The 144,179-nt window shown below is 36.9% G+C and overlaps 1 protein-coding gene across 1 annotated transcript; it reads right to left on the bottom strand.

Moving 5' to 3' along the window:
- Positions 1-36,835: 36,835 nt before the first annotated feature.
- On the bottom strand, positions 36,836-37,696 carry LOC130841558 (gastrula zinc finger protein XlCGF7.1-like). The gene has a single exon (XM_057717677.1). The coding sequence runs from the start codon at positions 37,694-37,696 to the stop codon at positions 36,836-36,838; it is 861 nt and encodes a 286-aa protein (XP_057573660.1).
- Positions 37,697-144,179: the final 106,483 nt, after the last annotated feature.

Genomic DNA, 144,179 nt, shown 5'->3' with positions numbered 1-144,179 from the left:
TGTAAATCTATCACTTTCTACAAAGCATTCCAATATGCATTATCTCACTTGATCTTTACAACAACATTACAAGCAATAAAGTCTACAGGAATTTAATTTTGTTTGGTGGTTTCAGTTCCAGGAAGTCTTCAGAAAGAAGGTGGACTTTGCGTTGACCTCTGTGGGAGGAGGCTGCATGAGCGCTTTTCCGTGGAAGATTGCATTTCTCTACCTCTAAGGGGTGTGTCCTTGGGCACAGCGCTGTTGACCTGGATGCGGGTGCACAGACCTGGCCTCTCTCTTCCTGCCCTTTCACCCTTCCGCGTTACGGATGTCCCATGGCCTTACCTCTTACTACTGTAACCCCTGCCCCTGGGCCTCTTTCTATATGGGAATACGGCAGAGGGTCGTGTGTGTGTGTGGGGGGGGGAGGGGGGGTAATGCCTAGACTGGAGGTCCAGAGACAAATCCTAACCCGAATTTAACCACAGCTGTATGATGTTTGACTAACTTCATCTGTTGAAAAACAAGGAAAGTGGTTGACGAGATGAACTCTTAGGTGGCTTCTTTCACTATAGGGCTATTTACAGAGGTGTGGACAGGGTCAGGGAGTCCACGGGGGCTGTTGAGGCACCCAGGGACCTGCAGCAACAGAAGCCTTTACCACACCTGAAGGGGAAAGGCGTGCTGACAGGTGCCTTGCAGCAGGAGCCTTGCAGCAGGCTCCCTGGGCAGGAGCTGCAGCTGTGGAGGAGTACGGGCACCGCCATAACTGCCCAAGCCCGGAAGAGGTGAGAGAGACAAACTCCGGGACCTCGCTCCCTTCCTGCCCTCCAAGCTCCCGCCGCCGCCTCCCACTGGCCAAACCCAGCAGGAGCCAGAGTGCAGAGGAGCCCAGGGCGTGCACGCTGCAGGACGCAGCCTCCTGGGGCACGGAGAAGAGCAGAGGATGGCTTTCAGTAGATCTAAGGGCAGACGGCACATACCCCCCAGAGACCCCAAACCATGACTTGGCTGTTCTTTCTGCAGAGGGACAGGTTCTAGCTGCCATTTATATGTTTGATTGCTTATTCATTTAAACAGCTGTTATTTCTGTCTCTACTTGCACAATACTCTCTGGTAAATCCACTGACAGAGGAGTATCCATTTCACAAATCCACCAGTTTCTCTACAATAACTGGAAAACATTGGTTTTTATTTGGTGACTGGTTGAAATTTACAAACACTGGTTTAGAAACTAGTACCATATTTTCTTGCAGAGAATAAAATTTTGTCAGTGACATAGATTTGGTAGTCCTCTTAAAGTAGGTGATATTAGAATAATTACAACTTGGGTAACACATGTTTCATGTTGATGAACTTATAATGGGGATACATTGAAGCATTTGGAACTTTACAACTAGCATTATTTTATGCAAATGAAAGCATGAAGAGTAGAAATCCCAGATTTTATTCTTTATAAGCACCAAAATATTTTTATACACTGGTGTGTGTATGTGTGTCTGTCTCCTAATGGCTCTTATTTTTCCTTCCAAATAATAGACAAAACATCATCAAACACTTATGAAGCAAAATACCATGTTATACAATCTCATAGATTTTATTTGTTTGTATTGGGCCGAATGGAGCTGCTTGAACAGTGCACTGGAGGATTTTCTGTCTCTGAATTATGCCACTATTCACTCTGATTTTCTACTTTGTTACTACCCCAATAATCTATTGCCATGCCCGATTTTCTAAAATTCTAAGCAAAGTGCAGAAGGGTACAATGAGTCTGAAATGCGACATCGGATCTAACTTTAGGGCTGATATTAAATAAACCTGAGAGAAAGTATTGTAAGGAAAGACTCTTAGCTTCAAACTCCAGGTTTTAGGATCTGTGCCCTTTAATTTCATTCCATCAATTTCTGAAATACACTGTAACACTATACATTTTAATCAAGCATCAAGATGCATTGTGTCTTTAGCTTGTGCCTTAAAATTTTAACAAATAATATGAGGTGGCTCCTGAGGGATCTGCATGGTGTAATAGTACGAGTGGTTCTATCTGTAGTGGGAGATGAGGACACAATTGACATTTAGGTTTTCACGTGATTTCCCCAAAGAATGTCATGTTGTGAAGAGCAGCACAGCTGCCAAACTGAAAGGGGGAGGGGGTATCAGTACAAGTGCACAGTCCATAGATGTGAATTAGGGGAAGTGAAGAAAAACAAAGGACAGTCGAGGCAGACACAATCTCCTGTGAGGAGTGAGAAAGAGAACAGGAGACCTGAGGCTGATACATCCAACCCCATTCTCCACCGTGTCTGCCTTGAGATGCTCTGATTTCAGACCTTGTGCAAGCAGCACGTGAGGGAGTCCGGGGTGTTCATATCCATGAATAAGGAGTCAGTGAGAACAGGGGAGGGAAACGGGTGGACGGTCCCCACACAAGTCCCAAGTGCTCACGATGCAGTGAGCTGCTGAGATCTGATGTCATCGCAGTCCGGCGCCGCTTATGAGGTATCATCTGGCTGACCTTAGGGCGCATGTCCCTGTTCCCATATACCTTCAAACGGAAACTGCCCCCACCCCCACCACTCATCACCACTCCCCTCCACCTCTGTGAAGTCCCATATTATCTCCTCCCTTAGGGAAGAGCTCCTGAAGGTCCCTATTCACAGGGAAAGGTGTTGGCCCACAGCGGGTCACAGGTTAGCAACCATTCAAACCTAGAGCTTAAATGATTTCATTCATCGTGAGACACGAACTCACGCGGCTTGGAGGGAAGAGGACAGAAGACAGGGATGCCGCAGCCGGATGGGGAGGCAGGATATTTCACCTCAGCCTCGGAGCAGCGGGAGAACAAGGCACTTGACTCTCAAGGGAGGGTGGGATGTAGACATAAAGGGCCGAGAGGAGCTTTGACAGGATGCGTTCCCAAAACTCCAGTGGGCCCAGCTCTTACGGCAGTGTCACCCCCAGGGAGACAGTCCAGCAGTGGAGTCTCTCTGGAGCAGAGCCAGGGCGAGGCACACGTGCCAGTTCAACCTCATCTCTGAGTCAGTCGCCCGTCGGGAGTCCTTAGCCCTGTGCTCCTTAATGTGCCTTGATTCTGCTTCACTCCTTCACTCGTGTTATTCCGTGATGAGACTCTTCCCTCTCCTTTCAGGAGATATTTGGGGATAAACAAACAGGAGGTCTGTGAGGGTCCCCCAAGCTCACGTGCTTCAGTGTCATCATCTGTGGCTTGTGTAAAACGACCACGGGGGCTTGAGCAATCCACCCCTGAACTGGCCTGTGCTTGTCTAGGATTCGACTGTGAGGCAAAGTCAGGAGGCAAAGCAGGAGAGAGAACTCTCCTTACCTGGGGCGTGTGTGTGTGTGTGTGTGTGTGTGTGTGTGTGTGTGTGAATGGAAAAGGAGGATCTTTGAACTTCATGTATATTAACTAGACAGCCTCTTTTCAAGTTAAGATTTGCCATAGAACCATCTGTGGGGTCCTTTTTTAGGTAGTGCAAACAAAGGATTGTAATGTTAATGCCATATTAAAAAATTGTAACCTATTAAAATTAACAGATAAGAATGAGGTAATTATTTCACTGAAGTTGCTTAGTGTTGGCATTTTGCTCTACACATCCCTGTCACTGTCTTATGAAATGCAGAGCTGTAGAATCGGTTGAGTTGGTATCGGTAATCTTTTTATTCACAACTTTGATTTCTAAATGTTAACCTTCACCTGATTTTAAATGCAATTTCTTTTTCTGCTTATTTATATATGTAATTCTTGAGGTAACATTATAAATCAAAAGCTACAAATTTCTAATTTAGTGTCTGGATTTACAGGTCCCTGACTCTTATTAACTTCTTGATTTATAAACAATGGACCAAAAGTTCCAGCTGATTGATGCAAAAACTTGTGCGGGATTTACTCACTCTAACTAAGAGCCCTGCTGTAAATCATTGTCCCATTTACAAATGTTCCCATTACTTAGTGCTTTGGCTGTCTGATTTGAAACACCTTCCCTTTTTGCTATTTAATTCTGATTTATCTTTTTAATATATGGCATGTTCTGATAATTTGTTACTACCTAGTGCTGATTTATAAGGGCACTGTAATAAATTTTATAACATAAATTTTAAAGGCTTTGAATTAGGTACACCAGATTTTTGAAAGCTTTATGGCTGAAAAAACAATTCTCAGAAGCAAGAAGTAAATTTTACATTGTATAAAACAAAACACAGAGTGTTGGCCATAGGAATCTTTGTCTTTTCTTTCTATACTGTCTCCCCACCCCCTGCATGAAGACCTTCCTTTTTAAACAAGTGCCTACAGTTCTTGGTTGGACCTAAGAAGACTTCCAAGGGCAGAGAAGTATTAGTGTTTGACCTGAACAGACTGATGTGATTATTGTGTAGTAAGCCTATTGTTGAATTTGGGGGGGGCCTTCATGGTTTTATCTTGGTTCTCTCTTTCATCTGTGCTTTTCATCTGCTGGGGGTACAGTGAGGCACATTTGGACTTAAATCTCTAATTGAGGAGATCAGGTTTCTTGCTGGGCAGCCTGTTAACTACATATCTGTTCAGCTTATTTATTGTTTCCCCGGCTAAGGGCTGAGGGACTCATGTTTATCAGTTTTTTTCTCCTTGCCTACTGGTGACTGAACTACTGCCCACTGTCAGGGAGACTTGGTCCTATAGGGGATTAGGGCAAGACCTGAGGGCACTGAGTGAAAATTAGCATTATTCACAGTAAAGGAAATGGATAATTTTCCTCTTGATTCTCTCAAATCTAGCTGATCTGTGTGGTTGACGTAGTTCCTTAGGTTCATGTGGTTTACCTTCATACTCTTGTTAGGTGGGTGGGAAATGATATATATTCTTGCATGGTATCTTTACTACAAAGGTTTTATCTTACCAAATGTCCAAGAACCGAAAGCTATCTAAAGTGGGCAACTAAAGGCATAGATCTTTATTTGGATGAACTACCAAACAGGAGACAGAAATTGTTACCCTGTAGTCTCTACATAGCCCTGCAATTTATAGGATTCTGGGAGACTTTTGGCAAGGAAAAATGGTGGGTGGACAATTTATAGTGTAGTAGCTGGGTTTGACCATAAAGCATTTCTTTTCATAAAGCAGTTTTTAACAACACAATTTTTAGAATGAAATAGTCCATATATTTTTCTTAAAGACCTCCTTTGGAGCTATCTCTGAACCTGGCATTTGGGCTGGAATTGGACATGTTGAGGAATAAAGACAATGTTCTAGAATTTCAACGTATGGTTTGTGTCCTCAAGGGCAAGTCAAGGAAACTAGGCAAGATTCAAATCCAAAATAGTTAATAAACAACACAAGATTTTTACTAGGAGCTCTGGGATTTCAGCTAGGTGTGGACAAAGAACAAAGAATATTGGGGCCATAAAGTCATCAATCACTGCAGCTGCCCCCTTTGGTGCACCTGAGGGGAATTCAGGATGGAGAAAAACAGGATACTGGACCTAGATAGTTAAGATGCATATCAAAGAAATGATTTCAATAAGCCCAGACTCTTGTACCTTCCCATACATAGAGAAGCACTGAAAGCTATTAACTTGAGATGTCTGTTTTTGTGATTAGCAGTAATCTTTTTATGTTCAGCTATGGGTTTTTTTGTTTGTTTTGGGGGTTTTTTTGTTTGTTTTTTTAGGAAAAACTCCTATATATCCTGGTTCCTCCCTAACGTCTTTGGAACAGTCCCTCAGAGCTATCTGAGAGGTGGTACCCTGGGCTATAGTCCTCAGTAAGTCTACCAAATAAAACATAATTCTCGCTCTTTAGCACACTGGCTCCCTGAAGGAGCTCCTGTTTACCGGAGGAAGGGGCAATTCACAGAAAGGCTGGGCATGTCCTCAGCAACTGGGTGGGACACCTTTTGGACTTAGGGGCCCAACCTCCTCCCCACAACCTTCCCCTTCCCTAAAGAAGAGATGTGGAGGAAAAAAAAAAAAAAGGAAACATCACATAGATTTCCACCAAGCCTGGTGTTTTAATCACGTGTCTTGGGGAGAAGAGACCCATATAAAGGCAATTACAATTGACCTGCAGCTACAAGAAGACAGAGGAAAGGACAAGCTGAAACCTGTATCAGGAGCCTTGACCCACTCTGGACACCATACCTCAAGTTCAAGATTCTTCTACCCAATACACCTCCGCCAACTTGATGTCCCCGTCACCTTTGCCTTGGCCACTTGCAGTGTGGGGTTTGCTCAGAAGCCAACCACACGTGTATTTGGCTACAGAACAATGAACCTCTTAAAAGAAAAGAAAGCCAGCACCTAGAAGTCCCTGGCTCATGACTGAATATTCGTCTAATCCAATACTTGGACATTAGTCTGAGACTTGGACAGTCTTCTATAAACACCTCTATCACCAGGACAAGCAACCCCAAAAGCTTGGACAACCATGAGGAAACAAAGAAACACCATGCAGGCAAAGGAGCAGGAAAAAAACCCACAAGACCAAATAAATGAGGAGGAAATAGGAAAAATGCCTGAAAAAGAATTTAGAGTAATGATAGTAAAAATGATACAAAATCTCGATAACAAATTAGAGAAAGTACAAGAAACAGTTCATAAGAACTCAGAAAAACAAACAGCAATGGATAACAAAATAACTGAAATTAAAAATACTCTAGATGCTCTAACCAGCAGAATGACTGAGGCAGAAGAACGAATAAGTGAGTTGGAAGATAGAATGGAAGAAATAAACGCCACAGAGCAGGAAAAAGATAAAAAAATAAAAAGACTAGAAGACAGCCTCAGAGACCTCAGTGATAACCTTAAACGTACCAACATTCGAATTATAGGCATCCCAGAAGAAGAAGAAAACAAGAAAGGGTCTGTGAAAATATTTGAAGAGGTTCTAGTGGAAAACTTCCCCAACATGGGAAAGGAAATAATGAACCAAGTCCAAGAAGCACAGAGAGTCCCATACAGAATAAACCCAAGGAGAAATACACCAAGACACATATTAATCAAACTAACGACAATTCAACACAAAGAAAAAATATTAAAAGCAGCAAGAGAAAAGCAACAAACAACATATAAGGGAAAACCCATAAGGATAACAGCTGACCTTTCTACAGAAACTCTGCAGGCCAGAAGGGAATGGCAGGATATACTGAAAGTCCTGAAAGAGAGAAACCTACAGCCAAGAATACTTTACCCAGCAAGAATCTCATTCAGATTTGAGGGAGAAATCAAAAGCTTTCCAGACAAGCAAAAGTTAAGAGAATTCAGCACCACCAAACCAGCCTTACAACAAGTGCTAAAGGAACTTCTCTAAGTAGGAAACACAAGAAAAGGAAAACACCTACAAATACAAACCCAAAACAATTAAGAAAATGGTCATTGGAACACACATGTCAATAATTACTTTAAATGTAAATGGATTAAATGCTCCAACCAAAAGACACAGACTGGCTGAATGGATACAAAAACAAGACCCTTCTATATGCTGCCTACAAGAAACCCACTTCAGACCAAGGGATACATATAGACTGAAAGTGAAGGGATGGAAAAAGATATTCCATGCAAATGGAAGTCAAAAGAAAGCTGGAGTAGCAATACTCATATCAGACAAATTAGACTTGAAAGTAAAGACTATTAAAAGAGACAAGGAAGGGCACTACATAATGATCAAGGGATCCATCCAAGAAGAACATATCACAATGGTAAATATCTATGCCCCCAATATAGGAGCACCTCAATACATAAGGCAAATGCTAACAGCTATAAAAGGGGACATCGACAGTAACACAATTATAGTGGGAGACTTGAACACCCCACTTACATCAATGGACAGATCATCCAAACAGAAAATAAATAAAGACACACAAGCTTTAAATGACACATTAGACCATCTCGACTTAATTGATATTTATAGGACATTCCATCCAAAAACGACAGACTACACTTTCTTCTCAAGTGCACACGGAACATTTTCCAGGATAGATCACATCTTGGGTCACAAATCAAACCTCAGCAAATTCAAGAAAATTGAAATCATATCAAGCATCTTCTCAGACCACAACGCCATGAGACTAGATATCAATTACAGGAAAAAAACTGCAAAAAATACAAACACATGGAGGCTAAACAATTCACTATTAAACAACCAAGGAATCACTACAGAAATCAAAGAGGAAATCAAAAAGTATCTAGAAACAAATGACAACGAAAACACAACAACCCAAAACCTATGGGACGCAGCAAAAGCAGTTCTAAGAGGGAAGTTTATAGCAGTACAGTCCTACCTTAAGAAACAAGAAAATGATCGAATAAACAACCTAACCTTACACCTCAAACAACTAGAGAAAGAAGAACAAAGAAACCCCAAAGTGAGCAGAAGGAAAGAAATCGTAAAGATCAGAGCAGAAATAAATGAAAAAGAAAGGAAAGAAACCATAAGAAAAATAAATAAAACTAAAAGCTGGTTCTTTGAGAAGATTAACAAAATTGATAAACCATTAGCCAGACTCATCAAGAAAAAAAGGGAGAAGATGCAAATCAACAGAATTAGAAATGAAAAAGGAGAAGTCACAACGGACACCTCAGAAATACAAAACATCATGAGAGACTACTACAAGCAACTATATGCCAATCAATTGGATAACCTGGAAGAAATGGATACATTCTTAGAAAAATACAATCTTCCAAGACTGAACCAGGAAGAAATAGAAACCATGAACAGACCAATCACAAGTACAGAAATTGAGGCAGTGATTAAAAATCTCCCAACACACAAAAGCCCAGGCCCAGATGGATTCACAGGCGAATTCTATCAAACATTTCGAGAAGAGTTAACACCTATCCTTCTCAAACTCTTCCAAAATATTGCAGAAGGCGGAGCACTCCCAAACTCATTCTATGAGGCTACCATCACCCTGATACCAAAACCAGGCAAAGATGTCACAAAAAAAGAAAACTACAGACCAATATCACTGATGAATATAGATGCAAAAATCCTCAACAAAATACTAGCTAACAGACTGCAACAGCACATTAAAAAAATCATACACCACGATCAAGTGGGGTTTATCCCTGGGATGCAAGGATTCTTCAATATACGCAAATCAATCAACGTGATACATCATATCAACAAATTGAAGGATAAAAACCATATGATCATTTCAATAGATGCAGAAAAAGCTTTTGACAAAGTTCAACATCCATTTATGATAAAAGCTCTCCAGAAAATGGGCATAGAAGGAAATTACCTCAACATCATAAAAGCCATATATGACAAACCAAAAGCCAACATTGTTCTCAATGGAGAAAAACTGGAAGAATTCCCGCTAAGAACAGGAACAAGACAAGGGTGTCCACTCTCACCACTGTTATTCAACATAGTTTTGGAAGTGTTAGCCACAGCAATCAGAGAAGAAAAAGAAATTAAAGGAATCCAAATTGGAAAAGAAGAAGTAAAATTATCACTCTTTGCAGATGACATGATACTATATATAGAAAACCCTAAAGACTCTACCAGAAAACTGCTAGCACTCATTGATGAGTTTAGTAAAGTAGCAGGATACAAAATTAATGCACAGAAATCTCTTGCATTCCTATACACTAACAACGGAAGAGCAGAAAGAGAAATTAAGGAAACTCTCCCATTCACCATTGCAACAAAAAGAATCAAATACCTAGGAATAAACCTGCCTAAGGAGGCAAAAGATCTGTATGCAGAAAACTTTAAGACATTGATGAAAGAAATCAAAGATGACACAAACAGATGGAGGGACATACCATGTTCCTGGATTGGAAGAATCAACATCGTGAAAATGATTGTACTACCCAAAGCAATTTACAGATTTAATGCAATCCCGATCAGATTACCAATGGCATTTTTCACAGAACTAGAGCAAGAAATCTTACGATTTGTATGGAAACGCAAAAGACCCCGAATAGCCAAAGCAATCTTGAGAAGGAAAAATGGAGTTGGTGGAATCAGGCTTCCTGACTTCAAACTATACTACAAGGCCATAGTGATCAAGACAGTATGGTACTGGCACAAAAATAGAAAGGAAGATCAATGGAACAGAATAGAGAACTCAGAAGTAAGCCCAAACACATATGGGCACCTTATCTTTGACAAAGGAGGCATGAGTATACAATGGAAAAAAGACAGCCTCTTCAATAAGTGGTGCTGGGAAAATTGGACAGCAACATGTAAAAGAATGAAATTAGATCACTTCCTAACACCATACACAAAAATAAACTCCAAATGGATTAAAGACCTACATATAAGGCCAGACACTATCAAACTCCTAGAGGAAAACATAGGCAGAACACTCTTTGACATACATCAAAGCAACATCCTTTTTGACCCACCTCCTAGAATCATGGAAATAAAATCAAGAATAAACGAATGGGACCTCATGAAACTTAAAAGCTTTTGCACAGCAAAAGAAACCATAAACAAGACTAAAAGGCAACCCTCAGAATGGGAAAAAATAATTGCCTATGAAACAACGGACAAAGGATTAACCTCCAAAATATACAAGCAGCTCATGCAGCTTCATACCAAAAAAGCAAATAACCCAATCCACAAATGGGCAGAAGACCTAAATAGACATTTCTCCAAAGAAGACATACAGATGGCCAACAAACACATGAAAAGATGCTCAACATCACTCATCATCAGAGAAATGCAAGTCAAAGCCACAATGAGGTATCACCTCACACCAATCAGAATGGCCATCATCACAAAGTCTGGAAACAACAAATGTTGGAGAGGGTGTGGAGAAAAGGGAACCCTCCTGCACTGTTGGTGGGACTGTAAGTTGGTACAGCCACTATGGAAAACAATTTGGAGGTTCCTTAAAAAACTACAAATAGAACTACCATATGATCCAGTCATCCCACTCCTGGGCATATACCCAAAGAAAACCATAATCCCAAAAGAAACTTGTACCATAATGTTTATTGCAGCACTCTTTACAATAGCCAGGACATGGAAGCAACCTAAATGCCCATCAACAAATGAATGGATACAGAAGATGTGGCATATATATACAATGGAATATTACTCAGCTATAAAAAGGGATGAGATGGAGCTATATGTAATGAGGTGGATAGAACTACAATCTGTCATACAGAGTGAAGTAAGTCAGAAAGAGAAAGACAAATATTGTATGCTAACTCACATATACGGAATCTAAAAATGGTACTGATGAACTCAGTGACAAGAACAGGGAAGCAGATACAGGGAATGGACTGGAGAACTCGAGGTATGGGGGGGGGCGGGGGGTGAAGGGGAAACTGAGAAGAAGCGGGAGAGTAGTACAGACATATATATACTACCAACTGTAAAATAGTCAGTGGGAAGTTGTTGTATAACAAAGGGAGTCCAACTCGAGGATGGAAGATGCCTTAGAGGACTGGGGCAGGGAGGGTGGGGGGGACTCGAGGGGGGGGCGTCAAGGAAGGGAGGGAATATGGGGATATGTGTATAAAAACAGTTGATTGAACCTGGTGTACCCCCCAAAAAAATAAAATAAAATAATAATAATAAAAAAAAAAAAAAAAAAAAAAAAAAAAACATAATTCTCAGCTTTTATGCTGTGCGTTTTTGTTTGTTTGTTTGTTTTGTTTTGTTTCAGTCAACATAGGTTTCCCTACTGAGTAGCTGTGTGAACCTCTGCAAGTCACATCAGTCTTTCAGGGGTTTAATTCCTCCACCTTACATAGAGAAGACAATTAACAATTATTCACTGAGTGCCTATTTTTTGCCAGGCACTGTTAAAACTGTTGGGGAATGAGTGATTAAGCCATAGTCAACTTCGTGGAATCAAAGACCAGAGAAAAGGGAGAAATTTCTACAATTAATAAGGTCACATGTGTTAGAAAAGTTTAAGTACTGTAGAAGAGAAGAAAAATACCTAAAGTCTATTTCAGTCCTTGTAGTGCTAGTGATTTTATGGCAAATGTTTGTAAATCTATAAGTAATGAACATTGCGCATGTTACTGTTACCTGTTCCATTTACTCCACACACACAAAAATGACTTTTAGGTCGTAGTTATTTCTCTCCTACTGCCACAATGTTTTTGATTAGGTAGTCATTGCATAGAGTTGGTGATTTCAAACAGGAAAGAGAAGGAGAAATAAAACTGAGTCAAAGAAGAAAGTGAAATACAGAGAAAAAATTATCTAGGAGGGATTATGTTTGTTATTTATTTTTTGCATGCAAGAAAAATGGCAGTGGTGTGCCCCGCTGCTATTTCAATACTAGACTTGATCATGATGGACAAGAAGACTGGTCACATTGATGTTACATCTCAAAATATGAATGAATTTGGTGAAATAACAAAGGGCTGGTTTTTCTATTTTGAACAGGATTTTAGGTGTGCTCTAGGACTGTGCAGTGAAGTCATCAAAGAACAGCAACTGGCCAAGAAGTGGTGCCCTCTTAAGCAGGTCCTGGCATTGAAGATTAGCCATGTAAGTACATCCATGGGCTTAACAGACCTCTCTTGTAGTGGTGCTTCCTCCTCTTGTGCTGAAAGGTTTGGGATTGCTTTATCTGCCTGACATTGCCTAGTACAATATTTTTCAGGGCGTTGGGGATCCAGTTGTAATGGATTTATCTCCTCAAGCTTGGGTGTGTTCCAGATTTGATCACTGCTTTTCTATGACCACCAGGGGAGTAACCTAATTGTAATATTTCAAAACATAACTTGGGTCCTCTCACTGTCACTAGAGCAAAATTTCCCAATAACAGCTTAATTGAGAAAAAAAAGTCCCTTATTCACTTTGAAAATAGGAAACTTATAGGTTAAAATGAAATAAAATGGTTTTGTACCTAAGGTTCTTCAAGACTGGTCTTTAATTAAGACCAAAATTACATGCAGGCATTTAAAGTACTCATTTCCCTCGTATCCAATGTTATCATCCTGCCTTTTTTTTTCTGCATTCCATGCATTTATTAGACATGAGAGCTTTGAACGTAATCATGCAAATGTAAGCATCAAAACATAATTACTAAAATGATAAAAAGGAAAAAAACAATTCAGCAGGCAGATGACCTCTTTGAAAAAAAGAAACAATAGTAGCTAATAAAGCTGCCAAGTGGATATGAGAAATTCACTGCTTTCTGCAAATCTAAGATGAGAAAGGGCATTTTTAATTATTCATTACACTGATGCTCAGGAAAAAATAAATTAAGGGCATCTCATTTTATGAGAATTTAATTCAATTTATATGCTGTCCTTCTCTACTACCTTTCCCATGAGGCCTGTTTAACTATAGATCTGTGTGAAAAATAGCAGCTTTCTGCCTTCCATTAGTGTTTCTTCCTGCCACAGACATCTCATATAACCCATGCCTGGGCTAGTGACAGCAGACTCATTTCAATTCAGGGCCACGGCTCTTCTTATGAAAGACAGACATACACAGAATGATGTCCACCTCTGAACAAGATGCTGGTGGCATAGAGTTTGGATGCTTGAGTTTGGATGCATCCTGTACAACATTATAGTAAATGAGTTGAATGAATTCATGGAAAGGATGTATATTAGTTAAATGTACGGACAGTGCAGAAATGGGAGAGTCAGAGAATACAATAGATAACAAATCAAGTATCAAAAAGATCTTGACAAGTTGGAAATAAAAGCTAAAATTAGCAAGATAATGCATTTGTATCTAGCAAAGATATCTATGAAGTTCTTCACTCGAGATGAAAAAAATCAATCGCATATATAAACAGGTTGGGGAAACCTTGATAAATAGTAGATTATGTTAAAACAACAACAATGGTAACAACAGTAGTAGCGCAGCAGGAACCTGAAGTTCTAGTTGACCTGAAGTTCAATACAAGTCCCTGGTTGCAAGTCCACTGCCATGAAACAATTTTGGAGAATGTGATGAAGTTATGTAGCAAAGTTGCCTTTGGGGGATGAAATACATTCTAGAAATGCTTCAGCAGGAAGTTCTTGCGTTCCTTTTCACATATGACCTTCTGGACTGCGCATACTCATTTGTGTCAGGGGAAGCCAGAAGTACTAAATAAAAAAATATAAGAAATTAGAACCAGAAGTTCTGATTATATCTTTTCCATAGCTTCCTCATTTATTGAAATGCCTCACTTTGCTCATTTAAAATTGGAATTAATAAAAGCCAGCTTCCAGAGTTTGTATAGAGATACATTTGATGAAGAGGACAAAATTGCATTAAAACCAAAAGCACTATGCAATGATCATTTTAAAGCATGTCTTTCCATAGGTTTATCCTTAGTAGGGATATATAAATATTTAAACATAGGAAAACAGTATTTGGACACTCATATACTGTTGAAAGAATGTAAATTGACATAGGCAACTCGTACATATTCTTCAAATTTTTCAGTGCATATGTTTTTGATCAAGTAATTCCATTTCTATTTTTTTCTATAGAAATGTGAACAAATATGTATGTATAACAAATGTATATGTATAAACGCTATTTTTCCCAGCATTTTTTGTAATAGTAAGACATTGAGAAATATCTAAAACTTCATTCATAGGGAAATGGCTTAGAACGTTTAATAAATCAAGGTATATAAATACTATGGAATACTATATAGTTGCTAAAAAGAATGAGGCATGCTGACAAGGAAGACTGTCCATGAAAAAACCGTGTCACAAAATATATTAAAATTGTTGCAATGCATGCAAAACTTAACTTTTATGAGTGTTAAGAATGCACATAATGTGTGTAGACAGACAGACAGATATATACATGGGAGACAATTATCCATGGATCTCTTACATTTTGTACATCTTGTGTCAGCTTTTGTTTTGGACTATCTTTCAAGGCTGTTTGTTGAACAGCCTTGGAAGGTAGAAATAGTGACTCCCTCTGGGACAGAAGGCAGAGGGCAGATTTTTTTTTATTGTCAGAATAAAAAGCATAATGTCTCCCTCAAGAGTAAAGGCTGGGCAGGTTCACTAGCAGCCCTCTTTAAAAGATTATGGTTTCCTAAAGTCAAGGTTCCTCATGCATTCAAATGTTACCTTTTGTTGCCTCTTTGAGTATGTGTGTGGGGAGGGAGTAGTGACAAAATTTTCCACCTAAGATGATAAAGGGATGAAATCCTACAATTCCAACCACTTCATGAACAACTATTGCATTGGCTTTACTTGTTTACATACAGAGAATAGAGCTAGAAAAAATCATTGAGAGGAAGTTACAAAGAAAAGAGAGAGAAAATTTGGATTATTAAAAGGAGAAATTTTCACATGTTAAGTGAAATAAATAGGTAACTTCCCCATTAATAAATCACTATTGCTCACCTTAACTTACAGTATCTTTTCCTCATTATACTTTCTTCAATAAAGTGTCATGATCTTCATCTGATTGGTCAATCCTTGACTGGATTTAGTGTTCTGAGTTTGTAAAGGGCCTGTTCAAAAGAATTTGATCTTTCTCTCCTTTCCCCACTCTCCCTCTCCTCCCATAAGGTTTGGCCTTACCTGGGTGGCTCTTTTTCCTCTGTTTGAGTGTTCTTTCTTGTTCATAGAAGTGGGGTTTAAGGGCCAGGATTTAACATGAAAATTGGGTGCAGCCTTTTGTCTAATTGAAATAGGAAACAAAACCTTTTGATTGTGGGACTATGGAATCCAGAAGGCCACTCAACCTGCTTTGATTCTGGGCTCTAAGTATCTTTCCTCTGGACCAAAGGAGGATAGAGTCTGATAGGTGGTCTAGATCATCTTGTAGTTGTGCTCGACTTTGAGGTTTAGGGCCAAAGCCCCATTGAGTAATAAAAGATCTCTTTATTTTCTGTGCCTTTTATGTACCTTCCTTGGGAAGGTGATAGGGAAGATCTTGCTGGGCTAACTAGATAGGATTGAAGTAATTCTGGGTCCCTGGCTCAGCACCACTGTAACACCACTCCCTAATGGGACACCAACCATTTCTGTTCGCAACAAGTATTGAGAGGAATATTGATGAGGAGTATCTTCTATTGGGCCAGAGAGGTTAGAGTAGAGGCCTTGTATGAAGTCTCTATAAAGTATTCCATTTATATAAGAATTCTTGTATTTTCTTCACAAATCACAGATACTGTACTAGTGATTTTAAGGTTGTAAAATGGAGGGAGGAATAAAATTTTAAATGATTATCTGTAAAAACATGCTTCTTAAAATGTATTTTGTTATGTCTCAGTTTCACAAACCAAAATACAAATGAATTCTATCTGAGAAGATAAATATCAGACAAATCTCAAATATGTTTCAAAATTATTTTATCAAAAGGATGGCAATCTGAGGTCCAGAGCAGTAAACAATACATTAATGCATCTCCCTTCTGTGATTTTACATTCTTCCCCTTTCCCATGTAAAACACAGCTATAATGTCTGCATATTTCTTAGAATAATTTTATTGGTGTTTTCTAACCTTTACCATTGCATCTTTATCTTCCTTTTGGGCCTGTTTCCATTTTATAGAGACATCATGCTATCAAAATCTCCAGACAGGAAAGATGGGGGCTGGCCAGTTCTCAAGCGATGCTAATAGAATTTCCATCCCTTTTGTTAACCCTTTGGAAATGCCAAGCAATGATTTACAACTCCTCACCCCTGCAGGGCCTTTGTAAAGAAATCACCCAGATGGTGTGAAACAGTCCTGAGCAGTGCAGTAAGGATGCAGGGCTCTGGGCAGCAGGAATGTCTGACAGGCTCGGTGCCCTCAGGACAAGGCGTGAACCATCCATGAAGAAAGGGAGAAAGGAAAAAACAATGGAGCTCAAACTTGAAGCCTGAATCCTAGATTCCTTGAGGGTGAAGCTGTGCAAAAGAATAGTATCCTATATTTATGGAAAGTGATGTTTAATTGGAACTAAATAAATAGCATATCAAATCAATAAATTAAAGAAAAAAATAGGATCATAGATACACATATATGAACACATGCATTACACGTAATAAATATATGCACACATTCTTTTTAAAAGCGGTTTTTTCAAAACATAACCTAAGGGGAAGCTGAGACGAAGCGAGAGAGTAGCACAGACATATATATAGTACCAACTGTTAAATAGATAGCCAGTGGGAAGTTGTTGTATAACAAAGGGAGTCCAACTCAAGGATGGAAGATGCCTTAGAGGACTGGGACGGGGAGGGTGGGGGGGAGTCGAGGGAGGGAGGGCATACGGGGATATGTGTATAAAAACAGATGATTGAACTTGGTGTACCCCCAAAAAATAATAAATAAATAAATAAAATTAAAAAACAAAAAGCAAAAAAAAAAAACCATAACCTGTTTTAGAGAAAGGATCAGCAAACTTTTTCTAAAAAGGGACAGATATGTTTTAAGTTTTGCAGGTTACATCAAGTCTCCATCTCAACTACTCATCTCTTAGTGTAGCTCAAAAACAGCTATAGACAATATGTGAATAAATGTATGTGGCTGGGTTTGAATAACATTTTTTATTTATCGACACTAACATTTGAATATTGCAGTTTTCATGTCCTTAGATATTATTCTACTTTTCAGTTCATTCAACCACTTAAAAATGTAAAAGCCCTTCCTAGCTGGCAGACTGTACAAAGACAAATGGTGAGCTGGATTTGGCCCACATGTCATAGTTTGCTGATCCCTGCTTTAAAAGGGTCAAGGTCCAGGAGATAAAATAAAATTTTATGATATCTAAAATATGAAAGTATTTTAGATTTGAGGAAATCTCTTAATACTTGACACTATTCACTAATGGTTGAGGCTATTTTAAAGTGTTAGAATAATCACAAGTTAGCTCCGTATCCTTTACATTTCCTCTGTAGTTTGTTACACAGCTTATTTATCATCTTCTGCCAAGTTACCAGCAATTTTGACTGTGTTTTTTAACTATTCTGTACCAGAGAGACAGCACCTCTATTTGCAATTTAATTATGCATATTGAAAATAGCTATACAATAAATGGCTATCAAATCTAAATTACTAAATAAAGCTAAAAACAAATCCAAATCATGTCCTTATCATATACATGTCATCACACTTGACCTTCCCTTTGCTGAAGTAGTCTATTTAACTACAGATCTTCAACCAAAATTCTCTTCACCATAACTATCTCATTGCTAGAGTTTTAAAGTGAAAAAACAAAAACAAAAACTAAACCATTGGGAGAATGTTTTTGCATTGCATCCCTGTTTTATCAAATACCTTGGCTTTTGGCTCAAAGAGATCTCAAAAAAGATGCATAACCCTTCGCTCAACTTTTGTCCTATATTTTACAGAGGCCCCATAAAGGGAATCTTGTTTAAATCTTGCTTAAGAGCACAATTGTAAAGAGCAGAGAGAGAACTGAAGTTTAAGATGATTGACTTGTAAGGAACACCATTGATTTTCAATTCATTGTTCCTTATTCTTGGCCATGTGTCTATGTATATATCTTTGTTAAGTATTTGTATTTTAGTAGTCTATATAGAAGCTGCCAAGTGTTTTATTTGGATCTTTATAAGGAACTAGTATGTGTTTCCAGAAACTTAGTATTTTGAATCTCAGTTTTAAAAAACCCAATCACTTAATTGAATAAATTATATGTATCATAGTGATACTATCAGAGGGTCTAAAATGAAATCAGTGGTGTCCCCCCTCCACTGCACTCTCATTCCATCCCTGTAATGTACCCATTGTTTGGAACCTGTTTTCCTTCATCTTTTTTCTTTTTTTTTTATGTACATGTATAAAAAACAAATATACCTTTATATGGTTAGGGATTTTAAAAAATAGATTTTATGAAATTAGTATGATAAAATACATATTATTATGCATGTTTTTTTAAAACTCTATGTTGAGGACTTCCTTTCAAGTCAATACATCTGGATCTGCCATATTCAGTATAATAGAACTGTGGTATTTCAGAGTATTGATATGAAGTTATTAATTTAGTCACTTATCCACTGATGTATATTCATGTAGTCTTCAATTTGTTATAAACAATGTTTTAAAAATGAACATTTATGGTTTACACTGGCACAGTCAGTTAACACTGTTTTCTCTATTTAAAATGTTAAATTGTAGGGTGTCTTCTCTCACTTTCCCTGATCTAGCTTTGCTTTCTCTCTCCTTTAACTTTCTGGGACCTCCTCTAATTTTTAATTGGTTTCCAGGTACATTTTGCAATCCCTTATACCAGTCATCTACCAATCACAGCTGGCATTAAAGATTGAGTTTTAGGATTCAACATTTTTTGGAATTATTTGGTGCTAAGTTCTTTCCATCATTTCACCTTTTCTCTGTGTTTTGGTATTTCCTGACTTGCCAGGTGCTTACAGTACCACTAGGTTGGGTTCCAGGAAACCAGGGTTTTTCATCCATAGCAACTAAAAGTGGTATGTTCTTGGTGCCTCTAGCATTAATGCCAAACCCAGGCGTAGATAATCTTTAACTGAAACAACTAATTAAGCTAAAATAAAGTCCACTCCTTTCACTTGATCTTAGCTACTATCAGTTATGTGACACATTATGGAATGCTTTGAAAAATACAAGTACTTGTCTAATGGTTTTATTCTGTTATAGTTTTCTTCAACCACTTTTTACCTTTTAAAAAATGTTTCTTTCTCATTCTCCATCAGATTTTGGGAAGCTGATGAGACCAACTAAGAATGTGTAAGATTAGAATACTAGAAAAATAAGGACTAAGGGAATTGAGAAAATTAGTCAAAGAAATCCTGCTCAAAACAAATGTTTCCTGTGTTCCTCTCTGAATCCACTTTCACTATATTGAATTTCTTGATGTAGTCAAGTATATTCAAAACTAGAAAATCTATAGGAATTTCCAGTGAGACAAATGCCACTGATTCCCATTCATTCTATTTCATGCCACTTAATTGCTAATGTATATTTTGAACATCAGATTTTTTGTGGAACATAAGAACTGAATTACATAATATTTTTCTCTTCAATAATCGTGCTATGTAAAAAGATCAAAAGGCTCAGAATCGGGCTCTAGTCAGAGCTATTTACCAGCCATATGATCTTGATCAAATCATCTAACCTCTTTTGGGCCGTGGTTTCTTAATATATAAGTTGAGGGGGAGGGGAATAGATTCTCTAAAGAATTTTCTATCTCTGAAATTGTACGACCCTTAAATTCTATTGCGGATAGAATCTCATTAAACTTGGACCAGTGGTGTCCCTTAAAATGAAAATGTCTTGGTATGATTGCCATTGTAATGTGCAAATGTTCTGAAATTAAATCAATAAAGCGAAATCCTTGCTGCTCTTTCATATGCATGGTTATACTGCGTGATGCTAAACAGCTGCTGTATTCTATCATGGCTGTAGCCCTTCATTTCAGGTTGAAATGGCTCCTGTGTGTATACTGAGAAATAAGGCTAATGTATGATTCAGTGCCTTTATAAATCAAAGATTCTATTACAGGCAGAAAATAGCCCAACAATAGCTATTCTATTACACTTCAATGGCATTAGAAAAGAAGATAATACATCAAGTGGAGAACATAGGTCCTCCCTTTTTATTCTGCAATACAATGAAAAGGCTGTGTAGGTTTTAGCAGTTACTTCTGTCCAGTCGTTAGTGCATTGACACCTATGTTGAATGACATTGTCCAAGATGTACCTCTATTTTTTTCAGAATATCAGTTCTCTCTGTGCTTTGGTGAAGAAATTGCCTGTACTACACAGAGTACATGGGATCATTTTTTTCAGTCTAGCTCAATTGGAATTTTACTTCCTGAAAGCTAACAGGGGACAACTTCATAAAATCTGAATTAGGAAAACAATTTGTCTTTTTGTATTTGTATACAAAATTAGTTGATTTGATAAGATAATTGCATTTAATATAAAATTTTATGTGTAAAATGATCCTAAAGGCATTATTGTTCTACATTCTATCCCTACTCTTCCAGTCATACTCTAAGGCCCAGGCCTATGTTTTATTGTATAGAGAAGAGTTAGATATTTATCCTTAATGTTTCCTATACCATTTTAAGGTGACATGCTTGGAACTGTCATTAAAGCTGCTATTTGAACAACAACATTCAAGAAAATTGAAATCATATCAAGCATCTTCTCAGACCACAACACCATGAGACTAGATATCAATTACAGGAAAAAAACTGTAAAAAATACAAACACACGGAGGCTAAACAATACACTATTAAACAACCAAGAAGTCACTAAAGAAATCAAAGAGGAAATCAAAAAATATCTACAAACAAATGACAATGAAAACACAACAACCCAAAACCTATGGGACTCAGCAAAAGCAGTTCTAAGAGGGACGTTTATAACAATACAGTCCTACCTTAAGAAACACGAAAAATATCGAATAAACAACCTAAACTTACACCTAAAACAATTAGAGGAAGAAGAACAAAGAAACCCCAAAGTGAGCAGAAGGAAAGAAATCATAAAGATCAGAGCAGAAATAAATGAAAAAGAAAGGAAGGAAACAATAGCAAAGATTAATGAAACTAAAAGCTGGTTCTTTGAGAAGATAAGCAAAATTCATAAACCATTAGGCAGACTCATCAGGAAAAAAAGGGAGAAGACACAAATCAACAGAATTAGAAATGAAACAGGAGAATTAACAACGGACACCACAGAAATACAAAAGATCATGAGAGACTACTACAAGCAACTATATGCCAATCAATTGGATAACCTGGAAGAAATGGATACATTCTTAGAAAAATACAATCTTCCAAGACTGAACCAGGAAGAAGTAGAAAATATGAACAGACCAATCACAAGCATTGAAATTGAGACTGTTATTAAAAATCTCCCAACAAGCAAAAGCCCAGGACCAGATGGATTCACAGGCGAATTCTATCAAACATTTAGAGAAGAGCTAACACCCATCCTTCTCAAACTCTTCCAAAATAGAGCAGAAGGAGGAACACTCCCAAACTCATTCTACGAGGCCACCATCACCCTGATACCAAAACCAGGCAAAGATGTCACAAAAAAAGAACATTACTGGCCAATAACACTGATGAATAGAGATGCAAAAATCCTCAACAAAATACTAGCTAACAAAATCCAACAGCACATTAAAAAGATCATACACCATGATCAAGTGGGGTTTATCCCTGGGATGTAAGGATTCTTCAATATACACAAATCAATCAACATGATACATCATATCAACAAATTGAAGGATAGAGACCATATGATAATCTCAATAGAGGCGGAAAAAGCTTTTGACAAAATTCAACATCCATTTATGATAAAAACTCTCCAGCAAATGGGCATAGAAGGAAATTATCTCAACATAATAAAAGCCACATATGAGAAACCAAAAGCCAACATTGTTCTAAATGGTGAAAAACTGAAAGCATTCCCTCTAAGAACAGGAACAAGACAAGGGTGCCCACGCTCACCATTATTATTCAACATAATTTTGGAAGTTTTAGCCACAGCAATCAAAGAAAATGAAATAAAAGGAATCCAAATTGGAAAAGAAGAAGTAAAATTGTCACTCTTTGCAGATGACATGATATTATACATAGAAAACCCTAAAGATTCTACCAGAAAACTGCTAGCACTAATCGATGAATTTAGTAAAGTAGCAGGATACAAAATGAAGCGCAGAAATCTCTTGCATTCCTATACACCAACAATGAAAAAGCAGAAAGAGAAATTAAGGAAACTCTCCCATTTACCATTGCAACAAAAAGAATAAAATACCTAGGAATAAACCTGCCTAAGGAGACAAAAGATCTGTATGCAGAAAACTATAAGACACTGATGAAAGAAATCAAAGACGATACAAACAGATGGAGAGACATACCATGTTCTTGGATTGGAAGAATCAATATTGTGAAAATGACTGTACTACCCAAAGCAATTTACAGATTCAATGCAATCCCTGTCAAATTACCAATGGCATTTCTCACAGAACTAGAACAAGAAACCTTACAATTTGTATGGAAATGCAAAAGACCCTGAATAGCCAAAGCAATCTTGAGAAGGAAAGGTGGAGCTGCTGGTATCAGGATCCCTGACTTCAAACTATACTACAAGGCCACAGTGATCAAGACAGTATGGTACTGGCACAAAAATAGAAAGGAAGATCAATGGAACAGGATAGATAACCCAGAGGTAAACCCAAGCACACATGGGCACCTTATCTTTGACAAAGGAGGCAAGAATATACAATGGAAAAAAGACAGCCTCTTCAATAAGTGGTGCTGCGAAAATTGGACAGCTACATGCAAAAGAATGAAATTAGAACACTTCCTAATACCATACACAAAAATAAACACAAAATGGATTAAAGACCTAAATGTAAGGCCAGACACTATAAAACTCCTAGAGGAAAACATAGGCAGAACACTCTATGACATCCATCAAGGCAAGATCCCTTTTGACCCACCTCCTGGAATCATGGCAATAAAATCAAGAATAAACAAATGGGACCTAATGAAACTTAAAAGCTTGTGCACAGTGAAAGAAAGCATAAAGACAAGAAGTCAACCCTCAGAATGGGAGAAAATACTTGCCAACGAAGCAATGGACAAAGGATTAATCTCCAAAATATACCAGCAGCTCATTACCAAAAAAGCGAATAACCCAACCCACAAATGGGTGGAAGACCTAAATAGACATTTCTCCAAAGAAGACATACAGATGGCCAACACACACATGAAAAGATGCTCAACATCACTAATCATTAGAGAAATGCAAGTCAAAGCCACCTCTCACCAGTCAGAATGGCCATCATCCAAAAATCTAGAAACAATAAATATTGGAGAGGGTGTGGAGAAAAGGGAGCTCTCCTGCACTGTTGGTGGAAATCTAAGTTGGTACAGCCACTATGGAAAACAGTATGGAGGTTCCTTAAAAAACTAAATATAGAACTACCATATGATCTACTAATCCCACTCCTGGGCATATACCCAGAGAAAACCATAATCCGAAAAGAAACACGTACCATAATGTTCATTGCAGCACTATTTACAATAGGCAGGACATGGAAGCAACCTAAATGCCCATCAGCAGATGAATGGCTAAAGAAGATGTGGCATATATGTACAATGGAATATTACTCAGCTATAAAAAGGAATGAAATGCAGCTATATGTAATGAGGTGGATAGACCTGAGTCTGTCATACAGAGTGAAGTAAGCAAGAAAGAGAAAAACAAATATTGTATGCTAACTCATATATATGAAACCAAAAAAAAAAAAAAAATGGTACTGATCGACCCAGTGACAGGACAAGAATAAAGATGCAGATGCAGAGAATGGACTGGAGGACACGGGGTTGGGGGGCAGGGTATGAAGGGAAAGCTGAGATGAAGTGAGAGAGTAGCATAGACATATAGATACTACCAACTGTAAAATAGATAGCTAGTGGGAAGTTGCTGTATAACAAAGGGAGATCAGCTCGATGATGGGTGATGCTTTAGAGGGCTGGGACGGTGAGGTTGGGGGGGAGTCGCTGGAGAGAGGGGATATGGGGTTATGTATATAAATACAGCTGATTCACTTTGGTGTACCTCATAAGCTGGTCCAAGAGTGTAAAGCAATTATATTCCAATAAAGAGCTTAAAAAAATTAAAAAATAAGCAATTGTAGACCCCAGGTATACTATTGAGGAATTCATGCCACCCCAGTCCCATTTAGCCCAGAATTTCAAATTTACAAAATTTATTTGGTATAGGCAATCAATTACTTTTACAAGAGGCATGATATTAATAAATGATTTAATATATGACACCTATTTATCACAGATAAAACCATCACATACTAGGCAGCAGCAACTATGGAAAATATGTGATAAAAATCCTACTTTATAAAATTTCAAAATTTATAAGATAAAAACAGAAAGGACAGGGCCAAGCCCAATTTGGTGAAATTGTCAGGACACAGGAGGGTTTGAGAATGAAGCAGTGAGTGATGGAGAAGGAGAGATGGAGGTAAAAATAGATATTCTCAAAACCATAACTCCCAGCAGACCATAAATCTGGCTGTTATCTTGATTATCTCATTAAAATCATTCAATTTTGAATGTAGTCACCTCCATTCTATAAAATAGCTTAATGAGAAAATAGTGCTTCCTTGAAAGCTTGGTGGAATATATCTACTCTCCAAAGATATAAATAAAACTACCATGTTTTGTTTTTTCTCTTTTATAGTTACTTTTCATGAATATAGAAACTATTTATTTTCCTTGAACAGTAACATGATCAACTTCTGTTCTTATTATGAGAAAGCTAAATAATGTTTTTTTATATAAATTTATTTATTTATTGGCTTGTGTTGGGTCTTCGTTGTTGCGTGCAGGCTTTCTCTAGTTGCAGAGAGACGGGGCCACTCTTCGTTGCAGTGCACAAGCTTCTCATTGTGGTGGCTTCTCTTGTTGTGTAGCATGGGCTCTAGGCACACGGGCTTCCGTAGTTGTGGCTCGCAGGCTCTAGAATGCAGGCTCAGTATTGTGGCGCATGGGCTTAGTTGCCCGGAGTCATGTGGGAATCTTCCCCGTCCAGGGATTGAACCCATGTCTCCTGCATTGGCAGGCGGATTCTTAACCAGTGAGCCACCAGGGAAGTCCCTAAATAATGTTTTAATGTCAACTTAGAAAGTGGAATTTATAAATGAGCCCTACCATTATAAGGAGCACTTTTGTATAATAATATATTAAACTCATGCATTTGGCTAATAGAAACTACACAGTTAAGAGCTACATAAAATTAACCTGACATTAAAATAGTCCACAAGTATCTAATTCTAAACAATGTTTCATAAAGTAGATAGGCATGAAATAATTTAGTAATTTAAAACTAGAGTTGACTTCACTGTTTTATTTTTATAGTGAAATAAATGTATTTCTGAAACCCGAAGAAATGACACATTAATACACCCTCATAGAAGTAAAATCAATCCTACAGGTCATTGCTTGACTTTGTGGGTTAAAATTGCTTTCAAAACTTATTATTAGCACTGCTGCATCGGAGGCTTCTGCCTCCATTACCATAGAGGTGAGATTTCATTTTTTATAACAACTTGTTACCTTTCAAAATGCAAAGTTATAAGTACAGGCACTTTGAGTAGACTTGATTTTCCTAAATTGAAAGAGATTGAGCTCATTGTCAGTAACTTGTCTCAAATGCAAACTTTCAAAATTTACAAGTTACAGAAAAATGTTGGAAGAATTGATAGATAAATGAATCACTGGCACATTCAAGAACAAAAATGCTTTTGGAATGGGTTGCTGTGTTTATGGTTGGTTCATTTTACCTTCTTTACCATCTTCTTAATTTAGATCTCGCTCAAGCTGAAGAAGGATAGATGAGGGAATCCACTTCTGTCATTTTATTTTACTGCCAAATCCATACTCTAATTTCTTTTCCAGATGCTGTTTTCCAAATGTCATGAGATTAGAAGCCTGTTTGTTTTTACTCAATTTTAAGTGTTTCTGCATATGAGAAATGTACTGGATTATGTGTGTGCATACCCAGTGCATTTCCAAGGGAAACAATAGCAAAAATAGCTCGCCAATCCACAGGTTTAAAATCTAATAGAATTGTTTTCAATGTAGTGCGATGCTTTACTACAGGGTTGAGCAAAGCATGGTTAGTTTACCATTATTTCTTCATTCCCTTTCATTTCCGTATGAAAAATGAGTTTTGCTTTGATCTGTTTTTTATTTATGTGTACATTAAATCAAGAAACTACATGATACAATTTATTCTGGAACTGATAGAATACTGTTATCAACTCAAAACAATGCTTATATATTGTCATAACTACCTTTCAACAGAGTAATAAATATTATATATTATTCTTGAAGTAGCATCTTTAACAGGGCTGGGTTTGTTTTTCATCCAAAATAATTTCATCACTTTCATTCTTTAACTGAATATGTTCCTTTGAATTAGGAGAACTGAAGAAATTATTTTGCTTAAATAGGACATTTTATTTCATTAAGGAAACGAATTTTGGCTCCTCAGAAGTTTGCAACTGAACATTGGGGAATAGTATATACAAAATTTAAAAAGAAAAAAAGAAGGATATGTCTGCCTTACATTTAATTTTCTTACTTTAATTGTATTTTTCCAATTTAAGAAGTTCATATTTAAGCTGCACAGCATAGAGTTGAAAAATTAGTTGAAATTATCTAATGGATTTGAGTTTAAATAGACAATCTAAGAAAAAAGTCAGATCTCAATGTCCCCTATTGGGAAGAGATTATAGCTTATACCAAATTGTGATTCCCATGTGGAAATCTGGGAAATTGAGAAACTGAGATAAGGCATGAGGAAGAAGCTAGCAGAAACATTGGGAAAATATTGCTTTAGAAGTTTTGGTGCCCACTGATCATGAAGAAGATTCTCTGGTGCCTGAAGTTCATAACAAATGTCAACCAGGAATTTTGAAATCAGCTATTTCCACCACATTTTCTGTATCTGTATTTAATCAGTGATTCAAATTCAACTTCTCTTCTTTGAATTCCAAAGTTTTTCACAAACAACTAGTATCCATCTAGGGCTACTGCATATATTTGTGAAGGCTGCTTACTGCAGAGTGATCAAATCCACATACCCTGGTGCTGAGCTGCATTCATTAGGATGCACATACAGGTGTGTGGGCCAGCAGCTTCCTGCCTCTACCTCAAGGATAATTGCTTCCTTTGGAATATGCCTTAACTGCCCCCCCACCCCACTTCCCAAAGATTTCTGCCTTCTAATCCCTGGATCCTGTAATGCTAACATATATATTTTTAAAAAAGGTCTTTGCAGATATGGTTAAGGTAGGGATTTTGAGATGAGACTATCCGGATTATCTGGGTAAGCCCTAAATGCGATCACACGTAAACTTGTGAGAGAAGGGCAGAGGACAATTGGACAGATACAAAAGAGAAGGTGAGGTGACTATGGAGGCGGTGACTGGAGTTATGCAGACACATGACAAGGAATGTTGGCAACCACCAGAAGCTGGAAGAGGCAAGGAACAGGTTCTCCATTAGAGACCCTGGAGGGAGCATGACTGGTGACGACACCTTGATTTCAACCCAGTGAAACTGATATAAAACTTCCAGAACTGTGAGAGAACAAATTTCAGGGTTTTTTTTAAAACAAACCCAGTTCATGGTAATTTGTTACAACAGCCACATGAAACTAACACACTGTCAAAAGTGTCCCATTTTGGAAGACAAATGTTTACTCTATCTCCATCTCAGCTACTGCACAACTTCTTGACTTTCCTTACATCCCATTCTATTTCCCTTCACTCTCAACTGATGAATATAACATCTATTTTATCAATAAAGGGGCATGTTCAGATAAAAAAATTCTCAATGTCTGGTCTCCAATTTATCCATAATCTGCACGAATATTAATCTTTACCACCCTTTTGCTGCTCTTAGAAGTTTTAGTCCCATACTTGTGCTCTTGACCCAATTTCCTCCTATATTCTCCTTGCTTTTTGATAATATTTCATCATTCAAAAAACTTTCCCACCTCTCCAGCTTTCTGCTTTCTCTTTTCATTCTGTAAACATACCCACATATGCACACGACTCTACTCAAATAGCCTTTGACATTTAAATCATTCCTATATATTGACACAAAAGTGTTTTCACTCTTTTCTAAGAACTTTATTTATTTATTTTTTAATTTATTTATTATTTTTTGGGGGGTACACCAAGTTCAGTCATCTGTTTTTATACACATATCCCCATATTCCCTCCCTCCCTCAACTCCCCCCCCACCCTCCCTCGAGTCCCCCCCACTCTCCCCGTCCCAGTCCTCTAAGGCATCTTCCATCCTTGAGTTGGACTCCCTTTGTTATACAACAACTTCCCACTGGCTATCTATTTAACAGTTGGTACTATATATATGTCTGTGCTACTCTCTCGCTTCATCTCAGCTTCCCCTTCACCCCCCGCCCCCCCCCCCCACACCTCGAGTTCTCCAGTCCATTCTCTGCATCTGCATCCTTGAAGAACTTTATTTTTAATTAAATTACATGATATAGACGGATAGAGAGATATAGATAGATAGATGTTTATATAGTGTGAAATCCTGACAGTTTTTTTCTTTGTAACGCAAGTGCCTGACTCAAGCTTTACAGAGGCATCCACTTCAAAGAAGCATTCCCTTCAGTGATGGACATCTTGGATAAACACACTGTCGGCCACATGGCTAAAGAGCCAGGTTGCTTACCCGCACCTCCCTCCCCTCTGGGCCACCTGTTTTTTCTTTTCCTGAGCTTTAAATTCCCACTCTTATGTTTTATATTTTCTTTAAAATTTTTTAAAAGCTCTTTATTGGAATATAATTGCTTTACAATGTTGTGCCAATTTTTGAGGTACACCAAAGTGAATCAGCTGTATTTATACATATATCCCCATATCCCCACTCTCCTGTGACTCCCTCCCACCCTCCCTATCCTGACCCTCTAAGTCATCATCCATCATCCAGTTTATCTCCCTATGTTATGCAGGGACTTCCCACAAGCTATCTATTTTACATTTGGTAGTGTATATATGTCAATGCTACGCTCTCACTTCGTCCCAGCTTCCCCTTTGTCCCCCACCCTGCCCCATGTCCTCAATTCCATTCGCTACATCTGCATCTTTATTCTTGCCCTGTCACTGGGTTCATCAGTACCATTTTTTTTTTTTAGATTCCATATGTATGAGTTAGCATACAATATTTGTTTTTCTCTTTCTAGCTTACTTTGCTGTGCATGACAGACTCTAGGTCTAGCCACCTCATTACATGTAACTCCATTTCATTCTTTTGTATGACTGAGTAATATTCCATTGTATATATGTGCCACATATTCTTTATCCATTCATCTGTTGATGGGCAATTAGGTTGCTTCCATGTCCTGGCTATTGTAAACAGTGCTGCAGTGAACATTATGATACATGTTTCTTTTTGGATTATGGGTTTCTCAGTGTATATGCCCAGTAGTGGGATTGCTGGGTCATATGGTAGTTTCATTTTTAGTTTTTTAAGGACCCTCCATACTGTTTTCCATAGTGGCTGTACCAACTTACATTCCCACAAACAGTGCAGGAGGGTTCCCGTTTCTCCACACCCTCTCCAGCATTTATCGTTTCTAGATTTCACAATCCCTATCAAGTTACCAATGGCATTTTTCACAGAACTAGAACAAGAAATTTTATGATTTGAATGGAAATGCAGAAGACCCCGAATAGCCAAAGCAATCTTGAGAAGGAAAGATGGAGCTGCTGGAATCAGGATCCCTGACTTCAAACTATACTACAAGGCTACAGTGACCAAGGCAGTATGGTACTGGCACAAAAACAGAAATATAGATCAATGGAACACAATAGAGAGCCCAGAGATCAACCCAAGCACATATGGGCACCTTATATTTGACAAAGGAGGCAAGAATATACAATGGAAAAAAGACAGCCTCTTCAATAAGTGGTGCTGCGAAAATTGGACAGCTACATGTAAAAGAATGAAATTAGAACACTTCCTAATACCATACACAAAAATAAACACAAAATGGATTAAAGACCTAAATGTAAGGCTAGACACTATAAAACTCTTAGAGGGAAACATAGGCAGTAGGCTCTGTGACATACATCAAAGCAAGATCCTTTTTGACCCACCTCCTAGAATCATGGCAATAAAATCAAGAATAAACAAATGGACCTAATGAAACTTAAAAGCTTTTGCACAGTGAAAGAAAGCATAAACAAGACAAGAAGACAACCCTTAGAATGGGAGAAAATATTTGCCAATGAAGCAACGGACAAAGGATTAATCTCCAAAATATACCAGCAGCTCATGCAGCTTAATACCAAAAAAGCAAATAACCCAATCCACTCATGTTTTAAATTTACCAATAAAGAGTGAGCTGGTGAACCCCTGGTCCCCCACCCTCAACCCCAATAAAAGCAGAACCCCAGGTCCCCCCCGCCCTCTCTCTCTCTACCTGCAACCTCACCACGTGGCCCCAGGTATGCCATGTAATTTCCAGGACCTGTAAGCAATAAACGGCCTTTTTTTTTTTTCTCACTTCCCTGATGGTTATTGTTGAAGGGTGTCTTGCAATCATAATAAGAACCACAAGGGCCGGTCCAGCCACAATACTGGCTATTAACAGTCTGAGACTGACACACAAAACAATACGTACACATACACACACACACACACACACACACACACACGAGTTAAAATATAATAGTCAAATAGTTCATTATGGCGTATTAATAACATCCTCCTTTCCAACTCTTACATTTCACTCAGAAGCGATCATTTTCAAGTCTTTTCGCTGTATTATTTTTATATATAATATACTGTGAAATAATATAAAAATATATATTGGTTTCTACCCCTGGTTTCTGGCATAGAGTTCCTAAAACCCTTGGAGGTCCCTAAGTGACAAGAACTAGGCACATCTTTATTCTAATATTTAGTCTTTTGACCCTAGCTCCTGACATAGAGCTCTCGAATCCCTTGGAATTTCCTGGGTGATAGGAGTGTTCTGGTTCTAATGAGGTAATTCTTGGTGGGCCCCTGGATAGCTTCAGGATGGGGGCTGGTAAACCAAGTCATGATTAGAAGCTTGGAACTTTTAGATCTAACCCCCATTTTCCTGGGAGAGGAGAAAGGCTGGAGATTGAGTTAACCATCAATTGTGGCTACATGATGAAGCCTCCATAAAAATTCCAAAAGTATGGGGCTTGGGGAGCTTCCAGGTTTGTGAGCACATCTACATGGTGGGAAGGTGGCACACCCCAACTCCATGGGGACAGAAGCCCCTATGCATGAGACCCTTTCAGACCTTGCGCTAGGCATCTCTTATCTGACTGTGCATTTGCATCATTTAAAATATCCTTTGTAATAAACCAGCAATAGTAAGTAAAGCCGTTTTCCTGGGTTCTGTGAGTCATTCCAGCAAATTACTAAACTCAAGAAGCGGGCTGTGGGAATCTCTTATTTGTACACAAGTCAGACAGAAGTGTCAGTAACTGGGGACCTACTACTTGTAATTGGCACTTGAGGAGGGGAGCAGTCTTATGGGACTGAGCCCTTAACCTGTGGGGTCTGTGCTAACTCCAGTTAGTACCAGAATTGAATTCAATTGCAGGACACTCAGCTGGTATTGGAGAGTTGTGTGGGAAAAATCTCACACATCTGGTTTCAGAAGTATTGTGAGTAAAGGTAAACTGTGTTTTTCCCCAGACATACAGTTTTACAGCTATTTCTTGATTTTTCCGTTTTAGCAAGTGCTCTCAGCTTTCAGTTCAGAAATTGAGTACACTGATCAATCTCTATTTGCTCCTCTAGATCCAATCTCTACCTCTCTCTGCTCTGTTCTATGCCCTGGGAGGATGACCTCTACAGTCTGGATCACCACAGCCCCTTTGAGCTTTGCTTATCATTTGCATTTTGCCAATGACAGGTATTGGCAGGAGATCTAAGGTCAGGAGCAAAGAAAAGTCAGGTGTCTATTCACCCTCCCTGATGATCCTTCCCTGCCAGATTACACTTTAGTAGTGGCTGTGTTCCTCTATTGGTGGCCACAACTCCTATTGGGGGGCCCTTTCCCACAATTAATAGGTCTTGCCAGTTCTAGTAACCCTGCTCTCTCCCTTGCCTTCTTTCATAAGTCTGTGAATACCTTCCTACTATTCTTAAGTCTCTGGGTGCATCACTGCTTCTATTGGGTTCCTTAATCCTTCCCTTAACTCTATGAATAGTCATTTCATTAAATTCTCTTCAGCTACCTTTTGAATAAGCTGTTTTCTGCAGAAACCATGACTAAAGAATATTTAGCTCCCATATTTCTTACTCACACACTTATCCTCCTCCTTCCATTCTTTCAGCATAGTTAGTTACTAGTTAGGGTACAACCAGAAAAATTAGGACTTAAAAATACTTTAAAGAAGTATTTAAATAGAAGGAGTTTAATTCAGGGAACTGGCTACTCAGTTGATGGATTTCTTGGGAACCCAAAAGTGGGGGGAGGTGGGGCAACAGAGAGATTAGTATCAGCAAGAAGCAATTACCAGCTCTAGGCTAGAGGGACAAAGCTAGGATTGTCTTACTGGTGTCCAGGGCCCAAGATCACTTGGTAAATGTCGGAACCGTGGCAGGACTGTCTGGAAGTGCTACTGGAGTAAAGGAGATGCCGACATTGCCAGAGAAGCCAGATGAAGCATAGAGTGAGGAGAAGAAACCTGGATTCTCTCTACTTCCTGTCCTTCAGTCTCCCATAAGTGCCTCCCACTTGGCTGAACCTACATGGAAGTCAGAGGACAAGAAAACTTGGAAACGTAATTTATAGGAGTTGTACCTCTGAGGTACAGAAAAATTATCCCAGGGAAATTCTGGGTCATTTGAACTCTTTTATGTAGGCCACCATTCAATCCAGGCTTCAGCAAACTGTTAGATCCACTTCCAGTTGCTTCATCTTGTCCATTAAATGCCAAATATCAGGTAAGTTTACCATCTTGATAAATTTTACCCAATTTAACCTTAGGTTCTGGTCTCATTGGTCCAGCAAGCTTAAAATCCATTCCCACAATATTTCCTGATTTGTTGCTTATACAAATTAGCAAGAACTTGCAGTTACATTGGATATAGGTGTTATTTCATCCCTGTATCTTGAAATTCTCCCCTGGGCCGTGCTAGAACCTGACCCTTCAAGGGCAGTGTGGAAGCAATATGAGTGGTGAGGTTTGTTCTTGAGGAGTTGCCTTTCTTTTGCAAGGGAACTGCCTCTGTGAAGTCATTAAAGATGCTTTTTCCTTTTTTTTTTTTTTTTTTGCTTCAAATAAGCTTTCTTTTTAATAGACAGAATCTGGAAACAACCTGAATGTCCATCAACAACTGATGGATAAACAATTGTATAACATCCATACACAGTGAAATATTACTCAGCAACAAAAAAAAATAACCTATTGATATTCTCCACAACAGTAAATAATCTCAAAACAATTATGCTTACTGGCAGAAGGTAGAAAAAAATAAACTCAAACTCTATTACATTTATATAAAATTCTAGAAAATGCAAACTAATGTATTATGAGATAAAACAAATCAATACTTGCATGTGGATTAGGGAGGGACAAGAGGAAGAGATTATTAAGGGGCATGAGAAAACTTTTGGAGGTAATAATATGTTCATTACCTTAATTGTTGTGATGGTATTATACATACATATGTCAAAGTTCATGAAATTGTACAATTTAAGTAAGTGCAGTTTATTGTATTCCAATTATACACCAATAAAGCTGTTAAGAGATAACATGGGTCTACATAAAGATCTGGATCTCCCATTTCTTTTGGAAAATCAACCAACCCTATATCAACTCAGCCATCTCCCACTTCCCATATCTTGGTAGGGTCAGCTCTGCCTCAGTAGCAGCAAAAACTGGAGAACAATTAAGACCATGCCCTCCTAAACACTGGCTTGGTCACAAGACCCATCCAAGACTACAGAGAATCTCTCTTCTCTGCCCTAGGGTGCCTGTCTGTGCAGTGATGGCCATAAGGTCAACAGCCCAGGGAGGTACAGGAATCCAGGAAAACTTCAGATTGTTTTGACATTGACCTTGGTCACAGGAGAGAAAGAGGTCTGTAGGTCCTAAGAATTTCTGTACACTTTTAACCCACAGAGCCATAGTCATATGAAATTTGTGTATGCTCTTGAGAACAGACACATAACCTCTAGTTTGCCACAACCTCAAACACTCCCCACCACTCAGTGTTTCTGTACACAGTATTTCTATATTATGCTTATTTTAATCTAAAAGATATACTTCATTAATTTTTTTAAAGTTTTTTTTCTAAATAAGATATAGTCAAACCTACTTTAGGATTTCTAAGTAAAACGATATTTACCAGTGTCAGCTTTACTAAGTGTTAAGGCTTAAAATTTGAGAAAGTATAAAAATAGAATTTATACCTTTAACCCTTAATACTTTTGAACATCATCAAAGATAACATTCTATGCATTAGAACAAGAAATATATCAATTATATTTCCCACTTAGCCCCTGTAGGGCTTATCTACCTACCAGATTTTAGACTTCACAGGGGCTATGACTTCTGGATAGGTCTTGGGAGACAGCTATCAATAGTGTTGGGGAATGTGAGACACCCCCTGGGGAAAAGTGACAACTCATTCTGTTCCTAGAAGCCCTGGAGGTTGTCATACCAATTAGCCCTTCATCAGGGTTAGTTTAGGGCTCATCCTGACATCTAGGTCATAAAATAAATCCTGCAAGGCTGAATAGCTTTTCTTAAGAGGGATCAGCCACCATTGTCAATTAGGCCAAATCAGATTGAGAGCTGTTCTCTGCCATCGTGCTATCTTCTCTGAGACACATAGTTTGGGACTCCCACAAAAGGTATTCCTGTCTTTATGTGGGCAAAGCCCATTTCTTTTTTTTTTTTTTTTAACTTTTAATTTTTTTATTTTTTACAATAAACTGCATATATTTAGAGTGTACAATTTGGTATCCCAGTCTCCCAATTCGTTCCGCCCCCAACCCTCCCCGCTTTCCCCACTTGATGTCCATATGTTTGTTCTCTACATCTGTGTCTCTAGTTCTGCCTTGCAAACCTGTTGATTTGTACCATTTTTCTATAGTCCACATATATGTGTTAATATACAGTATTTGTTTTTCTCTTTCTGACTCACTTCACTCTGTATGACAGTCTCTAGGTCCATCCATGTCTCTAAAGATGTCCCAGTTTCATTGCTTTTTACAGCTGAGTAATATTCCATTGTATGTATGTACCACATCTTCTTTATCCATTCATCTGTTGATGGACATTTAGGTTGCCATTTCTTTTTTAAAAAATTTAATAACATTCTATTTAACCCAATATACTCAAAATAGTTTTAACATATAGTCAATATAAAGATTATAAGATGTTTTACACTCTTTCTCTTTTTTTCTTCATACTATGTCTTGGAAATCTAGTGTGCATTTGATGCTTACAGCATACCTTAGCTTATTTCAAGTGCTCAATAGTCATATGTGGCTAGTGCCTACCGTACTGCTTAGCTATTTAGCTCAGCCCACAGTCGTAGTTTTGTTCCTAACAGTGGAAAGCAATCAAAACCTTTGTAGGTGTGAAAGGAAGAAATGAGCTCAGTGAGCCCTGTTTCCTGAAAGCCCATTTATTTTCTCAATCAACCCCACCAGATAAACAGAACAAAGGCTTTTTTTTTTTTTTTACAATAATGCTTTTTAATTGCACAAGTTAGATCAGTGTGGTACAGGCAGTTCTAAGGTTGGGTGATTTGGAGGCTGGAGAAATCCGGTTCAGCTAGTCCATGTAGAGTCAATACTGTCCATGGAAAATGGAAACTTTTGGGAAACTGCAGCAGATTCTAGCTCAGATCTTTTCGGCCAGAGCTGGGTCATGTCCACACTGAAACCACCAGGGGGTAGGGAAAGAGGATTCCCAGTGGGTTCTTGATTTCCTCCAGGAAACAGGAGAGAGAGCAGCACTCTGCCTCACCTGATGAGTACACTGGCGTAAGAGAAACACAGTGTGTGGCCCCTGACTGATGATAGAAGTGGGACAGTTTCTGCAACAGACACTGGTAATGATATACGTCAGGCCAAGGGAAGGTCCTGGGAAGGTTAGAAAAAGTAAAGTAGCTCCTGAAAGCTTCCCACATACCTGGTACTTGAAGTTATCTCTCCTGTGTGGATACTGGATGTATGAAGTTCAACTTCTTGTTGCTGGCTTCATTGCAAAGGCTACTTTCAGAGTTTTTCTCTTTTATGAGTCATTCTATGTTGAGAAAGGAGAAAGCACATTCCCCACTCTCTTAAGGCCTCTCTCTAGTGTGAAGGTTCTGGTACTAAGTGAACTTTATAAATGCAGGCAAAGGAGCACCAAAACTGCTTCACTCATGAGGCCTTTCTTCAGTGTGAACTTTTATGTGTCAAGCAAGGTGGGAGAGTCTTCTATAGGCTCTCCCACATTTGCTGAACACATAAGGTCTTGCTCCATTGGGAAGTCTCTGGTGTAAAATGAGGCTGGACTTATTGATGAATTTCTCACATTCGCTTCATCCACAGGCTTTACTGTGGTGTGAACTTTCTTGTGTCGACTAAGGTGGGGCTTACTGATGTATGTTTTCCCACACTCATTACACGCGTAAGGCCTTGTTCCACTGTCAATTCTCTTATGTATTTTAACATAGGATCTGTGGCTAAAAAATTTCCCACATACATCACACTCAGAAGATTTCTCTCTAGTATGGATTTTCCAGTGGTCATTAAGTGCATCTTTACGGACAAAGGCTTTCCCACAAATGCTGCACACATAAGGCTTTTCACCGCTATGAATCTTCTGGTGCTGAGTAAGTGTGTCCTTGCGGCCAAAGGCTTTCCCACATTGGTTGCACTCATAAAGTTTTTCTTGAGTGTGTGTTTTCTGGTGCTGAATGAGGTGAGATCTTCTGCCAAAGGATTTGCCACATTCAGCACACTCAAAAGGCCTTGATCCTGTATGGATTCTCTGGTGTACCCTGAGGCTGGAGTTGCAGCTAAAACCTTTCCCACAATCACTGCACTCATAAGCCTTTTCTCCCAGGTGGATATATTCCTCTCTGTGGCTACAAGCTTGCCCACTTTCACTGCACTGGTAACCTCTTTGTCCAGTGTGAAATACCTCCTCACACTCAGCACTCCTGTATGGCTCCTCCCAATCGTGAGTGTCATGGTGCTGGACAAGTCCAGAGCTGGCCAAGGAGTCTTCCTCACCTTCCCTGCCAGTATAGGCCGTCTCAATCATGCAGCTATTCATAGAGGAGGCCCCGCTAGTTTATATTTCCCTAGAATATTTTTTATGCTATCTAGAGTTTCATATTTATTCCCAGAATGTTGATAAGTGTATTATATTACTTTTATCTTTATTTAAAATTTTCCAGCTTTGTTGAGGTATAATTTACAAATAAAATTGTATATGTTTAAAGTGTACAATGTAATGATTTGATATATGTGTATATTGTGAAATGATTACCACAATCAAGTTAATTAACACATCTACCACCTTATATAGCTGCCTTTGTGTGTGTGTGTGTGTGTGCATGATGAGAATGCTTAAGATCTTCTCTTAGTAAATTTCAAGTATATAATGCTGTATTATTAAGTGAGTCACTACGTAGTACATTAGATCCCAATTACTTATTCATCTTATAACTGACAGTTTAACCATTTGACCAACTTCTCCCTATTTCTCCCACTATCTAGCCCCTGGCAGCCACCATTCTACTGTCTGTTTCTATGAATTTAACTTTTTTTTTTTAAGATTCCTCATATAAGTGTATTTACAGTATTTGTTTTTCTTTGTCTGGCTTGTTTCTTTTAGTGTAAGGTCCTCCAGGTTCATCCATATCATCCCAGGTGGCAAGATTTTATTCTTTTATATAGGTGAATAATATTCAGTTATATATATATATATTTTTTTCCCCTCATCTGGGCACACATATAATAGATGTATTAGCTTAAGGCTGGTGTTGGGTTATGTGTATCCTTTACCGAATTTTTTGAATTGATGGTTTCTGAGATACCTGTGTTATCTTTTTCCACTTTCAATTAATCCTTATAGTTCTACTAAATTTTACCTGATTAAACTTTTAAACTTCACCATTTGCCAACAGTAAGACAATGAGATATATAGATATATATATCACATTTTCTTTATTCATTCATCTATCAACTGACATTTAGGGTATTTCCATATCTTGACTATTATGAATAGTGTTGCAGTAAACATGGGAGTACAGAAATCTCTTTGAGATATTTTGTTTCTTTTGGATATATACGCAGAAGTGGGATTGCTGGATCATATGGTATTTAGTCTTAAATAATAGATTACTGAATAATTACCCATTTTTCATTACTGATGTTGTTTATTCACACCTTTCTTCTTTCTAAACAAAGTTTTGTCTTTTTTATTATTGTAAAAATTATTTATCTGTTCATTGAATCTATGGCTTTATTTCTTCTTTTTTTTGTCACTTGACTTAATAATTACTTTATTTAGAGTGTTTTATTTTCTTATTCTTTTTCTGCCATCTTTCAGTGAAAACTTAGTTCATTTATTTTCAGGCCTCTTAGTGTTCTAGTAAATGGAGCTGAGGCTAGACATCTCCCTTTTATTACTGCATTAGCTGAAACACTTAAATTTGAATGTAGTGTGGTTCGTTATGGTTTTTTAAAAAAATTTGGTAATTTCCATTTTGAATTCTACTTTTACCTAAAAATTATTCAAGATTGTCCATTTATTTTTTGAGACATTTGGTTTAGTGTGCTGTGTGCATTACCTTTTTGACAGTAATTTTTCTAATATTGTTTTACTGTATTTTGTTTGTGATTCTTGTGGTTTTGTGGAAACTTGAAAATTTATTTTTGCTTTAATTCCTGTTTGTGTTAATTTCTGCAAGTGCTTGAGAATAAATTTTATTTTCTTCACCTGGGCACATATATAATAGATGGATTAGCTTAAGGCTGGTGTTGGATTATGTGCATCCTTTACCCAGTTCTTTGGTTTCTGAGATAACTGTTACCTTTTTCCACTTTCAGTTAGTTCTTATAGTTCTACTAAATTTTACCTGATTAAACTTAGAATGGAAGGTTTTATTTAGGCCTGACTCATCCAACACAGAGTTTGTTTTAAATCTTCACCATTTACCAACAGTAATATAATGAAACTGCCCCTTAGATTGGTGGTCTGTACTAGGCTCTGTTCCTGTCTATTGTTCATTCCAGATTGGGTCCTTTCCTGATAATTTCCAATCCTTCGCAGTCCTTTTCCACTCTTCACACTTCCTCTATCACTAGTCTCCCCCAAATCATGGCATTTTTTTTCACTTTGGGGAGGTGAAAAGGTAGGAAAGAAACTATTAATTTTTTTTCTACTTGACCATAGCTTCTCCTAAATATATTGACTCTGAGTAAAAATTATTTGTATTCCTCTGAACCTAGATGTTTGAAATTATAAAGACAAAATTTGTTTCTCTGTCCCTCATCTGTCCATTTCTGCTGAGTCATGCACAATGGCCATCTGACTGAATAAGTTATAATCAAAGGGTGGAAAGAAATATCCAGAATGAAGGAAGATTGTGTAGCTTTTTCCTAAATATTGTCCTGCCTCTTTGCTGGTGCTGATTGCACTCTGTTTCTTTTTTATGACCTGACCTGCTGTCCCCTTCACTCCTTCTTGCCACAACCCACAAAATTAGGCACTTTGAAGAATAAAACAACTTTATGACCTTTATCAAGATGAAAGAGATTCACCACACTGATCACTGAGCAGAAGAAATTGTAAAATGGAACTTTAAATATTTTAAAGCCATTTGGAATACAGTTTGCATGAATGATTCTGTACGATGTGCAAATCAGTGGAGAGATGATGACCCTAGAGAATTTGCAGTGACAGCTATGGGAAGAAGATATGTGGGAGTAACTTTTAATTGGATATTTAATTGACCTTGTAGGAAAATGAATCTCATATTTTGTACTGAGCACAATTACATAAAGATTTGAAAATATTATCTAAAAAAGTTATTCAGACTACTTTGGGTATTATTAAAATCATGTAATGTCTATACTCTGTACTCTTTTGACAGTGCTAAGATAACCACTATCCTGCTTTGTAGCAGAAGAAAGGGAAAGTAGTTAGGAGATGCAATAAAGCATACTTCTGCCAGCATTTTTAGTAATTTATGATAAATAACTTTATCAAGAATGCTCTAAAAAGTTTTCATTTTGAAACTATCAGATTTATAGTTAATATAGCTAAGATGTATACTTTTAAGATGGCTTATTGCTTTTCCAGCCAATTGGATATTGATGTCACTTACAACCAAATAAAATCAGTAATTTTTGCATGTATGTTTTCACTTCCGATAAGCTAAAGAAATTGTTTTAAACAATAAATATGTCTCTATTTTCCCAGGGACATTTGTCCTCAGAGCCTTTTAAAGACATCTTTTAGGGACTAAAAAGGTAACATATATAGAAAAAAGCATTGGCTCATATAAAGATAGAACCTAGCCAAGGTCTTGTGTATATGGGGAAATAGAAAGGTAATTTTAGAAGTTATAAAGTAAGAAATGATCACTGTTCATAAATTTATTTACTTATTTTTATTTATTGGCTGCATAGGGTCTTTGTTGCTGTGCACGGGCTTTGCGGGGCTCTAGAGCAAAGGCTTAGTAGTTGTGGCACATGGGCTTAGTTACTCAACAGCATGTGGTATTTTCCTGGATCGGGGATCATACCCGTGTCCCTTGCATTGGCAGGCAGAATCTTAAGCACTGTGCTACCAGGGAAGCCCATGATCACTGTTCAGTATGAAAGAAAGCAGAGGTATTTTCTTAGACCCAGGACATAAACCAGGCGGTCACTTGCCATGATTGGCAGTGATTTGGGATGAAAATAGAGACCTCTAAAGGCACATAGGAACTGTAACCTATTAGAACTGCGGCTCAGCTAATATGAATACATTTCCATTTAGAATTTTGACATGAGTTGCAGTGATGACTCAGAATGTAAACCATGAAACATCTGGCAATGCTTAATGCCATAGCCCATCTGCTGCCATCTTAGGCTGCATTAACAGAAATAGTGTCACAGGAGGGGAAGAGTCCCAGTGCACTTATCAGAAGCTACTTTTCTGAATTCATTTGAGGTGTATCCCAGGGGAAGTAACCCAGAGCAATGATGTAAGGGAAAGAAACAGTATTTTTTTTTATCTTTTAGCCAAGAGTATAGATTTCAGGGGCCATCAGCTGTATTCTTTCAAATATCTTAGAGCTCTTGTGGCGAAAACAATTTGATTTAGTTTTCTTTGTTTTACCAGATAGTAATAAAGATATTAGCTTACTAGATATATGGTCCACTGCCACAATAAGTCTTTATACCTATATTACAAACTCTGAGATAGCACTGTAGACCTGATTTGCCCATGGATTTCTGGCTGAAATTTATGGGCAGTCATTTCTAGACACTGGAAAGACAACATTGCATAAAGCAGAATGCATAAAGCCTGCCCTTTACATACCAGGAAGAACAGTGCTCCCAATGAGGTAGGGAAGAGTAATGACATGTCTCTCTTCTCAGCACAAAGTCAGAGCAGGGAGAGGACATTATTTTTTAACACCGATGTTTAATTTATTAAAGTCAGAAATGCAAACACTTTATTCTTCCATAGGCTAGGATTTTTCCGTAGTTTCCACTTTAATATCTTATTATTTTACTATTTGGAATCTGGAAAATTTAACACTTTTAAAAAGCCTTTGGGAAATACTTGATCCCATTTAAACATACATTGGAACAATTTTAAATTGCAGATATAAATGTAGTATTCAGTTGCCATTTTACTTTATCTGAGGTAAAATCAAAGCCTCCCCAAATAATAAATATTCTTATGAATTCAACATATATACACACATATATCTATGTATGTATACACACACACACACATAATATTGTGAAGCTAAGGACTGGGTGCAGTGGTGAAGTAGAATGTGAAACAAAGGCTGGATAGAAGTCCTGGCCAAATTCTGCATCTGTGTGAGTGTGGATTGCGGAACAGGATTGACTGCTGGGGGAGAGGTCACTGAAGTTGGGACAGAAGCCAGCAGGTGCAAGTCTGGCCACGCCGCTCCCCCCCAAACACAGTGGGAGATGCATGCTTCAGTGTTTATATTTAGCTGATGCGGAGTTATAGGTTATGTGAACCTGCACATCCCCTCCAAAACTGATGTTTACGTGTGTGAGTGGCAGTGGGGTCCCCACCTGGCCCCTATCCTGCACCCCACCAGCCTGCTGTGTCCATATGCGGAAGGTGCTAGTCGTAGTCCTGTAGACCCCCCACCCCCCATGCGTGCTCTGCACAGTTGTCCATAGCCTGTACTCTAGAAATAAGCAGTGGCTGTTCTCCTTTGTCCAAGACTCCATTTTTCACCCACTTCCTTACTTTTTTTTATTCACAAACTAATGTTCCTTCCCCCTCCAGCTTTTGACTTGGGATGAGTAACTTTTTTGTCTGGCTTATCAGAGGTACCCCTTGTACATTTGTCCTCAGGTGGTTTTATGGATGTCATTCAGAAAATTGTTATTTTATATGATTTTTCATGGAATTTGTTCTAATAAATCATTCTTCTATCACATGTTGTTAAAAACCAACCAACCAACCAACCAAGCAGCAGTTTTGAGTTCAGGACTTGTTAAAAGGAATCTTGGTGCTCCAGGGCCTCTTTCTTGCACTTCCTTAATAGCAAAGAGCTTAAGTATATTTCCTTAGGGTGAGGAGCATATTAAGGGATGAAGGCCAGTGCTCATGATTTTGATATTTGTTCTAGAATGTTCTGACAATTAGAGTTTTAAAAAATGATTTAGACTGCCTAACAAAATAATGAACTTCATGTTGCTGAGAAGGTTCAAGAAGATGCTGTATGAACACCACCTTTCCAGGTTCCTTTAGGGGGATTTCTCAATTGATTTTGAGGATGGACTAGATAAAAAGCAAGTGTTTTCCAACATATGCTAGTGGTTCTTCGATATTATGAAAAAACCCCACAGAGTTAATAAAAGCAGAAAAATGTTTAAGATCTTCACGAGACAGTGATTTATATTGTAGTTTTTCACAGCAGCCTAAGATTTTCCTTTTATGTGAAGGTTTATCAGGAAAAAGTGCTTTAAAAGGAATACCTCTATTTGCTTTGTGAGTGTTTTCTGTTGTTAGGAATAGCCGTATCCTCTATAATAGATATATGTCTAAGCATTGAAAGTCATTTCTAATTAGTAATAATTTCCCCTTTATTCCTCACTGGATATAGTAAATGCTGTGTTGTGCAATATATAATTTTATCTACATTCTGGTAAATACCAGAAGGCAAATTTGTGGCTCTGATTCAGAAAATACAGCCCTTAATTAAATCATTAACCAGATTTAACATATTCTTGCAAATAAACATATGTTCAAATAAGTGGTATATATTTATCTTGCTTTAGAGAAAGACAGTTCAAATTTCATTTCTAGTTTTAGTTAGCAGTTACTTTTTTTGTGTGTGACGTTCTTTCATAAGAAATGCATTTTTGATTTTTTTTTCCACAGAGGAAAAAAAAAGATTCTTTTTCTGGCTCAGTTTTCATGTATATCATCTTTAAAAAGGAAGATATAGAGAAGAAATCACCTTTGTTCTGCACATTGGGGATTATTCATCAGTTTGGGGGAAGATTGTTGGCTCAGGGGGAAGAAAGTTTAAAGATGACAGCTGAGGAGATTGTACTCAGGTCTTTGGGTGGCTTAGTGCCTTGGGGCTTCAAAAGAGGCAATCAAGACTTGTAAGACTTAGAAATCAAAATCTACCAAAGGTCTTTTTATTGTGTATAGTTCACATACTTGAGACACATTTAATTTACAGAAAGTTTAAACTGAAAATCGTTATTGGGTAGAATGAATGAGTGTAGATTAAAGACCACTAAAAGAGAAAACTCTGTAAATGCTAAGCACTTCTATGACTTGCAGAGCCACTGAAAATCTAATACCCACCATGTTTTCATGATTAAATATACACTTATTAATCATCACCCTGTCCTCTGAGTTGCTATTTTTCACTGACTTACTTAGGCAGATTTTATAAACATTTTTATGTTGTAAAATTTATATTATTAAAAAATAAAAGCAAACAAACAAACATCATGACTATGCAGCTCCTTAACTACAACTTCAGCATTTCCTGGCTCATTACCTTTTTATAGGCAGAGCTGGTGGTTCAGGTGAGGCCTGGCAGCTATGTATGGGTAAGAAGAGGATGCGTGGTTTGTTGTCACCTGTGCATGGGTCAGTGTCTTGTTACATAACTTCCATTTAGCTCCACATGGTGCTCAATAATGAAGAAAACGTTAGAGATAATTAAGGAAACTGTTTTTTCAGCTCTTTGATTACTTCTGCCTTCTTTATCTCCCAATACTTCACATTTACTTCACAGCCGAGTGAATTTCAGCATCTTTCCTTTCTGGTTATGTGACATTAGAACTCCGCTCACTTAGTACTTCAGTAACACTCATTGCTTTTTCAGCATATTTCAAAGCTTTTTCTTTCCTAGAGTTTGAGTCAACAATTACTCAGAACCTATTACTCGTTCACTGTGGGGCATAGAAAGATTAACTAAATGTGATCTTTCTCCACAAAGAGCATAAATAACGAGAGTTCAAGTTGGCATCTCAAAGAAAAGTGCAAGTGGAAATTGAGCAACAGAGAGATTGCCTCTAGCTGGTGAGATTAGAGGAGGCTTCTGGGCCTTTTAACTAGACCTTGAAAATGGGCAAAGCACCTAACAGATGGATATGGCAAAGAGTTGCTGTTACTACTTGCCATCTTTACTTCTCTATCTTCTAATCTCTTGGATGCATGGTGTCAGTCTTTAGTCCCTGCCTATTGTCTAAACCCACTTGTTATAGCTACTTTCACATTATCAAATCCAGTGCCCAACTCTCAGTCCTCACCTTAACTGATCTCAGTGGCACTTGACTGAGCTCATCTGTCCTTCTTGAAACACTTTCTTTTCTTGGATTATGGGACACTGCACTACTCTCCTGATTTTCCCATGCCTTGGTGGCCACTTTTTTTCCAGCTTTCTTTGGTGTAATCTGCTTTTACAGATATTTAAATTTTGATGTTCCCCAGAGCTGAGTACTCAGACCTCTCTCCACACTATTTCAATAGGTCAGTGGTTCTTAAACATGGTTGCACCTTAGAGGAGATTTTAGTATTCACCATTATTCTGGTCCCCCTGCAGAGATTCAGATTCAATTGGTCTGGGGATGGAGGGGACATCACGATTTTATTTTAAATCTCCCCCAGTTAATTGAATGTGTGGGAGGGTTGAGAATCACTGAATGGAGTGATATCATCCTGTTCAATGACTCCAAATGACACAATAAAATCTGATGATTCAAATGGAAGTCTCCAGCCTTGAGTTCTCCTTTGAACTCCAGACTCATAACTAAAGGATAACTACACATTTCTACTTTGCAGTTTAATGACCATTTCAAAGTTAGCAAGTCCAAAACCTTTTGATTCCCCATCCAAATCGTCTCCAATGTTACTTATCTCAGAAGATGGTACATGTCATAATACACCCCGTTGCTCATGGCCCAAACATAGGAGTCATCCAGGATTCCTCACATTCTTTCATTTCCCATATCCAGCTATCAGCGAATCTCTTTGTTTCTATCTTTCAAATTAATCTTTACTCATTTCTTACCACCTCTATCCCACTTTCCCCATCCTAAGCCACAATCATCTCTTATTTAGACTGGTCCCATAGCCTCCTAACTTGTCTCCTATATTCATTTGTTCCATCACCTCCACAATCCCTATATGCCTGCAAAGTGATCTTTCTCAAAAATACATAAAATTGCATCATTCCTCTGCTCTCAATCCCCCGATACTTTTCATCACGCTGAGAGTAAAACCCATACCTTTACCATGGTCCATAGCCTTGGGAGATTGACTTCCAGTTACTCTGACCTTGTTTCTTACCTTCTTTTTTGAAAACCCTCACTCAAGGTCCATCAGCCACACTGGTTTCTTTGCTTTTCTTCTAGTACCTCACACACACGTGCTCTTGTCAAGGGCCTTTGTATCTACTATTACATAGATCCCAACATGGCTACCTCTCTCATATCATTTAGACTATTGTCCAAATGTCACTCCCCTCAGGGAAGAGTTCCCTGAGTGCTTGACTGTAGGGAGTAACTTCTATCCCCTTATTTTTATTTTTCATACCTGACATTTTATTATATGTGCACTTACTTAAATTCAGTCTTATCACTAGAATATAGGCTCCATTAGTGTAGGGACATTGTTTTCTTCACCATCACATTTCTAGAGTCTAAAACAGTATCTTGCATGTGGTAGGTAGGTACTCACTAAATGAATTGATGAATGTGTGTATGAATGTGAAGGGAGAGATTTCAGCCAAGGTAGCAGTATAAATAATGTCATGGAAATGAAAAATATTAGCTAGTTAGCAAGAAGAACATATTTGGCTGAAGGTTGCTTGGAGAAGAGTGGCAGAGATGGTTCTAGAAAGGGAAGTACAAGCCAGGATGTGGAGAGTCCTAAATGACAGATGTGGATTTTAGGAAATGAGGAGCCACTGAAGATTTTTTTTTCCAGTGGGCTGCTCATTTGATTGAATTGAAGCTAAAATCAAATGATTTGATAACTGAATAAAAGTGGTTAAGGGAAAAGGAAGAGTTAAATATGATTCTCAAATGTTAGGCCTGGGTAACTGAAAGGATGTTAATGACACCAACAAAAAGAAAGAAGACAGGGAACAGTGTGATACTGTTGTTTTGTTGTTACTGTAATTGGTAGATCTGAAGGTTAGAAAAATAATCCTCTTAATTCAGGATATGTTAAGTTTAAGATGCCTGGGAAAGTCATGTGGAGATGCCAAAGAATCAATTGTACATGAGGATGTGGAACTTGAGAGAGACGTCAGGGCTAAAGTTCAGGGTTTGAAAGTTCTACCCCAAGGGATAAGATGATATGGGTGTGGATGTGAATATCAACTAGGAAATTGCGAAGTAAGAAATGAGAGCCTACTATGGAATCTTAGAAAATGCCACTTTAAAAGATGATGTGAGAACTAAAAACATTGGAAAACCAAAGATTGTTCAGAGAAATAGGTGGAAATCTCCATGGGCTACAACATCATGAAAGCCAGGGGAATAAAAAGTTAGAAGAAAGAGAAGTTAATCATCAGTTTAAGTACTGCAGAGAGTTTGAGGAGGGTGAAGAGGTAGAGCTTTTGATTAGAAAAAGAAAAATTGTCTGTAACTGTGGTGATGTGGATTGGTAGCTTAGAAGAGCTTAAGCAAAACTAGTTTTAGAGGAAGAAACTAAAAATTCAAGAAGGGAGTGTGGGTCATCCACAGAGTAGAGCCCTGTGCATCAAAGTGTAAAGTAGCTGTGTTAGCCCTAGAAAGAAATACAGATGTATCATCTCCTGACCGAGGAAGAAAAAATAAGAGAAAAGAAGAAAAAAAAAGAAGAGAAGAGGAGAGAAGAGAGAGGGGTAGGTGGGATAAAGGTGAGAAACACATGTTAAGTAGCTAAAATCCCAATAAGGCTGAAAATAAAATCATCTGTTGAGATTTGGTACAGAGTGGGGTGGGGAGGAATTGACTAACATAAGTGAAAAGATTATGATCAACACTATGTTGACACCTTTTCCTCTTGACCTACATTTTAATGTGATGTATGTAGACCTAGATGTAAGTTTATAAAAATACACAAATAAAATACTACATTTAAATGTGGAGTCTATCACTATTGTAATTTATAAAGATGTTTTTTCTTTACATGATAAGAAAAGTATCAGTCTTGATATTTCTTAAAAAACATTTTTCTGAGTGAGGATGAACATTCATCTACTTTGATGATTTTAATGATGATACCAATGAGTCTTCAATTCCAGGTCCAGCTGTGAAATATTTGCTCATAAATAATTAAGGGTCTCCCTTTCTTGCAGAGGAGCATCACTATAGTTTTCCTAATTGTATAGAAATTAGGTAGAAAGTTCTAGAATTATTTCTCATAGATGAGTTAATTCACGTAAAGTGCTTAGAGCTTAGCACATAGAAGGCATTCAATGGATGTTAGCTATAATTCATCATAATAATCATCATCATCGTTGTTGTTAGAAATAGGCATATGAATTTGGATTACTAAATTGTGCAAAATGTTGATTTATCCCATATTTTTGATATTTTCATGGATTTGTTATCAGTTGAAACATACTGCAGACTTTTTACTAACTTTTTGATATTTGGTCATAAAAATTTTACCTGTTCATATTCAATGTCAAGGCACTGATCAATATTAATATACTTGATATCCTGTCACTATCATATTAAATCTCATGAGAATTCTATTGTAGCTTAGCATTAATTAAACATACCATTAAATTGAGTAGCTTAACCTTCTGAAATGAATTAATATTCATCAAAATAACACCAATCATTGTGGATACATTAGACATTAATATGAATGTCATGTATGTATTTCTATAAAAATTTCATTGCAGTCATTTCTGCATTATTGTCATAAAGGCATAAAATACATTCTTCATCTTATCCAGTGTATTTTTGTTCTTCAAAATTTTATCCTTTTAGAGAAAAAGATTTTTTTTTATTTCAGACTCGAAATTTTTTACATATTATAGATGAAATTTTTCCTGTTTTTTTTTCAGTTATTTTGAGATATAATTGACAGAACATTTTATAAGTTCAGGATGTACAATGCATTGATTTGATACCCTTATGTATTGCAAAATGATTACCACTATAGCATTAGCTAACACCTCCATCACGTCACATAATTAACATTTCTTTTTTGTGGTGAGAACAATTAAATCTATTCTCTTAGCAACTTTTAAGTATATATTACAGTATTATTAACTATAATTACATGGGGTACATTAGATCTTCAGAACTTATTCATCTTATTGCTGGAAGTTTCTACCCTTTGAACAACAATATTCTATTGATCTATGTGTCTATTTTTATGCCAGTATCATATATTTTTTTTGATTCTTATAGCTTTGTAGTATAGTTTGAAATCAGGAAGTGTTATACCTAAAGGTTTGTTTTTCTTTCTCAGGATTGCTTTGAATATTTTGGGGCCTTTTGTGGTTCCATATAAATTATAGAATTTTTTCTATTAATGTGAAAAGTGCCTTTAGAATTTTGATAAGGATTACATTGAACTTGGCTTTGGGTAACATGGACCTTTTAACAATATTGGTTCCTCTGACCCATGAACACAGGATATCTTTCCATTTGTTTCTGTCTTTTTCAATTTTTTCATCAAAATCTTCTAGTTTTCAGTGTGCAAATCTTTCACCTCCCTGGTTAAATTTGTTTCAAATTATTTTATTGTTTTTGATGCTATTGTGAATGGGATTTAAACACTTTTTTTCAGACATCTTTTCATTGGTGTGTAGAAATGCAACTGATTTTTCTATGTTGACCTTGTATCCTGTGACTTTACTAATTCATTGATTAGTTCTAACAGTTTTTTTTGATGGAGCCCTTAGGATTGTCTATATATAAAGTCATATTATCTGTGACAGAAAGCAATTTTCTTTTTTTCCCATTCCAATTTGGATGCCAAATTTTTTTTTGCCTGACTACTCTGTCTGTAGCTAACTTTGGGCTTAGTCTTTTATTCTTTTTCTAGTTCCTTGAGGTGGAAAGTTAGGTTGTTTATTTTAGATTTTTCTTTTTTCTTAATGGAAGCATTTGTTACTATAAACTTCCCTCTTAGAACTGCTTTTGCAGCATTCCATGGGTTTTGATATGCCATGCTTCTATTTTCATTTGCTTCAAGATTTTTTAATTTCCATTTTGATTTCTTCTTTGACTCATTGCTTCAGAAATGTGTTGTTTATTTTCCACATTTTTGTGAATTTTCCACTTTTCCTCCTGTTATTGATTTCTAGTTCCATACCATTGTGGTCTGAAGATACATTGTATGATTTCAAAACTTTTTCAATTTGCTAAGACTTGTTTTGTGACCTATCATATGATCTGTCATGTAGACTGTTCCATGTGTACTTGAGAAGAATGTGTATTCTGCTGCTTTTGGATGAAATGTTCTATATATGTCTCAGGTTCATTTGCTCTAAAGTATGGTCCAGTGTTTCCTTGTTGATTTTCTGTCTGTATGATCTCTCCATTATTGAAAGTGGGGTATTAAAGTCTCTTACTCTTACTATATTGTTGTCTATTTCTACTTTCAGATCTGTTAGTATTTGCTTAATATATTCAGGTGCTCAGAGGTTGGGTGCCTACATATTTATGATTCTTATATAAATCCTCTGACTGAATTGACCCTCTTATCATATAATGGCCTTCTTTGTCTCTTGTTACTGTTTTGGGCTTAAAGTCTGGTATAAGTATAGCTATCCCTGCTTTCTTGTAGTTTTTTCTTTCATGGAATATCTTTTTCCAACTCTTCACTTTGAGCCTATGTGTGCCCTTAAAGGTGAAGTGATCCTCTTGTAGGCAGCATACAGTTGGATCTTTTTTTTTCCCATTCATCCAGCCACTCTGAGTCTTTTGATTGGAGAATTCAATACATTTACATTTAGGGTAATTACTGATTAGGTAAGAACTTATTATTCCCATCTTATTCATGTTTTCTTGCTGTTTTATAGATCCCTTGTTCCTTTCTTCTTCTCTTGCTGTCTTTCTTTGTGAATTGATGATTTTCCATAGTGGTATGCTTTTGATATTTTTATATTTAATATATTATACAGGCTTACTTGGAATATATAATATATATTATATTGTGAGTTAATTATATATGACAGTATATTCTATGCTAAGAATTTAAATTTGGTTGCATACAAAATTCTGCCCTTTTAATCCTTCTGTTTTATGTTTGTGATGTCACAATTTACATTTCTTTATGTTGTGTATCCATTAACAAACTGTTGTAGCTATACTTATTTTAATACTTTTGTCCTTTAGCCTTTATACTAGAGTTAAGTGATTAACACAATACATTGCAATATTAGAATATTCTGAATCTGATAATTTATATTCCTTTACCAGTGTGTTGTATATTTTCATTTGTCTTCATGTTACTAATTTGTGTCTTTCTATTTCAGCTTGAAGAACTGTTTTCAGCATTTCTTGTAAGGCAAGTTTAGTGGTGATGAATTCCCTCAGCTTTTGTTTATTAGGGAAAGTCTTTATTTCACCTTTATTTCTGAAGGACAACTGGGTAAAGTATTCTTGGTTGACAGTTTATTTCTCTCAGCACTTTGAATAAATCATCTCACTTTCTTCTGGCCTGCAAAGTCTGTGCTGATAAATCCCCTGATAGACTTATGGGTGTTCTCTTGTGTGAGATAAAATTTTCCCTTCCTGCTTTTAAAATTCTATCCTTGTCTTTGATTTTAGACAGTTTTATTATAATGTGTCCTGGTGAAGATCATTTTGGATTAAATTTGGGAGGTGACCTATTTAGCTTTATGAACCTGGATGTCCAAATTTCTCCCCAGGTTTGGGACATTCTCTATCATTATTTCTTTAAATAAGCTTTCCACTTCTTTTCCTCTTCTTCTGGGATTCCAGAGATGCTGATATTATCTTTTTGATGGTATTCATAAGTCCTGTAGGCTTTCTTCATTCATTTTCATTCTACATTTCTTTTTTTCTTCTCTTACAATTGATCTCTCTTGTAGGTCACTGAGTCTTCTGCTTTGTTGAGTCTGCTGTTGAAGCTCTGTTTTTTAATTCTTCAAGTTCAGTCATTTTATTCTTCAGCTGCAAAATTTCTGTTTTGTTCTTTCAAGTTTTCTCTGTTGAACTTCTCAGTTTGTTTTTGTGTTGTTTTCCTGATGTTATTCATGCTTGTTGTTAATTGTGTTCTCTTGTAGCTGAGTATCTTTAGAACAATTGTTTTGAATTCTTTGTCACGCCCTTCCTGAGTCTCCATTTCTTTGGGTCCAGTTACTGGAAGTTTATTGTATTCCTTTGATGGAGTCATATTTCCCTGATTCTTCATGTTCCCTGAAGTCTTGTGCAGGTGTTTGTGCATTTGAAGAAATAGTCACCTCTTTTAGACTTATAGACTGCCATCAGTAAGGGAAAATTTTCACCTGTGGGAGGAAGGCACACTGGAGCATGCTGTGATTCTGGGTCTAGTGGTGTGGGACACCTAGTACAGGTGTGGATGTGGTGGCGTGTGGCAACCCTGGTTACTGGGAGGCATGATGTTTCTTTGGCTCAGGCTGCTTGGGGTTCAGCATTAACAACTGGGTGGACTTTGGTGAGCACTTTGGGGGGTCCTCAGTGGCTACAAGCACTGTTGAGGTCTTCAGTGATTCTTCCAGAATCAGTAATTAGGGCAGGCATTGGTGGTGGCCTGAGCTATTGGTGTTCACACACTCAGCTCTGGTAGCTAGCTGCAGGTGCCTATGTATAGGCAGGGCCGGTTGCAGATGCATACATCGTGGTGGGGGCTCCAGGTCCAGCAGCAAAGGCTAGGGCCAACTGAAAGCTCACTGGCAGTTGCCTTTTCTACCCCTGTGCATTCTCACTGAATTGGAGGCTTGTGATAGGGGTCTGTGTGGGATTATGCAGGTACACATCTGGAGGGGCTAGCTATAGGTGAGTATGATGGTACAGGCCAGTGATAGAAGACGGGGCCTGATCTGCACCCACAAGCAGCTGCAGGGACCTTGGGTTGGCTATTGGCATGCTCTCCTGTGGCTATAAACTGTCTGCCCAGGAGTGCATACTGCAGTAGAGTGACGGGGGTTGACCAAGGACTGTGCCAGTGCACAGCTGGAGGGGCTAGCCCTGAGCACTTGCAGGGCAGTGGGGGTCAGCTGAGGGTGTGTAGGATAGTGTCTTACACTCTTGCAGCTTAGAGGCCTGAGCTGGTTGCCAGTATTGTTTCAGGGTTCAGAGTGGGGTGGCAGGGGTGAGGAGTAGGGAAGGATGCAGGTGGCTGTCATCAGTGAATATGAACATGTACCTGTGGGGTGAAAGCTTATGGAATTTGCAGGTGGTCTGCCTTGGCTGTGTTGGCGTTGGTTTCATCAATAGGTTTGTCTACAGAGCAGGTCACTCTGAATTGCAATTGCTACCTCTGATTGGCTGCTAGTAGCAGTCCTTGCTTTTCTTTCTTGTTCTTAGCTGTTTCCATACATGTCAGCTTTCCAGTTTGGGTAGGGTTAAACCAAAGTAGGACCATTGTGTGGTGCCCTGAAAGGCTGAAGAAGCTGATTGCTCACCCCACTCTTCCTTGTCTGGCAGGAGGAACTCTTTCTGCCTTGAACTTCCCTCTTGGCACTGAACAGTTCTGGCTTGGGGGATGGGATGATATAGGCAAAATGAAGCTGTCTTCCTTCTCTTCTTGTGTGGTTATTCTTAGGCTTTTTGTCTGACTGTGCTACTAAAATTTCTTAATACTACTTCAGAGCTCTCCCAGAGCTGTTTTTGTTTGTGGATAGCTGTCTAGTTGTTGATGCTCCAGTCTCCTACATCACCGTTTTAGTGATGTCACTCCTACAGGTGAGATTTGAGTGCTACCCAACTGTGAAGAGAAAAAAAATAACAACCTATTTCTAAACAAAATTGAAAATATATTCTAAAAAGTTCACTTACATGAATCTGATCTCTGACAGTGTGGTAATTTCCTTCACACATAAAGTGGAAATGATGTCCTCGTTTATATTACTAGTAAATGATGCTGGCATCTAAGTAAGTAAATGTTAAGTCTTACAGTAAAATGTGAATCTGATCAGTAGGCTTCAAAACAGAACAGCTAAAGTACACACTTGAACATTGTTACTATAAAATTAAAAACATAGGAAGGCAGCAATATTTATTCTACCCCCCTCCAAATGTCTTACCATACTGAACTGTAATAAATGGACAACCTTTTAATGCAATTTAGTTTTTACTCACAATTTCTAAAGCCCACATGCTTTTCCTGCTGGGTGTGTTACTGCAAATTGTTCTAAACACAGTGCTAGGTTAAACACAAATATGAGACATGAAAAGGCACTATAGCCTTGTGGGGATACGGATGGAGAAGTGTGACCTTACTCATGTCTTGTAGTTTCTGTTAGAGAGAAGAATGGAATACTAGATGATATACTTAAGCTCTTCTGTTCTTTTTTACTTGTTCTTTTCTATTTTTTTATTTTTTTTTAGCAAAATCAAAGCCTACATCTAGGTTTAACAGTAGAACTGGCATACTTAAAATAAATAAATATCCAAATACGAGTATACTTTTTGAATATTAAATAGTTTATTTACATTCACAATCTGGTTTATATTTGGTTATCACAGAATAAAGACTTATGCCTTGGAAAAATCTTAAGTTCTAATTTCTAATATTTTCCTATGGTAGTAAATATCAATTACATGGCTTTTAAAAACTACAGACACTATCTATGGTTAATAGAGTTATCACATTTCATTACCTAGAGATGTAGTGAATAGACTAGCTCCTAATCATTTTTAACAACTGGCCCTTTTGTTACCTTAGGGCAACCAAGCAGAGGCCTGAATTTTATGGTTGGTTGCAAATCATTGGCCATTTTCTTCAATTTCAAGGCTACAATGTGACAAACCAAATTTGGAAAATAATAAACTGATATGGATCTTCATTCCTTTAGGGGAAGTGCTCTATGATATGCTTCATTTTGATTTAAAGCTAGTGTGTTTTTATATAGTCTGAAGACATTTTTAGTCAAAAGGGTTTATTCACCCACTCACCAAATCTCCTTTACCTCATAATTGCAAATGATGAGAGATGTGACAAATGCAAAGCCCAGAACCCTAGTTCATGAGTTTAAAGGCAAGGTGTACACTTTTGAGACTTATTCTCATTTTATAGTCCTCTATGCTAAAGAAGCACAACTTTTTTTTAACCATAAACAAACCTCGAGTTTTCTGTTAGACATAGACATCCAACCTGTGACCTAAAAAATGAATGGAGTAGAAAGAGCATAATCAAAATGTTTTTGAAATAATGTTTGATTTTATTAGCTGTGCACCCTGATTTCTAGGCTATAGAAGGCCCTTATTCACTGAAGTCACACACATTTTTGTCCACAGAGTAAAAAATAAAATGCAAAATGAAATTTTACATAAATAAAATTTAACTAGAGTAATCAATCAAACGTAATATATGTTTTAACAATCTAGATACTTATTTCCCTTTTTCCCCAAACAGAATTCCGTATAAAGCTAGCTTTTTATAAAATAGATACCTCGGTGGGTTAATTATTATCATTTTTAGACTCTATAATGTTATCTAGAGCTTTTATTTTAAACAAAACCTTATTTTCTTCACAATGATACCAAAAATTTGGAACTATCAGTAATTCAAGCTAATGTCTCTCAGCCATAAATATGAGCTTTCTAAATAGTTGTCTATAGGGGAGTTATTTGAAAATTTATCATAGTACAACAATGAATGACAGATTCTCGCCTTGTGCCTCCTTCCCTTTTGAGTTGTTCTGAGTATGCCATTATCCTGAGTTGCATGTAGTCCTCCAGCTAGCGTTCCTTTTTTTTTTTGTCACAAAGGATCAATGAAAAAATACCTCAAGACAGCTAGGGAAAGGAAGGGTGCATTTAAAGAACTAATATTTTTCAATTCTCTGGCTGTAGACTTGTCTAGTTTACCATCAGTTCCTATTCTTGATGCAATGCTGCAAAAAAAAATGTCTGCTCTAATTCTTTCAAAATATATTGTGGCAGCAAAGATATCAATTTTGGGATTTTTCTTCTAGAGTTCTCATTTAGATTGTCCCCAGAGCATTAAAATGTACTCTCAGGGAAGCTTATAATACAACACAGAGAACAAAGTTTAAACTCTGGAGGAGCTAAGTTATACTAGGACACAGAGCGGTACTAAGGAAAGTATGCCATCATAATATATTTTCAAAACTGAAATGAGAAGGGGCTATCATTGTTATTTGCAAACATTCAGTACTTATAAAATGTAATGTACTGTAGTATGCTCATTGAGGCATACAGAATTGAAAAAGATGTGGTTCCTGCACTCGAAGAGTTTGTAATCTCTTGGAGAAGATGTGCGTACTTGTAAATAACTCTGATGCATAGGAGATAATGAGGTGCAGAAAGTGAATAGTTGAATGTGCACTCTGAATAAAGAATAAGAGAGCTTCAAGGTTTGAAATTGAAACATTGCTGCTTTGACATAAGAGATTAAACAGAATGTGTTTAATGCTAGACATTTCTATCAAAAGTTTTCTGAAAGCTGTGCTGTACAATATGGTAGTAACTAACCACATGCGACTATTTGGATTTAAAATGCTTAAAATAAAAATTCAGTTTCTCATTTGCGCTAGTCACATTTCAAGTGTTCTCTGTGGCTAGTGACTATTATACTGGACAGAACAGATATAGAACATTTATATCATCACAGAAAGTTCTTTTGGACAGCACTGTTCTAGAGCCAGCCTCTTTTATATGTTAAAGATTAACTGAGTTTATTACTCTCTAAAGTAGTGGGGACGTGATTATTTGAAGTCCTGAGACATCGCATCTTTTTTTTTTTTTTTTTTTTTTTTTAGGCTGCATTGGGTTTTTGTTGCTGTGCGAAGGCTTTCTCTCGTTGCGGCGAGCAGGGGCTACTCTTTGTTGCAGTGCGCAGGCTTCTCATTGCAGTGGCTTGTCTTGTTGCAGAGCATGGGCTCTAGGTGCGCAGGCTTCAGTAGTTGTGGCACGCGGGCTTAATAGTTGTGGCTTGCAGGCTCTAGAGCGCAGGCTCAGTAGTTGTGGTGCACAGGCTTAGTTGCTCCGCGGCATGTCAGATCTTCCCAGACCAGGGATCAAACCCGTGTCGTCTACAATGGCAGGTGGATTTTTAACCACTACGCCACCAGGGAAGTCCCCATCGTGTCATTTTATAAATTGCAAGACTCACATTCTTAAAATCTGAGGGGAATATTTTTAGAATCTAAGAACGGTTTAAAAGAATAGGACAAGTTTTTGTCTAAAAATGTATCTGTTTACTTTTTAAGTATAAACTATGCCTCTGTAGTTTAGAAAAAGAATGCAAGTATATATTATGGTCAGATATTACAAATATTAACATTATTAAAAGGACTTCAATTTAATGGGAGTTCAGGCAGATTATCCTCAGCCAGATATAATTGACTTTGAGACTAAACATAGCACTAATGTACTTGAGGTAATATTGAGCATGATTGTTTCCGTGGGAACATTCCTGGAGTGGCTACTGCCTAAAAGGGATGTTCAGGGCATTACACAGAGGATTTGGTAGTGTTTATGCAACTGACTCAGATTCTAATCAAGAAGTGATTTTAATTTTATTATTTATGAATTTTGTTAGCTAAAAGTAAAATGTACCATATGCATTGCAGTAAGCTAGAAAATACAGCATTAGAGGGTAGAAGTGGCTCAGGAAAGGAATAAGACCAAGAGTTAGAGCAGAAATCTGCCCTGGCTGGCTGGATGACAGGAGGAAATCTACATTTTGCATGGTGTCTGGTGTCTGGATGGAGTACATTGTGGTAGAAAACAAAGGATGAAGACATCTAGGCCCTGTCATGGACACTTTACATGAGAAAGGGGAAAGACTTTTGTGTATACAGTAAATAGAGCCCTCAACCAGGAAAGTAGCATTCCAGAAAAAAACCTTCTGTGATTTAAGAGTGACATGGGACTCCTAGAAAAATGTCATCAAGACATAGAAAGAGGAAAATAGAGCTAGCAGTGAAGAGAATGGTCTCACTCCATATGGCTTAAGGTTATTACCAAGTCTTCACAGAGGGAAATATAGATGTTGATATTGGAACCCAACTTATGTGTCTTTTGTCGCTGTACATGTTTTTATGAGTAATTTGATATTTATGTAGCTCTCAAATCAGGTTATAGATTTAATTGTTATCACAGATCCTTTTATCATCTTAAGGTCTTTATTTTAAGCAGAACCCCAGTCACTGTCACTGATTCATACTCAGCTGGATTGACCCTGCCTGAGTTCCTCAGGAAAAAGCTGGTGAAGCCTGGCAAGCAGCACCATGTACACAGTGGTACCTGCATAAAATTGATTTCATTTGATCAGCTCAACACCTCTTGGGAGATATACTATTATTATTCAGAAAATGCAGATGTGTAAATGGAGGCCTAGGTCTATTAACATCTTGCCTGGAGTCACATAGTAAGTGACAAAGCCAGAAATGAAGCAACATTTTACCTGAAACTGTAAATAATAATTACTGCAATCCACTCTCTTCTTTCTATATAGCACTATGAGAAAAATAATTTGGTTGATAAAAAATAGTCTTGTGGGCCTGTTGTTGATATTCTGATTCTCCTATAAAATTTGCTGCCCCCTGAAAACACCTGCAAGGTTGAAAGATATTAAAATAATTATTTGTATTCCAATGGTCATTTGGGGAAGGATTTGATTCTTTATGAGACTCTGAAAGCTTGTGTGAAAACTGTAACATTATGGTTAAATAAATCATTTTAGACGCCCCCTCCACATACACATACTCCGTGGCCATACATTTATATTCTGAATATCTATTTAATAACATAGAAATATTTGTTAAAAATGTTGTTTCTACAGCATGAGTACATTTATATAAAGAAATTATGTGTAAGGCAGAGAAAAAATATCTCTGAAAGGAAATACACTAAAATCTTAATAGTGGTTATTTCTGAGTAGTAGGATTAGAAGTGATGTTTAGTTTATTGATTGTGATTATCTTTTATTTTACCAGATTTCATTAGGAAAAATTTCAAACATGCTGTAAAGTTGAAAGAATTTTATAGTTCATTTTGCTTAACTTTTCATCAGTATTTTCTATGATGTACTTTAAAAATAAGTACAAAAACATTATTTTAAAAAGTGAGTTGGGTCGCCCTTTATTGTTTTTCTGTTTGCTTAATTTTTTTTCTCAAATATTTTTTACTGCATCTCACTTTTCCAGAAAGGGGCACAGATCTCTGGCAACTAATGATATTTATATATACATTTCAAGCTCATTCTTGCAGTCCTCTGGGAACAGTTTGAGGACTTTCCTGACAATGGATTTTCCCTCTTAGCCTTAGGTGGGAAGGTATTGTGCTAATGTAATTGTCATACTATGATGTCTGAGGATATTATTGGCCTACTCATGCCTGGTTCACAGTGGGCAAGCTGACATAATTGTGTACTCACTCTTTTGGATACACACAGTTAGAAAAACCATAACTATCTGCCGCCTCCACTCAAGTTGAAGGAAGGGCAGGGCCAGGCAGCCATACCTCTTTGACTTACAACCTTAAAGAAAATCTATACTAGTTGGTACCTCTGCTTGGGGGAGAAGAGATATATGGCAGAGAGCATTTCTGAGTTCATGTGTTCTCATTCTCCTTTACCTGACAGTTTATGTCAAGAAAGTGAAGGACTTTGTTCCCTTTTTTCCTTCACTAATCATCTCTGACATGCACCTGTCTACCCAATCTGGGATACTGTGTCTTCAACACTCCGCAGCAAGCATACTGTCTGAGAGTCTGAAATCTACTTTTGTCCCCTGCTTGTTCTTCTTCTGATGTGTAGTTAGCTGAGGTCACTGTTATCTGTGCTTAACCTCCACTTCCTATGGTCATTTCCTTTACTTAAAGAGAATCATATGCATGAGACTGGGTAACTTAGATTTAAAATATTTTCACAGAAAGTAAAGTATCCTTATGCTAAAGTTGCATGCTTTTTATTTTTTTAGCCTATATATAAATCAGCATTCTGTGAATTGTGTACTGTGAAATATTAGGATGATTTTTACTCAGAAAGGTAATTACGTATGTGGTCATATATGATTGGAGAATGCTGGGTTATTTAAAGTTCAACAGTTTGCTTTACCCAGAGCTTTTAATGCTTTTGTGTGTATCAGGCTCTCCAAGAAGGCAACTATATAGTCATCATTTTCCAAACCAATTTCATTAGAGGAATTTTTTCTGTTGCCAACCACCATTAAGCAGGAGTACTCTTTGGAGACGTAATAGTTTGTAAAGCAATCATTGCCACACAAAGTGTGGTCTGAGGAACCAGCAGCATCAGCATTAGCTGGGAGATTGTTTGAAATGCAGAATCTCAGACCCCCACCTTAGACTTGCTGAGTCAGAATCCGTGTATTAACAAGCTTCCCCAGTGATTCATATAGATGCTTTAACGACTTTTCAATGCACATCCATTGAACACCTACTGTAGTCGGATATTGCAAGGAATTTTCAAATATATCATTTTCTCCTCATTGTCAGACACAGACTTAAATATTCTTACACATCCTAGGGTTAATTTTATAGTAGGAAGGGAGTAGTAAACTCCAAAGTTGTAGCCTATAAGTGAATAGACTTTTTGTCCACAGGTGTCACTACTGATATTGAATTTTTTAAAAATAGACTTTTTAAAAGAGCAGTTTAGGTTCATAGCAAAACTGAAGGGAAAGTACAGAGTTCCCAGATGCCCCGCCCCTACCCCACCACATGCACAGTCTCCCCTAGTATTAAAATCCTTTACCTACATTGACATGTCATTATCATCCAAAAGCCATAGTTTACATTAGGGTTCACTCTTGGTGTTGTACATTCTATGGGTTTTGAAAAATGCACAATGACATTTATTCACCATTATAGTATCATATAGCAGTTTCACTGTCTTAAAAACCCCTGTGCTCCATCTATTCATCCCTCCTTCCCCTCTAACCTCTGGCAACTACTGATCTTTTTGCTGTCTCCATAGCCTTTTCTAGAGTGTTATATAGTTGGAATCATGTAGTAGCTTTTTCATATTGATTTCTTTTACTTAGTAATCTGCATTTAAGGTTCATCCATGTCTTTTCATGGCTTAATAGCTCATTTCCATTTCATGCTAAGTAATAGTCCACTGTCTGGTTGTACCACAGTTTACTTATCCATTCACCTACCAATGGCCATCTTGATTGCTTCCAAGTTTTGGTAGTTATGAATAATGCTGCTATAAATGTCCGTGTGTAGGTTTTTGTGTGGACATAAGTTTTCAGTTCATTTGTGTAAATACCATGGAGTGCAAATGCTGGATTGTATGGTAAGAGTATGTTAAGTTTTGTAAGAAACTGCCAAACTGTCTTCCAAAGTGGCATTACCAAAGTTGTACTCCCACCAATAATGAATAAGAGTTCCTGAAACTGAGTTTTAATAGAGATGTTAGTAATCATTGCTTAAGGAACCCTGGAGATTTACTTAATGTTCTAATTATTATTTTTTAAATGTAATTCAAGAAAGAAAATTTTTTGATAAAACTAAATATTTGAATGATACTTCATGTTTCTGTTTGCCTGTTGTCATAAGTATGTACATAATAAAAATTTATACCAGAAGATGAAATACCAAAATATCAAGGCATGCAGCTACATTTGATAAAAGATATACATAATGCATAGATAGATAACTCCATTTGCAGTGCTGACCTTCTTAAAATTGTAACAAGATTATCTGTGTGTTATCAGTGGTTAGTTAAGTTCTTACACTTCTCAAATTACCTCAAATATCTCAAATTAGGTATGTAATAGAAACAACTGCAAGTAATTTTTTGTTTGATTAAGAATGTAAAAGGCTTTAAATTTTAGAAATTGGCTGGAAGAACATTATGAAAGCAAATAAAAGATAGGTAACAGTAAAGCTTTATTTTCTACCTAAAAATGCTAACTAGGGTAACAGTTTTTTTTAGTGAACAATAGCATGAAAAAAGGAATAAGGTAAACATTTATTCTTCCCTTTCTGCCTAAACTTCATTTCATTTGATGAGGTAAAGATCCTCCTTATGGAAGAATTCCAGTTAATAATTGTGCAGGAAATGGTAAAATTAGACACTTACAACTTTACAATCTCAAATACAATAATTGATTCAGGAAACTGAATGATGAAAACACAGCGTAATATATTAGGAATAAACTTTTACCACAAAGGGATTAGGCTGTCCTTACCCTAACTTATATCAATATATTCTTATGACCCTTATCACCAAAGGTCATTCAAACCACATCATATACACCTGATATGATGAATATGACACTTAACCACCACCTGTGAAGTCTTCTTGCCAAAAGTGTGAATTCTGAACTGAATCAAGCCTATGGTTCTCACTTCCATTTTAGGGGAAAATGATAGAACAGAACAAATAACACCACAAGGAAACTAAGACAAATCCAGTTTCTGGGACTGGGCAGCTTTCTCTGATTTGCATCAATGTCATGAAGGAAAAAGACTGGAGAGGGCACTGCTCTTGATGAAAAATGCTTAAGAAACATAACAGTAAAATGAGAAGTGGAGATCTTACTTGGATTCTGATTTAAATAAAACTATTAGGAGAAATGTTGTGACACTGAGAAATTTGATAATGAGAAGGGTATTACGTGATAGAAAGGAATTATTGTTTCAGTTTTCATAGTTGTGATATTTTCACTGTGTCCACATAAAAATGGCCATAATTTTATAGAGACACATATGGAAATAAGTAGGGGCTGAATGATATTTAACTACTTGAGTATGTCCTTTCAGGGGCTCTAAACACAGGCACCACTGATTTCTTACCTCTTTCTCTTGCTTTTCCCTGCCCCGCCCCCTTCAGCCTCATTCCTGAATTCTCTGCGACCACAACTCCTCAATGGTGGGGGTATGCCACTCCCCTGTGAAGTTCTCTGTCTCTACCATTTGTGCTTTTATGACTCTCACATAGCATCTGAGTCTTTATGACTTTCACATTGCATTTGAGTCCATCTCAAACCTACTTTCTCTCTGCAACCACGAATGACCATCCTTGTGTGACCTTCTTAATGCTTTACTATACATTTTTTGTACTACTAATTTGGTATTTATCATGCTGTTTTTACAGTTAATTACTGTTTATTCATCCACTTAACAAATATTTATGGAATGCTTACTGTGTGTCAGATGCTGTTCTAGGAGATGGCTATATAATATGAACAGAACTAGATCCCTGCCCTCCGGGATCCAATATTCAAATCACAGGAGAGAGGAGAATAAATATATAAAATGTAGTGGTAAATGGTGGAAAGTGGTGTGGCAATAACAGAGGAGCGTAAATGAAATGGGATTGGAGGCATAAGAGTACAATATGGAATTTTAAACAATGGTTAGGATAGAGCTCCTTGAGAAGAACATCACTGAGAATGCCTCATGTGAGCAAAAGTGTGGAGGATATGAAAGACTTAGCAATGTGTTTATCTGAAGGCAGAAAGTTTCAGGCGGTGGGGTTTGCCAGTGCATTGAGGTGGGAGCTTGCCTGCAAGTTTTCCAAGAGTAGCAGGGAATCCATTGAGCCTGATGTAGACTGAGTGAGGGGAAGAGTGGTAAGAGAAGTAAGGGAGCTAGTTAATAGTAGGGATGATGAGGGAGAGGGCGGGGATGTGCATGCCAAAGGGAGCTATAGATGCTACTAAGGATTTGGCATCTTATTCTGAGGGAAATTTGAAGTCAATTGAAGGACTTTGATCAGAGGAGAGAGAATATCCAGTTCATATTTTAAGAGGTTTTATACAAGTATTTATGTATATATATTTGTCGTGTTTTCAACATGAAATCATTGAGAAGTGGATCTGTGTTTGATTTATTTTTTTGCATTGTCCTCATCACCTAGCCCTCTGCATTTCATGATATAGTTACCGAATAAATAGTTTACAATTGATTACTGATTGACTGATTTAAGAACTTAGAGTGTGGCTTTCTCTCGCTTATAGAGAATGTATCCTGGCACGTAAAACTTGTTTGTTCTTAAAAAGTAAGAATTTTTATTTTAACCACCAGGGCCACCTATTCACTTTTTAAAAATATGTATATTTATTTATTTACTTGTTTGTTTATTTGTTTTGGCTGTGTGTCACACGGGATCTTCATTGAGGCATACGGACTCATAGTTGCAGCATGCAGACTCTTAGTTGGGGCATGCATGCGGGATCTAGTTCCCCAACCAGGGATCGAACCCAGGCCCCCTGCATTGGGAATGCAGAGTCTTACCGACTGGACCACCAAGGAAGTCCCTCACTTTTATAGAGTTAGTGAATGTCGATATTTTCATAGACCTTAGAAGTGTCATTTTTTCCCTAACAGGCGTCATTTAAATAACATGCATTTTTCTGGGCCTCAAAAACAATGGTGTATATTCTGAACTGTTGTGCTAATTCATGTTAAAACAATGGTGTATATTCTGAACTGCTGTGCAGTGAAAGTCAGTCAGGCCACTGGGTATCATAAAAGTCCCAGTAGCAATTCATTTTTTTCCATGTGATAACAATTGGAGCTCAATATTCTCCAACTAATAGAACAATATAAAATGGTTCTTGCTCCTGTAAAATATGCTTACAGCCCCATAAAGCCTGTTGTCATGTGTGCGTAGAGGAGCTAGCTGGCATTTACCTTCCCGACTTCATATTCACTTATTCCATTGATGTCTGCTGAATTGCATGGAGACAAATACAAATTGGTGTGTGTTGCCATTTTGATGTAGTGACCAATGCGTATAACTTAAAAATTCCATGAAATTCTAGCTCTGTCTTCAGGCTTTAGCCTTAGGTGAGAAATATGATGAGAAAGACTGGACGTTGTCCAGGGCATTTGAGCAGTGTGGATGCTCCCTGAATACGTCTACATGTTTTTGGTTCAGAAATGATCTAGTGTTCACATATTCAGAATTCACTGGGAAACTAAACGTTCTACTCTAAATTAGCTCCAAATTTACTTTCCCTTGTTTCTCTCTACTTTGCATCTTTGCAAGATTATTCTATTTCTTTTGAACTTAGGCCTTCAAAGCAGCCCGGTAAATTGGGAATGACCTTGAAGTCAGAGTCCTGTATTCTATCTCCAACGCTAACACTGAGGAGCTTAAATACTTCTCAGAAATTCTTTGACCTCTTTGATCCTCAGATTGGTTGTCTGTAAACTGAAGATTTAAGACCACTTGTCATAAATATATCATAATATAATTCCATGTAATTTACATAAATTATATAAGTATGTAATATAAATATTACATACACATACATGCATATACTATATAATTTAAATTATATATATATGTTCTTAAGTGTAAGTTATATACTTTACCTTCATATCTATGTATTTTAAAAATCTCTACTGTGGGCTTCCCTGGTGGCACAGTGGTTAAGAATCCACCTGCCAGTGCAGGGGACACGGATTTGAGCCCTGGTCCGGGAAGATCCCACATGCCGTGGAGCAACTAAGTGCGTGCACCATAACTATTGAGCCTGCGCTCTAGAGCCCATGAGCCACAACTATTGAGCCCATGTGCCGCAACTACTGAAGCCCGTGTGCCTAGAGCCTGTGCTCCACAACAAGAGAAGCCACTGCAGTGGTGAGCCCATGCATCACAATGAAGAGTAGCCCCCTCCCCCCCCACCCTGCTCACTGCAACTAGAGAAAGCCTGTGTGCAGCAAGGAAGACCCAACGCAATAAATAAATAAATAAATAAATAAATAAATAAATAAATAAATTTATATTAAAAAAAATCTCTGCCGTATAATAGATGTTTGTTAAATGTTATTTCCACAAGTGCAACCTTGAACCTATAGTTATTATATAGTTTCTGTTTGAAATATAGTGTGCTGCTTACAAATTTACGAAGATTTTGATAAATAGGTAAAAATTATCATGGTAGACAACATGAAATTAATATGGTTTCTTGGGACTTCAACACGCACAGTATTTTCAAAATATTGCCTTCTTTGTTACCGTGTTTATCTTTAACTCAATATTTTGGTCAAGTTTTGGAGAGAAGATTAAAGAGGTTTAATTTTATTTCAATATAAATTGCTGCAGTGTAGGCCATATTTATCTTTTCATATTAAAATTAGAGGTCAGATTTCCACTTTCAAGTCTAAATGAAAAATATGCGAAGCTCTCCGAGAACCATTCTGAAGTGCAGTTTATAAATCAAGGTCTTTATGCTTGTCCACATTAAACTGTGACAGGATGCACTACTGTATGAACAATACATAAATAATTTTAATCTTGGAAGATTAAAATCTGCAGGAAAAGTGGTAAGTCATTTCATGGGATTAGGGTTTGGGCTCCAGACTTAGAACAAATTGGTTTTGAATCCTAGTTCTTCTACTTATCCTCTTTGTGGCAGGTTAAGCAAATTACTTAACCTTCCTGGACCTCGCTTCTGTCCAAAAATGAGATAAAGGCAGCAATTAGCTCTTGGGTTTGCTCTACTGAGTCATTATAGCCACAGTATATAGCAATGAGCCTGGCCATTGGTAGCCCTTAGCAAAAGATACTTCCTCTTAAAACTATTAAGAAAAATTTGGAAATCAAACTTTATAACCAAGTGGTTTATAACCAAGAGTTTTATAACCAAGAAACTGATTTTGGAGTACCTCCTTCCTCTTGGAATTCATGTGCAGAAAAACAGAGAAATGAAAACCAGAATATTTGATTATTTGTGGTGAAACTAGGAGACAGAGAAAACTCACAGACTCAGTTGCCTATAGGTTACATGGAAAGTGAAGCTGCACAGGAAGCAGGTGACTGTGAGAGGACTGAGGGGGAGGACAGGGTGGGCAGAGGGGTTCAAAGAGCTCTGGGATCTCAGCCATCTCCAACCAACAGTTGCTCCCCAAATGAGGGCCTCCTACCTGAGCGGGAAATACAGGGAATATAACTGAGAACCTCAAGAGCCCTGGGGAAGGAAGAGAGAGACAAGGTCCAGAAAGAGTTCAGGAGTCCAGAGGTGGCAGACAGCAGAACATGCCAGCAAGAAACAGCGTCTAAGAGTGCGTGATGGTGGAGGAAAAGGCCATGGAGGCAACTAGGAAATCCAGGGCTGGCAGGCGAAATTTGCTTGAATCAGGCTGGGCTCAGAGAGTCAGAGCTAGGCTGGCTGCAGAACTGACCATATTGTAAGACACTCACTGTAGTGACAGAGGAGGGAGGTGTGAGCTGTGAAGCTGGCAATGACATCCTGGTGCATCCCTGCGTTCCTCTCACCAGCTCCCAACTAGAAGGCCAGGAAAATCCACCTCATTTAAATGAAAGCAACAGGAAAGGAGGAAGCTCTGCCCCCGCAGAAAGGTACTACAGAATAAAGCATGAATGAGAGGAACATTAATTCCTATAGATAATAGGAAAGCTCACCTAAAAATGGTTTCCACAAAGCAAATTAAAATTGTAACTTTTTACAAAAAGAACTAAAAAAATCAACAAAACTAACAGAAAAAAAATCCTTGAAAGAGCAATTATAGTTACTGAGGAAGACTATAACACACAAATGGAAGAACTTAAAGAAAATGTGACCAGAAAGCAGGAAGTGATGGCCTGAAAACAGGATATGAAATGTCAATCAACCTAACCCTTTAAACAGGAAAACAAACTTCTAAATGAAGGCTAAATTATAAGTGCACATTGAAGAATAACCAACACAGAAAGCACAGAAAGGGATAGAGAGGGAATAAATGAAAAACAGTCTATGGAAACAGCACCAAAAAAGGAGACTAAAAAAATTAAAACCAGGGCTTCTTGTAGAAATGGTTGATTACATATTTGGAGATAAGAATGCAGATGGTGCCTAAAATATCTGGTCATACTAGAAAGAAAAGACATTATCAAATGATCCTGGAAACCACAGTAGCAATGTAGCCAACTAAAATACTTGCTTCTTCCAGCTCCCTTGTAACAAGAGGTACCCGCTGGAAACGGTTCTGGTCAGTGAGATGATGAGTTTTGGTTTACCGGGAAAACTTGGTATTTCCAATATAGCTGTCACCCTTTCCTGCTTCAGTTCTTCTTTCTGTCTACCAAATGGACACACGGCTAGCATGAATTAGCCATCTCATATTCTCCAGGCAAGCAGTGTGGATAAAGAAGCCAACATGCTAAGGATGAAGGCAGCAAAACAAAAGAAAGGCTTGAGTTTTCTGTTATGTTCAGTTGACTGATAGTGTCTTACTGACAGACAATGTTCAAGTATTGTTGTCAGAATTAGAGAATACGACGCATGTTAAAAGCTTAGGAAGCCTTTGGCACTTACCAAATTACACCATTAATATTAGTTCTTCTTTATACCCCTTCTCATCCTTACATGGACAGCTGTGCATTAATAGTTACTTTCCTTTGTGTTTCATTCGTTCAAAATGAGGATTTTTTTTGAAACTAAAAATAGTCACATATAGCACCCCTTAAAGGAAGTTGTGAAATGAGGCAGTGTGACAATGTATTGATAAGAAGCATATAGAATTCTGCATCAGAAAACCTGGACTTTGAATCCCAGTTTAGACACTAAAGGCTGTGTATTTGTTCATAGCTTATTTAACTTAATCCCTTTTAGCATCAGTTTCTTCAGTATGATTCGTGTAAACCCCTTCACGTCATGGTCTGGCAACAACTGATACTCAACGATAGTGATGATGACCGATTTGATGTACTCTAGTAGTCTTAATATTTACTGCCTTAATAACACTGGTACTTTTGGGGGAAAGTGCTTAAACTCTCTGTGCCTGGGTTCCTTTTTTGTAAAAGGCGGAGATTAATAATAGTACTTTATGGACTTTATTGAAGAGTAAATAATATAGTCCATACAAACAGAGCAAATGTCAACAAATGTTAGTTCTTATGATTATCATTATTATTTCAAAAAAAAAAAAAACTGACGTGGCTTGTGTGTGTGTGAGTGTGTGTGTGTTTTGAGTTACTTAAGAGATCATAGAATGTACTCTCTAAAGAAAGAGGACTATACAGCATAAAAGGAGGCCCCGAACTTCCTGACAAACGTGTGTCAGTTAGAGTAGAGCCTTCCAGTCCTGCTCCTGCATTAGCTTCACTACTAAGAGTTTGGAGACTTTCTAATGGGCTCCTGTTATGTGGCTCCTACAGGGTGTGTACAGCTCCACACAGAGAAATGCAATGAGACTGCTATCTCCTTTTCCACCTAGGGATAGCCATCAGTCATCAGATAAGAGTCATTTTCTACCTCCCAGGGCATTCTAAATGTCCAGATGCCCAAAACATAGCAATGTTAGGGCCATGCTTTGAATGGAAGCATGTTGTGTTAATATTAAAGACATATATACATGCAAAGATTCCAAGAGATTTAGAAAACCATAAGGAAAAGACCCAACAGCTGGGCTTCCTGGACCAGTTGGAGGATTTAGAATTTCAAACTTGTACAACTAACTTCAATATTATTTTCTTTTCTTTTCTGAGAATTTCTTGTGTATATGCTTGTTCCTTCTCTCTCTTTGAAATTGTAAAATGATAGGAAGTCTTAAATAGAAATGTTTTTCCAAGAACTGAAGGCACTTGGATTTAAAACTGTGCTTTTAAGCTGGATTTTTTGTTCATTAGCACACTAATGCCTGAGGACTTACTGGGCTCGTTATGGCTAGATCAAGAAGGAGGCAGCAGTAAAATATCCATTTATCATAGGGATACGGTCTCCTTCCTGGTTGTCTTTCAGATGAATTCAGAGAGTGTCCCTGTGAACAGCACTCCATTTGTCTATAGTCTCTGGAACCTGATCCTTAATTTTAGCTAATCCCAGAAATGTAAGTGTGGAAGGCGTAGATCCAAAATTGTTTCTACCTCATATGAAGGCAATGAGTTTTCAAATTCAAGTTAATCTCAGTCCTAAAATTTCTTTTGAAAAGCCAGTAGTGTCTGAAACTACTCAAAGGATCTAGAGCTTCTTTGGGACCAAACCCAGCCCCAGATTTCCTGATGCAAAGGTGTACATCTGTTTGTTTTTGTCAGAGGAGACATGGCAAAGACCTTCATGCATTTGGGCCAACTCCAGACCAATAAAAACTTTTATTCTATATCCTGCCTGGCAGTAATTGTGGATCAGAGATGGTTTAATCATCCTGTGAGAAATGATTAATAGATGTTGTCCTAAAGGAGTTTGCAATCTCAATGACTATTAGGAAAGTTTAATGCTGTTGATAGGGGAGATAAGAAATTCTTTGGAAAATGGGCTAGAAAGCTAGATGATCTTTATTTTGAGATTTATTGGGATATAGCTGAGCCTGAGGGAGTAGAAAGCCACCTTTCAATTTGAACAGCAGTAACTTTGGGAATGCATGTTAATCAAGCATAGCCCATTCTGTCGCAGGTGCTACAGTTGTTTTGGAAAATAATTTGGAAGGCTTAGTAAGCACTGTCCCAAAACAACAAAACTTTAGCCAAAGCCCAGAGGCAAAAATGAAGACAATAGATGTTGCTTTAAAATAATTTATGTCTTTTTTTGGTATGAAAATAAGGTTATGAATTAGAAGATTATCATGAAATAGTGATGGACATGCTCCAGTCCCTTATGTATCCTATGAGGAATCCCCCAACTGAGCAGTTTGATATTTCCACAAGAGGCCACACATTTTCATGCCCCATTTCAGGGAGGGAGGAGTTCATATTGGATATTCCCCATTTGTCCCTCTAGATCCATTCTCCTCCCTTCTCCACCATGCTCTGTGTTCTGGAGGCTGACCTCAATGAACAACATCAGTTGAGCACCATGGCTCTCTGGCAAAGAGAGACACCAACAGAAGATCAGATTATTTATTCTCTCAGTCCCATATTTCCTGGGCCAACAATTGGCAAGGGTTGCTTCCTCTCCCAAGGACTTCAATTCCTGTTGGGTGTCCTTCCTCTATACCTACATGCTTTCTTGCGATTTTAGTGGTTGACTCCCCTTGCCTCTTCAGGCCTAGCTGCTATTTGTGCTCTCTTGTTACTAGCACCCTTTAGTAGTTTCTCTTACCTCTCCCATGTATTCCCTTCATTAAATCTCTTCAATTACCTTTTGTAGGGGAACAAATTTTGCCATCCAAAAATGTGCCACTTTGGCATGTGGTTTATTTTGAGCTGAAAACAGTCAAGGCCCAAAAGACTCAGGAAGAACCTTTGACTTTCTCCCTAATTGCCTAAAAGAATTTGGATAGAGGACCTGCTCCAGGAAGGGAGCTATCACCATAGATAACCATAATATAATGTGAACTAGGTGTGGCAGACAGGGAGGAACCTAGCAAAATCTGATTGATAAAATGCCTCTCTGTGTCCCATTGTTTCTATATGACCCAGCAAACATTCGTTTACCAAACATTTGCTTTTCCATCTCCCTTTTAATTGCCTTCCTCCCCTTTGAAGTCCCAGACTCCTACTGTGTCTCCCTAGCTCAGAATAGCATATAAGCCTCAATTGCCTGACTGTCCTTTGAGTCTCATATTTTTATGGAGCCTCTGTACGTACATAAATTTGGTTTTTCTCCTATTCATCTTTGTCATGTCAATTTAACTATTAGGCCAGCCAGAATAACCTAGATGAGTAGAGGAAACATTTTCCTTTCCAACACCTTCTCTGCATGTAACATTCACTTCCTGCCAGGAAACCAACAGATACCCTTCATTTCATAGCATAGTATGTAGCCCGTAATCAATGCTTAATAAATGCTTCTGTCTATTATTGTTTTTACATGCACAACATGGTTACTATTTAAATCAGAGTTTGTCCATTTTCAAGCCAGGGACATGTTCATCTTATAGCATTTCCAGCAGTGGATACTTTCTAGTTGTTTGTCTTTACAAAACCTCGGTTTAAAGCATGCGATTATGGAGCTTCCCTGGTGGCGCAGTGATTAAGAATCTGCCTGCCAGTGCAGGGGACACAGGTTCGAACCCTGATCCGGAAAGATTCCACATGTCACGGAGCAACTGAGCCCGTGCACCACAACTGCTGAGCCCATGCACTGCAGCTACTGAAGCCCGTATGCCTAGAGCCCATGCTCTGCAACGAAAGAAACCACTGCAATAAGAAGTCCGTGCACCTCAATGAAGAGTAGCCCCTGCTCTCCGCAACTACAGAAAGCCCATGTGCAGCAACGAAGACCCAACGCAGCCAATAAAAATAAATAAATAAATAAAATAAGTACATCAATTTCTATTTAAAAAATTTTTAAAAAATGTGATTATGAAGACTTGAGGGGCCAATATATGGTTGTGTTTTTGAAAGTTCAAAGATTAGAACTGAAAAATACTAAAAATCACATTCAAATCAACTCTAATGTGTCAACATTTTTTCATTGTAGCAAAAACTATCAAAATAACTTTCACTCAGAATGTATGTCCAGTTGGCCAAGGTCTGAAATTCTTTGTATTTTCATTTTATTTGTTTCGGCGACATAGTCACTGCTGTAAGATCTAGCTTTGAGCTTCTAAGACCTCTGTCTATATGAGCCAGAAAAAGAGGCTTGACCTTAACCATGGGCCAAAGTTGGCCTTTTGTTCTATTATGTTCTGAAGGGCAGTGATGACTGAAATCTTAGTTTCACCAGCTAGGAAAATTACTTGATTTAATTACACTTCGGGAAGAAAACTAGTATTTCAAGAATTGTTGCATGTAATTAGTCCTTGTTTATCAAAATGTTTTCCAGAGACAGCTGACACAACATCATTTGAAGAGTTTTTAAAAAATGTAGATTATCTGGCTCTAACAGGACCTACTGAATCCAAATACTTGGAAGTATAGCCTTGGTAAACTGAATATTAATTTTATTAGCTGTCCCAGCTTATATGCCTATATACCAAATTTGAGAACCATTGCAATAATAAGACATTTAAAACATCTTTTCTATGAGGGTGGGTCTTAAAATGGATTTATCTGAATATAAGGGAAGGGCTAATATATAAAATGAAGTTAAAAAATACAAAAGATTTTGGAATGAAAATTTTGATATACCTTATTATGAACTTACCATAGGTTATCGAATTTTAAATTAGCAATTTTTAAAGTTTGGGGTTGCTTACAATTCTGTAACAAATAAAATCACCATGGGGTGATTTCAAGAAATTTAAGGAATGACCTCTGTCTCTCCATTTACTCATCATGACATAGCACTTTCTACCTCCTGTTAATTATTTTTGCATGTGCCAAATGCTTGCTGATAATTTGTGATCTCCTTGAAAGTAGGGATCATATCTTTTACATTTTATATGGTCTAGAGTTGTTAGCACCTGACCCATGGCAAGATGGTCATAAATATCTATTAAAATAATGAATAAGTGGATAATATTGTATTTTGGGGATAAGATTAGGGGTGTGTGTGTGTGTGAAATGTTTAGGCAAATATAAGAGATTCAATAACAAAGCACTAAACTGTGTGGTACAGCATTCTCAGGGAGAATGTTCATGGGAACTAGAATGGTCATATAGACGTTAAGTGAGTAAGGAAATAAAAAGCCAATCTTGGTGAACCTAAGATGCCTCTTAAAAAAAACTCTATTAAAAAAAAGTTAACATTGAGCTGCACTGTGCAGTTTGTAGGAGACCTGGCTAAGAGAAGAGGTCCAGGCAGGGATTGACATGTAGTTGCCTGAAGATGGTGCTTCCAGGTGAGTCATGTGAAATGAAAAAAGTGTGGAGACAAATAGCAATGAGTAAAAGATGTGGGACTGGAGAGGAGAGAGAGTTGAGTAAATGAAGGTTGTTAGGGTTTGTTTGGAGAGTTCAAAGAGCCTGGGGAGTCTGAGCTTGGTCCCCTAAGTGATTGACAACCACTGTAAGTGTAGGGGACAGGGCGACTGGGGTGTAGTTGTCTTTCCCCTTGATGGGAGGGCTGTAGGGCAGGGAGGCCAGAGAGAACATACTAAGTTTAAGATAAGATAGGCTGCATGGTCTCTTTCCATTGAGTTCAAATGAATCAGAAAGAAGTTCCTCATGTCTGCCTTCTCATTATGGGCCCTGGGGCATAAACTAGGCTATGGACCAGGTTTGGAGTCTAGAAACTCTGTGGGTAAGTGGAGACAGTTTGAACGAGCCTTTAGTCCCTACTACTTTGGAAACCCCTGTCTTCTTCTAAATGCCCACAATCCACAACTCTCTGTGGACAGAAACTTCTACAAGGAATGATTTTTTAACAAAAGAAAACCCTTTATTATTTTGAGAAAGACACAGGGAGATTGTCTTTTGCCCAAATAAATATCTCTATTTTATTTTAATCAAATGAAGGAAATGTGGTGAGATAGTTGCACAGAGGAAAGTGGCAGTGTTAAGACCATGATATATTTTTCCCTCCATCAGTCCCATCTTATGAGTAATGTGAGCCTAAATGGCAAACACATTCTCTTGCTCGAGAAGACCAAGAGCATCACACATTTTGAACAGGAGCACAAGTTGTAGAGCAAGATATGCCACAGTGAGGGTGGGTGACATTATGGAAATAGAAAGTAGCAGTTATCTGAGTGGGCTCGCTACCCTAGCAAGATGTGATTGCCCTTCTTTCTGTCCTGCCTACTCTCAGATTTTCACACATTTTCCACTGCACTCGCCAAGCTCAACTCCTAAGTCAGGCCCAAGATGCTCTATTAGTAAACAATTTTCAGAGCAACAGCATAACCACCTGCATGCTACGATGCTGCCTGTGTGCCTGGCTGATGGGAGCCAATAAACATCCCGTGCACCTGTGTTTCCACAGTCGCAAGGCAGGAGAACGACACTATTTCCTAGGGGAAGAGAATAAAGGCAGATGCATCACCAAGTCCAGATGTGAGTGAGGTTAAGTCCAGGAGTGGAGCCTTCTAGGGCTGTGCGGAAACATCTCTAAGGATCTCTGAGATCGGGAAGTCCTCTCTGTGTAATTCGCAGTGATATCTGGTGACAGAATTTTCTTGCATTTGGGCAGTTGAGGGAACAGTCAGCCAGACGATATGGGAATGAATGCTTGCGACAAGATGCCTGCTGCCAAGATAACGCCCAGCTGTGATTTTATTTCTCTCTGTTGGGATAACATCACTCGTTCTTACTGCCTTCCTTCACTGAAATAGACTGCCAAAGAAACGGCCAGTTTGGAAGAACACACACTGAAAAATCAACATTCCCAACTCATCTTGATATCACGGCAGCAACAGGAACGTATTTCCAAAGAGCCAGAATAAAACAGCAGCAACTTGAGGAGAGATGTGGTCTCATCAAATTGTGCCCACAAACACACAGAACTGTGAGGATGAGCGTGGGCAGGAGACTTGCACTGCAGCATTATGGATTTCTTGGAAATATCAAATGTCAAGCACAACACGGTCCCTGCTGCAGCCACTGATCTTTCAGTAACTTACATTTATTCCTATTTCCTTCCTCTGTTCATTTTCTGCTTGCACAAAATAAAAAGATGGCAAATTGGTTTCATTTTTGAATCCTAATATTAGTCAATATACATGCCCCTCAGGAAATGGCTTTGGCTCATAAATGAAGATCCTTGCTCATTTTTCCTCTTAATATGGATGTGATTACTCAAAATGCAGGGTGTTCTTACTGTCATATTTGTGGCAGAGCTGTTAGTAATTATTAGCATAGCTGATTCCTAAAACATAGTTTGCTTCTTTTTTTAGCATGTCATTTCTGGCATGCCAGTGTTTTCAGGAGGGTGGATGATGATGATTAGGCAGAGATAGGCATGAAAATAATTCAGGGTTTTCAATGATATTTCACCATATGAATTTCATCTATTTCTAAAGCATATCTGGTAGCATTAATGTAGGAGATTCCTACACCAAAGCCTGACCACCTATATCTTATCTTTAATACAAACAAAATGATGAAGGAACCCTAATATAGGGTACTCATCATTCTTTCATGGCATGAACCCCTGCAACCTTGCCCCCCCAACTTATTATTCATCTTTCATCCGTAGTTTTTGCAGATGAGCTGTAACTTTTAAGTGCTCCACATATGGCAAGAATGTCATGCTTTTCCACCATGGAAAGCCCTTTTTCCCTGATTTTTTTTTCATGGAAAAAATGTGGAAAAGAAAACAAAAAATGTAAATAATGAGCAGAAATATGTGTGGTCTCTACGTTGCTACTCAAAGATTTTCTCACACATCCTTAACTAACTCTGTATTTCATGTTATCTGTCAGAAAGTTATAAATTTGCCATGTAAACAGAGAGAAAAGAAGCATAGCATTTCACTGAACTGAATTTGAAAATCTAGAATTTACATTTATGAATTGATATAATCTACCTACAAAGAAACAGGTTAACAGGTTCATCAAAAGCAAAAGAATAACATGAAAAGGGAACACGAGTGTGGTTTATTTCTTCCTCTTTTGAAGTATGACTAAAACATGACTCATATTTATAGCTCATAAAATATGGCTCATAGCCTCCTACCCTGAGTTCCACAGAACTGTTAACTCCTGGAGTTAATATTCAGTAAGACTCTGAGGAGAGAGGAAGAGGGTAAACACGTAAGAGGTACAGGACCATTTCTTCTCTTACAGCGTTACTAATCCCTTACTGGGCAGTTACAGGTCACAGCTGCCTCATTTGCACCCTTGTCATTTAAGTGGTGGGGACAGGTAGTGGACCAGGAGAAGGAAGGCTTCTATTGAAGGGATCTCAGATAAGCATAAGTTTGCTTGATTCTAACCTATCAATAGATTCTTTCTTCTCTGTTTGTTAGTAACACCTAGAAGATTTAGCACAGTGACACTTTAAAATTGTTGAATCATTTTTTAAAGCAACACAATGTGCATTCAGTCATTGAAGATAGCAGTTTCTCCCCATTAAAGAAAATCATCCTGCTTCTCTTGTTATTTCATTTCTTGGATGCTTCAGTTGGTGCTTTCAATCTCTCTGTCCACTGCTCCAGTGAGGGGGCACTGGGGCTGAAGACTCTGGTTTGTAATCCAAGACTTCATGCTCCAGCTGCTGGGGTAACCAAAGAAGGGTATAAGGATCAAAGAAACCTACTCATGCCTGTTAGATGGGAATGAACAGCTGATTCCCAGAGCGAGAGCTGGGCCATCTCTAGCTGGAGTAATTCATCGAAAGAAAGAGCTGGTATGTCAGCCAGAATAAGGATAATTGTAAAGATAAAAGGAATTCTCATGCCTAAGCTGAACAGCAGAGTGAGTACCTCTGCAGAACTGGGAGGAACTCAAAGGACAGATTGGAAACAGAAGGGGCTATAGCTCCACAATGAACAAGTGGGTCATTCCCCACTGGGTATTGCTAAAATAATCCTGGAGTAAAAGATTCCCCCAAATAAAATAGGGCTGAAAAGGACATTAAGAGAATTCTAGTCATTCACACTTCTTCCATATTTCCTTTTTTTCTTTGAAACTATCTTGCAGGTATAATTCTTTCTCTGTCTTTTTTCTGCTTTTGGGGGTTGTTGGCTTCAATTTCCCCAATAAGGAAGAGCAAAAACTAGTGAAAAGAAATTTGAAAGGCTTTTGCCCAGATATCTTTGGAATATTTCTGGCATCCGTATATATTTTTCCATTTTTTTCACTTTTAAAATTGATAGACAGTAGAAATCATACTTGTGCATTTCTAGGAATGTGACAAATGTATACAGGTGAATAACAATCACCAGAAATAAAATAAAACCAAGATTTGTATCAACCCACAATTTCCTTTGTGCTGCCCATTTAAAAATCAGTTCCCCTCCAGTCCCTGGAAAACTCTGAATTTTTAAATGTTTTTCTACATTTACCTTTTCCATAATGTTGTATCAGTGGAATTATACAGTATGGAGCTTTTTTTGGTCTGGCATCTTTCACTTAGCACTTGAGATTCAGCATGTTGTTATGTATGTCAGAAGTTGTGTCTGTCAGGAGATCATTCTTTTTATGGATGAGTAGCATTCCATGTTAAGGATGTATCACAGTTATTTTATTCACCTGTTACTTGAAGGATATTTGGGCCTTTTCCAGTTTTTGGTGATTGTGAATAAAGCCATTTTTCATTCCATTAAAATATTGTATGGTTTTCCTTGTGGCTTCCTTTCTGAATTAATTTTTAGGATTCTTAATATTTAGTCATTTCCCCCATCTCTTTCTGTTACTCATTTTTGGTTAATTCCATTATGATCAGAGGAATAGTTTGTTTTATTTTTATTTTTTTGTTTTTACATAGTCTTTTTTATTCACACATGCTTGCACTTCTCTAAAATAGAACAGAGGTAGAATTTTCCTAGAAGTGGAAATTTAAAAAAATTATCTCCAAAATGGCTTTACTAAAAATACAGGAATTTGCCCATTTTTTTCACCTTTACCAAAACTTGTTATTAATATTTAAAAATTTTTTTTCTCATTTTTTGCTAAAATATAATATCTTATTTTAAAGTTGTCTTAGCCTGATTCTTAGTGAGGTTGAAACATGTCCCTGTATTTATTAGCTAATTATATTTCTTCCCTGAGTTACTTTTTCTTATTTTTTTTCTCATTTTTCCGTTGCATTGTATTTTTCTTTTTGCTGTATTCTGATAATAAATATTTTGACTCTTGCATGTGTTGAAAATTCTTTTCCTAGTTGTTGCCTTGCTTTCTATCTTTGGCCATAATATCTGTTAAAATACAGAAATATAAAAATTTAGCCAAATATATCAAATGTTTCCTTTATGGATCTGAGGGTTTTTTGTCAGAAATTTCATTTTTATGTAACACATCTCTGTAGCATGAAAAAGTAACTTATCTTATTATTGTCTGAAAAACTTAGAAGAATAAAAGGAACAGCGTCTCAGCAAGAGTTAGCCCTATTAAGTACATTCAAAATAGGTGCTAAGCTAATTATTAGAGAAATGCAAATCAAAACTACAATGAGGTATTACCTCACACTGGTTAGAATGGGCATCATCAGAAAATCTACAAACAGTAAATGCTGGAGAGGATGTGGAGAAAAGGGAACACACTTGCACTGTTGCTGGGAACGTAAATTGATACAGCCACTATGGAGAACAGTATGGAGGTTCCTTGAAAAACGAAAAACTGAATTACCATATGACCCAACAATCCCGTTACTGGGCATATACCCAGAGAACACCATAATTCAGAAAGACACATGCACCCCAATGTTCATTGCAGCACTATTTACAATAGCCACGTGATGGAAGCAACCCAAATGTCCATCAACAGATGAATGGATAAAAAAGATGTGGTACACATATACAATGGAATATTACTCAGCCATGAAAGGAATGAAATTGGTCATTTGTAGAGATGTGGATGGCCCTAGAGACTGTCATACAGAGTGAAGTAAGTCAGAAAGAGAAAAACAAATATATATTGATGCATGTATGGGGAATCTAGAAAAATGGTACAGATCAACTGGTTTGCAAGGCGGAAATAGAGACACAGATGTAGAGAACAAATGTACGGACACCAAGGGGGGAAAGGGAGGGTGGGATGAACTAGGAGATTGGGATTGACATGTATACACTAATGTGTATAAAATAGATAACTAATGAGAACCTGCTGTATAGCACAGGGAACTCCACTTCACTGTACAGTAGAAACTAACACAACATTGTAGAACAATTATACCCCAGTTAAAAAAAAAAAAAAGGTGCTAAGAATCCTAATGGTATCTGTTTTTTTTTTTTTTTTTTACTTTTCTGAACTTTGTGATTTTCCTTTTTTTTAATAGTTGATTTACATTGTTACATTAGTTTCAGGTGTACAGCAAGATGATTCAGTTATACATATACATATACCCATTCTTTTTCGGAGGACATACTTTGAATAATTTCAGTCCTTATAAAATTGTTAAGGTTTATCTTATGACTTAAAATATGACCTATCTTGGTGTTTATTCCATGTGACCATGAAAAGGATGCGTCTTCTTCTAATGCTGGATGGTTTATTCTATAAATGGCAGTTAGGTCAAATTGGCTGATTATATTTTTCATATTCTCTCTATCCTTTTCCTTTCTCTATCCTATACTTACTACTAATTATTCTATTGAATGGAGTGGAGTGTTGAAATCTTCAACTTTATTTGTGATTCGTTTCTCTCTCGTTTCAGTTCTATCCATATTTTCTTAATATATTTTGAAGTTCACTTTTTAGGTTCATGCATATTTAGGACTGCTACATCTTTTTGGTGTATTGGCCCCCCATCCCCACCCCCATCACTACTAATAAGAGATGTATTCTGTATTTAGGTCACTTACCTTTAACAGAGAAAATAGTTTATATAGATACTATAACCAATGATGACATAGTTTTTAAAAAGCCCTCATATGTAAAGTTGCAGAAGTATAGAAAAGGAATATTAAAAAGGGGAAACTGACAATAAGTCACAGAAGTAATAGCATTTAGGCTGAGCCTTAAAAGAATAGGATTATAACACCCTCAAACAGCTTAGAAAGGAACTCTAAGCCAAAAACAAAAACAAAACAAAACAAAACAAAAACACCACATGAAGAAAGGAAGTAAGAACTCCCAGCATACAAATGTCTTTGTGTAAAACTACATTGAATATTTTCCTGTCATTAAAATTATTTTATGGCACTTTTAAAACTATTTAATCATATGGATAACCCATCATTTATAGAAGGAGGCAGGAGAATAATTAGATGATTTTTGAAGTGACCACAAGAGGGTCGTTGTAGTAGGGAGGCAAAACTTGATTCAATTGTCTTTAGGTGATACCACTGAATTGTACACTTCAAAACAGTTTAAATGACAGTTTATGTTATGTACATTTTACAACAATAAAAAAGAAGTATTTATGAAAGCAGATCCTTAGAACTTGGTGAGGTTTCAGTTGCGGGAAGTGTGAGATTAATTGAGACGAGCATACAGGTATGGGGTAATGAGTAGTTGGTGGAGCCATCCTTTGAAATATGAGGAGTCAGTGGAGAGGCAAAGTTCATAGTTAGAAAAAATTGAAGCTTGAACTCTCATCTGCTTTATAATACTTCTTACTTTAATTATGTTTATTTTACTTTAGTTTATAACTGAGGAGCTACTGGAATAATTCTCTAAAACTTAAATAAATATTTAGAAGGTCAATGTTGTATCCTTGATTTTACATTAAGACTGCTTTCATCATGTTGAGAATCATGGTGCCCATTTTTTTTTTTTGCCATAACAAAAACTATCAGTAAGACCAAGTGTATTCATGAATAATTAAATCAAATGTAAGATTAGAAATGAAAGTGAGTGAGACTTTCAAAATAACTCAGTTTTCCTGGTAACAGAGAATACAGACTCAAAGAATTTTAAAATATGCCAACATTGAAGATTAGTTCATTATGGCAAGCTGATTATACCCATGTAGTTTTTTACCCATGTATTATTTTTTAAAGTTATAGACGACAGCAGACACCAAAGAATGCTAGCAAATAAGGACTGGTGGGATAGGTGGCTCATAAATTTAGAGAAATTTCTTGAAGTTGAAAACAAGGAGGAAATTGATTAAAGAAGACACTACACTATGTATTGAAAAAATTCTAGGAAAATAAGAACGGATACTGAAAAATACCAAAATCAAATTAAAAATAAAATAATGGAGAATATTCTCCAGGGCATTTACCAGGGTAATTAATTAAAGAACTGCATTCTGAATAAAGAGTGAAACCTTCCTGTTCCATCTTATATTGCAGTTCAGTTGATAATCTGAACCTTGTTTCTCATTAGAAATACTAAGATAGTTTTTAAAAATACTAATGCCTGGGCCCCTCTCCTAGAGACTCTGAATTAGTTGTTCTGGATTGAAGTCTGGGCATTGGGATTTTCTTAGTTTCCTAGGTGATTCTTATGTGCATCCAAAGTTGAGATCCACTGCACTAAACGGAGTAAATCACTTTTCTGGGGAAGACTTTTATTCCCCAGAGAATGTAGAGTTTGAGAGAGAGGAGCAGAGCAAGAGGTAATTCAGAATCCCCCAAACACATGCAGAGGAGGGTTGAATGGAAAGGCAGATCTTCTCAGGAGGTAAATGCAATGAATACCTCATGTGTCAGAGCAAGACGCTTTTTCTTGTAGCAAGTGAGGCTCTTCATGAAGTTCCCTACCAGAACCTTTGTCTGACTATTGACACTTTCTGCCTTTGCACACCAGGCATGAAGATATCCCTGCAGGTGGGGAAGCAGACCTGTGTAGCTGCAAAGAAACCTATATAGTCTTCTACCACCAACATAATCTTTAATTCATAAAAAGTAATGAAAAACCAAGAATCATGGGATATGGAGCAAAACCAACAGCATTAAAAAGAAAGACCTTGAAAAAAAGTTTAAAAAAGGCCTTAATTCTGAAACAGACAGAATTTAGAATTAGAATGGAAATTCTAAACTAGTTATTCATACTCTGAGAGCGATTTTAAGATATTACGTGGATATAGGAACAAATTGCAGTAAAATGAACAAAACTAAAAAAGATTCTCATAAAATATATATGAGCAGGTATATGATAATAAGATTGAAAATATGATCGATAGAATGGACATAGCTGACAGAAGAGTTAGGAATATGAAGGTAAAAATAAAAAACTCATGAGTAAAGAGAAAAAGGCATAAAAATAAGGAAAAAAAACTCAAAGTGAATAGACATGGAGAATCAGCCTTGAACTTTCAGAATATATCTAAAAGAAATTCCAGAAGGCAAAAACTAAACCAAGACTAAACAAAGCAAAATAAAGAACAAATACTTTATTAATAAATAAGAGAAAAGCATTTACAAGAGCTGGAAAAAGGCAAAATCCAGGGTTTAAGAGTCAGTCAAATTAGGATGAATGTAAAAAGACCCACTACTAGTGACATAATCTAGCTAAATTTTAGAACTTCAAGGAACAAAGAGCAATTCTAAAAGCAGGGGGAGGGAATCAGGAAAAAGCTTACCTATAAAGTTGTGGAAACCCGTTTGGTATCAGACTTCTCATCATTAACAATAGAAGCTAGCAGACAATTTTCCAACATCTTCAAAGTTTGAGATAAAATAATTTGGCACCTCTTATTCTATACCAAACCAATTAAGCAAAATAATAGCATTTTTCATCAGATAAATAATCATAAATGTTAAAATCTATACACCTCATCTGTAAGAATTGCCCAAAACATGTAAACATTCAACATAAGAACAAAAATATGGGAAACAAGAAACAGTAGTGAGATACACACTGGTAATTAAATGTTAATTAAACAATTACTGTTGAATGATGTTAAAAAGTGACAATCAGGAAACAAAAATCTTTTATGAAAAATAATGAAATCTGCTGGTGGGGAAATTAAAGATAATGATACTATACCATGACTATTGCAGTTTTCAGGAGGAAAAGATAGCTATTTATTTTGTCATGATATTGATAGTACAAGTAGAAGTTTAAATATTAGTTTAATGTAATGAGGTAGGAAATGAAAACAATGTTAGTATCTGTTAAATCTAATTGGTGTATAAATGGTAATTTGTTGTATAATTTCATGATTATTTAAATTTTTTGCATAATTGAAAATGAAAATATGTTAATTTAAAAATAAGAAAAACTGAAGTATAATCAAATAATAAGTAATTACTAGAATAAAATGACAAGAATTTCAACATAAAGAGCTTAAAATGGAATAAATTAAAATGGATAAATATAAAAGAACCACAAAATACGTATTCTTGCTTACAAAAGGAAAATGGATAGTGCAATATTGACCTCAGAAAAGAGCACTCATGGTGAATGCATTAAGTGGACATAATAGTTTATTTCATATTCATGAAAATTTCAGTCCAAGAAAACAGTGGTTTTGTATCTTTTTTTCTCTAATGATTTGTCTTCAAAATATTTAAGGCAAAATATGAATAATAATTTTAAGGAGAAATTAACAAATCTACCATCTTAGTGGGACATCAGTGTGCATTAAAAAGATAAACTAAGTGGACCAAAAACAATTAATGACATTGAATATTTAAATAATGCCAGTAAGAAAAGTACTGAGAATAAGAAATTTTCATACATGCTTGGAAAACTCAAGTCTGTGCAGTAACTCAAAACAATAAAAAAAAATTAGAAAAAAGGAAAAAAGAAAGGAAAAAGGGAAAACCTCTATAAGTAACAATCACTAAATATTATGCAATAAAAATGGAAAATACTACAGGATAGCTCTAAATTCTGAACTGTACTTTATAAAGGTTAATAGTTAATAATAATAGTGATAATACAAAATTAGATATTTAAATTATTTATAATGAAAGTTATAAATAATATGAAAATGAGAAAAAATGAGAATATTTCACAGGAAAACTTTATAGTAAAGCCAAAGACAAATTCAGGGAAAAAATACATAACTTCAAACATATTTTTTAAAATTGTAGCTTCAAATGCATTTTAAAATGCATTTCAAGTATATAAAATATATATAAACAGAATGAAAACAAAAAAAACTATTAAGAAGATTAAATAAGTTAATTATTGGAAAAAATTGATAAGGGAGCCAAAAGTTGCTTCTTTGGAAAGATCAATAGAGTAGTTAAATTTTCTTAGGTTAATTTTGAGCACAGTGAAGAACAGAGAAAGAGAATGAGAGGGGGTGAGAAGGAGAATGAGAGAAAGAACATGCACACAGAATGAGAAAGGACTCATAGTCAAATGAATGGAAGATACTATAATACTAAAAATAAAGTTCCTTCTGTTACATCATCAAGGCATGTGAAAATTTAGAGAAATTTTTTTATTTTCTGAGAAAATATAAATTTGAGTGGTGTTACAAAACCTGACTATGTTAGCCACCAGGCAATAGATGGGAAAAAGTTGGTAAAATGTCTTCCCTATGTAGACATTAAACACAGGCAGTGTTTAAAGATCGGTCCTACTAATCCTTTAATGAGGTTGATATATAAATTTTTTTCAGAGCATAGAAAAAGTGATTGGCGTTTGTCACATTCATTCTTTGAGGCTTGCCTATAATTGACGTCAAATTGATAAGGACAGATCACGCATAAACACAAAGACATACACACTCAGACCTATACACCAGTCAGACAATGACAATAAAGGCAAAAAATTCCAAATTAAATACTAACACACTGTATCCTCTCTGTATTGCGATCAAAATTTTTTATTCTTAGAATATAAGATTGAATCAGTATTGAGAACTCCATTAATGTGCATTGTTACATTTTGAAACAAAAAGAGGGGAAAATAAATGTTGAAGAGCATTTTATTAAAAATCCCTTATCTCTGTCTTTTAAAAAAAAGTTTGGACAAATTAGCAATAAAGGAAAGTTCCTTAATTTGATCAATGAAATCTACGAAATTTGATCAAATATCACTGCTTTTTCAACATTAAAGAATGCTTCCCCATAAAAATCAAGAACAAAACAAGGTTAGCTATTTTTAAATATTACATAGGTAATCCATGGAAATAAAATATAATAAAGAAAATAAAGAAGGAACATACAGGTTAGAAAGCAAGAGAGAAAATTATCATCCTTTGTAGATTATATGATTTTCCATGTACAGTTTCCAGGAGAACTAAATGAAAAAATAGTTACAACTCTTAAAAAATTTATTAGATGCCTGTGTGCAAGGTAAATATACAGACCATCTTTTCCTATATACTAGCACCACTAATTATTTTAAAATGTAACATGGGATAAAATAATAAATACTATATAGTTAAGAATAAATTGACCAAAATCTGTGAAAGACTTTTATAGATATATGGATGAAGCCCTATTTTAGGGTGTAAAGGAAGAACTTAAAAGCAAAGAGAGAAAACATAGCTCTCTATGGGAGTCTCACTGTAAGTAGGCTTACCCCATTGTCAAAACCATGGCAAAATTCAAGCTTCTTGGCTTAAATGTGCTGCAGACATCATGATTCTTATTAAAATGGAATGGAAGTGAAATAGTTGAATCAGTATAAAATTAAATACAATTTTAATAAAAGAATATTGTACACAACTTGATAGGATTCTCAAATTATGTTGAAGAAAGATTATATAAACAGACAAAAACATATATATATATATATACGCATATACATGTGTACATATGTATGTAAAAAATTTTTTAAAAATGTTTGGCCATGCTGCATAGCATACGAGATCTTAGTTCCCCAACCAGGAATCGAACCCTCTCCCTCTGAAGTGGAAGCACAGACTCTTAACTACTGGACCACCAGGGAAGTCCCTGTATATATAAATTTTAATAAATGGTTAAGATGCTATTTTATATCAGTGAGCAAAGGAGGGAATATTCAGTGGTGGTGTAACAATTTGGCCATACACTTGGAAATAAAGTGCTGTTATTTACCTCATCCCATATATGAGATTATACGAGTATCTTAGGTAGATTCTAGGCCTACAAAGTTTTTATTATTAGATGAACGTACAGGAGAATACTTTTACAGTTCTTGAATTTGATTTCTCAAGTGACACTCCAAATCTCAAAGACATCAGAAAAACCAAGAGTTAAACTTGATTCTATAAAAGGAATCTATTTTTCATCAAAGTTAAAAATTGTGTGTAGAATGGAAGAAGCTATTTGCAACATATTCAGCAAAGAATAAATATTCATAATATTGTTGATACGTTACTGAATTATACTGGTGAAAACAGTACAATTCAGTTCAATTTCATAAGGAAAAGCAACAGGCAATTGGTTGACGTGTATGATCAGGAAAGAGATCAGTAGAAAGATTCAAAGGGTCAATATATCCCCAGGAAAATGTTTAACAACACAAATTAAGACCAGCAATGCATATTCACGTTTTACTGTCACACAGTAAAGAGTTAACAGAAATAGAGTCACAAATGTAGAAAACAAACTTATGGTTACCAGAGGGGAAGGGGGCTGGTGAGAGATAAATTGGGAGATTGGGACTGACATATACACACTACTATATATAAAATAGATAACTAATAAGGACCTATTGTATAGCACAGGGAACTCTACTCAATACCCTGTAATGACCTATATGGGAAAGGAATCTTTAAAAAAAAGTGGGTATAGGTATATGTATAACTGATTCACTCTGCTGTACACCTGGAACTAACACAACATTGTAAATCAACTACATTCCAATCAAAAAAAAAAATGATTGACAGTGTGGGCAAGGTGGCGAGTATATGCTGATTCTCATACACTGTTGATTTGACTATATCCTGGTACAAACCCTGTGTGGGATAGTGGCACAATTTCCTTAAGTTTTATTTTATTTTTTTAAGCTCTTTATTGGAATATAATTGCTTTACACTCTTGTACCAGCTTTTGAGGTACACCAAAGTGAATCAGCTGTATTTATACATATATCCCCAAATTCCCTCCCTCCCGCGACTCCCTCCCTCCCTCCCCGTCCTGGCCCTCTAAGGCATCACCCATCATTGAGTTGATCTCCCTTTGTTATACAGCAACTTAATCCTAAAGTTTTAAATGTGTGTACTTTGATCCAGCAATTTCAGTTCTGGATACCTACCTTAAAAAATCACTAACAGTGTGCTTAGTGATGCATAGGTTGTTTTAATGATGTTCACCATAAGACCGTTACGGTAAACATTTTGACTGAAATGCTGAGTTGTTACTGTGAAGAAAGTGTGATTTTAGATTTTCACTGCATCTTCATCTGTTCCATTTTAACTTTTCAAAAGCCCTTTGAAACAATTTGACATCTCAAAATACATATGAAAACCTCTTATTATCTTGAGTATTTGTTCAAGCTGTATAAGTGGAAAAGAGTGGATTTCATTGATATTATTGCTTTTCTGTAATTTGTTGCTGGGACTAGGGAAATCAAAGTAAGTGAAAATATTATCTAGAGTGCTAGATATTAACATTTATTAAAAGGATTATTTAAATGATACTATGTGGAGGAGTCTTGCAATCTTTGGAAGTGCCTTCTGTGCCAGAGAGAGCTTCCTCCTTTGTCAAGTATGAGATGTTTTACTTCTGTTAATGTCAGATGCTGCACAACTAGAAGTCTTGCTACGGAATCACACACGGAATGACTTTTAGGAGGAACTTAGAATAGAACTGAAAATGGGAAATGGTATCTTTGACAAGTGAATATTTCCAATTTATGTACTGCATTCTGGAGCTAAAAGAAAAGTAATGGAAATTTCTTTCAAATTCAGATTGGTTTTTCAACCAGGCTTATAAAATTACTACCATCATATCAGTGGTGAGAGGCAGAATAATATTGTAGATAGAAAGCAGGTTTAAGCACTTATCTTGTTTTAGGACCTAATTACATTCTATTCTGACTTGTGCATTATTATTGTAAAGTATGTGTGTTCACAACATTTAATGGTATTTTATGTTTTGGCCACATTATAAATACAAGTTGATCATAAATAAATATCACCTGATTATAAGTATCAGGTGATGTGATTTTAACAGTGAAGTCTAAACAACTCTGCTACTCACATTCACAAGTATAAAATTACTAAAAGAAAGAGACCTCAAGAGAAGGCTGAAAGTGCAAGTAAGACCAGAATACTACCTAATATTATCTTGTGTAGCAAACAAAACAAGAAATATATTTATAAATCATTTTGATTGATATCTCTATCTTAGAATTATGAAACTTGTATTCACTGCCTTATAAGAACCTAATATTTAATTTATAACTCAGAAGGGAGGAGATCTTCCCTGAATTTGGGCTATAGATTTATAGAACAACCATGTTACATTCCAACCAATAGCGTATGGAAGTTTCTCTGTTGCATTTTCCTGCCAATACTTGGTAATATCAGACACATTAAGTAGCTGAGGATCATATGGATATACAGTGACATGAAAATTTTATTATAATTATTTTTTTCTGGTTAGTGGGAAGTACAATATTTTTTTATGTTATGAGCCATTCAAGATTTTTCTTCTGTTAAACACACACACGCACACACACAGAGTAAATATTATCTACACCTGTATCTACATCTTTATTTTGTATACTAATGCTGAGTCCATTAGAATTAGGATCACTCCAAGCATCTTTCCTCAAACTGTGGCTCATATTTTAACTTTATTTATGGCATCTTCTGGAGGAAAATTATAATTTTGCTAAAGATATAGTCATAATTTTTTTTTCTTTCTCAGTTCCTTTTTTTGGGGGTCTATTTTCTCTTCTCCTTTACTATCCCAATGTCATAACATATTTCCTGTGTTTTCTTTTAATATTTTTGTGTTTTGATTGTTCTCATCAGGTTTCAATTCATATTTAATTTGTGTAGTATATGCAGTGAAAAAAAAGTTTTTCCATATGAATGGCAAGATGTATCAGTGACTTTTGTAGAATCAAATAGCACATTCTCCCCTCATACATTCATAATATAATCTCGCTTATACCAAATTCTTGGTGTGTATGCATATGCATACATGCATGTTGACATACTTATAGACTCGATTTTTTGCCATTGTTATACTGATTATCCCTACATGACTTCAACATCACATTTAAAAAATTACTATATGCTTTTAATAAGCCTTAATATCTGAGTATCCCTCCTAGAGTTTTTCAAAATTATCTTACTATTATCACCCTTTTAATTTCCACATGCATTTTTGGATCAGTTACTTAATTCCTGAAAAATATTGTTTGTTTAAAGTCCACTGAACTCATGGATCAATTAAGGAAAGGAAAGGTTGACATCTTTACAACATGTCATCTTCCTATCCATGGAGATAATTTATGCATCTAAAAATGTTAGCTGTTCTTTTGTCTATAACAATAAACTTTTATTAATTTCTCTGTTATGTCTGACATCTTTTATTAGATTTATTCCTGGGTGCCTCTTAAATATTATCAACTTTATTGTTTTAAAAGAAAGTAATAAGCCCAATTGATTGTGTATATTTTCTAAAGCTATGGAATGGCAATTGATTACTTACAAAGTTGTGAATATGCTTTAAGCAAAACAACATATGATTGTGCAGTACCTCTGGGGTAGAAACAGTGGGGAGCTCATACTGCCACAGGCCTGAAGGATATGAACACAGCTGCTTGAGAGGAGCTGTGGATTCCCATAGAGGAAAGCAGGAGTCAGTGGGAGGGAGGTTATGGGAGATGATCCAGGAAAATCAGTACTCTGCTTTCATACGTCTTTTGCTTTCCAGAGTCTTACTAGTATCTCTCATTGACTGAACTCAGCTCAGAGCCTGAGGGCTAGGGAGGCTGCAGATTCAGTCCTTAAAGAACAGCCTCTTAGGGCACAGAGCAGAATGTTGAAAGAATCTAGAGTAGATCTTGGGGGCAAACAGAAGATATATAACACTCTTCTAGCTATTTTTATGATAGTTCTCCAGAGAAGCAGAGTCAATAGGATATTTGTATTGGCTCATGCCATTATGGAGACTGAAAAGTCCCATGATCTGCTGTCTGCAAGCTGGAAACTGAGGAAAGCTAGTAGTGTTGTTTGAAAGCACGAGAGTCAGAGAGCTGATAGTGTAGATTCTAGTCTGGGTCGGAATGCTTAAGGACCAGGTCAAACAGTCAGGCAGAGAGCAAATTCAACCTTCTTCCACCTTTTTCTTCTATTCAGGCTTTCAGTAGAATGGATGATGCCCATCTACATTGGGGAGGGCCATCTGTGTACTAAGTCCACTAATTCAAATGCCAATCTCTTCCAGAAACACCCTCACAGACACTCCCAGAAATAATGTTTAGCCAGCTATTTGGTCATCCCTTGGCCCAATCTAGATGACGGAAAATTAACCATCGTAGTAGTTTACACATACTAACTCAATCTTTGCAACACCTTTATGAGGTAAATGCTTTTATATTCATTTTATAAATGAAGAAATTGAGGAACAGACAGGTTTAGTAACGTCACTAAAGTCTCACAGTCAGTAAGTGGTGGAGCTGTGCTTTTGACCCAAGCTGATTGATTGCCAAATCCGTACTCTTAAACATATTCCCCTTATGTTTTATCTGGTAATGGTGAAATAACATTAATAACATGAATAAATATTGTACTATTCTTTCATAGCAGATGAAATTTTGTTTGAAATTAAATTGAAACTGTAAAATAATGTGGGGCAAATTTACATATTTATGATAGTGTGTCTTCCAAATCACAGTCTACCTATTCATGTAGGTTTTCTTTAATAATAAGCTTTGAAATTACCTCTAAAAAGACCTTGCACAACTTTTATTAGATTTACTCTTAGCTATATTTTTTTGCTATTGTAACATTTAAAAAAAAAAAAACTACATGATCTATCTCTGTGTAGATTGGGTTGCTCTTGCTTTTGTGTATTAATTTTATCTAGCAAACTTGCTAAACTCTCATATTAATTATGTAAATTTAACTGTAGTTACTTTTTGGTTTCTATATAGACAGATATCTTTAGTGAATAATGACAATTTTGTGTATACCTTTCCAATCATTCTATTTTTAATTTGTTTTTTCTTACATGTGGTACTAGTTAAGTCCTCCATTACAGTGCTAAACAGAAGTGGTGATAACAGGTATTCTTGTCTTATTCATTATCTTAAAAGAAATATTTCCTTCATTTCATTGAGTTTTATGTTTGCTTTTAAAGAAGTTCCTTTCTATTCCAAATTTGCTGGTAGATGCTTTCTTAATTAAACATAATTTAAATGTTATTGAAAGTCCTATGATTTTCTCTTTAATTCTGTCACTGAGGTGAATTATATCCCTGAACAAACCTAATTTAACTGTATTTTATGTTTTTTCATATTGCTTGATTCACTTTGTTTCTTAGTGTAGGAAACTAAAAGCAGAGAGGTATTTGGTTGCAAGTGAATTATTGAGAGAGTTGTCTACAGGAAGGAGGGGGACAGAATCAAGCAAAGATATAGTCTCAGGTACAGTTTGGTCTTGGAGTACCCCTCCAGAGATTTCCTATATGAAGACAAATGGGCTAAGCTTTTGTAGTTAATATCAGTTCATCAGTGGCTGCTCCCAATAGGACAGTACATGTGCAGGGCATGCAGATGAGGTCAGTACTCCAGAGAAGCGTTATAGCAGCTAGAGGATGTGTATACTGACTGGTAAAAGGGATCTGATCAGGATACCAAAAACAATTTCTATAATTTATTAATATTTTATTTAGGATTGTTTATAGTTAGATCCGGGGTCTGAGGGCCAAATCCAGACCACAACCTGTTTCTGTAAATAAAGTTTTATTGAAACACAGCCATGCTGATTCATTTACATACTGTCTGTGGCTGCTTTTGTACTACAAGAGCAGAGTTGAGTAGTTACAATGGAGACTGTCTGGCCTAGAAAGCCTAAGTTATGGCAATCTGGCCCTTTACAGAAAAAGACTGCAAACCTTTATCTAGATTCATGTTGAGACTGGTCATTTTTTTAACACTTCTTTTTGTTTGTCAGTTTGTTTTATGGTATCCAGTTTATAATAATTTTGATTATTATAATCAAATGAATTGTTCTACATTTTTCTAGACTTCAGACTATTTTGTGTAAGTTGGTAAAATTTTTCTTAAAGCTCACTGGTAAAACTTGCTAAGCGTAGAATCTAATTTGTGGGAAAGTTTTAAAGATCTGATACAACTTCTTTAACTAACTATTTTAAAAGGCTATTTATATTTCCCATATCCTTACGTATCAATATTATTTAATAATTTTTTATAAATGTGTTTATATGAGCTAAACTTTGTTTATTGACATGTAGTTTATTTCATCTTCTCAACTTTTAATTTTCTGTGACATTTTTAATATCCCCCTTTCTTTTTTATTATGTTTTATTTTGACTTTCCTATCTTTTTGTCACTTTTATTAGTCATTTCAAATAATCAATATTGCTGATTTTTCTGTTTTTTCATTGTTTTCTTATTTGTTTCTAATTTAGTAAGTTGTGCTTGTACTTGTATTATGTCTTCATCTTACTTCCCTTAGATTCTGTTGTTCGTTTTCAAACTTTTTCAGTTATGTTTGGATTATAAATTTCAATCTTTTTGTTTCTCAATATGAATGCTTAAGTATTTTTCTATATATCTATCATCTATCTATTTTTCCAGCCTGGTTAAGTCATTTAACCATGGGTTGTTTGAAATGGGTTTTATAATTTATAAATATACAAGGCCTTTCTAATTATTATTTATTACTAATTATAACTTAGTTGCTTTGTGTCAGAGAACATATTGTGTACGGTTGCAATTTATTAACATTTTGTTCACTTCATGATAAGATGTGTAGCCATTAAAAAATGTTTTATGTATAATTAGATGACTGAGGTTTGGTATATTTCCACAATTCTGGAAAGTTCTCTGCTAATAGGTCTTTAATTGGATTTCCAGAAGGAGAGGATAGAGGAAAATGGAAAAGTGTTTTTCAAAGATATTAGTCCTTCTAGGGACTTCCCTGGCAGTCCATTGGTTAAGATTTTGCCTTCCAATGAAGGGGGTGAGGGTTCAGTCACTGGTTGGGGGGCCAAGATCCCTCATGCCTCTCAGCCAAAAAGCCAAAACATAAAACAGAAGTAATATTGTAACAAATTCAATAAAAGACTTAAAAAAAAAGAAATTGCCAGACTTTTAAAACAAAAAAAAGATATTAGTCCTTCTTATTCTATCTTCCATTTCTCTCTTTTTTTAACTTTTAACAAGTTTAACATTTCTCTTAATCTCTAATATACTTGCTACCATTTTTCCTCTATTATACCTTCTTGATAATTTCTTCATACCTATCCATTATTAATTTTTCCTCATCTCTATTGAATCTGTTGTTTAGCTGAACTTGAGTATTTAAGTTCAAATTTTACAGTATTTTTAATTTCTAGATATCCCATTGGATTCTTTTTTGCAATTTATTTAGTTACTTTTATAGGTACTTGCTGATATTTTCAATTTCTTCTTTTATTTCTTCAGATAAACATAATTATTTTATATTGTGTCTGATGATTCCTGCACATGAAATTTTTGTGTAACTGATTCTACCTTTTTTTTTGACTTGATCATGGTACCTCATTTCCTTATGTATTTTATGAATTTTACTATGTCTATACTCCTTGCAACATTGTGTGTGGGGGGGTATTTCTTAGACTTGGAGTGAAGGTCATTCTTCCGGGGGGGGGGGGGTGTTATGTTTACTTGCAAGTAGTGTGAAACTGAGCTGCAGACTCATCTGCTTAGGATCTGTGTGCATTTGGAGATTCCAAGGGAGATATTTTTCCTCCTCCAACAAACAAAAGTTCAGTACAAGTCCTGTTTTAAAAACTGCCTTCTGAGATTGCTGACCTCTCTTTAGTACTTCTTTCAATTTGTTATTGACATGTGAGAATTCATTACTTTTTTCTCAGCTCAATGATGATTTTTTAAAAAATTATCAGATATTCTTTTGGTTTTCCATGTTAAGGTTTTTCAAGACACTAATGGAAATGGAATCCTTGATTTGTTTAATAGAATGATACATTCAGTTTCCTAATATGCCATTTAGGATTTAATATTGTATTCCTAAATAAGCTTAGCATATTATTTTTTTCCTTTATTATCTTTTAATAATTGGAATATCAAAATTACCCTAGCTTTAGAAAGTATATTGGAGAAATTTTTGAATAATTGTTTTTCTAGGAAGGGCTTCTATGTTTGTAGCAGTGTCCTCCTTGTCTTCTGACAGGCACCCCAGGGATTTCATATCAAATGATGATTTTGACATTAATTTCTAACTATGGGATTTTGCTATCTAATGGGAGATATGAATTTGGATTTCCACTCATGTGTGGCAGAGTCTAGGATTTTGATTTCTGAAAGAACTCTGAATTATTTCTTAGCTAGAAGACTGGGCAGATGACAATTTTCCTTGCTACCTCTCTGCCCCAGAAAGTATACTTTTTTTACAATCCCCTTTAATGACTGTGCAGGGATTTCAGTTCCATTTCCTCACATTGAATTTCATACAAGCACAAAACCACACCCTCTGTGGGCATTACAACTCTAGCCTCATGCTACCAGGGCCTATTTTCAGGTTTGATAACATCCGGAAGTACCATGGTATCAACTTGTAGTTTTGACTTGCCTTTCTGCTTCTGGAAACTAGGGCTATCTTTTTCTCTCTCTCTAGCTAAACTGTGAATGATCACTTTTGTCCAGAATTTTTATGTTCCTGGATTTAGAGGCGTGTCAGTGCCATTCATTATATTCTGCCACCAGAAGCAGCTTACCTTGCATTTTCTACCGGTGAAATGAGGCTGTTGAAATGCTGCCCAAATCTCTTCATCAGTGATATAGGGGCGGGGGGGTGATACTGTCATTTTACCTAATGGTATCATGTGGAAGAATGACCTAAGTCATTATAAAATCATACTATTCTATGAATAGTGTCCTAAGTGGTTTCCAAAGGCATTGATACTTTAATTTTCTCTTTCATGTCTTTTTTTCCCTATAATGTCTACTTTTTAAACCCTGGCTTAATGCCCATGAATGTAATAGTTTTCACTTATGTCATTATGTCATTTTCTTATTATTTCATTTCATGATCCTCTGTCCAGAGGAAATTTTAACACAAGATTTCATTTCAGTAATATCCTCATAAACCTGTCTGAAAAGTAATGTGATTTTTATTCTAATTGTTTTGTTGCTGTAGATGACAGTCCCAAAGTAATTTTGTGTTTGTTTTTTACTTATAAGTTGATTTTATATATATATGTGTATATATATATATACACATGCATATGCCATATATAAATACTTATCCATTTTCTAAGTGATAAAATGGATATCTTCCAATAGTGATAAAATTAATAGAAAATTTTCTGCATTATGAAGAGAGTATTATCTCAGCCTGTGCTTACTACTCTCCTAAGAACACTTTTGATCTGATTGTTTCTGGTCTAAGCTCTGACTTCTCCCAAAAGAAATTTACGTGGTAGGATTTCTATATTCACAAACATTGATACAAGTATAGTGTACTTGAAATCTGCTAAGAGAGTAGATCTTAAATGTTCTCAACACACACACACAAATGGTAAATATGTGAGATAATTGATGTGTTAACTTGATTGTTGTAATCATTTCACTGTATATTCATATATCAAATCATCACATGGTATACCTTAAATACATACAATTTTATTTGTCTATTATACCTCAATAAAGCTTAAAAAAGAAAGAAAGAAAGAAAGAAACCTTGACTTGATTGATTAGATCTCAGCCTATATAACACATGAACCGATACTGGGTATCACCCAATTTTTTAAAATAAAGATTCCATAATCTATTGTATATGTATGTTTAGTGGCAGAAAGCATACCCTCAAGAGAGGTACAGCTCATAGTTTTAGATACTTTAGTAGTAAATCATAACTGTATGACTCTCTAGGTGACCTTAGCAAGGTGAATTAGAAGCATATTTAGATATCAAGTCAGCCTCAACCCTTTATTAAAAAAGTCTATGTGGTACATTTTGAGTGTCAATGATGAATGTGTTTCCATATGAACTACATCTGTTGGGAGAACACATTAGTGGTTGAATACTAATAAATCAGCCATTCTTTGGAATGTATTTTGCTCTGTGTTGCATTTATAGAAGAATAATGTCCACATTAGGGAGCTGATGATTCCAGAATACTCAGTATTTGTCAGGCCATATGTGGCATGTTGAGTTCAGTTCCGGGTACTACATTTTAGGAGGCTCTTTGAAAGACTGGAATATGTTTAAAGGAAGCTGAGTGGGAAGTTGAAATGATGACTTAGGAGGAATTAGTGAGAATCTGGGAAATGTTTTGCTTGGAGCTCAGAACACATAGAAAGCATGTAAGAGTTGTCTTTAAAAATTGGAAGGGTTGTCATTCATTCTGTTCACAGTCCTTGAGCAAATATCCCACATCAGATATTAAGTATGGGGCCCTGAAGGGAACAATTATGAATAAGAAGGGGGTAATCTTTTCAAGAAATACACAGGATGATTATAATCCATGTTGTAATTATGTAAATTCAACCAAAAATATCACCCAGAAAAGTGATAGGACATCAAATAAGGAAGGAATTATTGAAACATATTTTAAATTGCCTCAGATTTTATAACTAGCGATAATGGGTTAAAGGAATAAGACATATATTTTCAAGAACGGTATAAGGAAGATCTTTCTGATTGCATTAGTCCATTTTACAGAGATTTTACACTAAGGTAAGCCTTATTAACTCATAGAATCATCACAACAGTCATTTCAGTTGATATTATTATTATCATTTTCACAGATGAGGAACCTGAGGCACAGAATGTTTAAGCAACTTGCCCAAAGGTCACACAGCTAGCAAGTAACAGAATTACAGTTTGAATCCAGTCAAGCGCCAGAAACTATGTTCTTAACCACTAGGCTTCACTGCCTCTCCAGATAGATTATCGGTCCCCATCTCTGGAAATTTGCTTGCACAGTCTCCATGAATATCTGTCAGAAGTGATACTGCCTACATTGAGAGGATGTTCTAGTGATATTTGAGAGCTTTCTGTTTGTTATGAGTCTGTGATGCTGCTGAGATAAACTTAGAGCAGTCAGTAGTCATTAGTTCAAAACCTAAGAGTAATACATCAGACCTTTATTTTAAGCCAGATCAGGAAATTCTATTTTTTATTTTGTAGTTAGGATAGATATCTGTATATCCCTACTGCTTGGCAGTTAGTCTTTTTGTCTTCTAGACAGTACAGATTTTCTATGCTCAGTGAAAACACTGCATGTCTTAATATTCTACACCCTGAGAATATATTCCTCAGGCCACACAACAATACTGAACTCCTCATTGTTCACCAGTGTGCTTTCCTACAATTTTTCTTTTACTCCATGCCTTAACTGAAGTCTCCAAGAGCAGCTGTTCAGCTAGATTCCTGACATTCATCTCCTAAAGGAATATGTTTGAAATTCATTGAGCCTGGTTGCAACACACTTTTTCTTGTATTCTGATGGACTAGCACTCTTCTAAAGACAAACCATTGAAAGTTTTTAGTCTTAAAAGAGTCCTTTGTTTTAGCTGCTTGGTGAAGTTTATAAAAGTATTCCATGTGACAATTCACAGTGGCAGATCCATGTCTCATTTGCAGAAAGGATGCCCCATCATTGCACAGGAAGTTCACCAGTGTGTCCTGGAGCTTATGTGATTTCGGCGCCATGCTCAACTCCTACTCCAAAATGTTTCTCAGCTGAAGACCTCGTTTCCCATTTCAGTAAATGTGAAAGGTCACTTCCACAAAATCCCACCACCACTATTGGCATCTGTGCTCACATGCCCTGCTTTCCTTTTGGTCACTATGAACTGCCTGTTCACCCAGCAAAGATTAACATTCAATGTGTGCACTAGATTTAATTTTCTTTCTGCTTATTTGAGGTCTTTGATGCAGTAATCTCTCCCCTTTTCGGCAACTTAAATTCATTTATTAAGGTTGGAAAGTGTTACAGAGGAGCAGTTATGGTAGAGGATGAAATCAAGAGTTGTCTTTTGGAAGTAGAAGGACGTGGAATGCATCCCTCTCCACAGATGCATCAGGAATACACCAAAAGATGCAATAATTCCCACAGAGAACCAGCTGAACACTAGCAAACGACCTCGGACACCAGAAAGGACTGCAAAGATTCTGACATAACTGGGTAGGACAGAGGGGGAAAAAAAAGGAGGAAGAGGAGGAGAAGAAAGGAAAGGAACGGATCCCACACCCTGGGGTGGGGGATCTGAAACAGAGGGAAGATTGCCGAATTCGGGGAAACGTCCCTTATCTGATGGGGAAACCCCTTCTCCAACAAGGAATTTCCCTGGGTCAGAAGGGAGGCATTTGGGACTGTTCAAAGAGGGTGAAGCAGCTGAGCTGTGGCAGACAGGAAAGAGGGAGAAACAAATGGAGGGTCTGCACCATGGCTCAGTGTGCCCAGACTGAGACATCGGTTCACAGCTGAACAGGGGGTCTGGGAGCTGGAACGTGGGAACCGGAGAACTGGTTCAGGGTGAGAAACATTGTTGGCAGTGGGGAGATGGACTGAGGGGACAGGAGGGAAGAAATCCACAGTGGAGAAAGCCTACTGCAGAAAGCTGGGTGGCCATGGTGGTGGCTTGATACTGCTGACTCACAAGCAATGGGGGAGGAGCTGTGGGTGTAGTGTCTCTCTCTAGGCACCTGCGATGGACAAAGGAAGGACTCCTGTGGGCCTGGCTAATGCACTCAGGGATAACAAAGGCCCCCGGGTGGGGCTGGCCTAGAGTGCCTGTAGCCAAGAGCTAAAAGTCCGCAGAATGGCACTGAAAACATTCTGTTTACACCTGAGCCACTGGTGTCCCTCTGCAACAGGCACCGCCATGGCCGACTGAGCCACTGTGACCCAGGCAGGGTGCCCTGGTGGAGTCATAGCAGGGGGGAGGAGCTGCAGTAGTAGTTGCGCTCTCAGCCTGAGCCGCCGGTGTCCCTCTGCAACAGGCACCACCCGAGCTGCCTGAACCACTGCGACCCAGGCAGGGCACCACTGCAACCTAGGCAGGGCACCACTGCTCACTCACCCCCAGGGGAAGGAGCCACTATTGTACCCTCTCTCTCCCCACACACCGGCTCTTACAGGCAAACAATAGAGGAAGCTCTGCTGGTCACAGAGTAACACAAAAAACCCAAGGTGTGTAGAAGGACACTTATAGCTGAGACCCCAAGGAAAAAGAAATAATATTATTAATTCTATTGATCTGGCCCATTCTGGGGTCAGTTCTAGTTTTGTTTTGTTTTCTTTTGTTTTTTAAATTTCATTAATTACAATCTTAGTCCTAAGGGATCTACACATTTTATAACATATTTTTTATTCTATTTTTTATTCTCTTTTTATTTTTAGCCTTTTTATATATTTGTATTTCTAGTTAAGTTTTTTGTAGTGCTGACTGTATCTCTCCTACCTTCTTTTCATCTCTATCTTTTATACATTTCTATTTCTTTCTTTCTCTTTTCATATTTCCAGTCACACTATGCTCTTCTGTTGCCCTGTCTTCTATCCTTTTTTAGTTTCTTTCATCTTAATATACTTACAATCAATATTATCGGTCTACTCTGTTTCCTTGCTTTATTCTCCAGATGACACACTGCTTTGGATTTTATTATTAGGTTTGGTCTTTATCTTAGTTCTGATTATAACTGTCTGATTTCATTTTGGAAATCTTCAGTCTGTCTTATTGTACTCTCGCTCTTTGTTATATTTGATCCTAGCTTTCAAAATTTCCCTGGATATGTGTTTGTGTGTGTGTGTGGGGGGGGGGTTAATTAATTACGATCTTAGTCCTAAGGGATCTTCACGTTTTATAACATATTTTTTTATCCTTTTATTCTATTTTTTCTTCTATTTTTATTTTTAGACTTCTTACATATTTCTATTTCTAGCTAAGTTTTTTGTAGTGCTAACTTTATCTCTTCTACCCTTTCCTTCTCTATCTTTTATACATTTCTATTTGTTTCTCTCTTTTCTTTTTCTTTTCATATTTCAAGTCATACAATGCTCTTCTGCTGCCCTGTTTTCTATTCTTTTTCAGTTTCTTTTATCTTAATATACTTATAATCAATATTATTGGTCTGCTCTGTTTCCTTGCTTTATTCTCCAGATGACACACTGCTTTGGTTTTTATTATTAGGTTTTGTCTTTATCTCAGTTCTAAGTATAATTGTATGATTTCGTTCTGAGAATCTTCAGTCTGTCTGGTGGTACTCTTGCTCTTTATTATATTTGATCCTAGCTTTCAAAATCTCCCTGGATTTGTATTTGTGTGTGTGTGGGGGGGTTTATTTTGGTTTTGAATTTCTGTTGGTTTTCTCTTTGATTGTCTGATGGCATACTGGGCTTCGTCTGTCAGGTCTTTCTAGTGCCTTATGTTCTATTGGATTCAGTATTTGTATATCTTATACATGTATGTGTTTCCTTGACTTAGTATTTGTTTGACTCAACACTCTGCCATTAGTCTGGGGCTTGGAGAGTCTTCTTTAAACCCCTTTATTGCTGGGACAAGCAACCTCTGAAGTCTGGACTACTTGATCAGAAGTCAAGTAGGAGGCTCTGGGGAGGGAGCACTGAATCCAGGATGCTAGACTACTAGGGAGTCCTCAGACACAGGGAAGATTAACTGCAGAGAACTCTCACAGAGCCCTGTATCAGAGGCTAAGACTTGGCTTCGTCCAACTGTCTGCAACTGCCAGTGCTGGACACCTCACACCAAACTACAAACAAGAAAGGAACACAAACCCACCCATCAGCACACACACTACCTAAAGCCACATTAACCTCACAGATACCCTAAAACACACCACCTGACATGGTCCTGCTCATCAGAGAGAAAAGACACAGAGCCACACACCGGAAAGCAGACACTAGACCCCCCCACTAGGAAACCTACTCAAGACACTGGACAAACCCCACCACAGGGGGAAGAGGGCAGAAACAAGAGGCATTACTACTAGGCAGCATAGGGAAAAGAGACAGCAAATCCTATAAATTAGAATGAGAAAACAAAGAAACACCAGGCAGGCAAAGGAGCAGGAAAAAAACCCACAAGACCAAATAAATAAAGAGGAAATAGGAAAAATGCCTGAAAAAGAATTCAGAGTAATGATAGTAAAGATGATCCAACATCTCAATAACAAAATACAGAAAATACAAGAAACAGTTAATAAGGACTCAAAAGAACTAAAGAGCAAACAAACAGTAATGGACAACAAAATAACCAAAATTAAAAATACTCTAGGTGTATAAACAGCAGAATATCTGAGGCAGAAGAATGAATAAATGAGTTGGAAGATAGAATGGGGGAAATAACTGCCACAGAGCAGGAAAGAGAAAAAAGAATAAAGGAATGGAATACAGCCTCAGAGACCTTGGTGACAACATTAAGCACACCAACATTCGAATTATAGGCATCCCAGAAGAAGAAAAAAAGTAAGGGTCTGAAAAATATTTGAAGAGGTTATAGTGGAAAACTTCCCCAACATGGGAAAGGAAATAATTAACCAAGTCCAAGAAGCACAGAGAGTCCCATACAGAATAAACCCAAGGAGAAATACACCAAGGCACATATTAATCAAACTAATGAAAATTAAACACAAAAAAAACTCTTAAAAGCAGCAATAGAAAAGCAACAAATAACATATAAGGGAAAACCCATCAGGATAACAGCTGATCTTTCTGCAGAAACTCTGCAGGCCAGAAGGGAGTGGCAGGATATACTGAAAGTTCTGAAAGAGAAAAACCTACAGCCAAGAATACTCTACCCAGCAAGAATCTCATTCAGATTCAACAGAGAAATCAAAAGCTTTCCAGACAAGCAAAAGTTAAGAGAATTCAGCACCATCAAACCAGCCTTACAACAATTGCTAAAGGAACTTTTCTAAGTAGGAAACACAAGAGAAGGAAAAGACCTACAAAAACAAACCCAAAACAATTAGGAAAATGGTAATAGGAACACACATGTCAATAATCACCTTAAATGTAAATGGATTAAATGCTCCAATCAAAAGACACAGACTGGCTGAATGGATACAAACACAAGACCCTTCTATATGCTGCCTACAAGAAACCCACTTCAGAGCAAGGGGCACATATAGACTGAAAAGAAAGGGATGGAAAAAAATATTCCATGCAAATGGATGTCAAAAGAAAGCTGGAGTAGCAATACTCATATCAGACAAATTAGACTTTCAAGTAAAGACTATTACAAGAGACAAGGAAGGACACGACATAATGATCAAGGGATCCATCCAAGAAGAACATATAACAATTGTAAATATCTATGCACCCAACATAGGAGCACCTCAATACATAAGGCAAATGCTCACATCCATAAAAGCGGAAATCAACAGTAACACAATAATCGTAGGAGACTTTAACACCCCACTTACATCAATGGACAAATCACCCAAACAGAAAATAAATGACACACAAGCTTTAAATGACATATTAGATCATCTCGACTTAATTGATACTTATAGGATATTCCATCCAAAAATGACAGAATACACTTTCTTCTCAAGTGCACATGGAACATTTTCCAGGGTAGATCACATCTTGGGTCACAAATCAAGCCTTGGTACATTCAAGAAAATTGAAATCATATCAAGCATCTTCTATGACCACAACACCATGAGACTAGATATCAATTACAGGAAAAAACTGCAAAAAATACAAACACATGGAGGCTAAACAACATGCTATTGAACAACCAAGAAATCACTAAAGAAATCCAAGAGGAAATCAAAAAATATCTACAAACAAATGACAATGAAAACACAACAACCCAGAACCTATGGGAGGCAGCAAAAGCAGTTCTAAGAGGGACGTTTATAGCAATACAGTCCTACCTCAAGAAACAAGAAAAATATTGAATAAACAACATAAGCTTACACCTAAAACAATGAGAGAAAGAAGAACAAAAAAACCCCAAAGTGAGCAGAAGGAAAGAAATCATAAAGATCAGAGCAGAAATAAATGAAAAAGAAAGGAAGGAAACAATAGCAAAGATCAATGAAACCAAAAGCTGGTTCTTTGAGAAGATAAGCAAAATTGATAAACCATTAGCCAGACTCATCAAGAAAAAAAGGGAGAAGACGCAAATCAACAGAATTAGAAATGAAAAAGGAGAAGTAACAACAGACACTACAGAAATGCAAAAGATCATGAGAGACTACTACAAGCAACTATATGCCAATCAATTGGATAACCTGGAAGAAATGGATACATTCTTAGAAAAATACAATCTTCCAAGACTGAACCAGGAAGAAATAGAAACCATGAACAGACCAATCACAAGCATTGAAATTGAGACTGTTATTAAAAATCTCCCAACAAGCAAAAGCCCAGGACCAGATGGGTTCACAGGCGAATTCTATCAAACATTTAGAGAAGAGCTAACACCCATCCTTCTCAAACTCTTCCAAAATAGAGCAGAAGGAGGAACACTCCCAAACTCATTCTACGAGGCCACCATCACCCTGATACCAAAACCAGGCAAAGATGTCACAAAAAAAGAACATTACAGGCCAATAACACTGATGAATAGAGATGCAAAAATCCTCAACAAAATACTAGCTAACAAAATCCAACAGCACATTAAAAAGATCATACACCATGATCAAGTGGGGTTTATCCCTGGGATGTAAGGATTCTTCAATATACACAAATCAATCAACATGATACATCATATCAACAAATTGAAGGATAAAAACCATATGATAATCTCAATAGAGGCGGAAAAAGCTTTTGACAAAATTCAACATCCATTTATGATAAAAACTCTCCAGAAAATGGGCATAGAAGGAAATTATCTCAACATAATAAAAGCCACATATGAGAAACCAAAAGCCAACATTGTTCTAAATGGTGAAAAACTGAAAGCATTCCCTCTAGGAACAGGAACAAGACAAGGGTGCCCACGCTCACCATTATTATTCAACATAATTTTGGAAGTTTTAGCCACAGCAATCAAAGAACATGAAATAAAAGGAATCCAAATTGGAAAAGAAGAAGTAAAATTGTCACTCTTTGCAGATGACATGATATTATACATAGAAAACCCTAAAGATTCTACCAGAAAACTGCTAGCACTAATCGATGAATTTAGTAAAGTAGCAGGATACAAAATGAAGCGCAGAAATCTCTTGCATTCCTATACACCAACAATGAAAAAGCAGAAAGAGAAATTAAGGAAACTCTCCCATTTACCATTGCAACAAAAAGAATAAAATACCTAGGAATAAACCTGCCTAAGGAGACAAAAGATCTGTATGCAGAAAACTATAAGACACTGATGAAAGAAATCAAAGACGATACAAACAGATGGAGAGACATACCATGTTCTTGGATTGGAAGAATCAACATTGTGAAAATGACTGTACTACCCAAAGCAATTTACAGATTCAACGCAATCCCTATCAAATTCCCAACGGCATTTTTCACAAACTTAGAACAAGAAATCTTACGATTTGTATGGAAACGCAAAAGACCCCGAATAGCCAAAACAATCTTGAGAAGGAAAGATGGAATTGGTGGAATTAGGCTTCCTGACTTCAAACTATATTACATGGCCACAGTGATTGAGACAGTATGGTGCTGGCACAAAAATAGAAAGGAAGATCAATGGAACAGAATAGAGAATCCAGAGGTAAACCCAAGCACATATGGGCACCTTATCTTTGACAAAGGAGGCAAGAATATACAATGGAAAAAAAGACAGCCTCTTCAATAAGTGGTGCTGCGAAAATTGGACAGCTACATGTAAAAGAATGAAATTAGAACACTTCCTAGTACCATACAAAAAAATAAACTCAAAATGGATTAAAGACCTAAATGTAAGGCCAGACACTATAAAACTCCGAGAGGAAAACATAGGCAGAACACTCTGTGACATACATCAAAGCAAGATTCTTTTTGACCCACTTCCTAGAATAATGGAAATAAAATTAAGAATAAACAGATGGGACCTAATGAAACTTAGAAGCTTGTGCACAGCGAAAGGAACCATAAACAAAACAAGAAAGCAACCCTCAGAATGGGAGAAGATACTTGCCAATGAAGGAATGGACAAAGGATTAATCTCCAAAATATACCAGCAGCTCATGCAGCTTAATACCAAAAAAGCAAATAACCCAATCCACAAATGGGCGGAAGACCTACATAGACATTTCTCCAAAGAAGACATACAGATGGCCAACAAACACATGAAAAGATGCTCAACATCACTAATCGTCAGAGAAATGCAAGTCAAAGCCACCTCACACCAGTCAGAATGGCCATCATCCAAAAATCAAGAAACAATAAATATTGGAGAGGGTGTAGAAAAAACGGAACTCTCCTGCGCTGTTGGTAGGAATGTAAGTTGGTACAGCCACTATGGAAAACAGTATGGAGGTTCCTTAAAAAACTAAAAATGGAACTACCATATGATCCAGTAATCCCACTCCTGGGCATATACCCAGAGAAAACCATAATCCAAAAAGAAACATGTACCATAATGTTCATTGCAGCACTATTTACAATAGCCAGGACATGAAAGCAACCTAAATGCCCATCAACAGATGAATGGATAAAGAAGATGTGGCACATATATACAATGGAATATTACTCAGTGATACAAAGGAATGAAATGGAGCTATATGTAATGAGGTGGATAGACCTCGAGTCTCTCATACAGAGTGAAGCAAGCCAGAAAGAGAAAAACAAATACTGTATGCTAACTCATATATACGGAATCTAAAAAAATGGTACTGATGAACCCAGTGACAGGGCAAGAGTAAGGATGCAGATGCAGAGAATGGACTGGAGGACACGGGGTTGGGGGGAACGAAGGGAAAGCTGGGATGAAGTGAGAGAGTAGCATAGACATATATACACTACCAACTGTAAAATTGATAGCTAGTGGGAAGTTGCTGTATAACAAAAGGAGATGACCTCAATGATGGGTGATGCCTTAGTGGGCCAGGACAGGGAGAGCGGGTGGGGGTCACGGGAGGGAGGGGATGTGGGGATATATGTGTAAATACAGCTGATTCACTTTGGTGTACCTCATAAGCTGGTACAAGAGTTAAAGCAATTATATTCCAATAAAGAGCTTAAAAATTAAAAAAATAAATTTAAAGAAAAAAAAGAGTTCTCTTTTGGTGGGAATTCCCTGGCAATCCTGTGGTTAAGACTCTGTGCTGCCACTGCAGTGGGCATGGGTTTGATCCCTGGTCAGGGAATTAAGATCCTGCAAGCCGTGCAGTGTGGCAAAAAAAAAAAAAAAAAAATTCTCTTTTGGAATGTCCTGTGAATTGCATGGCCAATGCCATATCCAAGTGGTTATAGCAAATTGCTAGATGTATACATAAGTCTGGTATACCAGCTATATAAGTCTCAATCACAAGCAGTAATTTTGGAAGTAGTAAGTATATAAATGGTATTAAAAGCCAGAAGATGTGATTGGGTAGATACAGAAATCCAGAAGGTCACTGATTGAGTCTTGGAGACGTCCTAGAGAAGCCAGCAAAGTAGAGTGAGCTGGAATGGCCCACGGGTCTGGAAGAAGTGCAGTGTAATGAAGGAGAGAGAAGGAAAGTGGTTTAAGGAGGCGGTGGACAACCATACTGACTACTGCTGAGAAATATACAAAGAATAACAGATATGAATGTTGGATTTAACAACGAGGAAGTCATGTTCCTTTGACATTGAATTACTAAAGAGTATTAATGACACAAAGTCCAAATATTTCCAAAAATTTTCTGCGAAGAGGGAAAGAGAAATTGGATGGTACATAGAGGGGATATCTGTTGTCAGGGGAATGCTAAGGAGTGTGTATGTTTGGAAAATACTATAGAACTTGCAAAGCAGTGAAGAAGTTATACATGATATTCAGATGGCAAACACAGATGACATTGTTAAAGATAATGCTGACAGGGCTAAAAAATAGGGAAGAAAAATAAATATCACACCTAGATTAAGACAGTGAAATAAGTCAATCTTTATAAAATTGACAGAATTTTTCAGAACTATGGACAGAGAAGTGATCTGTGTAATATTCCCTGAGATAGGTGGAGACAGACTGGTTTTCTAGAAGGACACTCAGTATTACTGATATCTCTAAAATCTATCTTTAGCACATCTGTTACTAAGGAATATTATGTCCTTCAATTTAACTTTGGGAAAGAATATATACCTTCTTAGATCAGACATCTAGTTCCAAAATTAAAAAAAAATGTACTGGGAATTTAACATGAAAAATTCATAGAATGGATCCTTCCATCACTATTTTCTTTAATGGAATTCCAAATACTGATAATGAAATAAAATTCCCACTGGTTCATCTGTTGAACTTCAAAATTTGCAGCGATCACCCAAAACTACTTAAGTCACTGTTTTCTTTTTCACTATAACCTGCAATTATTTGCTGATAAAAATTTTCCCTACTTCATAGCTACGAATTAAAGCCATATCAAACATCATGGGAAAAATCAAGATTCGGCAGATACCAAGGTTAGATGATAAAATGTAATTTTATCCTAGTTTAGCTAATTATGAACTTTGATATAATAACCAGGAATTTCTATTTATATTGATAATTAACATTATTGAAAACCAACAATGATGTTAATTATTATTGTGTGAAGCACAGTTCTTTGTCCTACATAATAGATGAGCAATAAAGAGCTATCATTTTATTTCAAAAGAAGTGCTTAGAGTTCATGGAAAGACATTTTATGTTCACTTATTAGGAAACACTCATTTGTTGCAAGTTGGGCCTCTCTAAATAGTGAACTATCTGGGCTAATGTAAATATTAGAAATTGTTTGTCTTGAATATCCAAGGAGTAGGGTGAAGCCAATATTCTACTCTTACTTGGAGAGCTGCCTGAGTTGAATTGAATAGTGAAGGATGGAAGTTAATTAGTGAGGTAGTTATAGAAATGTAACCAAAAGACTCTGCATTGTACTAATCTTGATCTTCCTCTTACTATCCTCTATTTCTATTATCCATATAGTCACTGTACCTGGAAAACAGGGCTGGTGTGAGAGCCTCACCCTCCCCTTCAGTCTCCCTTTCCTGACCTTTGGAGTATTTATGAGGGTAAGGAACCCCTTTATCATACGAATTACACCAGAATTTCCAGGAATGTTAATTTAGAGCATCAGCTGGGCATCTGTGGGCTTAAAAGATGAATATCTGGGAGATGGTTCCAATTTCTTCTGAACACTTTAATTTGGGGAGACAGTTGTCCATCCTTCAAGGTAATATCAACGATTACAGTGAGCTCTATTTGTTTATACTTCTTTCTTGACAGTGATGTGAAAGCCAGTGAGCATGCTTGCAAGTACTTTCTAATATATAGATAGGAAGATATATGACTACAGAATTACCTTCAATTTTGTTCCAATTTCCTCTAGAGCAGAGCAGAGTGATACAATTTTCATACTATATAGCGCAAGTAATTCCATTCAGATTTCTGTAACCTGACATTGATCATTGGATCAGATATTGAAGACTAGTTTTTTGGTTATTTTTCCCCTTCTACTTCTTAATATGTGTACTTTGGGGAAGTTATGACATTTCTCTTAGCTTCATTTGCCCCATCTATGAAATGGAGATAACATACCTGTTTTAACTAAGTCTCGGAATTGTTGTAAGGCTCAAACAAGTTACTTAGTGAAAAGGTGATTTATAACTTATAAAGCATTAAAAAGATAAGGCCCTATTTTTATTAACACTAGATGAGTTTAGATTTTTCTCTATTTTACAAATTGCTTTAAGATGTTAATCTTACAAAAGACAAACTTAAGTTAGTTAGCCTAGCTTTTACATCCATTTATTTATTGTGAGGCAAGTGATGTTCCATAGAAGAGATCTAGGGTCACTGCATTTTATAAAAGTGAGAACACATTGTAGAAGCATCATAAATATTAAACAACCATATAAGATATTTGGAAGTATCTATTGAAATACATTGTTGTGTCTCTGAAACACCCCTTAGCATACTTTGAATAATTAATAGATGTTTTAGGAAAAATACTGCCAGTAATGTGAGGCTCATTCATGTCTTTCAAAGCCTTTGGAGTTCCTGGGGATAAATGAATGCAATTCCAAAGAAGTATTAGAAAAAGTAATTCATGCAGTTTTCAATAAGTCATCACTTTGTAAGTGAGAATATTTCATTCTTGTCCCAAGAAAAGGTTAATAGGAACATAATATTCAGAAAAAGCAAAAGCAACAATGACCTGCCATGCACTTATTCATGATACCACATGTGAGTGCAAGTTCACTGGATGAGTTATCTTCTCAGGAAAGGTTTTTCACTGCTAGGAATGAGGATGACATTGAAGCTTAACGGAAAAGATCTATTTGACTTTCTCTGATCAAAGATTCTTCCTTCTCACCCTCTACAAATAGGTATCAATTATATATTAGTGCAAATACCATTAGTTAGTTATTGCTAAGCTGCAAGTAATAAGAAATTTGACCAATGTAGCGTAGAAGGAAGGGATTCCAAGAGAAAGCAGCCCTTCCTAATGGGATAAAAGTGACCAGAGTGAATGCAGAAGAGCTTGAAACCTCAAGCAAGTGACAATTTAATTATTCACCTTCACCATGGAGGAGATGAAGTGCTGGATGAACTGTCAATGGCCATGCATTTTCAATCCATGCCTTTTGACTATGAAATATTATAGTATTATTCCAGTATTATAGATAAGGCAACTTAACTAAGAAGTGGTTAGAGTCCCACGTCCACAAATTAAGTGGTGGAATATAAAGTGATGAAGAAATCAGCCTATGGATGTTTAGAGAGAATCTGAATTCAGTAGTTGGAGATATGCAGTGAAGTGCCAGCTAAGTCAATTAAGGATTTCCTGTCCTGGGTAAACAATGCCCGCCTCCTAGATCCTGATGTTTTACTGGACATATATCAGGATCTCTACACATGTATGTTACTGGCTCCCTTTAAAACAATCTTTTGAAGTTTTCTTCCTTATGACCTACATAGTTCCAACATCTTTTCTCCTTCAGCGTATTCAGAATCTCTTCTCCTGGTCTGAGTCTCAGAAGAGATCCCCTCCACTGCTGACCGCAAGACCAGTGTCCAGCCATCTTTCTGTGTAAAATGAAACCTGTGATTTTGGTGTATTAAGGATTGGCGTGTGGTGGGTCCAAGCCTCTGGCTGGAACAATCAATCTCTTTTTCCTTCCTACAATGCAATTTCTTTTTTTCTTTAAGATGACAATATAATTTATTATTTTAATAGCTATATTGAAGTAAGATTGATATAAAAACTGTACTTATTTAATGTATACAATTTGATGAGTTTGAATATATGCATACCACCTGTGAAACCATCACCACAATCAAGGTGATAGACATATCCATCACCTCCAAAAGTTCCCTGTGCCCTCCCTCCCCTTTTTTTTATTGATAAGGATGCTTAACATATGATCTGCCTTCTTTATATGCAATTTATTCTAATAAACTTTTTATATTTTGGAGGCTTATTATTATGGTAGTAGTAGGGCGTGTGGTAGGGAAACTTTCTTTAATTCTTATTAAATCCTAGTCTTTGCAGTGTGCTATGGGCCTGTCCCTAGCGGGTGTGGTTTCTACAAGAGTTTCCGTCCCTTCTCTAAGGGTAGAGCTTTTTCACCCCCTGCCCTCTAATCCTTCTCCCTTGTAGTGGTTGTCGTGCAGTGTCCCCAGTATATATAATTGAAGCCCTCTTCCCTGTACATTTAATTTTTCATTTTTTTTTCTTTAAGTAATACAGGGAGGCTGTGGCAGACCAGAGTTCCCTTCACTCAGCTTGAATGAGATTTCCCTGCTGCCAACTGTCAGTGTCAGACCTCTTGGAGATTAAGCCTTTTGTTGCTTAAGAGAGAAGGATCTGGGTGGATTTCACGATGGCTACTCTTTCCTTCCATCAGCTAGGGTCCTGTGGCTAGCGGAGGAGTTTTCTCAGGATTTTTGATTCTGTGAGAGCCTGGTGGGTTCCTGTAAGAAAAACCTGTAAAAATATAGGCCCTTCCCCATGACTTTAGCTCCCAGGAGCTTCTCAGTCTCATGATAGCCTATACCTAGCTTCGAACAAGTCGTCAAATTTTCTAGTTTAATGTACCTTCCAGCTTATAAGGCTTCAGCTCCAGATAAGTAAATCTCCCTGGACAAGCTATCTCCTTGGACAAGCTCATGTCTCTAGATTTGGGGATGGTAATTTGACCTGCAATCTCAGTTCTCTGATCTGTCCAAGAAAAGCTGTTGATAATCAGTTTAGCTATTTCTTATTGTAAGGGTGGGAATGATGATCCCAAGCTCTTTATATGTCTGAGCTGAAACCAAAGTCCCCGCAATGCAGTTTTAATAAATGATGGCATCTTATTTTAAAATTATCAGTCAGTGGTTACTTGTCTCCTAATTCAGATACTACAGTTCTCTAAGATTCAAACATTCATTATTCCAAACATCTACATTTGCTTAGCCACATTTGTATACACATCCACATTTGTATATAACACCCACAAAATATTTACCTCAGTCATCAGATTAGTTATTATTAAGTTGAAAATTGAAATCGATTTAGAGATTATTTCTCCTATCCCTTTCATGTTAGAGATTTTCAAATTGATTTAGGCTGTATGACCCACTAAAGGTCATTCAGAGTTCATGACATAGCTGAAAGTCTGACTCACTTCCTGATCTACTAATGGTAGACATGACTAAAAAACACATTACCTGCCATTTCCATTTACCCCCAGAAGCTGTCATTTTAAACAAACTTATGTTTAACTCCTTTATTTAGCCTTCTACTATACATAGTAATTATTTTAATAATGATGTCTTACATTCATATAAAAACACTTTTATATATGCTGTACTATTTATCCTCTTATAATCTGGTCATAAAGAATTATTATTTCCAATGAGTTCTGAATTCCTCTTGGAATTCAAAAAAGGTAAATGATTTGTCCAAGCACGTGAGGCTGAAACAGAGGAAACTATTAGGACTGAAATTTAGTTCTCAAAGTTTTAAACCTCATAAAGACTCTTCAGCACTCGAGAAACCAGCTGCCGTTAGCGTGATGCTGACAATTTGATGTAACTGCCTGCACTATTCTTAGTACGAAAGAATGCACACCTGCTTCTCAGCTTTATAAGGTGTCCTTCCCAGGGCAGCCTCCTGATAAAAGCGAGTGCTCAAAAATGTTGCCCATTGATCAAATGTGCCCTTCACATGCAGTTACTTTTAAAGGCTGAAACTGTTAGAAACAATAGGAGCAAGCGAGAACATATTTTGTAATATTTAATATTATTGGGCTCTTTAAGAGTAGTAGGTAAATATTTATTGGAATTAACTATGTGTACCCAGTTCGGACATAATTACGTTTTTTATTTTATGTTACCCAGTTTGGACATAATTACATTTCCTTTTTTAATCGCTTAACATATCATTTGTTCTTCTACTACAAGTTTGTCATCTCTGTTTTGAATTGTGGTTAATTGTAGACGTGCACACTTTCCAGGACTAGAGACACTTTAAGAAAAGGTATCACATGATATTCATAGGGATTAATAAAGTGACTTACTCAGCATGGATATTCACTAGTGCTGTGGCTTTGGGGAAAATGTGTTAATTTGTATTATATTTAATAGATTCTATTAGGTTTTAATTCTCAAAAAGATGCCTCTGACAGTGCAAGACCCTGACAGTGCTCCAGTTAATTTCTACCCAGGTAAATTCTGGTGTAGTAGGGGAAAAAAAGTACAGAAAAGTCTGGTTTCCTGCATATTTAGCCCAAAGACTTAAGGGAGTTAGGGTAAACTCACCAATGCACATATTCAAAGAACTCTGGGTTTTCTCTATTCTGTTTTAGATTTTTTTTCTCCAGCTCACACTATCTCTTCCCTTATCAGCTCTCATCTGATAAAACCCTGCAACTAAAGAGTCTTATTAATCTTATTGCTCCCCTTTCCCCCAGAAAATATGTGATCGCTTTAACTTCATGCTTCACCTATAGACCTGGCATGGAGTGGATATTGTACAACTGAAGTTTTCATATTAATTCAGTGGGGAAGAGCACCCAGAAATCACAACACCTATGTGCAGAGCACCATGGAATATTCTTCTACGATATTCCATAGAGGAATTGAAATAATTTCACTTTCTTAAAATATTACTTTGCACACATAGAACATGTAGGAAGTGTTATTGTATATATTTAAAAAAATATATCTTCAAAGTTTTGCCATTAATATGCATTCATTACTTGTTTATTCAGTTTTTTTCACCCACCTTTATACTCTGGTGCGTATTTCGACCAAACTATGTAAGGGAACATGAATACCAGGATTGCCCCTTCTAATAGTTATCCAAGTCTACTCCCTTTAGGAATCTTACAACTTGCAACAGTTTTTTAACTCAATATTTATTTATTTAGCCCTGTAGGGTGAGTTTTTATACACACACACACACACATACACAACTATACAACTTTACATGAATGTGAATGACATATATTCTTATACAGATTTTTATTTTTATTTGTTTATTTTATTTTTTTGGCTCTTTATTGGAATATAATTGCTTTACACTCTTGTACCAGTTTTTGAGGTACACCAAAGTCAATCAGCTTTATTTATACATATATTTCCATATCCCCTCCCTCCCGCGACTCCCTTCCACCCTCCAGGGCATCACCCATTATTGAGTTGATCTCCCTTTGTTATACAGCAACTTCCCACTAGCTATCTATTTTATAGTTGGTAGTGTACATATGTCTATGCTACTCTCTCACTTCATCCCAGCTTCCCCTTTGCTCCCCACCCCAACTTATATAGATTTTTAGTGCGCTCTTTTCGATTTTGATTTTTGTTTGCTCCTCCTTTTCTTCTCTTCTCTTTCCTACCCCCTCTCTGTTCTCCCAGGAAAGTAACCCATGTTAACAACTTTGAATCCTTTATTCTTCTTCACATGAGCCTTAGTATATATTAGGGTATATATACTGCTATAGGAATTCTGTTAGAAAATTAGGATCATACTGTGTGCAGAGTTTTCTGCATCTTGCATTTCTCACTCATCATTTACTTTGTAGAACATCCTCCATGCCAACGTGTCCAATTCTAATTCATTATTTTAAAATATTTTTAACCCCTGCATGTAGTGCATGATGTGGATATACCACAGTTTCTCAATCCATGTCATTCAGTTTGTTTTCAACATTAAAATAAACATTAAACATTGTACGTGTATATATATAATCTTTTATATCCTAAAAATAGGGCTTTTATTTTTATGTGAGAGCGTTCTAGAAGTGGGATTGTTCGGCCAAAGTTAATGTGAATTTTAACTTTTAATATATTGTTATGGGTTGAGTCGTGTCCCCTAAAAAAAAATATGTTGAAGTGATAACCTGTCCTTGCAAATGTAATCAAAATGAGATGACGTCATACTTGAATTAGGACAGGCCCTATTCCAATGACTGCTGTTCTTTTTTTTTTTTAAACAGTTTTTTATTAGTTATCTATTTTATACATATCAGAGTATGTATGGCAACCCCAACCTCCCAACTCATCCCACCACCCCCCTGGCTTTCCCCTCTTGGTGTCCATACGTTTGTTCTCTACATCTGTGTCTCTATTTCTGACTGCTGTTCTTATAGGAAGAGGGATATATGAACACAGACACAGAGAGGAGAAGCCCTTATGAAGACAGAGGCAGAAATTGGAGTGATTCATCTATAAGCCAAAGGACATCAAGGATTGCCAACAGCCACCAGAAGCAAGGAGGTCTTGTGAGAGAGCACAGCCCTGCCAACACCTTGATTTCAGACTTGTTGCCTCCAGAACTGTGAGACAATACATTTCTGTTGTTTTAAATCTGTTTATGTTGTTTGTGGGACTTTGTTTTAGGAGACCTAGGAAACTATCACACAGATGTTGCAAGAGTAGTATCCCTAAAGATAGATGCTCTTGTCTTATTCCGTAATTTATAGTGGCAGTTGTTTCAGTGACTAGCATTTAGTAAATATTTGTTTTGGTTCTTGGTAAGAAGTCTACCATAAGTGGTTTCCTTTTATTCCTGTTTTATGTGGTACTTTTATTAATAAGGCTCTGAGTTTTATCAAATGGTTGCTTAGCATTTATGGACATTATCATGAGGCTTTCCTACTTTACTTTTTGATAGGATGGATTTTGTTGATATATTTTACAATAACTGACCCATCCTTGCATTCCTAGAATGAACCCTACATGAACATAATGTTCTATTCTTCTGAATTTATTTCCTAATATTTTATTTTGAATGTTTCATCTCTATCCATAAATGCTGTTGGGCTCTACTTTTAATGGTTGTTATCAGGTGTAACATTAAAGCCTTGTTGGTTTCATAAAATACATTAGAGAGCTTTTCATATATTTTCTATTCACCTGCCATACTTCACATTAAATTGAAATTAACTCCCCCCTTAATATCATACAGAACTCACCTATAAGCCACTCTAGTTCTTTTTTTTTTGATTTTTTAAATTGAAGTATAGTTGATTTACAATGTTTTGTTAATTACTTCTGTACAGCAAAGTGATTCAGTTATACATATATATAACTCTTTTTTTAAATATTCTTTTCCATTATGGTTTATCATAGGATATTGAATATAGTTCTCTGTGCTATACAGTAGGACCTTGTTGTTTATTCACTCTATATATAAGCACTTACATCTGATAACACTAACCTTTCACTCCATTCGTCCCCCAACCCCTCCCCCTTGGCAACCACCAGTCTGTTCTCTATGTCCGTAATTCTGTTTCTGTTTCATAGATAGGTTCACTTGTGTTGCATTTAAGGTTCCATATATTAGTGATACCATATGGTGTTTGTTTTTCACTTTCTGACTTACTTCACTTAGTATGATAGTCTCTAGTTGCGTCCATGTTGCTGCAAATGGCATTATTTCATTCTTTTTTTATGGCTGAGTAGTATTCCATTGTATATATGTACCACATCTTTATCTATTCATCTGTCGATGAACATTTAGGTTGTTTCTGTGTCTTGGCTATTGTGAATAGGGCTGCTGTGAACATAGGAGTGCATGTATCTTTTTGAATTATAGTTCTGTCTGGATATATGCCCAGGAGTGGGATTGCTGGATCATATGGTAATTCTATTTTTAGTTTTTTGAGGAACATTCATACTGTTTTCCACAGTGATTGCACCAACCTACATTATCACCAGCAGTGTAGGAGGGTTCTCTTTTCTCCACACCCTCTCCAGCATTTATTATTCATAGATTTTTTTTTTGATGATGGCCATTCTGACCGCTGTGTAGTTTTAATTTGCATTTCTCTAATAATTGGCAATGTTGACCATCTTTTCATGTACCTGTTGGCTGTCTGTATTTCTTCTTTGGAGAAATGTCTATTTAGGTCTTCTGCCCATTTTTTGATTGGGTTGTTTGTTTTTTGTTGAGTTGTATGAGACACTCTAGATCTTTTGACTTTAAAAAAAAGGTTCATTTGAAAATAAACTTTTACTAAAGTATAAAGTATTATATATTATACTTCTTCATACCCACTACCCAGCTTTAACTCAAGTTGGAGTTTTAGTTGGCAGGGAAATTGAAACACCAAGTGATGATTTATGATTTTTAAAATGAATTTTATGTTATCAGTGGATTTCAATTACTTTCAAAAGTTAGACTTTTTTTGCCCACATTATAAAGTTGAAATAATCTGTTACTTCCACTTGTCTTCTTAAGTTAGTTCATCAAGCAATAATTGAGGGTAGTAGAATGCCACACCCTGCCTTCAGAGAGTGGCGACTAAAGGCTTGAACTGGGCTCAAGTCCTGGCTCCTGAAGTTACCAAAAACAGTTTCCTCATCTGTTAAGTGGGGAAAGAATAGTGTCTGCTTTGTAGGATGGCTGTGAGGATTAGGTGAAATAGCACATATAAGACATATAAGGGGGTGTTGTGGGTCACTACACAGATATCTGCTTCAGGACTGAGACATTCATCCTTATGAATGCTGGAAGTTGGCTGCTGATGGCTCACAGATGAGTCCTTCCTTGGGAGTTACCCTCACCTGGAGGGAACTGCATCAAACAAAGTTATGCTCCATCTTGCAGGTCATCACGAATTCAAAAGTTGCTTAATTCTGTCTGGTCCTCTTGCTTCCATTCAGGATGACTCTGAAGAGCCGTCTAGCTTCGAAGCTCCCCATGGCATTGGCCGAGGCTTCTGTTTTAGCTACAGTACTCAAATTGTCTTGCTGCCCAGTTCTGTTTTCCTCCCTGCCTCATAGGAGTTGGTAGTAAGAGAATCTGCAGTAGAACTACTGCATACAACTTCTCAGATTCTCTTTCCAGGGGAGTGTAGCCTAAGACAGTGCTTAAAACAGGGCCTGGTAAACATTCAATAAATGTTATCTGTTATTCTGAACTACTGTTATAATTATCATAGATCTCAAATAGTGCTGAGCCTTTCCTGCTAACCTCAGAAAGTCTGCACTCTGGTACAGTGGTGAGGTTCACTCTCTCTCTGCTGGAATCATATTTACTTCACACAAGTGCCTTGTGGTTTGACTGTGAGCAGAGAGATGATGTAAGAAGTTATACAGCGCTAACATAGAGAAGATTTCTCTACCCGAGCAGAGCAATGGCGTTTATTATGTAACGGCATTAAATACCCACCAAAAAGCACTAGAATTGGGCATTTGGGTTTTGAAATTGAGTGCTCAGTGTGTTGTAGGCTACATTGGTGCAAGCCAACAGACAAACACATTTGGTGCCAAAAGTTAATGGGAAAAAAACCACATGGAGTTAAAACACTGAGAAAATATTGATTAACATTTTTTTACAATTCTGAATTTAGTCATGAACCTCCTCATTCCAGCTTATAGGAGCCTACATTGAAATCTGTGTGTGGGGGGGTGTGTAACATGGCTCTATGTGGGTAAGTGCAAACTATTTGAAAAATATAAGCAGATATATCTTGTTCAACATATATATATCAAGGAAATAAATCAGTCAGTTATGTGGCCATTGTGGATACAATAATTGAAAATGGGTAATTGTGCCCAAATTTGGTATGAGGGGAGTAGAGTATTTTTAGTAATTTGACTTTTTATTTTTCCTAAACTGCCTACACATCCCAAAATACTCTCAACAGTAATTTACAGAAGTATTGGAAAAACCTGATAGCTTAACAAATTGACATCAACATGATTCTTTAACTCTATTATTATTATTTTATTTAATTTTTAAATTTAAGCTCCTAACTCATCAGCATTAAGCTATGTGGTCCAATTATTCTGTGGGCAGTGATCAGAGGGTCTTTTGTATACAGCATTTATTTGGACTGAAACGAAAATTTACAATACACATGAGAGCATTTTTTCTTACATCCTTTTGAAAGCTCATTATTAAAGTTTGGCTGTGTATTCCTCACCCTTGTCCTAGAATTTAATGGTTTAATTATGTCACCAATCAATTAAATCCGTATTAATATTCTTTTCAAGAATCCCTGGAATCCTCAGCAGTGCTAAAAGGACAAGCAAGACTGATAGGACAAAGAGGTTGTATACCGACTCCAGGAAACACACGGTATTTGCATTTTGTATTAAGCATTTCAAGGGGAAAAAATAAACCCAATGCCTTTAATTATCTAAACCAACGTGTATAGATGATGGGCCAAATTGAGAATAGGATCTGAGATCTCTACCAAAACGCTGGATGATGTAAAAAGATGACATTCTCCGGTTAAGGATACTGTCAAAAGAACACATGTTTATTACCTCTTTGCAGCCAATTTAATAAAAGCATTCTGATTTAAAAAAAAAAAAACACACATGGAAAATTTACAGTAATAATCGAGTATACAAATGTTGCTTCTAGAAGCTTCACAGGTCATGCAAATTCCAATGTAAGACAAATTGATAAACATCATGTCTGGCATTTGAGGCACATTTAAATTTATAAGAGTAAAAAAGAGTTGGATACATTATTTCAGAACACTCCATTTGTCCCTAAAGCAGCAGTTTTATTTCATGAATAGTGTGGATGAGCCTTGGAGACACAACAGAGCTATCTTCATTGACAGATTTGCTTGAAATTTGATGTTTACAATCTTGCTCTGATTTTGGCCCCTTCAAATAAAAGAGAAAGGAGTCAAAAAGAGGGAATTAGAAGGAAGCTTTGGAGTGAAATACAGAAGATTTAGAGACTGTGTGATTGGTAAGTACAATTACTCTCAAGGCCAGGAGGTTCTTTCAGAGTATACTATGTATGGCATGTACCAAACTAGAAATTGGAGAATCAAATGTGATGTCCTCTGTGTGCCCTGTCTGTTCTTTAAAATCGGGGGTATAAAACTATTGAACTGGTACATCAGGAGGAGAGCAGAAAGGTACAGCATGATTGAGAATCCTCCCAAGGGCAGTTCAAAATTGGCCTTCAGATTTTTCTCCAGGTACATATCCTCCTGCAGGATGTGATCGTATCTTTGTGTCTGTGTGTGTGTTTTTTTTTTTTTTAATTTTATTCAACAGGATCCAAAATGGCTTTAATAATAATTCTCGTCCCTGTTCTTCTAAAAAATCTGAATGGAACCTAGTAAGAGTGATGAAGGACATGTTATAATTGCAAGTCAGTAAATATTCAGTAATCACTTGTCATGAAGAGGGAGGAGGTAAAAATCTAATATTTATAGAGTGTCTAATTCATGCTGGGCCTATCCTAAGAAATTCTACAATATACCATATCAATTACTTCTCACAGCAACTGATGGAGACCTGTATATGGGTCCTCATTTTAACAGTTGAGAAAAATGAGTTTTAGAGTCATAAGCTGAGAAGCGAGAACTACTTTTAGTGTGATATAATGTAAGCACCCCAACCTTCCTCAATGAATGTGTAGACTGATTGGAGAGAAGAGACACATGTATTTGAAACAAGAAATTATCTATGTCAGAGGGGACATTTTACTACAGGGAGTGCTTGGCATATCATCTGACATATAGTCATTATATTGTATTTGGGAGAAATAGGAGTTCACAAAGAACTGCTCTGGTGTTCAGGAAAGATACAATGGGCAAAGGTGGGATTCAGACTCAACAAAAGGTCCTTGAAAGCTTAGTAGAATTAGCATTGCCAATAGTGGAACGTTCATGTCCAAAGGTTCGTAGATGGATAATCAAAGGTGGGTTAGGCAGAAAATAGTTGACCAGTGTGAATGTGAGGGTTTAGTGGGAGGAAAAGCTAACAGTAAAGTTAAATTTAGTCTATAGATTTCGTATTTCAGCTTGTGTTACACTTTTGTCTAGTATTTGTATAGTGTTTTTAGAAGAATTAACTGAGGTATTCTATTAATCTGATATGGAGAAACAGAGAGGAAGAAGGATCATGGACATGAAAGAGGAGACAGTATGGGTGATGTCAATAAAAATTTTGTAAACCAGCTACTTTTGTTTGGATTTAAGATTTTGACATTTTTGGAAATGATTTTGTGTTATGCATCAAGTTAAAACTATCCTATTTTACCTCCTATATTAATTTCATTTTACCACTCTCGCAAATTACCATAAACCTGGTGTTTTAAAACAACACAAATTTATAATCATACATTTCTGAAGGTTAGAAGTTCAGAATGATTCTCATCAGGTTAAATTCAAGGGGTTGGCAGAGCTGCGTTCCTTCCGTGAGATCCAGGAGAGAATCCATTTCCTTGCCTTTTCCAGCTTCTAAAGGCTGATTGCATTCCTTGGCTCATGGCCTCCTTCCAGCAATCACACTCTGACCTCCACTTCTCTAATTACATTTTCTTTTCTGACTGACTCTCCTGCCTCCCTAGTTCCCTTATTTAGGGACCTTGTGATTACATTGGGCCCTCCCAGATAACCCAGGATGATCCCTCCATCTCAAGACCCTTAATCATATCTGCAAATCCTTTTTGCCATGTAAGTCAACATATTCACAGGTTCCTGGGATTAGGACATAGACATCTTTGGGTGGCCATTATTCTTCCTACCATGCCAACACATGGCAAGAATACTTACCACTGCTTTAGATCCATCCATCCATCTACCCATCCATTCTAAATGAGGAAATACAGCATGTGTGTCAATGTGAATTGACTGTGCAATTGAGTGTCTTGACTGTGTCACTTTGAGCATCCATTAAACTTTCTGAGCCTCAAAACTATCATTTAAAGACTGAGGTATTTTACCGATCTCTAAGTTCGGTTGTAGAAATTAATGAGATAATGTAGATGAAAATATATAGAGCAGTACCTATTACAAGCTATTAACTAAAGTAGTAATAGTAATAATAATAGTATTAATAATAGCATTCTGTGATAAGTGCCAAAAATTTTAATAAACACTAGTTGTACTGAAGTGCATAGTATAGACATAGAGCTAGATTGAACAATTGTTATCAACTTAAAGAGAATTACTTTGGAATACAATGAAACCATTGTTGAGAATAATAGAGTTTCTGTCTTTATTCAGATTTCTTATCAATTGTGTCTCAATTTCATGTGAAGGTTCTCAACTTTTTAGTATTTTCACAACAGAGAATGAGTTAGGTGAACCCAGATATTCCCACAGTTACATTAAAATGTGAAAAATTTTATGTTGATTCTGGCTTTTGTATGCTCAGGGTCAATCTTCTAAGGGTGCATTTTGGGTAAGTACAATTTGCTTTTACTTTGGGCCAATACTCTTAAAATTATACCATATCAGTGGGAAAGATGTTTGGTAGCTTAGACATATCCTAAAGTTTACATTCAGTGACAGTCATAAGACTCTTACAGCATGATTCATACTCATAAATACTTATTACTTTCTAATTAATTTTTTGTTGTGGTATAATTGATATATAACATTTTATAGTTTCAGGTATACAACATAATGATTCAATATTTGTATATATCATGAGATGATCACCACAATAATTCTAGTTAACATTTGTCACCATACATAGTTACAATTTAAAAAAAATAAATCCTTGACTATCTTTAAAAATTCTAATGTAATTCCCACCAAATAGTTCTAAGATTCTTTAGATTTCTTTGATTTCAAGGCAGTTTGGTAATGGGAAATAAATGCAGTCTCCACATGTCATCTTCTCCATCCACATGTGAATAAATAACCACTTTCTCTTATATTCCTGAATTTTCTTTAAACTTAAAGCTTTTGATAAAGTTGCAGGATACAAAATTAACACAGAGGAAACTCTTGCATTTCTATACACTAACAATGAAAGACCAGAAAGAGAAATTAAGGAAGCAATCCCATTCACCATTGCAACAAAAAGAATACAATACCTAGGAATTAACCTAACTAAGGAGGTAAAAGACCTGTACTCAGAAAACTATAAGATACTAATGAAAGAAATCAAAGACGACACAAACACATGGAGAGATACACCACGTTCTTGGATTGAAAGACTCAACATTGTGAAAATGACTATACTACCCAAAGGAATCTACAGATCAATGCAATCCCCATCAAATTACCAATGACATTTTTTTACAGAACTAGAACAAAAAAATCCTAAAATTTGTATGGAGACATGAAAGACCCCGAATAGCCAAAGCAATCTTGAGGGAAAAAAACGGAGCTGGAGGAATCAGACGCCCTGACTTCAGACTATACAACAAAGCTACAGTAATCAAGACAATATGGTACTGGCACAAACACAGAAATATAGATCAATGGAACAGGATAGAAAGCCCAGAGATAAACTATGGTCAACTCATCTATGACAAAGGAGGCAAGGATATACAATGGAGAAAAGGCAGCCTCTTCAATAAGTGGTGCGGCGAAAATTGGACAGCTACATATAAAAGAATGAAATTAGAACACTCCCTAACACCACACACAAAAATAAACTCAAAATGGATTAAAGACCTAAATGTAAGGCCAGACACTATAAAACTCCTAGAGGAAAACATAGGAAGAACATTCTTTGATGTAAATAACAGCAAGGTCTTTTTTGATCCACCCCCTAGAATAATGGAAATAAAAACAAAAATAAATAAGCGGGACCTAATGAAACTTCAAAGCTTCTCCGCAGCAAAAGAAACTATAAGCAGGACAAAAAGACAACCCTCAGAATGGGAGAAAATATTTGCAAACGAATCAACAGACAAAGGATTAATCTCCAAAATATATAAACAGTTCACCCAGCTCAATATCAAAAAAACAAACAACCCAATCAAAAAATGGGCAGAAGACCTAAATAGGCACTTCTCCAAAGAAGACATACGGATGGCCAAGAGGCACATGAAAAGCTGCTCAACATCACTAATTATTAGAGAAATGCAAATCAAAACTACAATGAGGTATCACCTCACACTGGTTAGAATGGGCATCATCAGAAAATCTACAAACAGTAAATGCTGGAGAGGGTGTGGAGAAAAGGGAATCCTCTTGCACTGTTGGTGGGAATGGAAATTGATACAGCCACTATGGAGAACAGTATGGAGGTTCCTTGCAAATCAAAAAATAGAGTTACCGTATGACCCAGCAATCCCACTACTGGGCATATACCCAGAGAACACCATAATTCAAAAAGACACATGCACTCCAATGTTCATTGTAGCATTATTTACAATAGCCAGGACATGGAAGCAACCTGAATGTCCCTCAGCAGATGAATGGATGAAGAAGATGTGGTACATATATACAATGGAGTATTATTCAGGTAGAAAAAGGAATGAAATTGGGACATCTGTAGAGATGGATAGACCTAGAGACTGTCATACAGAGTGAAGTGAGTCAGAAAGAGAAAAACAAATATCGTATATTAACACATATATGCGGAATATAGAAAAAAGGTACAAATCAACCGGTTTGCAAGGCGGAAATAGAGACAGCTGTAGAAAATAAACATATGGACACTAAGTGGGGAAAGCAGGGTGTGGGGTTGGGGGGGATGAACTGGGAGATTGGGATTGCCATTTATACATTACTAATAAGAAAAAAATATCAAATTGTACACTTTAAATATATGCAGTTTATTGTATGTCAATTGTATCTCAGTAAAAGTTCTTAAAGAAAAAAAGAAAGTACAGCAAAAGATAATTCCCAAAAGTTAGTAACTATGCTGGGAAACACACTCTCATTCATACCCTCCTGGCAGGAGTGTCAAAATGGTATAAACTTTCTGGAGGGTCATTTGGGACTGTGCTTCAAAAAAAAAACTTAAAGCTTTAAGTTCATAGTGTCCCACTGTCTTACCATATCAATAAGAAAGTAAAATCTTGTAAATGACTAGGGGTTCAAGAGTCCTTGAATTCCCCCAAAGACTTTGGTTTGTGAAAGTACCTCAGTAAAACTTTTCAAACTTGACATTTGACTGCATTAAAATAAGAAAAATATCCAAACTTTATCTCAAAATCTTAAAAATAATAAATGGAAAATGTAGGCCACCCTCCAACATCACACCTGCAATGATCCAACCTGAAAATTGTGCCACATAAAGTTCTGTGACAAATGATATTATGACAGCCAGATACATCAACCTTTCCTTTTGACATGAAACTTTATTTAATATGTTTCTACCATTCAATATAGGCATTAAATCTGTGACCAGTTGAACCTGTTTCTCCTTTGTTTAATCTCAACTGTAAAATTTCTTACCAGCTGTGTCACATGTGATGTAGCTAGTGAAGTAATGTTTTCCCTAATACCCCAGATGGGCTTCATGTGGCTTTGGGCCATATGCTGCAAGGTCCAGACCTGAAAGACACAGAGTTGTATCATGTCAGAGTGTATTTGGGCATAGGTGAATGTATGACATGACTGTATGAGAGTAATGAACAATTGAACTAAAGATACAATATGGAAGAGAGTTGCCATTTATTGAATATCTTATATATATATATATATACATATGCTGAGTCCTCATCTTAGAAATGCACATACATGACTACATTATCTCTTCCTAACAATAACTCTTAAACATAGTTATTATTATTATCATTTTATTCATTTTTAAATCTGTATTAAGTGCCTTTTATATGTCTGGGACCGTTGGAGTTCGCGGGGATACATATTCTCAATCTCATAGATAATGAAACAGAGCTTTAGAACATTTAAGTAATTTGCCTATATCTGTACAATTCTTAGCAGAGGAGCCAAGATATTCAAAGTCAGGATATTGAGGCTTTTCTACCACTGTTCTTGCTTTTCTGCCTCAGAGCTCAGAAGCCAGTTTGAAGAATCATGAAAGTGGAAATTCAAGGCCAGCAAAGCAATGACATTTTAGCCACTGACGACAAATAGCCCAGAGATAGAGAGGAAAACACTTTCCTAACATATCAACTGGCAGTTTATCTAATGACCAACTACAGAGGGAAATTGAAAATGATTAGATTGTCTTTACAGTGCTAATTGGTGTTTTATTTATTTAATTAGCTGTCATGTCCTGGGTTCTGGGGTTACAAGGATGACTAAGACAGGAGGCTTGACCTCAAAATGTCACAGTCTAAAAAGGAGGAGACAGACATATGTATAAACAAACAAGTGAATAAATTAGTTGCTGTGATAGAAACCTGTACAGCTACAGTGGAACATATTAGAGGGAGAAGTAAATTCTAGCTAGGGACAGTGGAAGGAAAGGAATCAGAAAAACTTTATAAGATGTAACATTTTAGTAAAGATTGAAAGATGAGTATTGACTAGGTGAAGAGGAGGGAAGGGTAGAAGGAACAATGAAAGCACAAGGTTGGGGCATTATACATAGTTTAACATGGCTGGTGGGTAAGTATTCAGGGACTGATGTGGCAGGGTGTTTGGAAACATAGTTGAGGTGAGAAGGGAATCTTTGTTCTGCAGAATATAGAGGACCATCGAATGGTTGACCAATGATTCTCATCTGTGGCTGCACATCGAATCTTCCAGAACCACACTGCGACCCCATTTAAGACCAATTCAGTCAGAATATGTGAGCTCCTTACGTGATTCTTTTGTGCAGCCAAAGTTGAGAATGCCTGGGTTACTACATGAGTATCACGATGCTTTCTGTGCACACACATGTACACACACACACACATGCTTCTAGCTGCAAGTTTCAAGATAAGAAATTGAGTGGAATTTTGCAGGGGGAATGAACAGGTGTGAAAAATGGTCAAGATGTTAGAAGTAGACCTTATGCTAAGTGAAGTAAGCCAGACACAGAAAGACAGATAGTACATGATTTCACTTATATATGGAATCTAAAAAAGTCAACTCACAAAAGCAGAGAGTAGAATGGTGTTGTCAAGGGCTTGAGGGGTGGGGGAAATGGGGAGATGTCACTCAAAGGGTACAAAGTTCCAGTTATATGCGGGATGAGTACATTCTGGAGATGTATAGCATGGTGACTATAGATAATAATACTGTACTGTACACTTGAAATTTGCTGAGAGTGGATTTTTCCAGCTTTGTGGGATAGAATTGACATATGACTGTGTAAATTTAAGGTATAAAATGTGTTGATATGATACACTAATATATTATAAAATGATTACCACTGTGGGGTTATTTAACACCTGCATCATGTCATATAATTACCATTTCTTTTTTTTAGTGAGAACATTTAAGCTCTACTCAGCAACTTTCAAGTATAGAATAAGTATTATTAGCTATAATCGCTATGCTGTACATCAGATCCCCAGAACTTATTTTTCTCATAACCTTAAGTTTGTAACCTTTGACCAACATGTCCCCATTTCCCCTACCCCCCAGCAACTGGTAACCACCACTTTGCAAGAGAGTAGATCTTAAGTGTTCTTCACACACACACACACACACATACACGTACACACACATACACACACAGGGATAACTATGTGAGGTGATAGATATGTTAATTAGCTTGATTGTGGTGACTTCACGATGTGTATATATATCAAGACATCATGCTGTACACCTTAAATATATACAATTTTTATTTGTCAATTATACCACAATAATACTGGAAAAAATATAAAAATAAAGTATACTATATGCCAAAAAAAGATGTTAGAAGTGGCAGGACACAGCCTTTGATGTGGAGGGCTGATGAAGTGACTGCAGGAATAAATGATGACTTTCATTTTCATGGCTATGGTACCATTATCATGTTGAGGAACACAAAATAGGAAAAGGATTTTCTGAAAAATAGCTCTCTTTGAGATGGTAAATTTGAGGCTTCTCTAGGCTATCTAGGTAAGAATGTTCACTAGGCAGCTTATGTGCTAGGATGGAGCTCCAGAGAGGTCTGAGCTATCGATAGGCATTTGAGAGTCTCCATGAGCATAGATGAGATTGGATAGGAAAAGTGTAGTGACAAATAGAGCCAAGAACAGAACAATTTGGCTAATGACACTTTAGCAGACTGAGCTAGTGAGACCTGCAAAGGGAACTTGAAAGACCTGATCAGAGAGGTAGAAAGAAAATGAGGAGAATACGGTTTTTTAGGAGCTTTCAAGTGGTGGGTTGATTTGAGGGTTATTACAGTTTTAGGTGTGGCAAGGTCTACTTTGAGGCCATAATAGATTAGTGGTTGAGTACCCAGGAAGTCAAGAAGCTTGGCAAGTAGGAAATTGGATAGGAGATCCATATGGATATGGAAGCCCTCTAGGTTGATGCTAGACCTTGGCATAGGAACAAGAACTATTATTCAGGTTCTGAAGTCCATACCAGGTCAAAGAGAATGATAGAGGCCTATTTAGATGTATCAGAAGACATTTTTGTGCATTAAAGTGTTGCATATTTCCCTTGGGGTTGTTACAAACCTGTCAGTATTTATTTCACATTGGAGATAATGAAAACTAATTTTCTCTTGGGAAGAACTTAATATAAACACATGAGAAGCAAGATTAACTAGCCATTGGACAACATCCTTGTAGTTCTCCAAACCTATCATACAGTTTCACACCTTTGTACCTCCAGACATACTGTTCCTTCTCTGTTCCTACTACTCCCTGTCCAGGTTTATTTATTGACTAATTTTTTTGTTTATAGCTTTTTATTAAATTTTAAGATAAAATTTACATATAATGTTCAAAAATATTAAACATACACTTGTTGAGTTTTTGACAAATGTATACACCTATGTAAACCCAAATCCCTACCAAGGTATAGAATATTATCTTTACTGAAGAAAGTACCCTCATACTCCTTCCCAGTCACACCCTACACATACACTCCAGAGGAAACTGCTGTTCTGATTTTTTTTTTACCACCATAGATTAGTTTTGCCTGTTCTGCAAATTATTACCATTATTAATTAAAATCCATTATTTTATGAATAGACACTGGGGCAATTTCCAGTTTGGGGTTCTTACAAATAAAGCTGCTATGCATGTTCATGTAAAAGTGTTTTGGTGTATATTTGTTTTCTCTTAACTCAGGTAAATAGCTAGGAGTGTAACTACTGGGTCAGAGAGTAGGTGAGTGTTTAGTTTCATAAGCAACTGCCAGAGCTTTTACCAAAGTAGTTGTACCATTTTGCACTGTCATCAACAATGTATGAGAGTTGTAGCTGCTCCACATCCTTGCCAATACTTGGTGTTGTCAGTCTTATTAATTTTAAACATTATGGTGGGTAGCTCCTTGGGATTTTAATTTGCATTTTTGGAAGACTAATGATGTTGAGCATCTTTTCATGTGTTTACTGGCCATTCATTGGCTTGTCTTTTTGCTATGGAGTTGTAGGAATTCCTTTTATATCCTGGTTACCAGTTCTTACCTGATACATGTTTTAGGAATACTATCTCCCAGTCTGTGGCTTATCTAGTTTAAAAAATTTTTATGTTTTTATTTAATAAGAACTTTTATTTTAAAATGTATAAAATGTTTATTTTTAAAATTGTATTGTAAGAACATTTAACATGAGATCTACCTTCTTAACAAATTTTTAAGTGTACAATCCATTATTTGTTGGCTGTAGGCACAATGTGGTGCAGCAGATCTCTAGCACTCATTTTGCTTCACTGAAACTTTATGCCTGTTGATTAGCTAGTTCTTGAAAATCAAATTGAAGTGTCAGCTCCACTCTTTGTTCAAGAAGCCTTTCTTTTTGCTAGTATTGCTCCTTTGTTGTAGTACTTATCACGTGTTTTTGTAATTGTTGATTCCTTGAGTATTTCCACTATTAGATGGAAAAATTGCTGAAAACTGGGGCATGTCTTGTTCTAATCTATATTTCTTATATCAGGCATGGAGTTGGACTCATAGTGAACAATTAAAAACTTGAATAATAGAATTTGTATCCTTTAATTTCTTGCTTTGCCTCTATGGTATACCAGTGTACACAAAATGTAAATCTAGAATATCATTACTAATGTAAAAGTCAAGATACTCTTACTTACATAGCCAAGTGTGTACCATCCTCTTTAAAAATCATTCTCTTAAAAGACTATTTCCTATTCCTCTGGTGAAAATATTCTTCAGGGCTCTCTTTGGTTATGCAGAACTGTCTTCAAATTGAAGCAGTAAACTGCTATTTATTCTTTTTCTTTTTGAGGTATAATTGATAAACAGTTCTTTATTCTAAGCAATATATAATTGGATCTTTATTTTTCATCCAGTCTGAGACTCTTTGCCTCTTATTTGGAGGAAAATGATGATGCCAGAGCATGGGATACACAGCAAGAGAATTTGTTCTAGGAATAGAATTTCGGTTTTCTGAAGACCACATCACTCCCCTCTTTCTCCAACCCCATCTTCAAGCAGAGTATCTTAGCTTTGATCTGTGTATTTTACACACCAGGCTTCTGACTAACTTTCATACAAGGAAAAGCTACCCCAGCAAAAGAAACTGTGTAACAGGATACATGTGGTTCTGTCCTCCCTTCTCTTCTTTGGCCTGGTTTTGCATCTAAGAAGGCACACTGAGGCTCCTTAAGCCTTGAGGGTGCTGGGATGGGGAAGATAGAGGGTCTTGACTCTTTTCAGTACGGGAGATTGGTTTTGTACATCTCTGTGTCCTGTGCCAAGATCAGACAAGGACATAATGCAGAGCATTTTCAGATCTTCTTTATAGCCATTTTTAATACTATTGACATGGAGGTAAAAGTTTCAAATTCCTGGATGCTCCTTCTCAATCCAATCCACATTTAAGTGGACATTCCTTCCAGCTTTAGACTGTCTTTTTCTCATCCTTCATTTCCATTTCTATTTAAAAAATTAGCCTTTCATATTGCTTCACTTTAATGATGTTTGTATATGTTTTACTGCAAAAAAAGTGCTCATTGCAGAAAAAGAGAAAATCAACTAAAAGAAGAAAATAATAAAAATCACATATCATCCTACCACCACTCAGAGGAACATTTGGGCTGTTATTTTTAATTTTTAATTACTCTAAATTCTTAATGTATATATATAAATCAACTACATATGAATATCCAATAGCTTCTGATGTGTAATAAACTATCCCAAATGTTGTGACTTAAAACAACAACCATGTATTTAGATCATGTGTTATTCAGCTCCAGCTGCTATAACAATACCACAGATTCAGCGGATTAAAAAAACTAAACATTTTCTCACAGTTCTGGAGGCTGGAAGTCTGAAATAAAGATACCAGAATGGGAGGTTTCTGGTGAGAGTTATCTTCTTGGCTTGTAGGTGGCTGCCTTCTACCAGTTTGTCCTCATGGCCTTTTCTTTTTTTTTTTTATAATAAAGACATACTTATTTTAAATTTATTTATTTATTTATTTTATTGGCTGTGTTGGGTCTTTTTTTTTTTTTTTTGCTGTGCGCAGGCTTTCTTTTTAGTTGCAGTGAGTGGGGGCTACTCTTCGTTGTTGTGCGCAGGCTCCTCATTGCCGTGGCTTCTCTTGTTGCAGAGCATGGGCTCTAGGCGCGTGGGCTTCAGTAGTTGAAGCACGTGGGCTCAACAGTTGTGGCTCACGGGCTCTAAAGCACAGGCTCAGTAGTTGTGGCGCACGGGCTTAGTTGCTCCGCAGCATGTGGGATCTTCCCGGAGCAGGGATCGAACCCGTGTCCCCTGCATTGGCAGGCAGATTCTCAACCACTGTGCCACCTAGGAAGCCCCTCATGGCCTTTTCTTGATGTATGTGTGCGTGTGCATACGCGTGCACACACACACACACACACACACACACACACAGCATGTCATGGAAAGAGAGAGATATTTCTCTGGTCTCTCTTCTTACAAGCTCTCTGATGTCTTTCTATTCGAAAGCCTTATGACTTCATTTAAACTTACTTACTTTGGTAAAGGCCTGATCTTTAAGTCAGTCACACTGAGGAGGGGAGGGGATACAAATATTTGGTCCATAACAGATAATGATTTTGCAGGTTGGATATTTGACTTGGGTTCAGCTGTTTGATTCTTTTGGGCTGAGCCAGGCTTTGCTGATTCCATGTGTCTGTGGTCAGCTGGTGGTGACTGGTGTTGGCCAGTATATCATGGCCTCATCTGGCAAGGCTGGGATGACATAAGCCTCTCCCTGTGTCTCTCTTCATCTAGCATGCTAGCTCGGGCTGATTTACATGGTTTTGGGAGAGCCCTAAGAGCAGCAAGAGGGCAAGTCCCAATACACAGGGACTTGTTAAGGCTCTGCTTGAGTCATATTTGCTTTTGTTCCATTGGCCAAAGTAAGGCCACAGTCAGTATAGGAGGGCACTCTCAAAGGTCTAGGATACAGGGAGGTGTGAACTGCAAATCATTCCACCACATATATGCAATATGCATATGTAATTTTTTTCCATAAACAGAGACAAACTTTACATACTGTCATAACATTTTTTTACTTAATAAAAATAATATCTTTCTATGTCTGTAACATTCTTCTGTAGCCACATTTTATTGCTTTATGGACAAAACATGGTCTTAAGGAGTGTTATGTAAACAGAAATTCAAAAAATATTCTGCTTAAATCATTAGACTTCATTGACTTCTTTTTAAAAAAAACAACACTTTGCTCTCTATTTTTTTATGTATACATGTATTTATTTATTTATTTAGGTTGCACCAGGTCTTAGTTGCAGCATGTGGGCTCCTTGGTTGTGGCATGCAAACACTCAGTTGCGGCATGCATGTGGGGTCTAGTTCCCTGACCGAGGATCAAACCCAGGCCCCGTGCATTGGGAGTACGAAGTCGTAACCAGTGCGCCACCAGGGACATCCCTGTATTGACTTCAAAAATGAGTATTTGCAAGGGAACAAAAGTCTTTGGATGCATGTTATATAATATTTCTTAAGGACCAGTCTCAATCACTAAGCTAGTACTAAGAGGATGCTTGGAATTGAGTAAGGTACTGGATCTGTGGAAGCTCATCTCACTTTAAGTGATACTCTTTTTTTTATTAAATAGAATGGCATATATGTTCATACATTGCAGATGATAACAGGAAGTGATTGTGTGCATAGGTCAGCACCAGGAGGAATAGAATATGAAGTGAAGCACAGGCCATAGAAGTCATTCTTGACTATATCTATTTCTGTATTTCTCACACCTACATTTGATCTGTCAGCAAATCCTATTGGATATACCCTCAGAGTAGTTCAGCTTAGGCATGTTGGGTTATCCTTGTCATCCTTACAACTTTGCCTAATACCTCTGCTTCTGTAATGCCACTGATCCTCTCTGTTGAGCTACCTTCATTGTCTCACTGCCTGCCTATCAAGCCATACATACTGGTTCCAAGGGCACTGTTACCAAATTGTACCCATTCTGCCTGTGGCCCTTTAACAACAGATTCTTGTGCCCAACCTGCACACCACTGTGAACACAGGAAAGCTCTCCTCAACAAGCCCCATGTTGACAATGACCCCCATGAAAAACAAAAGCCATTTCTCAGTTCTCCCCTTATTTAGCAGTAGAATTTGCCACCATTGGTCATGGTCTCCTTCTTGTCACAGTTTCTTCTCTTGGATTCCAGGGCAATGTAGCTTTATGAATTTCTTTCTACTTTCCTAACTACTGATTTTTGGTTTCTTTTATGGATTCTTTCCTTATTCCTAAGACATCTAAGTATTGCAATGCCCCAGGGCCTTGTCCTTGAATGTCTTTTCTTTTCTATGTTTAATTTTTAGGTGATTGAATGAAATTTCATGACTGATGACTAGCTTGTATTTCTCCCATGAACTCCAAACTGGTGTATCCAATTGCTTAACGTGTCCAAACTTAGTATGTGTCGAATTGAACTTCTGATAGTTCTCCTAGTAAACAGAGACTGCTGTAGTCTCCTGACCATGGTAAATAGCAGTGCCTTTTTTCTAATTGCTCAGGCCACAACCTTGCTGACTCGTCTCTTTTGTTCACGTTCCTCAGCTAATCTGTCAGGAAATTCTGTCAGCTCTTCTAGTTTGGGGGTGTTAAAAATATTACATTTAATGGCCTTATTCATGTTGTACCTTATAATAAATTTGTAAAAAGAATAACATGAACAAAGGCTCTAAGTTTATTTTACTGCTTTTGACAACTGCCTAATTTCAGTCATTCATGCATTCATTCACTCAATAAATATCTGCTGAGAGCGTGTGATGTCCAAGAAACTCTTAATTGTCAGCAATAGAGTTGAGGCCTGGGCCTTCATGATACTTACTTGTTTGTGTGGAAGACAGAAAGTCAACTAAATAATGAAAAACTCTGGTAAAGGTTACAAAATAAACTAATAGAGACTGATAGAAAATACAACCAGGATAACATTAATATTATACAGTCATATTAAAGACCTCACTATCCCGAAACTTGTCCACCCTGATTATTAAAACTAATTTTGTCTTTTGTTTATTCTTTATTTTTAATTGCCTGGTTTGAGAGATGAAAGCAAAAAATAAGAAGAAGAAGAATAATTCCCCACAAATGTGGATACTTTGACATTTTTCACTCTCAGTTTTGGTCATCTAAGATTTAGCCCTAGGCTCTAAAGTTTTAAAACCAATGATTAAATGCAAAACAATACATATAATCTTATAAATATTGAGGCAACTATGAATGATCGAAGAATAAACAGTGCTGCTATTCTTGGGACCATAAAATAAACATTTTCAAAAGATGTGAATAAACATGAGAGGGAGACAGTTGAACTATGGTGACATGTAAAAATAAGTACTGAAATTGTTCACATTGTAGTGAAAAGGCAGGATTCTCCAGCCACCACTGAAACTGTGAGTCTCAGCAGCAACCTCATATCTTCATTATCTACCACTACTCAGTATCTGTTTGTAGCACGTGGAGGGAATTTATCACAGTCGAGCTAGGAAATGGAAATTTCTAAGAAGAAGATAGATTTAATTGTGTCTTCTCATGGGACATATGCTTTCACTGAGACGACAACAACTACATCCCAAGGAATGAAAGCTAGTTGTGTTTTCTATTTCTTCTAACAGTGCAGGATTGAATTAGACTCTCAACCCACAAATTATACTTTATGAATAAATCAGTTTTTAAACAAAGTCTTTTCTGGTTCTTAAAATTACTTAAACAACATTGCCTTTGCTATGGGAGGGATGTCAGTTGGCTGAAAATATCCTTTTTGTTAGATGTGAAACCTGTACTTGGCAATGACTCAGGGAAACTCTGGCTGCCCTTGTGACTCTTTCTCCCTTAGCTCAGTTTCAAGGGTGAATGCACAAGTGGGGATGGATTTGGTATAGTCAAAAGTTACTTGAACCAGATGGTTACAAACAGGCCAAGTTCCTGTGCCTGTTCAGCTCTTCATTTGGGTCTGAAATAAAAGGCTTGCTGGCTCAGTGCAAATAAAACTTTTTTAATGAAAGGGAGGTCAAACACTCATCCATGCCACCTGGCACCATTAAAGAATCAGCTTGAGCTGACCATGAATACTTTGAGCATAAAATCAACAGAACTGAAGGAGAAAGAGAGAAAAAAATTCATGTCATAAATGAGACAGTTAAAATAACCTCGGTAGAGGTTGACAGTGTTGTCCACCTGGGATTATAAATGTGAAAAGAGTGACTCCTTCTCTTTACACTCCTTTATAGCAGGCCAAGACAGGGCAGAGGTATATGAGCTCTTAGTAAATAAATTAGAAAACCCAAGGGTGAATGAGGAAGACTAATATCCTTGGGGTGTGCACATCCTTCAAGGCCTGGTGTGGCAGCCACTGTTCTGGATCCAAGTTGGAGTTTCAGTTGGTAGGGAAAATGCAACACCAAATGATTGGAATTTTCTTTTTATAACTTTCGGGATATCAACAGATCGCCATTCCTTTCCAAAGGCTATGTAGTTGCCCACATATCAAGTTGTAATAATCTGTAACTCCCTACTTGTCTCCTTAAGTAAGTTCATCAAACATTCAGTGGACTGTTTCCTTCTATGGTGGAAAGAAGTACTTTTTTGTCTAAGTATAGGTAAGCAAAACTAGATTTTATATTATTTTAAACATTTTCTGTGATTCAAGTTTGAGAATGGGGAGAAGAATCCAGGAAGCTAGATTCACTGGGATGCTTTGAGGCTGAATAGGTGGGGTCAACTCAGAGAATGTGGATTAATACAAAAGGATGCCCTCACTGATAACCTAAAGGCCAGATTGCAGACAGAACACTCCTGTGATTAAGGACATGACTAGGACATGACAATTTCTAGTAAGAGTTGGGGGAAAGTTTTGTCTGCTTTGTCTACAGAGGCGTCATCGTCCTTTTCAAACTTTCTGAGAACCAGTGCATAATCTTCTCCCCTCAAATGATGGGTATCCCAGGTACAACTATCTTCTGTGTAACTTTAATTCCATATATTATATTTTTATATGATTATTTCTATTTAGGGCTTTTGTTTCATGCCTAGAAAATTAAAGGGTTTATCTTTGTTAAAGAGTAATAGATTTCTATGGTGCTTTAAAAAAAGTTCATTTTGAAACTCAGAGCAACCTTACTGGATGGGATGGATTGAAAGGGACAGTAAATGGCCTGAGTGGCTTGGAGGTGAGAGGGCATTGGATGGAATAACTGGGAACCCACCATATATGTCAAATTCTACATCTTCGTTTCTCTAGACCAGTGGTCCCCAATCTTTTGGGCACCAGGGACCGGTTTCGTGGAAGACAATTTTTCCATGGATGGGGGCGGGGATGATTCAGGCAGTAATGCAAGCAATGGGGAGCAATGGGGAACAGCAGATGAAGCTTCACTCGCTGGCCCGCCGCATGCCTCCTGCTGTGTGGCCTGGTTCCTAACAGGCCACAGACCGGTACTGGTCCACAGCCAGGGGGTTGGAGACCCCTGCTCTAGACCCCATTTTCTCATTCTGTTTTCCCTAGCAATAGACCATATTTAGCATAGAAAGTAGGTGTCATGTGCATCTAATCTTTTGTTCTGTGTGAAATTAAGGAGGTGAAGGATTATTTTCATATAAATAAATAGTACATGGAGAAAGGAAAATTAAAGAAAATGAAACAACTAAAATGTAAAGCAGGGAAGGAAGATTTATAGAACTTTCTCAAATACTTGATTGCAAATTTGGAATCATAGTTGTTATGCAGTAGTTGCTTTTACCTGTCAGAGTGGGGGATGGAATACATGGAAGAAAATTTGCATCTCTTCAAGAAGAATGAGTGCTATCATTTTCATGTTTATTATGACAGCTATTTCTGGTAATTCTAAAGCTATTAAATGCTATGAAACACAAGCTAGTTCTAACGCACTCAAGGAGCAGCCAATTTACACAACAGCTGGGAGAGAAAATCAAAGCCCCTCCATTGGACCAGCTGAATCGTGAGAAAGGCATTTCATACCCCTCCAGCTGACACAGCACACAGATCAAACTGGCAGCTGTATTTTAGGGAAAATATGTCACAACAGACAAATGTAAGAAAAGGACAAATCCACAAAAAGGATTTTCTGCATATGAATCACACTAGTAGGAAAACTTGAGAATGAGTAAGTAAAAAGTTAGGCATCATCCCCTCAATATTTAGAAAGCCCCTCATACCCACTGCAACCACCATGAGATAAAATAAATTTTTAGAATTATTTCTCACAGAAACAAAAATCATAAGCCAGAATCTCCTAAATATATTCACCGTTGGTCTCTTTGTTCTGTCCTTACATGTAAAATTCTCTCAGAACTGTCAATAATGCAATCCACATAAAAGCCAAAAACATCAAAGATAGGGGGAAAATGCATCAGGTATATATTTTTCGCATGTAGCTAGTCAGGGCATACTACAACTTCACACTTTAGAAATGTGCTCAATATAAATTGTTGTCAAAATGATCTTGGCATGTTTGCCAAGTGATGCATTTGTATTGCACTTATCACATGGCTAGCACTGTTATCTGTGAACCAAGTACCTTTTTTTGTTCCATTCACATTGAGGAGGGATGGTCACAGAGTGCACAAGTAGCTTTCCCAAAGTCACACAGTAAGTGGCAAAACTGAAATTTGAACCCAGATCATTGAGATTCTTTTTTAAAAAATTATTTTACTTTTTTTTTTTTTTTTTTTTTTGGCTGCGTTGAGTCTTTGTTGCTGCCCGCAGGCTTTCTCTAGTTGTGGCGAGCAGGGGCTACTCTTTGTTGAGGTGCACTGGCTTCTCATTACAGTGGCTTCTCTTGTTGTGGAGCACAGGCTCTTTGCAGGTGGGCTTCAGTAGTTGCAGCACATGAGTCCTAGAGCACAGGCTCAGTAGTTGTGGCACACCGGCTTAGCTGCTCTGTGGCGTGTGCGATCTTCCTGGACCAGGGATCAAACCCGTGCATTGGCAGGAAGATTCTTCCCTGCACCACCAGGGAAGCCCCAGATCACTGAGATTCAAAAGGTTGGATTCTTTGCTTCATTTTACTCTGCCTGGTGGTTGCCTGGTTTTACTTGAAACTTCCTGTGATGGAGAGATTGCTGGAGAGGTCCTGGTTCTCTAAGGCAGAGTGTTCAATCTTGAGCAATTCAAAATATCATTTTGTCTCCTCCACTCATTGTTTATGGCAAGAAGTTTTAGGGCAATAGGGATCCAATCTATTCCATCCTTTGGATGACAACCAGTCATACAACCTGATTCCATTTTGAATCTTCCCTTCTCGTTACTGAATCTTCAAACTGTTTCTTATATGACATGTATTGGGTCTCTTCAACTTTGGGCTATTGGGAATGTTACATATTCTCAGTCTCTACACCTCTAAAATGAGGACCATAATATGTCTTACCACTCAGCTTTGTTGAACAAATTTAATACTGAGTTAATACATGTAAAACTCTTAGTACCTGGCACAAAGCAAGTACTCAAAAATGTTTGTCATTAATATTATCATTACTGGTATTATCATTGCCCTTAGGGCTATTGTAGTGATTGGAATGTTATCATATAGGCAAAGCTTCTAGTACAGAGAATTTAATCACTCATTATATGTAAAGTTCCTCACCGTTTCCCTAAACATCTAAGGTATGGATAGCCTTCATGACCCCTTTCATCCCTGTGAGAGTTTATTTTCTACTTTCTCACATTTGATGGTTTGTTGCTACAATAGACCAGTGAGAGTTTCGTCTCTGTATTAGCAATAGATTTTTGTTATGTATATTCCTTTCTTAGACAACTGTGACCTCTGACTTTAGAATGAATGTCATTCCATTCTGTTGCACATTCACTGCAAAATAAAAAAACAACAACAACAAACAAATCAACAATCTGCTACAATACCTTGATAAATGTGTCTTTCCATGGGGCCAGTCATAATGATTCTGGGATGTCTGAAGAATGTTCTTGAAGACAGTGGTAGACATCTTCCACACCCACTAGTGGGCTGGCACCAGAGTCTTGGCAATGAATGTCTGTCACGGTACAGTTACTCTGGATTTTCATTTAGTTCCACATCTGCAGCATTTCAAGGGATCCTTTCTCAGGATAAACATAATGATGTGAGTCTCCGTGCTGAATAGTAACACATTTCAGTGAGAATTTTCCTAACTCAATTTCTTAGGCTACTTTTGCTTCCTTCATTGATTTGATTAACTGAATAATGCCTGAAACTATGTCATATATATATATATATATATATATATATACACACACACACACACATATATATATACACACACACACAGACCTAATCGGTGTGGGAAAAGCAATAACAAAAAAGCACAGGGCATCTGCCTTGTCTATTCAGTAATTTCCATTAAGCATGTGCATGATAGGAAGGTAGGAACAGCTAAGTGTTGAGCAAGTGATCTGGTAGTACCAGGTGTAAGGAGGTCTACATCATGGCCACTGTTAAGCATATAAATGCGTTATAACTGGTCTTCATGCAAGGGGGTCGTGGAAACTACAGCCATGTTTCCAAGTTGGGAGAAGAGAGAATTCTATCATCTATTCTGAAAATAAAAATCCTCTTTATTTTACTATTGCTCTTTCTGTAAAAACAAACAAAGGAATTCAATCACCATCTCATAATCATACATGTATTTCTAAAGAGTAGGCAAAACATATTTTAAAATATTGAGCACACTGAGAGCATTTTAACAATGTTGATTAATATTGATGTTTGGTTACTAAAGTATATATGGCTGCAAAACTTTAATTCCTTAATAATGGTCCATTATTTTCATAACTATATAAAAACGATTCAATCCTGGGTTCCATCTAATCCTTCAAAGCACAAGTACTTTCAGCTACCACTATCAGTATTTTCTGACCACAGATATTTTCACCCATGCTGTGAAAAACCTTGCTACATGATTTCCAAAGAATGAATTAAAAGAAAACGATAAATACAGTCTGACCTATATGGCCAAATTGTCGCATTCCTTGAAATTTATTTGGAGGTTGGCACTTAGCTTTATCTTTAAAGTGCTTTTAAGTTATTGCCTTTCATACACTGGACATAAAATGAGATCTAGTTCTGTTGAATTCATTTCGTGGCCTTTTCCTTCCTTTACTTAGAGAGAATTCATAACTCATTTGGCTGTACATTGTAGATGCTTACTGCCTTGGTCATACACATTCATGCCCCTCACCAACCCCAAATTATCTCAGAGCCGTTGGTTGAAAGCAAATAATGGTTTGGTGGAGTTATGTTCTAAGGGTAGCCAGGACTTGTTTTAATGAGGACTGACATTCAGACACAGACATGACTGTCATGCAGGAAAAAGTCTGTTCCACTCACAGACCGCTAGAAACACAAGCCACAGGATGCCATGCCAAGCCACGTTGGGGAGCACCAGGGTCAGTCAGGAGGTAGACAGAACAAGAGGAAAACATGGTCACAAGCCTGTATCGTGGTTTCTGTGGGAAGGAACTGGTGAGAACAAGGAAGCAGGTTTAGGAAAGAGGTGGCTAGAGGAATGGTCTCTGGATTGGTTGGTTTGCATATGAAAGGCACATTTCCCAGGTGAGTTGTTTGCTGTCTTTAGGAATTGGCTAACTCTGGGAGGGTCAGTTTCTCCAGGGTCAGCAAGGCCACAAGATGTCAAAGCATTAGAATATAAAAAATAAAAGTCATGGTTAATACAGGCTGCTGCCCATGGTGAGAGAGATACCTCACCTGTATGACTGATCTGTGAGCTCATCCAGGAAGGAACTGTCTTATCTGTCATTACACATGCTCAGCCAGAACTCAGAGCCTGGCCCATGGGAAGTGATTATGGATATTTAGTGTATGCTAGGGCCCAGGCTGCACTACTTAGTAAGTTTTGCTTGCCTCTTGAAATTTATAAAAATATTTGGGAGGAAAAGAAAAGATCAAGATAAAATCCTATTTTATGTATCTAGTAATAACAATAATCTGTAACACCTTTTTTGTTTAGCTCAGCTTCACTAATTTCCTACATAGGTTTCCAATAATTGACAGACATGAATTTCAAATGGAACATAGAACTCAGTGTCTCAGCTCTTTGATGAGCCCTAACCTCCTCCCCTGCCCTGCCTCACTTCCTAAATTCATAAACTACTCCCTTTCAGCATCTGTTTATGTGTTTGTGCTCAGTACCATAGTGCTGAGGAGATCAAACACTGTCAGTCAGTCCAGAAGCAACCATTTATTGAGCACCCGCGGAGTACATAACCCACAGAGTATATCTGAGTAAATAACAAAAACTAAACTAAATTACTGTTGTTGAAATGAGTGGAAGCAACAGGTTCCTCTTTAAGTGTGAGCAAATACAAGTTGTCCTCATTTTTTTAAAGGCTATTTTGGGAACCATAAAATCAAAAGATGTTTTCAAGCATTTTCCCTAAACTTTTTAAAAATTAGATTATCTTTAAAGGAAATCATGTGCACTCAATTTATTTCCTATTATACCATTACATTATGGGTGTATAAAAGCTGTTTTACATGCTATAAAACCCTTTGAAATTTTTTAGTAAAATGTTTTCTTTCTTAAAAGAGGAAAAAAAATTAGTGGAAGTTAATTTCAACATTTGAAACTTGATAATTATTTAATATACCTCTTTTATATGTTAAGGTCCAAGCAGCCCTTGTCTTTATCAAGAAGGGCACTAAAGTTTGAAATTGGCTTTGAGAAGGAGTTGTTTTGTTTTGTTTTCTGAGTACAGTCCTTAAACTCAGCTGGCTGGCATAAAAGTATATTTTCTACATGAAATTTACTGGCACAGTAACTATTGTAATGAGTCCTGGGTCCCACTTTTTTTTTTTTTTGAGGTATAGTTGGTTTACAATGTTGTGTTAATTTCTGCTATACAGCAAAGTGATTCAGTTATACATATACATATACATATATATATTCTTTTAAAAATAGTCTTTTCCATTATGGTTTATCATAGGTTATTGAATATAGTTCCCTGCACTTATACAGTAGGACCTTGTTGTTTATCCATTCCATATATATAGTTTACATCTGCTAACTCCAACCTCCCACTCCATCCGTCCCCCAACCCCCTCCCCCTTGGCAACCACCAGTCTGTTCTCTCTGTTCATAATTCTGTTTCTGTTTTGTAGACAGGTTCCTTTGTGTCATATTTAGATTCCACATATAAGTGATATCATATGGTGTTTGTTTTTCTCTTTCCGACTTAACTTCACTCTGTATGACAGACTTTAGGTCCACCCACCTCACTACAAATAACTCAATTTCATTCCTTTTTATGGATGAGTAATATTCCATTATATATATGTACCACATCTTCTTTATCCATTTATCTGTCAATGGACATTTAGGTTTTCTCCATGTCTTGCCTATTGTGAATAGGGTGGCTGTGAACATAGGGGTGCCTATATCTTTTTGGATTAGATTTTTGTCTGGATATATGCTGGGTCCCACATTTTTAATCTCCATTGTTTGAGGATGGCCTTTGAACTTACATTTTAGGACTAGGAAAAGCTGTATGGCATGGTCAAAAACTTTGAAACTAAATCAGGAGACCAGCATGTATAGCCCCACTTGCTCTGTCCTAACCCACAGTGCGGTCTGGGGCTGATCGATGAATTGCTTGGCATCTATGAATGGAAATGATCTGGACTCGATTATCTCTATATTCTCTTCTTGTTTAAAATCATGGTTATAAGTAATAATGTTAACACAGGTATAAAATGAGATATTGAGGGTATACATGGACTGAAAGATTTCACTGAGGTTAATTATTTCTTGACTTAGGTAGGACTGGTTCCCAAACTACATGAAATCATCAATAAACTACAAAAAAAGGAAAAAAAAAAAGATGCTTCTTACATGTACTGCATTGATCTCCCGGAATCAATGGATTCCAGAAATTGTCCCCCAAGACTCAATATCAACTTGGAGTAAAGTAATCCATCAGAGTATACATTAACTCACTGTATTATTATTAATTACTACCCAAATACCTGGAAAACATGGTTATTGTATAAACATACTGAAGAGGAAATGAAGCTAATTTTACAAATAGTAGATTTAAACACTTAAGCAACTTCAGTCCGTTGCAAAAATGGTTTTGAAAATGGACTCTATATACATGGTAGTGCATTGGGAAGAAAATATTTAACTCATTTGAAAACGGTAAACTAACAGTGAAATGAAATCAGTTGATGTTACTCTTCTTTATTAAACCTTTCAGTGAGTCATCAAGGGCCTTAAGTGCGGCTTAGTCTTCAACATCTGATCCGTGCTCCTCACCTAATTTGTTGCCATTCTCTCCCTTTGCTGCTTCTGCCCCCCACCAGTATGCTAAGCATGTCAACATTGGGGCCTTTTTGAGATCCCAGATTAGGTTATATCTCCCTATTATACTCTCCCTTGGTAGTATTCTGTATTTCATAACAATCATCATGGTTTCAATAACACGTTTAATGTTTATCTTCCCTCCTAGAATATAAGCTCAAGAAGTCATGATTAATGCCTGGCTTTTTGATGTTTATTTTATGTTTTATTTATTTATTTATTTTGGCCACGGCGGGTCATATGGGCCTGGTACAGGGTCTTACCCACTGGACCACCTGGGAAGTCCCTGCCTGGCTTTTTGAAGGGATATATCCCAGTGGCTTAGCACAGCATCTGCTGGGTGATATGTGCTCAGTAAATGTGCTGCAATATATTAGTGGCTGTTTTAAAATCTCATCTAGGTATTTAGAACATGCCATGATTTGTGAGTTAAAGCTTAAGAAGGGAAATTTTTAAGTCCCTATTATTACTCCCTAGTCCTGCATAGTGGGTGGACGTAAACATAGA

This window comes from Hippopotamus amphibius, chromosome X, assembly GCF_030028045.1.
Source record: "Hippopotamus amphibius kiboko isolate mHipAmp2 chromosome X, mHipAmp2.hap2, whole genome shotgun sequence".
Taxonomy (NCBI): domain Eukaryota; kingdom Metazoa; phylum Chordata; class Mammalia; order Artiodactyla; family Hippopotamidae; genus Hippopotamus; species Hippopotamus amphibius.
Note: the sequence above shows the minus strand (reverse complement) of the source record. Positions and strands in the feature narration are given on the sequence as shown.

What these genes read in the sequence shown, in the direction of transcription:
- LOC130841558 (XM_057717677.1), bottom strand. Translation starts at nt 37,696, where the DNA reads ATGATTGAGACGGCCTATACTGGCAGGGAAGGTGAGGAAGACTCCTTG.